The sequence below is a fragment of the Stomoxys calcitrans genome, chromosome 3 (genome assembly GCF_963082655.1).
Source record: "Stomoxys calcitrans chromosome 3, idStoCalc2.1, whole genome shotgun sequence".
NCBI classification, from domain to species: Eukaryota; Metazoa; Arthropoda; class Insecta; order Diptera; family Muscidae; genus Stomoxys; species Stomoxys calcitrans.
The window spans coordinates 186,723,833-186,868,011 of NC_081554.1; the positions used below are offsets into that span (position 1 = coordinate 186,723,833).

The following is a 144,179-nucleotide window of genomic DNA, read 5'->3' on the forward strand; positions in this document are numbered from 1 at the left end:
CCTGTCTTCCTCAGGCGAGTGTTACTGATCACAGAAGAGGAAGAGTTCACGAGGAACTACAATGGGTGACATGCTAAGACCTTAATCTAGGCGTCATCCTCTTCCAACTTAACCTTACCTATGTTTTGACTGAGTTTCTATTCAAATCAAAGGTTGACAAAATTTTCCTCAATTTTTAACTTTTTGCAAATATTTAACAAAATATCTCATTAAAGGTATGTTCTCTTAGGTTATGCCTTTGAATATCACTGACAAATTGGATTTGACTTTGATTTTGCTTATTAAACTTCTATTCTTGACCTTTAACTGACATTTCACAAAGCTGTCGGGGAATGTTAAAGAATCGTCGTGCGTAAAACGCATTTTCTTGGAAAAAAGATAGACATTCTAAGGAATTTACCCTCCTACCTCATACTTTTCAGTTTTAACAAAATCCATGCGACTAGGTGGCGTATGAGTATCTCTCTAGCTAGGTGGCGTATAAGTTATATTGATAACAGAGCAGGCCAAGAATTTGTCTCATAACATCTAGTCTTGCAAAAAATGTGTTAAAAAATGTAAGAGGATTTCTTAGACTAGACAATAGACGAATTTGGGACATGGATAAATGACGACAATACCAAAGAATTACAAAGATTTTTGTCTATGAATGAATTGCATGCCATTTAATCTAAATGCCTAGCACTTTAAGACTTTGGCCATAAATCCAACTTTTTGGGATTTATTTTAGCAACAAAAAAAAATGCTTAAATGCTTGGCCAGATACAACTGGCAGGTAGAAGATTACAGGTAATAGAAATGCCTAAGCTGGAAAAATAACTTTAAGTGCTTTGGGAGAAAGCAAAAAAAGGACACATAAGCGTATGATTAATAATTTGTGATACTAATACGCACCATAGAGGTTTGGCGCAAAGGTATTTCCACCTTCCCCATTTCTTAATTTTCCCAAGCAAACTTCTTTTCGTTGACTTACCTATAGTCCTCCTTGGCATAGCAATGTCCCAGAAAACGGCACTGCAATGTATTGCACTGATACGACTTCACCGGCTCCACCTCATAGGTGATGTTGAAACCATAGACATCCAGCAGGCGATCTAGGGCACGCAAATGTGTCCCATCCAGGGTAGTCATGTGGAAGCGTATCTCCAGGTACTGAGAATTGAATTGAATCCAAGCCACCTGCGTGACATCGTCCTCGGTGAGAGTGAAGACACGATGCGCCGGCACCTTATAATCATCCGAATAGTACATGTACTCGGTGAACTTGAGACCACCCAGCACATACAACTGGGTCAAGTAGACCACTATGGAGGTGTTGAGTCCATTGTGGTGTGGCATTAATTCGGAGGCATCAATTACCCAAACGCATTCAATGGGGGTGGCAAATTTGTGTGGGAAATTGGGTGTGTGAATGATGCCATGGCGAGCCTTCAGTACTCCACCACAATTGTGGGCCGCCAGGGTGGAGGCAGGCGATGACGAATGGGTTTGTGGCTTAAAGGCGAAGGCATTTAAGGGTTTGGTCTCCAGGCCGGATGAACCAGAACCTGATGAGGAAGTTGCCGACGAGGATGATGATGATGAACCGAAAGGTGAGAAGGCATTAAAATTGCCCGGAAAGGGTGGCGGTGGCGGCAATGGCACTGATGGTAGACTTAATTGATGATTGAAACTGGCCAAATCAAAAGAGCCTGCAACCGATGATGAGGATGATAAAGGAGCTACTGCTGCTGCCACAGCTGCTGATGCTGCTGCAGGTGATGATAAAAAAGGCCTACGCTTGTAACGTAAAGTCAAAACATCTCTGTAATAATGACTAGGATTTCTACCATCTGCGGTCTGAGGCGTTTCCTCTGCCACTTTGGCATTCTCTTCATTGAGCCAATTGCTCACCTTGTAGGGTTCTATTCGTTGTACAAATGCCAATAACATAAGCAGAGCGAAAATCAGCTCAGACGTCACAAATGTCGTCATCGACATTGACTGTTTGTTTCTGTGCTCCTGCTCGTAGAAGACATGCAACGCAGTTAATTGGAAGAATATCGTGTGTCTGTGATAAGCTTTGCAAGGGCAGTATACAACAGCAGGAACCCAGCGGGAAAGAAGAAGCCAATTACTTTCTATAGCCTCATGAGTGCAGCGCTGAATTTAAGGGATTGAAGCTGAAAGTAAAAAAAGAAAGCAAAGGTTATAAAAAATTTTTTCAAAAAAAAAAAAAAAAAATCGAAAGATCGGTTTCCTAGAGAAAACCTTATTCAGCCAGGCTGAATTGAAGGTTTCCTATAGAAAACCTTATTCAGCCAGGCTGAATTGAAGGTTTCCTATAGAAAACCTTATTCAGCCAGGCTGAATTTAAGGTTTCCTATAGAAAACCTTATTCAGCCAGGCTGAATTGAAGGTTTCCTATAGAAAACCTTATTCAGCCAGACTGAATTGAAGGTTTTCTATAGAAAACCTTATTCAGCCAGGCTGAATTGAAGGCTTCCTATAGAAAACCTTATTCAGCCAGACTGAATTGAAGGTTTCCTATAGAAAACCTTATTTAGCCAGGCTGAATTGAAGGTTTCCTATAGAAAACCTTATTCAGCCAGGCTGAATTGAAGGTTTCCTATAGAAAACCTTATTCAGCCAAGCTGAATTGAAGGTTTGCTATAGAAAACCTTATTCAGCCAAGCTGAATTGAAGGTTTGCTATAGAAAACCTTATTCAGCCAGGCTGAATTGAAGGTTTCCTAAAGAAACCCTTATTTAGCTAGGCTGAATTGAAGGTTTCCTATAGAAAACCTTATTCAGCCAGGCTGAATTGAAGGTTTCCTATAGAAAACCTTATTCAGCCAGGCTGAATTGAAGGTTTCCTATAGAAAACCTTATTCAGCCAGGCTGAATTGAAGGTTTCCTATAGAAAACCTTATTCAGCCAGGCTGAACTGAAGGTTTCCTATAGAAAACCTTATTCGGCTAGGCTGAATTGAAGGTTTCCTATAGAAAACCTTATTCACCCAAGCTGAATTGAAGGTTTGCTATAGAAAACCTTATTCAGCCAGGCTGAATTGAAGGTTTTCCAAAGAAAACCTTATTCAGCCAGGCTGAATTGAAGGTTTCCCAAAGAAAACCTTATTCAGCCAGGCTGAATTGAAGGTTTCCTATAGAAAACCTTATTCGGCTAGGCTGAATTGAAGGTTTCCTATAGAAAACCTTATTCAGCCAAGCTGAATTGAAGGTTTGCTATAGAAAACCTTATTCAGCCAGGCTGAATTGAAGGTTTCCTAAAGAAACCCTTATTTAGCTAGGCTGAATTAAATTGTTCTGTAGGAAACTTTATTCCTTAAAATCTTTTTTTCCCTTTTTTCAATGAAACAATTATTTAGTGTATTGTTTTTCCTTATTTTCTAGGTTATTTCCATTTCAAAAGAACTCTTCCGAATAAATCTCATTGTTTGCCTTTTCCACTTGCCATCAACAACTTCTGAGGAAATATGCCTTTTTTCCGACTATCAAAAACAAAACTAGGGTCTTATGAAAATCACCTGCTCGCCTCATGTGAAGGCTGGCAAAGAAAACAAAACTTTTATTTCCTCCCCCAGAGGTGCAAACCTAACACAAGAGTTCTCTCACAACACTTGTGTCCCACGTACGTTGAAGAGAATGTTCCGTATTGTCTTTTGGGGCAGAGTAACTAATTATAATTTTTCCAACATATGTTTCGAAAAGATAAACATTCACTTGTAGAAAAGTTTTGCCAAGAGTTAGTCTTGGAAAGCCAAGGCAGACGCAAGGAGATTGAAAAGGATATCTGACAATTACAACATGTGTTTGAATGTTGCCATATATTTTGTTATTGTATGTGCTGGTGTAATCATCAAAAACTTCTCGAGAATGTGTCACCCACCATTCTCCTATACTCTAAGGCAAGCCAAAGTTTTGCAAAATTATCCTTCTTCGTTTGTTTATTTGTGTGGGCGAGCATAACATTTTGATATCCTGTCTCCTTATATTCACTCAGCTAAGGACCAAGTTATCCTGTTGCAGACAGAAGTAGAGCTTAATGCAACACCTTTTCAGCTGTCAATGAAATTTCCCAAACATATTTAAGGGATACATGATACTTGAAGCTTTGCCAAGCACACCTCGGCGAAGAAACTTTGGGTTTTAGTGTAAGTAAATCTCCTATGAGCTATGAGAAAATGTGCAACAAATTTCATTAATAAGTTTCGTGTACATACGTTCATCAGCCACCCACGCGAATTATAAAAAATTTTAATAATTGCTTAGCATTAGCGTCATTATAGTTGTCAAAACAGTAATACCAGATAACTAAGCATTGTGGTAGACAAAAAAGAGGGGCCGAATAAGTTTTTCCTTACGAAAATTCAGCATGAATAAGGGTTTCTGAAGGAAACCTTCAATTCAGCCTGGCTGAATAAGGTTTTCTATAGGAAACCTTCAATTCAGCCTGGCTGAATAAGGTTTTCTATAGGAAACCTTCAATTCAGCCTTGAAACCTTGAATTTAGGAAACCTTCAATTCAGCCTGGCTGAATAAGGTTTTCTATAGGAAACTTTCAATTCAGCCTGGCTGAATAAGGTTTTCTATAGGAAACTTTCAATTCAGCCTGGCTGAATAAGATTTTCCATAGGAAACCTTCAATTCAGCCTGTCTAAAAGAGGTTTTCTATAGGAAACCTTCAATTCAGCCTGGCTGAATAAGGTTTTCTATAGGAAACCTTCCATTCAGCCTGGCTGAATAAGGTTTTCTATAGGAAACCTTCAATTCAGCCTGGCTGAATAAGGTTTCCTATAGGAAACCTTCAATTCAGCCTGGCTGAATAAGGTTTCCTATAGGAAACCTTCAATTCAGCCTGGCTGAATAAGGTTTCCTATAGGAAACCTTCAATTCAGCCTGGCTGAATAAGGTTTTCTATAGGAAACCTTCAATTCAGCCTGGCTGAATAAGGTTTTCTATAGGAAACCTTCAATTCAGCCTGGCTGAATAAGGTTTTCTATAGGAAACCTTCAATTCAGCCTGGCTGAATAAGGGTTTCTATAGGAAACCTTCAATTCAGCCTGGCTGAATAAGGTTTTCTATAGGAAACCTTCAATTCAGCCTGGCTGAATAAGGTTTTCTATAGGAAACCTTCAATTCAGCCTGGCTGAATAAGGTTTTCTATAGGAAACCTTCAATTTAGCCTGGCTGAATAAGGTTTTCTATAGGAAACCTTCAATTCAGCCTGGCCGAATAAGGTTTTCTATAGGAAACCTTCAATTCAGCCTGGCTGAATAAGGTTTTCTATAGGAAACCCTCAATTCAGCCTGGCTGATTAAGGTTTTCTATAGGAAACCTTCAATTCAGCCTGGCTGAATAAGGTTTTCTATAGGAAACCTTCAATTCAGCCTGGCTGAATAAGGTTTTCTATAGGAAACCTTCAATTCAGCCTGGCTGAATAAGGTTTTCTATAGGAAACCTTCAATTCAGCCTGGCTGAATAAGGTTTTCTATAGGAAACCTTCAATTCAGCCTGGCTGAATAAGGTTTTCTATAGGAAACCTTCAATTCAGCCTGGCTGAATAAGGTTTTCAATTCAGCCTGGCTGAATAAGGTTTTCTATAGGAAACCTTCAATTCAGCCTGCCTGAATAAGATTTTCTATAGGAAACCTTCAATTCAGCCTGGCTGAATAAGGTTTTCTATAGGAAACCTTCAATTCAGCCTGGCTGAATAAGGTTTTCTATAGGAAACCTTCAATTCAGCCTGGCTGAATAAGGTTTTCTATAGGAAACCTTCAATTCAGCCTAGCTGAATAAGGTTTTCTATAGGAAACCTTCAATTCAGCCTGGCTGAATAAGGTTTTCTATTGGAACTCTACAATTCAGCCTGGCTGAATAAGGTTTTCTTCATTTAAACAGTTTCTCCGCCATTTGTAAATTTCTATCTTTTTTAAATGTTTTCAATGGTTGTGAATTTTTTTTTCCTAAAAAATGGCTTAAAGCTGATTTCCATCGAGCTAGAAAAAATGATTGGTTTTCATAGCCACCATTACCAACATCTCGGTTGAGTGAGTCAATTAAAAATAACAACATTATAAACCAACCATGCTTCAGGCACACCCTCAATCCCGGCAGCAAAAAGCTTAAAAAGGAAAACTTACTTCCACACAAGATCCCCCATAAACTTATTTCAAACAAGATGCTCTCCCTCTGTGAAAGCCTACACCGCAAAATTCATCAGAACAGTTTTAAGAAAGAGAAATAAAAAATCAACACTTCCCCGCTCACTCACTCATAGCGAGCGATTGACTGCAACATGTGCTTGAGCAAAAGCAAAGAAACCCAAATGCAAAAAACAATCACAATAACAACAATGTGAAAAAAAGTGTAAAAAGTCTATAATACCGCACACAGTTTTTGAGATAAGGAAGCAGAAAAGACAACAACAGTCTTAAGTAAATTCTCAACTCAGTCAAACACACACACACCGACTTCAACAACACTCACCAATTACAACAGAAACAAAAAAAAACTCAAAGTGGCAGTCAACAAGAACCTCTGAAGCATGAGACGGCAGGCGAAATAAGTGGAAAATCACAACAACAACAACGTAAATAATCATTTATATATCACTATCTTTACCAATACCAAAGGCATGCGAAAACAACACCAAAGAAAAAAGGTGTAAGAATTGAAATTGAAAGATACAAAGGCACAGATACGGAGGTAAATACAGGGCCCCTTGGTTTTAGAGTACATAAACAATGCAAAGATGCATTACCTAAGGTGGGGTGGTATGATAATTTGGGGAATTTTTTAAGAAAATCTCAAAAAAAAAATTCAATGTTAGTCCGAGATGGAAAAAACTTTGAAAAATCATTAAATTTTTGATTTAAATAATGATAATAAAATAAAAACAAAAAAGTAAAAAGGCCTTAAGTTCGGCCGGACCTAACTTTGGATACCAACGACCTCAGAGATATATGTAAACCACATTTCGTTACAATACGGCGAAAAATACCCCATAGCAGCTATATCGAAATATAGTTTGATTTGGACCAAATTCAATTTATTGTTCAATTTTGAAGAACAAAATATTGGTCTTTTTGGTAGCCATATCCAAATATAGACCGATCTGAAGCATATACGACACGGATGTCGAAAAGCCTAACAAAAGTCGCTGTGTCAAATATCAGCAAAATCGGATTTTAAATGTGCATTTTATGGGGCCAAAACTTTAAATCGAGAGATCGGTCTATATGGCAGCTATATCCAAATCTGAACCGATCTGGGCCAAATTGAAGAGGAATATTGAAGGGCCTAACACAACTCACTCTCACTAATTTCGGCGAAATCGGACAATAAATGCGACTTTTATGGGACCAAAACCTTAAATCGAAAGATTGGTCTCTATGGTAGCTATATTCAAATCTGGACCGATCTAATCCAAATTGAAGAGGGTTTTCGAAGGGCCTAACACAACCCACTATCCCAAATTTCGGCGAAATCCGACAATAAATGCGACTTTTATGGGCCCAAAACCTTAAATCGAAATATCGGTCTCTATGGTAGCTATATCCAAATTTGGACCGATCTAAGTGAAGAGGGTTGTCGAAGGGCCTAACACAACTCACTATCCCAAATTTCGGCGAAATCCGACAATAAATGGGTCTTTTATTGGCCCAAAAACATTAATCGAGAGATCGGTCTAATTGGCAGCTATATACAAATCTGAACCGATCTGAGCCAAATTGACGAAGAATGTTGAATGGCCTAACACAACTTACTGTCCTAAATTTCGGCGAAATCGGACAACAAATGTGCCTTTTATGGGCCTAAGACCCTAAATCGGCGGATCGGTCTATATGGGGGCTATATCAAGATATAGTCCGATATAGCCCATCTTCGAACTTAACTTGCTTATAGACAAAAATAGAATCTGTGCAAAGTTTCAGCTCTATATCTCTATTTTTAAAGACTGTAGCGTGATATCAATAGACAGATGGACGGACGTGACTAGATCGTCTTAGAATTTTCCGCTGATCAAGAATATATATGCTTTATAGGGTCGGAATTGGATATTTCGATGTGTTGCAAACGGAATGACAAAATGAATATACCCCATCGCTCGGTGGTGGATATAAAAACTAATCAAAGCGAGCAGAATTCGGCCGTATGGAATCTTATATTGGTTGCCCAAAAAGTAATTGCGGATTTTTCATATAGTCGACGTTGACAAATTTTTTCACAGCTTGTGATTCTGTAATTGCATTCTTTCTTCTGTCAGTTATCAGTTGTTACTTTTAGCTTGCTTTAAAAAAAAGTATATTTGATTAAAGTTCATTCTAAGTTTTATTAAAAATGCATTTAATTTCTTTTAAAAAATCCGCAATTACTTTTTGGGCAACCCAATATATCCTCCACCATGGATCGCATTTGTCAAGTTCTATGCCTTGTATCTCGCTATAAGCAAAATAAGGATTAGAATTGCTATGCTATTGGAGCTTCATCCGGTTATGGACCAATTCAGACCATACTTGGTTTGGACATTGGAGACCATAGTAGAAGTTTTTGTTTTAAATTTCAGCCCAATCGTATGAGAATTGCGCCCTCTAGCGGCTCAAGAAATGAGATCAGAAGACGGGCTTATTTAGAAGGTACATCAGGGTATTTGAGTTATAAACCGATTTAAACGATACTTAGCACAGTTGTTGATGGACAGACCACAACACTTCGTGCAAAATTTCAGCCAAATCAGATAATAAATGCGCCCTCTAGCGGCTCAAGAAATCAAGAACCGGGATCTCTTTATATGGAAGTTATGTCAGGTTATGAATAGGACAGTTGTTGGAAGTCATAACGAAACACATCATAAAAAATTTTGGTCAAATCCGATAATAAATGCGCCCTCAGCTCATACTTAGCGCAGTTGTTGGGAGTGATTCCAATACAACACGCGCAAAATTTCAGTCCAATCGGACGAGAATTGCGCCCTCTAGAGCCTCAAGAAGTCAAGACCCAAGATCGGTTTATATGGCAGCTAAATCAAAACATGGACCGATTTGACCCATTTTCAATCCCAACCGACCTACACTAATAAAAATTATTTGTGCAAAATTTCAAGCGGCTGGCTTTACTCCTTCGAAAGTTAGCGTGCTTCCGACAGACGAAAGGACATGGCTAGATCGACTAAAAAGGCATGACGATCAAGAATACATATACGTTATGGGGTCTCAGACGCATATTTCGAGGTGTTACAAACAGAATGACGAAATTAGTATACCCCCATCCTATGGTGCAGTGTATAAAAATGTCAAGCTTTACGAAAAAGCTGTCAGTTGGCAGATTGCAACACAAGTTGCACGTTGTCTAATCCCGAAATATAAAAGGCAACCCTCGTATGGTCTGATCTGGACCATCGATCATCCGAACTAGGGCTTAATCACATGAACCCAAATTCGCTGAAATTTCGAACTTTTACTTGCATAGAGCTTCTCGGCTCCTGAACCATATATCATTAAAATCGGTCAGCATGGGTGAGTGATCGCAACATTTTTATACCCACCACCGAAGGATGGGCTATATCGGACTATATCATGACATACAGACCGATCCGCAGATTTAGGGTCGTAGGCCCATAAAAGCCACATTTATTATCCGATTTTGCTGAAATTTAAGACAGTGACTTATGTTGGGCCCTTCAACATCCTTCGTCAATTTGGCTCTGATCGGTCCAGACTTGGATATAGCTGCCATATAGACCGATCCTCTGAGTAAGGGTCTAAGGCCCCTAAAGCCCACATTTATTATCCGATTTTGCTGAATTCGGGACAGTGAGTTGTATTAGGCCCTTTGACATCTTTCTTCAATTTAGCTGGGATCGGATCAGATTTGGATATAGCTGCCATATAGACCGATCCTCCGATTTAGGGTCTAAGGCCCATAAAAGTCACATTTATTATCCGATATTGCTGAAATTTAGGACAGTGCGTTGTGGTACACTCTTTGACATTTTTTTGCAACTTGGCCCAAATCGGTTCAGATTTGGATGTAGCTGCCCTATTGACCGATCCTCCGATTTAGGGTCTTAGGTCCATAAAAACCACATTTATTATCGGATTTTGCTGAAATTTGGAACAGTGAGTTGTATGAGGCCCTTCGACATCCTTCGTCAATTTGGCCCAGATCGGTTCAGATTTGAATATTGCTGCCATATAGACCGATCCTCTGATAGAGGGTCTAAGGCCCATAAAAAGCCCTTTTATTATCCGATTTTCCTGAAATTTGGGAGAGCGAGTTGTGTTAGACCCTTCGACATCCTTCGTCAATTTGGCCATGGTCGGTTCAGATTTGGATCTAGCTGCCATATAGACCGATCCTCCGATTTAGGGTCTTAGGTCCATAAAAACCACATTTATTATCCGATTTTGCTGAAATTTGGGACAGTGAGTTGTGTTAGGTCCTTCGACATCCTTCGTCAATTTGGCCCGAATCGGTTCAGATTTGGTTATAGCTGCCGTATAGACCGATCTCTCGATTTAAGGTTTTGGGGCCATAAAAGGCGCATTTATTGTCCTTTTTCGCCGAAATTTGGGACAATGATTTGTGTTAGGCCCTTTGCCATCCTTCGTCAATTTGGCCCAGATCGGTCCAGTTTTCGATATAGCTGCCATATAGACCGATCCGCCGATTTAAGGTCTAAGGCCAATAAAAGCCGCATTTATTATCTGATATTGCTGAAAATTGGGACAGTGAGTTGTGTTAGGCCCTTCGACATCCTTCGTCAATTTGGCCCAGAACGGTTCAGATATGGATATAGCTGCCAGATAGACCGATCCTCCACATTTATTATCCGATTTTGCTGAAATTTGGGACAGTGCGTTGTGGTAGACTCTTTGACATTTCTTTGCAACTTGGCCCAAATCGGTCCAGATTTGGATATAGCTGCCATGTAGACCGATATCTCGATTTTAAGTCTTGGCCCCATAAAAGGCGCATTTATAATCCGATTTAAGTGAAATTTGACACAGTGACTTGGCTTAGGCTTTTCGACAACCGTGTCGTATATGGTTCAGATCGGTTAATTTTTGATAAAGCTACTGTACTTTTAAATATTTGGTCCAAATCGGAACTTATTTCGATATAACTGCTAAGGGACATAATATATGCAATTTTCACCGGATTTTGGTGAAAGGTGGTTATGTATACCAACCGAGGTGGTGGGTATTCAAAGTCCTTTTCACTTCTTTCATAATTCTCTTAACAAAACGTCTCCTTAAAACAACAGACTTTTAAGCAGCAAGCCAGACTTTTTAGCAGCAAGACTGTTGTTCTGAAATAGCAAAACTACTGCTGTTTTAGCAGAACTACTGCTGTTATAGCAGAATTACTGCTGTTATAGCAGAACTACTGCTGTAATAGCAGCAAAATGAACTATTAACAATCAGCAGATTTTTCGACAAAATCCAGTGAAAATACACTATTTATGAAACCATAACAGCAAAATCTGGGCCAAACGCAACACGGAGGTGAAGGATCTAACGCAATTCCAAAATTCAGCAAAATCAGTTATTAAATGCGGCTTCTATGGGTTTTATATCTTAAATCCCGAGATCGTTCTGTATGGGGACTATATCCAAATATTTCCCGATCCCATCTTCCAGCTTAACTAAGCGAAATTTCAGTGAATACCACAAAAAGACCGATGGTAGACCGAAATGAATATTTCGATATGTTACCGACGGAATGACAAAACGAGTACACCTCGATCCCCCCTTGGTGGGTATAAAATGATTCTTATCAATACCTACTAAATTTACAGAATTTTTCTATGACACCTCCACCAACAAAACAACAAAAATCAACCAACCTCTTCCTCCATTTTTGCTCTAAACCAGAAACCAAAAAAGTTACACTAAGAAGTTTTTCAATTTTTTACGCTCCTTAACAAGTTCTCCATTCTCGGAAAAAAGTTTATTCGAAAATTTCTGCACATTTAGATGAAAAGTTTCTTCTACGCTTTTGTATTTCTTTCGTGTTTTCTTAGAGTTTTTTTCTTCTTCCTCCTTTGGTTTTCTTTTTACCTTCTCTAGGCTATTCTAGGTTTTATGGTGGAGTTTCATCCTTCCTTTTTCTTTTGCGTATTTGATTATTTCTTTTATACATCATCTTAAGTCGTACAGAGCGCACTTTTATTGGAGTTGCTAGACTTCTTCAATTGTTGGGCGATTTGTTTTTGTTTGCTCACAGTATTTGCTGTGATTTCTAATTGACTTTTAATGTTTACACATAAAAACAATTAGAGAACGTTTCAAAAGGAACCCTGCATAGCTAGCGAAAACGAAATTAAATACAGATAAAAATAGGTGAGCAAATAAAATGAGGTGAGAATTGCTTAGGGTGAGAACAAGTTAGAGTGTGCTGGAAAATAAAGGCGGATAATTGAAATGAAATCATGTGCGAGAAATAAAAAACATTACCTCAATACGAATATGGTGATAAAGATTTTGAAAACAAAAATCTGCAGCGTTTGGCCGGGTATAACCTTAGGTTACCAATTAACTTAGAATGAGGCAATAGAATAAAATTTTCTATATACACAGCAAAAACATTGTCAAAATATTTTGTATATAAATAAAATGTTCACAACATTTTTTGTCAAAATAAAATTTTCCAAAAATTTTCGAGGAAAATAAAAATTTAATAAATTATAAATGTTAAATTTTGACTGAAAAGAAGAGCTAAGTTTGAATTCAGCTGGCTCAACCAACAGAAGGATGTATAAATTCGCAACTGTTCTAGCTGTCATTTAATTTTGGTTTCCAAGTCCTTATTATACCCTCCACCATAGGATGGGGGTATACTAATTTCGTCATTGTGTTTGTAACACCTCGAAAAATGCGTCTAAGACCCCATAAAGTATATATATTCTTGATCGTCATGTCATTTTAAGTCGATCTAGCCATGTCCGTTCGTCTGTCCGTCCGTCCATCCGCCCGTCCGCCTGTCCTTCCGTCCGTCTGTCTATTGAAAGCACACTAACTTTCGAAGGAATGAAGCTAGCCGCTTGAAATTTTGCACAAATACTTTTTATTAGTGTAGATCGGTTGGGAATGTAAATGGGCTAAATCGGTCCATGTTTCGATATAGCTGCCATATAAACCGATCTTGGGTCTTGACTTCTTGAGCCTGTAGAGGGCGCCATTCTTATCCGATTTCATTGAAATTTTGCACGTGGTGTTCTGGTAGCACTTCCAACAATTAAGCTAAGTATGGTTTAAATCGGTCCATGTTTTGATATAGCTGCCATATAAACCGATCTTGGGTCTTGACTTCTTGAGCCTCTAGAGGGCGCAATTCTTATCCGATTTTATTGAAATTTTGCACGTAGTGTTTTGGTAGCACTTCCAATTTTACACGTAGCGTTTCGGTAGCCTTTCCAACAACTACGCTAAGTATGGTTTAAATCGGTCTATGTTTTGATATAGCTGCCATATAAACCGATCTTGGGTCTTGACTTTTTGAGCCTATAGAGGGCGCAATTCTTGTCCGATTAAACTGAAAATTTGTTCGTAGTGTTTTGGTAGCAATTCCAACAACTACGCTAAGTATGGTTCAAATCGGCCCATGTTTAGATATAGCTGCCATACAAACCGATCTTGGGTCTTGACTTCTTGAGCCTCTAGAGGGCGCAATTCTCGTCCGATTAAACTGAAAATTTGTTCGTAGTGTTGTGGTAGCACTTCCAACAACTAAGCTAAGTATGGTTTTAATCAGTCCAAGGTTTGATACAGCTGCCATATAACCCGATCTTGTATCTTGACTTCTTGAGCCTCTAGAGGGCACAATTGTCATCCGATTTGACCGAAATTTTGTACAACGGCTTCTCTCATGACCTTCAATATACGTGTCTAAAATGGTCTGAATCGATCAATAGCTTGATACAGCTCCCATATAAACCTATCTCTCGATTTTGCTTCTTGAGCCCCTACAAAGCGTAATTTTGTCCGAATGAACTGAAATATTACACAATGACTTCTGCAATGTTCAGCATTCACATATGGTCCGAATCGGACTATAACTTCATATAGCTCCAATAGCATAACAGTTCTTATTCAATATTCTTTGTTTGTCTAAAAAGAGATACCGCTCTTAGAACTCGACAAATGCGATCCATGGTAGAGGGTATATAAGATTCGGCCCGGCCGAACTTAGCACGCTCTTACTTGTTTTTTTTTTTCTTTTATTTAATTTTGAATACCTATTGAGATTACTACCTTGCAAAATTTTCTTAAGAGACAATCTAAATTGTGGCTACTTCAGTCTTAAAATCGTATATAGGCTAAAGCGTATATATGGGAGCTGCTTTGCTTTAATTGATATGACACTACATTTGTTCAACTAGCCGAACTTGGAATAGCGCTCCAAGAGGCTCGATCTTCCGAGCTCAATCTATAATCTCTGGCACCAGGTTTCGAGGTGTCTCATACCATATGATCCTTAGATCGGGCTTTTGGTCGTCTCTGTTTACGTGTACCACCGTGTATGCCTTCAAAATACTTCTTTGCTGGCGCTTCTTCATCCATTCTTACTAGACCTAGGCCTAACCAACGCAAACGTTGTACTATTGGGTTGCCCAAAAAGTAATTGCGGATTTTTCATATAGTCGGCGTTGACAAATTTTTTCACAGCTTGTGACTCTGTAATTGCATTCTTTCTTCTGTCAGTTATCAGCTGTTACTTTTAGCTTGCTTTAGAAAAAAGGTGTAAAAAAAGTATATTTGATTAAAGTTCATTCTAAGTTTTATTAAAAATGCATTTACTTTCTTTTAAAAAATCCGCAATTACTTTTTGGGCAACTCAATATATATATTCTTGATGTTCGTCTGTCTGTCTGTTGAAATCACCCTACAGTCTTTAAATATTCAGATATTGACCTGGGACTTTGCACAAACTCTTTCTCTGTCCATAGGCAAGTGATTTTGAAGATGGGCTATATCGGATTATATCTTGATATAGCCACCATATAGAGCGATCCGCCGATTTAAAGTCTTAGGCCATAAAATCAACATTTATTATCCGATTATGCTGAAATTTGAGACTGTGAGTTGTGTAAGGCCACTCGATATCTTTCTTCAATTTCGCCACGATCGATCCAGATTTGGACATAGCTGCCATATAGACCGATCCGAAAGTTTAAGGTCCTAGGCCCACAAAAGGCGCATTTACTGTGCGATTTTGCCAAAATATGGGAGTGTTGGGCTCCTCGACATCCCTGTTCAATATGGCCCCGATCGGTCCAGATTTCAATAAAGCTGCAATATAGACCGATCTCTGGATTAATGTTTTGGGCCCCTAAAAGGACCATTTATTGTGCCATGTCGCTGAAAATTGGGACAGTGAGTTGTGTTAAGATCCACGACATATTTCTGCAATATGGTCCAGATCGGTTCAGATTTGGACATAGATGCCATACAGACCGATCAGCCGATTTAGGGTCTTAGGCCCATAGAAGGCGCATTTATTATCCGATTTTGCAGAAATTTGGGAAAGTGAGTTGTGTTAGGCCACTCGACATGCTTCTTCAATTTGGCTCAGATCGGTCCAGATATGGATATAGCTGCCATATAAACCGATCTCTCGATTTAAGGTTTTGGGCCCATAAAAGGCCCATTTATTGTCCTATGTCGCCGAAATTTGGGACAGTGAGTTGTCTTAAGGCCTTCGATATTCTTCTTCATTTTGGCTCAAATCGGTCCAGATTTGGATATAGCTGCCATATAGACCGATTTCTCAATTTAACATTTTTCTGCAATTTGGCCCAAATCGGTTCTGATTTGGATATAGCTGGCATATAGACCGATCCCTCGATTTAAGATTTTGGGCCCATAAACGGTACATTCATTGTCCGATTTCGCCGAAATTTAGGACAGTGAGTTGTGTTAGGCTCCTCGACATTTTTCTGCAATTTATCCCAGATCGGTTCAGATTTGGATATAGCTGCCATATAGACCTATCTCTCGATTTAAGATTTTGGGCCCATAAAAGGTACATTCATTGTCCGATGTCGCCGAATTTTGGGACAGGGAGTTATGTTAGAGCCTTCGATATATTTCTCCAATTTGGCCCAGATCGGTCAAGATTTGAATATTGCTGCCATACAGACTGATCTCTCGATTTAAGGTTTTGGGCCTATAAAGCACGCATTTATCGTCCGATTTCACCGAAATTTGGGACAGTGAGTTCTGTTAGGGCTTTCTACATCCCTCTTCAATTCGGCCCAAATCAGTTCAGATTTGCCAGAAGCCATATAGACCGATCTCTAGATTTACTCCCCTATGGGGCATAAGGTATGTATTTTTCACCGAATTTTGACGAAAAGTGGTTTACATTTGTACCCCAGCTGGTGGGTATCCAAATTTCGGCCCGTCCAAAGATAATGCCTTTTTATTTATTTATTTATTTTTTTTTTTGAAAAAGTTTCCTATAGCTCTTTAAAAATAACTATCCTTTCCATAAAATCCATTTCCCATAAATGCCCCTAGAGGTTACTTATCACTTATTTTTGCTGCGAATGTATTTTCTCTGGTATTCTGGCTTTCTTAAGAAACACTCAATTTATAATACTTGTTAATTGTTGTTTCAGTGGTAAAGATTCTCTTTTAAAAACCGCACAGCTTCAAATGACTTTCCATAGAAAATGTTTAAATTCGCATATTTGCTTTCCACATAATTTAATGAGGAGTACATTCATATTTAACTTCTTACGTCGTCATACAATCGTAAAATAATAACTCCTTTATGGACTACTTTTGGCCTCTTTTAGTTTGTGATTTTCTCTGCCGGCCTGCCTTGATGCTCATATTCTGGGCCATTGTCCCCTATGATTTTTATAGGCCCATAGTTCGTAAGTGTTGTAGAAAACCCCATGTGAGAGGAATGAGTATGACTCTCTTATTTCAATATTTATAATTTTTTTCTTGTTTTGTTTTTATTTCTTTTTAACCATTTTTTGTTTTGTTTCTCTAGTTAAACACATTTATTTTGTTTGCTATTGGCTTGCACACATTTCTGTCGTTTTGCTATCTCTTATCAATGGGTGAATGACAGGTTGCCTGCTTGCCAAGTCGTTTGGAGATGGAGTTGCCGAAACTTACCAACACAATATTGGGTTGCCCAAAAAGTAATTGCGGATTTTTTAAAAGAAAGTAAATGCATTAAAAAAAATGCAAGCTCAAAGTAACAGCTGATAACTGACAAAAGAAAGAATGCAATTACAGAGTCACAAGCTGTGAAAAAATTTGTCAACGCCGACTATATGAAAAATATGCAATTACTTTTTGGGCAACCCAATAGTATTTTATTATAACCACCACCATAGGATGGGGGTATACTAATCTAGTCATTCCGTTTGTAACACCCCGAAATATTCGTCAAAGACCTCATAATGTATATAAATTCTTTTTCTAGCCCTGTCTGTCCGTCCGTGACTGTCTGTCGAAATCACGAAAACGGTCGAGCGCATAAAGCTAGCCGCTTGAAATTTTGCACAGATACCTAACATCGATGTAAGTCATTGGGCAAATTGCAAATAGGCTATATCGGTTCAGATTTGGATAAAGCTCCCATATAAACCAATCTCCCGATTTGACTTCTTGAGCCCCTGAAAGCCGCAATTTTTTTCAGATTTGGCTAAAAGTTTTGCACAAAGTGTTCTGTTATGACTTCCAATAACGGTGCCAAGTACGGTCTAAATCGGTCTATAACCTCACATAGCTCCCATATAAACCGATCTCTCGATTTGACTTCTTGAGCCTCTGAAAGCCGCAATTTTTGTCCAATTTGGCTGAAATTTAGCATGCGGTGTTCCGTTATGACCTCTTCCGTGGTACAGGGTATTATAACTTAGTGCATTTGTTTGTAACACCCAAAAGGAAGAGTGATAGACCCATTGATAAGTACACCGATCGACTCAGAATCACTTTCTGATGCGATTTAGCTGTCTGCCTGTCTGTCCGTCTGTCTGTCCGTCCGTCCGTCTGTCTGTCCGTCTGTCCATGTTAATTTGTGTACAAAGTACAGGTCGTAGTTTTCATCCGATCGTCTTCAAATTTGGTACAGGCATGTTTTTCGGCCTAGAGACAAAGTGTATTGAAATTGGAAAAAATCGGTTCAGATTTCGATATAGCTCCCATATATATTTTCCTCTGATTTGCAGTAATAATGCAATAAAATGGTCATTTATTACCCGATTCTCTCGAAATTCGGCAAGATGGATTTTTTTTATGACTCTCGACATTACTGGTGAATTTTATGGAAATCGGTTCAGATTTAGATATAGCTCTCATATATATATATAGCCTGATTTTCACTCCGAGAGCCACTACAAGCGCATTTATTGGCCAATCTTCCCAAAATTTTGTATAACACATTCCTCGACGACTATCATAATATCTAAGAAGTTTGCTTGAAATCGGTTCAGATTTAGATATAGCTCCCATATATATTTTCGTCCGATTTGCAGTAATAATGCAATAAAATGGTCATTTGTTACCCGATTCTCTCGAAATTCGGCAAGATGGATTTTTTTATGAATCTCGACATTACTGGTGAATTTTATGGAAATCGGTTCAGATTTAGATATAGCTCTCTTATATATACATCGCCTGATTTTCACTCCGAGAGCCACTGCAAGCGCATTTATTGGCCAATCTTCCCAAAACTTTGTACAACGCTTTCCCCGACGACTGTGACGTGGATGTGAGAAGTTTGCTCGAAATCAGTTCAGATTTAGATATAGCTTCCATATAAACCGATCTCCCGATTTGACCTCTTGACCCCTTGGAAGCCGGAATTATTGTCCGATTTAGCTTAAATTTCGCATAAGACGTATCGTGAAAACTTCCAACAACTCTGCCAATTACGTTTCGAATCGATCTATAACCTGATATAGCTCCCATATAAACCTATCTTCCGATTTGACTTCTTGACCCCTTGGAAGCCGGAATTCGAATCGGTCTATAACCTGATATAGCTCCCATATAAACCGATCTCCCGATTTTACCTCTTGACCCCTTGGAAGCTGGAATTATTGTTAGATTTTGCTGAAATTTCGCATACGATGTTCTGTTATGACTTCCAACAACTGTGCAAAGTACGGGCTATATTGGTATATAACCTGATATAGCTCCCATATAAACCGATCTTACGATTTGACTTCTTGAGCCTCTGGAAGACGCAATTTTTGTTCGATTTGGCTGAAATTTTGCATGCAGTGTTCCGTTACCACTTCCAATAACTGTGCCAAATACGGTCTATAACCTTATATGGCTCCCATGTAAGCCAACCTCTCGATCATCCTTGTTCTGTTCCTAGAAGCTTCAATGTTTGCTGGTTTGACAGGAGTTTGGCATATACAATAAAAAAAAAAATTATGCCCTTTATGGGTTCCCAAGATTCAGCACGGCTGAATTTGTTTTATTTTATTTTTATTTTTTTTTTTTATTTTATTGAATTTTGTTTTATGTTTTTTTTTTGTTAATTTTAATTTTTATTTTTTAAAAAGTGGCAACTCTATTGGAAATTTCTCTATAAATACATTGAAATCAACCAACACCGCAACTAACCACAAAAGTTCCCTTTCCTAATAGACTATCAAAACAAACCCCATTTCGAAGCATTGAATGTCATTGCAACGAGTTTCCTTGTAAAAGGAGTCTATTTGCCATGTGACATTATAGCAGGTAAAGAGTTTATTCCTTGGGCTCCACTCCGTCAATGGATAGGTCTAGCTCGATTAACATTCACGGCTGAAATGAAAATTTTTGGGCCTGATATTGAAGATATTTCCTACATTTCAATTGATGTTGGTATTGCCATTGGTTGGTGTGAAAAGGGGTGTTGGTGAGGTCTCATACATTGGTATTGGTGTACTCGCTGCCTTTCGCATGGTTGTTCTAATTGTAGGCGACAAAAATACACACACTCAAGTCATTGTGTGTGTTTGCTTTCGCTGTTGTTCGTGTTGTTGTTCTTGTTGTTGTTGAAGGTGGTGAAGCAAGCTCGCTGCTTGCTCACTTGACTGGGCTCTGATATCAGAGCCTCTGCATTGCCCCTTATACAACCCCGCACACCCCCTTTCACCTTAAAATGCTGGCCCCAATCGTTATGTAGGAATAGCCCATGTGTTGTTGGTATTTACTGCTCATTGAATTGCCAATTTAAATTGAATGCGTTAAATTAGTTGAGTTATCAGCTTCCACGACGTCAGGTGGTTGTCTGGTTAGGTCGTTTTTATTCACAATTTTCTACCTCGTCTCCTTCTCTCGCATGTCGCTGTAACAGGCCTCCCAAGCCGAATGGTGTAAAGAAATGTTCGTTGCTAATTCATTTCCATAGACGGTAAAACGCAAGACGGTAGTAAAACAGGAAACCGTTTCATTTTCGTTACCCGTGCAGTGTGTTTTTGCTACCAATTTCTTGGCTTTGGCCGTTGGTTCATAAAAAATTGACGCATTTTTCCGGTTTCCTTTTTGGCGCGCGTGGATGTAATCGTTGTCGGTCTGGCATTTGGTTGGTTCACCTTATCTTTGGTCCTTATGCCAGGAAAAACGTAGTGGAAAAAGCAGCCATAGAAAAGGCCAAGAATCGCCGAGGCAAAAGAAAAATGTTTAATGGCTTACAAATTATTCAAATTGCTTCAGTGTGTTCCGGTTGTTACTGTTGCTGTTGCGGCGGTGTTGATGCTTTTAAGTGTTCATCAAATGTGACCGGAAACCGGAAATTTTTGTTGAAAAATTTTCGAATCTTGTAAATTTCGTCTTAAGTGTTTGCGTGATTGTTTGGCGCTAGAGACCTGTTTTTTTTTTTCCTCCACTCCCCTCTCTTTGCAATCAATAATGGCAGATTTTTCCAATCATTTTCATAATTTAGGGAAATTTGCCATTGTGGAATAACACAATCTAGGAATGATGATTGGAATAGGAAAAATCATAGCTAAGAATGTCTTACAATTAAGAAAAATATAATTGGAAAATTACAAAAAAATTACAATTGAGGTGTTGAAACAACAAACAGGAGGAAGTGCAAATTTAAAAAAAAAATATATAAACAATACAAAAGGAAAAAAATTTAAGACAGAAAGAATCAAGCATGGCAAAGGGATTTTAGAAGAATTTTAAATTTATATATTGGGTTGCCCAAAAAGTAATTGCGGATTTTTCATATGGTCGGCGTTGACAAATTTTTTCACAGCTTGTGACTCTGTAATTGCATTCTTTCTTCTGTCAGTTATCAGCTGTTACTTTTAGCTTGCTTTAGAAAAAAAGTGTAAAAAAAGTATATTTGATTAAAGCTCATTCTATGTTTTATTAAAAATGCATTTACTTTCTTTTAAAAAATCCGCAATTACTTATTGGGCATCCCAATAGAAGCGTTTTATGAGAACATATGCGGAAAGATTCTCCTCATACATCTATACATGAATAATTAAATTTAGTATACTTTATAAAGAAAGTTTTTTTTGTCTTTTAACCAGTCTTAAAGCAGTAAAAACACCATTTCCAAACTTAATTTGCAAGAACATTCCTACTGTCCCTACCTACTAATCTTAAGAATACCTCCCAACACCAATAAAATGTTGATAAAAAAGTAGTTAGATGATTTTAAACAACAATCTATTAATCGAAAGCAAAATTTCATCATTCTAAAGCATAGTCTACTTAACATTCCTACTGCTCCCACCTACTAATGAGCAAAATTTGTCCTTATAGCAATCAAATGCTGAACGGAGATGAATTGCTGTGGCTCTAAGTAGTTAAACAAGTACTTAGACAGAAAACGTTGCATTCTAGAGTCAAAAGGGTGCTAAGTTCAGCCGGGTCGAATCTTGGAAACCCACCACCATAGATCCTGCTGAAAATTTATACAAAACAATTTTAGTTGAATGGCACAATTTTATTGTACACACCAAACTTTTGTCAAATCAACAAAAACTAAAGCTGCAGAAACCGAATAAGGATGATCAAGAAACCGCCTTACATGGGGGCTATATCAGGTTTTTGACGGATTTATACCGTACTTGGCACAATTGTTGGAAGTCATAACAGAACACCGCATGCATAATTTCAGCCAAATCGGATGAATATTGAGGCTTGCAAGGGCTCAATAAGTCAAATCGGGAGATCGGTTTATATGAGAGCTATATCAGCTTCTTGACCGATTTGAGCCGTACTTAACACAGTTGTTGGAAGTCATAACAGAACACTGCATGCAAAATTTCAGCCAACTCGGACACAAATTACGGCTTCCATGGGCTCAGGAAGTCAAATCGGGAAATCGGTTTATACGGGAGCTATACCAGGTTATAAACCGATTTGCAAAGTACTTCGCCCAGTTCTTGCAAATTATATCAAAACACTACATGCAAAATTTCAGCCAAATCGGACAAAGACTGCGACTTCCAGGGGCTCAAAAAGTCAAATCGGAAGATCGGTTTATATGGGAGCTATATCAGGTTATAAACCGATTTGGACCGTACATGGCATAGTTGTTGGAAGTCACAATAGAACACCGCATGCATAATTTCAGTCAAATCGGATGAATATTGAGGCTTCCAAGGGCTCAATAAGTCAAATCAGGAAACCGGTTTATATGGGAGCTATATCAGGTTTTTGACCGATTTAAACCGTACTTGGTACAGTTGTTGGAAGTCATAACAGAACACTTTGTACAAAATTTTAGCCAGATCGGATGAAAATTGAGGCTTCCAGGGGCTCAATAAATCAAATCGGGAGATCGGTTTATATGAGAGCTATATCAGCTTCTTGACCGATTTGAACCGTACTTAGCACAGTTGTTGGAAGTCATAACAGAACACTGCATGCAAAATTTCAGCCAATTCGGACACAAATTACGGCTTCCATGGGCTCAGGAAGTCAAATCGGGAAATAGGTTTATACAGGAGCTATACCAGGTTATAAACCGATTTGCAAAGTACTTCGCCCAGTTCTTGCAAATTATATTAAAACACTACATGCAAAATTTCAGCCAAATCGGACAAAGGCTGCGACTTCCAGGGGCTCAAGAAGTCAAATCGAGAGATCGGTTTATATGGGAGCTATATCAGGTTATAGACCGATTTGGACCGTACATGGCATAGTTGTTGGAAGTCACAATAGAACACCGCATGCATAATTTCAGTCAAATCGGATGAATATTGAGGCTTCCAAGGGCTCAATAAGTCAAATCAGGAAACCGGTTTATATGGGAGCTATATCAGGTTTTTGACCGATTTAAACCGTACTTGGTACAGTTGTTGGAAGTCATAACAGAACACTTTGTACAAAATTTTAGCCAGATCGGATGAAAATTGAGGCTTCCAGGGGCTCAATAAATCAAATCGGGAGATCGGTTTATATGAGAGCTATATCAGCTTCTTGACCGATTTGAACCGTACTTAGCACAGTTGTTGGAAGTCATAACAGAACACTGCATGCAAAATTTCAGCCAATTCGGACACAAATTACGGCTTCCATGGGCTCAGGAAGTCAAATCGGGAAATAGGTTTATACAGGAGCTATACCAGGTTATAAACCGATTTGCAAAGTACTTCGCCCAGTTCTTGCAAATTATATTAAAACACTACATGCAAAATTTCAGCCAAATCGGACAAAGGCTGCGACTTCCAGGGGCTCAAGAAGTCAAATCGAGAGATCGGTTTATATGGGAGCTATATCAGGTTATAGACCGATTTCGACCATACTCCACACAGTTGTTGGAAGTTATATCAGAACACTACATGCAAAATTTCAGCCAAATCGGACAAAGGCTGCGACTTCCAGGGGCTCAAGAAGTCAAATCGAGAGATCGGTTTATATGGGAGCTATATCAGGTTATAGACCGATTTCGACCATACTCCACACAGTTGTTGGAAGTTATATCAGAACACTACATGCAAAATTTCAGCCAAATCGGACAAAGGCTGCGACTTCCAGGGGCTCAAGAAGTCAAATCGAGAGATCGGTTTATATGGGAGCTATATCAGGTTATAGACCGATTTCGACCATACTCCACACAGTTGTTGGAAGTTATATCAGAACACTACATGCAAAATTTCAGCCAAATCGGACAAAGGCTGCGACTTCCAGGGGCTCAAGAAGTCAAATCGGGAGATCGGTTTATATGGGAGCTATATCAGGTTATAGACTGATTTCGACCATACTCCACACAGTTGTTGGAAGTTATAACAGAACATAGCATGGGAAATTTCAGCCAAATCGGTCAAAAACTGCGGCATCCAGGGGCTCTAGAAGTCAAATCGGGAGATCGGTTTATACGGGAGCTATATCAGGTTATATACCGATTTGGGCCGTACTCCACACAGTTATTGGAAGTTATAACAGAACACAGCATGCACAATTTTAGTCAAATCGGACAAAAATTTTGGCTTCCAGGGGCTCACTTTATATGGCAGCTATATCAGATTATAGACCGATTTAGACCGTACTAGACACAGTTTTTGGAAGTCGTAACAGAACATTTCATGCTAAATTTCAGCCAAATCTGTAAAAAATTGCGGCTTCCAGGGGCTCAATAAATCAAATCGGGAGATCGGTTTATATGGCAGCTATACCAGGTTATAAACCGATTTGCAAAGTACTTCGCCCAGTTCTTGCAAATTATATCAAAACACTACATGCAAAATTTCAGCCAAATCGGACAAAGACTGCGACTTCCAGGGGCTCAAAAAGTCAAATCGGGAGATCGGTTTATATGGGAGCTATATCAGGTTATAGACCAATTTCGACCGTACTCCACACAGTTGTTGGAAGTTATAACAGAGCACAGCATGCTAAATTTCAGCCAAATCGGTCAAAAACTGCGGCTTCCGGAGTCTCCAGAAGTCAAATCGGGAAATCGGTTTATATGGCAGCTATATCCGGTTATAGACCAATTTGGACCGTACTTGGCATAGTTGTTGTAAGCCATAACAGAACACTTTGTGCTAAATTTCAGCCAAATCGGTCAAAAACTGCGGCTTCCAAGGGCTCAAGAAATCAAATCGGGAAATCGGTTTATATTGGAACTTATCTGAGGCCACCGTTGCGCAGAGGTTAGCATGTCCGCCTATGACGCTGAACGCCCGGGTTCAAATCCTGGCGAGACCATCAGAAAAAATTATCAGCGGTGGTTTTCCCCTTCGAATGCTGGCAACATTTGTGAGGTACTATGCCATGTAAAACTTCTCTCCAAAGAGGTGTTGTACTACGGCACGCCGTTCGGACTCGGTTATAAAAAGTATGCCCCTTATCATAGAACTTTAACTTGAATCGAACTGCACTCATTAATATGTGAGAAGTTTGCCCCTGTTCCTTAGTGGAAGGTTCATGGGCAAAATTGCAATATCGGAATCTGAACCGATGTGGCCAATTTGCAATGGCTAAATTTCAACCGGCTAACTGCACGCGTTCGACCTCTATCGTGATTTCGAGAGACGGACTGACGGACATGGCTAGAAAGACTCAGAGCATCGAGACGATCTAGAAAATATATACTCTATGGTCTGAACCATATTCGGGACAGATATGGGGAGTCTTAATACAATGTTACAAGCCTAAGACCTGTTACAAGTCTAAGATCCACAATCGGCAAATCGGTCTATACGACAGCTATATCCCAACATGGTCAGATCTGGACCTCTTTTTGGTTCGGACATTGGCGGGCCTAATAAAATTCAATGTGCCAAATTTTGGCGAAATCTTAAAATCAAATTGTGTTTGTTTGTAGGTTTGTTTATTTGTTTGTTGTTGGAGTCGTAATACAACTCACTGTTCCCAATTTCAGCGAAGTCGGGTAATAAATATGCCTGTTACAAGCCCAAGACCCAAAATCAGCAGATCGGTCTATACGACAGCTATATCCAAATATGTTCCAATCGGTACCATTTCTGGTTCGGACGTAGGCGGGTGTAATAAAATTCAATGTGCCAAATTTCGGCGAAATCTTAAAATCAAATTGTGTTTGTTTGTAGGTTTGTTTATTTGTTTGTTTGTTTGTTTGTAGGTTTGTGTGTTCCTTATAGCCTCAGAAACGGCTAAACCGATTTTCTTGAAATTTTCACAGATGGTGCATAATGATCCCGTGGTGAAAATAGGGTACTACATTTTTTGATATCTGAAGGGGGGGCGGACCCTCCCCTTACCCAAATTTTCAGAAACACGCCAGATCTCGGAGATGGGTGGTGCGATTTAAGCAAAATTTTGTGTGCTCTCATATAGTACCCTAAAAATAAAAAGTTGGTATCCAAATTTCGGATCGGGTACCTAGGGGGGCCGCCCCACCTTAAAACCTACCAAACATATATTTAGACCAATCACGACAATATGGGACTCAAATGAAAGGTATTTAGGATAAGAAAACGTATCTGATATCCATTTGCGAACCAAGTGCTAGGGGGACCACCTTAACCCCCAAAACACCCCTAAATCGGACATATTTACCGATCATGGCAATATGGGACTCAAATGAAAGGTATTTGCGACTAGAATACGAACCACGTTTCTGGGGAGTGGACCCGATTCTCAAAACACCCCCCAAACAGGACTTATTTACTGACCATGGGAATATGGGGCTTCAATAAAAGGTATTTGAATGTAGAATTAGAATCTGATATCCAAATATGGGACCAAGTGTATGGGGGGCGGCCTCTGCCCAAAAACATCCCCCAAAGGGGACAAATTTACGACCATAGCCATATGGGGCTCTAATGAAAGATCTTTGGGAGTAAAGCACGAATCTGATATCAATATTTGGGAAAAGTGTCTATGGGGCCACCCCAACCCCACAACACCACCCAAATAGTAAGTATTTGCTGATTTTTGGAATATGAGGCTCAAATAAGAGGATTTTTAGAGTGGAACACGAATCCGATATATATTTTCAAGGCCAACTCACTGAGTGGCCGCCCATCCCCCAAAACACCCCCCAAGCCGGTCACGTTTGCCGACTATTGAAATATGGGGCTAAAATTAAAGGTATTTGGGAGTAGACCACGTATCTGATATCAACAATAGGGACAAACTGTCTAGGGGACGTCCCACCAACATAACAACCCTCAAATAGGACGTATTTGCTCACCAAGACAATTTGGGGCGTAAAGAGAGTGGAACAAAATTTTAATAGTTTTTAAGGCCAATGCCCCGAACCGGACATATTTGCTGACTTTTGCAATAAGGAATTTATATGAGATTTGAAAACGAATTTGATGTCCAATTTTGAGGGCAATGGCAATATGGGGTTAAAATAAATGATATATAGATATATAAGAATAGAGCACGTTGCTGATATATTTTCCGGGCTTAGTGTTTGGGGGACCACCCTTATCCCCAAAACACCCCTAAATCGGCCATATCTACCGACCATATATGTGGAGATTAAATGAAAGGTATTGGGGGGTAGAGCAAGAATTGTTACCCACTTTCGGGACCAATTTTCTGGGGGTCAACCCCTTTCCCAAAATATGGGGTTCAAATAAATGATTTATAGATAAATGAGAATAGAGCACGTTGCTGACATAATTTCCGGGCTTAGTGTTTTGGGGGACCACCCCAATCCTTAAAACATCACTAAATCGGCCATATTTACCGACCATGTTAATGTGGAGATTAAATGAAAGGTATTGGGGGGTAGAGCAAGGATTTATACCCACTTTCGGGACCAATTTTCTGGGGGTCAACCCCTTTCCCAAAATACCCTACAAGCAGCATTTTTTTAGTGACCATCGTAAAATGGGGCTCAAATAAAGGTATTTGGGAGTAGATTACGAATTTTATATCCAAATTTAGGACCATGTATTTAGGAAATCACCCCTTCCCCAAAATACCCTGCAAAGGGTAAAAATATTTCGAACATGCCAATATGTGGTATTTAAGATTTGAAAACGAATTTGATAACCTATTTGGGGCCATTTGTTTTGGGGACGCCTCATCGTGAAAACTCTCCTAAACCAATGGCAACATGGGGTTTAAATAAATGGTTTTTGAATGAAGACCACGATGCTGATATTTTTTTAGGGCCAATATTCCAAGGAATCTTTTGTTCCATACAAAGTAAAAGAAGTCGCAGCGGAGCGGGCCCGGGTCAGCTAGTTTGGTATATTTGACAGGAAATCTGTCAAATAAACCCATCTCAAATCTGAATTGAGTTTTGTGAATACCTTTGATGGCCTGCGAAATAAAATTCAAGACATGATAAAATATTTTTCTCTGAGAATTTATCCCCATAATTATTTTTATAGAAAGAAGTAGGTTGAGGTTTAATTTATTCATATGACTAAGAAAATAAATATTGAAATAAAAATACTTTGAAAAGTAAAGAGCAAAATAATGGGTCTGCGGATTATGCAATTCTAAGAAAATTTAATTTTTTTTATAGACAAGGTGATGAAATAATATGTGATTCAATTGTAAAACAGAACCAAAACAGCAGTGGAGTTATTGACAAATGATGAGCAGTTAAATTTTCAAAGAAAAATTCCAATATCCCATGGCCTTAAGCAGACAAAGTTTGAGTCACTTTTTAGAAAATTTTCGAATTTTCATTTTTTTTTTTAATTTAAATAAATCAAACTTTTAACCAAATTGAAGCCTAATTTTCATTTTGCCTTCCGCTAATTTGTACATGTTTGACTGTTTTGCCTTATAAATCTAATCAAAATTCGAGTGAATTGTTCAAGTGCCACTGATAAGAGTGTCAACGTTTACGTTTCGGTCGCTAACGCACAGCACGTTCGTCAATTCACATTCAAACAGCTATGCGCCAAGATAAGGCCATGTGATGTTGAAGCAATTCAAGTTGAGGTTCCCATACGCCACTGCCATGTACAACGGCAACCATCGATCCTACCATCCTTCCCTTCCGCCCGCCCCATCCCAAAAATATGCCAAAAACGTCAACAACCTTGACAGAGTCCGCCAAACAAAAGGGAATAACAAACACTAATTAGTAGAACAGCAGAAAACAAAAATGCCTAACAAAAACAAAATCCTAAATGGCAGTAAATTCGATTAGCCCCAAAAACAGAAAAAAAAACTATAACGAACTTCTCCTTCCCTCAACTTAGAAAGGAAAAGCAGAAGCAGAAAATCAAAATCAATTTCCCCGGCCCTGTGTCAAGCTCTAATCGCAAATAAACTATGCGATTAGATGTTAGTAGACATTAGTGTGGATCCTATGCCAATGATACATTCCAATATTTTTTCACCCCCTCCCCCCCAATCTCCCCACACAAATTTTAGCCTTACAACAATAAAAAAACAAAGAAAACAAATTTATTGACGTAAAACAATACTAAATACCAGTAACAACATCAGCAGTAACCAAAAGCCAAAGAAAATAAAAATAGAAAAGAAAAAAATATAAAATAGGCATCTGCAGTGTGTTGTAGTGGCCAGCCGCGTCATGATAACTATGATTAGTGAAGAAATCACAAATAAAATTTATGGCCAAATCACTGAGATTATCATCGACACAAATCCCATAAATTAAGTTATTAAGCAGGCAGCCAGGAAAAGCAACCGACAGACAAGCCATCATAAAAGCCCGAAACTCCGCAAAAAGGATAACAGCAAGAGCAGAAACAGCAAAAAAATATAATGGCTTGTTTTAATCGTTTCTTTCCTTCGCGCCAGAAAAGCAGTTTCACTCCCGAAAAGGATGAAAACAAGGACACAGTGCTTAATACCAATGATAATACAGTGGTAAGTATGAAATAAGTGAGAAAAATTTTACTTTCTTCAAAAAATTCCTACTGTCCCTATCTACTATTGTGCCAAATGTTCTCCAATATAATTCAAAATATAGATGAAAAGAAGAGATATGTGAAGTGGAGTTGGTAGGCCAACTATGATGATGAACGCATGCATTAAAATCCTGTCGAGAATATCGGAAACAATTTTATACCCTCCTTATGCTGGTGAAATTTGTGGAGTACTATGCCGTTTGGAATCGGTTATAAAAAGGAACACACTTAACATTGAGCTTTAGCTTGTATTAGACAGCGCTCATTGATATGTGAAAAGTTTGCTCCTTATTCTTAATAGAATGTTCAGGTCCTTTATAAAAAGGAGGTCCCCTATCATTAAGCCTAAACTCAAATCAGACGGCACTTATTGCTATGTGAGTATTTTGCCCCATTGTTCGTTATTGGAACGTTCGTGGGCAAACTTGAAACTTATTGTGCAAAATTTCAGGTAAATCGGATAACAATTGCGCCCTCTAGAGGCTCAACAAGTCAAGATCCGAGATCTGTTTTAAATGGGAGCTATATTAGGTTATGCATCGATTTGGACCATATTTAGTCCCCATATTGATGCTCAGAGCAAAACACTTCCTGCGAAAATTTCACCCAAATCAGATAAAAACTGCTCGCTCTAGAGGCTAAAGAAGTCAAGATCCGAGATCGGTTTATATGGTAGCTATAATAGGTTATAAACCGACTTGAACAATACTTCGCACAGTTGTTGATGGTCATACCAACCAATTCATACAAAATTTCAGGCAAATTGGATAATAATTACGCTCTCTAGAGGCTGTAAAAAATTAAGATCAGAAATCTGTTTATATGGGAGCTATATCTGGTTATGAACCTTTTTGATGGTAAGACCAAAATACTTCCTGCGAAAATTTCACCCATATCAGATAATAATTGCGCCCTCTAGCGGCTCAAAAAGTCCATATTCGAAAACGGTTTACATGGGGGCTATGTCAGATAATGAACCGATTTGAACCATACATAGAACAGCTGTTGATTGTCACACTAAAACACTTCATGAAAGCTTTCAGGCAAATCGGATAATAATTGCTCCCTCTAGAGGCTGAATAAGTCAAGATCCGAGATCGGTTTATATGAAAGCTTTTTTAGGTTATGCATTGATTTGGACCATATTTGGCCCCCATGTTGATGGTCAAAGCAAAACTCTTCATAAAAAATTTCAGCCAAATCGGAATAATAATTGAGCCCTCTAGAGGCTCAAAAAGTCAAGATCCAGGATCGGTTTATATGGTAGCTATATTAGGTTATGAATCGATTTGGACCATATCTGACGCTAATGTTGATTATCAAACCAAAAAAAAAAAATATTCGATATATAGCCCCCGTCCTATGGTGGTGAGTATAAAATCGAAACTAATGCATAAAACAAGAAGAGACAACTTAAAACGTATGAAGTTTGGCCGGGCCGAAACATGGAAACCTATCACCGTAGAGTCTGCTAAAAATTTTTACATACCGAATTTCTACGAAATCAGGCGAAAGATTAAATTATAAACCGATTAAGATGAAGCACTTATTGAAGCTATATCCGATAATTGACCGTTTCAAACCATACTCAGCATGATTGTCAAAGTAAAATACCATTCAGCAAAATCGGATAACAATTTTGTGCTATAGGAACCCAAGAAGTCAAATCGGGAGATCGCGGCATATGGGAACTACATCAAGTTATAGACCTCTTCGCACCCTACTCGGCACGATTGTTAGGAGTCGTAAAAGAATGTCATGTGCAAAATTTTTGCCATATCGTATAAATATTGCGGTTTGTATTGGCTCAAGAAGTCAAATCGGGAGATCGATTTATATCAGTTTACAGACCGATTTGGACCATGGTCGGCAAGATTGTTAGGAGTCGTAATCGAACAATATGTGCATAGCTTCAGCTTAATCGGACAATAATTGAGGCTTCCAGGAGCAAAAGAAGTCAAATCGGGAGATCGGTTTACATTGGAGATATATCAGGTTATAAACTGGTTCGGACTATACTATGCATGTGGAAGTCGTAATTGAACACAATGTGCCAAACTTTAGCTAAAACGGACTAAAATTGTGGCTTCTAGAGGCTCAAGAAGTCAAATCGGGAGATCGGTTTACATGGAAGCTAAATCAGGTTATAGATCGATTCAGAATATACTACTCACGATTGTTAGGAGTAGCAATAGAACACTACGTGCGAAATTTCAACAAAATCAGGCAATAGTTGCGACTTCTAGGTGCTCAAGAAGTCAAACGTTAAGATCGGTTTATGTAGGAGCTATAACAGGTTATAGACCGATTCGGATTATACACGGCACGATTGTTAGGAGTCGAAGTCAAACACCATATGCAAAATTTCAGCATAAGCAGACAATAATTGCGGCTTTTAGGGGCTCATGAGGGCAAATCGGAAGATCGGTTTATATGGGAGCTATAACAGGTTATAGACCGATTCAAACCATACTCCGCAGGATTGTTAGGAGTCATAAAAAAACACCACGGCAAAACTTTAGCCAGATCGGATAACAATTACAGCATTCATAGCCTCAATCAGTCAAAACGGCAGATCGGTAAATATGGGAGCTATATCCATCCATATCTACACCGATATGGCCCACTTACAATCCTCAATGACCTACATCAATTTAAAGTATCTGTGCAAAATTTCAAGCGGCAAGCTTTACGCGTTCGACATGGCTAGAAAAACTTAAAATTTCAAGAAAATCTAGAATAACCATATGTACTTTATGCAGTAGCAGATCAATATTTCGAGGAGTTACAAACGGAGTGACTAGGCTAGATTACCCCCATCCGCAAACATTCAGTGGACAGTACTGGCCTTAGCCCCCAATTCCCAAAATCGATTTGAGACACGATTAGAGCGCAGTCAATCCCCTTTTGAATCTTCCGTCGACGTTTTTTTTCCAACGTAGCTTCTGGTCAAGATTCATGTCAAAGTACTTGGCGTCCGAAGAGAGCGGTAGCTACAAAATATCTATCAGAGGTCACTTAAAAGCACACAGCTTCCTACTACTGGTGAAAGCACCAGTTCAGTCTTTTTGGGATTTATGCCAAGGCCGTTGGCCTCGCCCATCCGTAGTCTCCTTTTGAACTTTTCTTCGAAGATTTTTTCCCAACATAGCTTCTGGTCAAGAATCATGTCTAAGTACTTGGACTCCGAAGAAAGCGGTAGCTCCAACCACTCTACTATTCTATTCTATTTTATTCTACTCTACTCTACTCTACTCTACTCTACTCTACTCTACTCTACTCTACTCTACTCTACTCTACTCTACTCTACTCTACTCTACTCTACTCTACTCTACTCTACTCTACTCTACTCTACTCTACTCTACTCTACTCTACTCTACTCTACTCTACTCTACTCTACTCTACTCTACTCTACTCTACTCTACTCTACTCTACTCTACTCTACTCTACTCTACTCTACTCTACTCTACTCTACTCTACTCTACTCTACTCTACTCTACTCTACTCTACTCTACTCTACTCTACTCTACTCTACTCTACTCTACTCTACTCTACTCTACTCTACTCTACTCTACTCTACTCTACTCTACTCTACTCTACTCTACTCTACTCTACTCTACTCTACTCTACTCTACTCTACTCTACTCTACTCTACTCTACTCTACTCTACTCTACTCTACTCTACTCTACTCTACTCTACTCTACTCTACTCTACTCTACTCTACTCTACTCTACTCTACTCTACTCTACTCTACTCTACTCTACTCTACTCTACTCTACTCTACTCTACTCTACTCTACTCTACTCTACTCTACTCTACTCTACTCTACTCTACTCTACTCTACTCTACTCTACTCTACTCTACTCTACTCTACTCTACTCTACTCTACTCTACTCTACTCTACTCTACTCTACTCTACTCTACTCTACTCTACTCTACTCTACTCTACTCTACTCTACTCTACTCTACTCTACTCTACTCTACTCTACTCTACTCTACTCTACTCTACTCTACTCTACTCTACTCTACTCTACTCTACTCTACTCTACTCTACTCTACTCTACTCTACTCTACTCTACTCTACTCTACTCTACTCTACTCTACTCTACTCTACTCTACTCTACTCTACTCTACTCTACTCTACTCTACTCTACTCTACTCTACTCTACTCTGCTCTACTCTACTCTACTCTACTCTACTCTACTCTACTCTACTCTACTCTACTCTACTCTACTCTACTCTACTCTACTCTACTCTACTCTACTCTACTGTGCTCTACACGATCTAACCATGTCCGTCCGTCTGTCTGTTGAAAGAACTTTAACCTTTAAAGGAGTAAGGCTAGGATCTTGAAATTTTGTATAAATACTTCCTGTTGGTGTAAGTCGGTTGGGATTATTAATGAACCTTTTCGGTCCATGTTTTGATACAGGTGCCATAGAAACCGATCTGGGATTTTGACATCTTGAGCCTCTAGACGGCGCAATTCTTATCCGATTTTGGTGAAATTTTGTATGAGCTGTTTTTATGACTTCCAACAACAGTGCTAAGTTCGGTCAAAATCGGTTCATAACTTGATATAGCTGCTATATAAACCGATCTCGCATCTTTACTCCTTGAGCTTCTAGAGGGCGCAATGCTTATCCGATTTGGCTGAAACTTTTTTTGAAGTGTTTTGTAATGACTTTCAACATCTGTTGTAAGTATGGTTAAAATCCGTTCATAACCTGATATAGCTGCGATAAAAACCTCTGATATTTTGACATCTTGAGCCTCTAGAGGGCGCTATTCTTATCCGATTTGATTTGTATGAGGTGTTTTGTTATGACTTTCAACAACTGAGCTTAGTATGGTCCAAATCGGTTTATAAGTTGATTTAGCTCCTATATAAACCCATATCCTGATTTTACTTCTTGAGCCCATATAGGACGCAATTCTTATGATTATCCTCCGTTTGCCTATGAAGAAATGGCGAATAAAGAACATGTTTTACCCATAATGAGATGCTGGGCAAAGAACTTGACAAATGCGATCCATTGTGGAGGGTATATAAGATTCTTCCCGGCCGAACTTAGCACTCCTTTACTTGTTTAACTTCGTATTCTTTTTAAGGCGTTTCCAAAGTTTTTCAATTACATATAATCCCCTCGAAAGGTTATTTTAAAGAGTACCCTGTATTTGACAGACTATGACTACTCTTACAATTGAATAGTTTTTATCGCAATTTTTTTTTTCCACCCACTTGGGCACTTGAATTAAACCTTTTCGTAGATAAAAGAGAAAAAAAAAACTTAAAATTTAAAAATTTTACAAAATAATGTCAACAAAAATAAGCTCTCACCAATTTAGCAACAACAACTGTTGAACATCCAAACAACCACCTTCTCAAACTACAAAGGTCGGCGGTGTATCAATGTCGTTGGCAGAGATTTTTTTATTCGTTTGCTAAAATGTTTTAAAATTTGTTTGCATAGTTGTTTTTTTTTTTTATCAACAATGCAAAAAACTTATGGGCAAAAACAACAAATACAGCAGAACAGTTATCAGTTGACACAACAACTACAACAACAACAGCAACAATAAAAGTTATTATATTTATTGATAAACAAAAAGCAAAGTTGTTCCTAAAAAAATAACCAAAACCCATGGAACAAAAACAATTCCCGTTGAGAACACGCGTACGAGTAGGCGGCACTTCTTCATTTGCGTCTCACTATTGATGAGTTTGGAAAGCTACATTGGCTATGCATTCAATAATCATAAATAATCCTCCCATTAATTTGTGTGTCTGAGTATGCCGCATGTGTGATTATTGTTATTATTAAATATTACTTATTAAATCATATCGTTTTATGAATAAATGTATAAATTAATTGCACATATTTGTTGAGCATTGTTTTTGTTAGTCAAGATAGCTTGTAGCAGATCTCTTGGCTGGATAGGTTTTTTTTTTTAATTTTTTACTTGAGCCCATGGATTTTATGTCTTTTTTGTTGATTTAATATTTAAATAATTTATTTATTGTAGGCTTTTTTATTGTTGCACTATATTGATACAATAGTCAACTTAATATAACCGCATTTTAATTATAAACACGTCCGCAATAAATTGTTGCCAACTAATTGACAAATGACAGTGGTAGGGTTAATGGGGTGGCTAAGAGATAACCTGTGGCTTAACAATGAGTTTAAATTGGACAAAGGAAGAGAACAAATATTTCAAATACAAAGATAACAACATTGATTTAATAGTGAAAATATTGAACGAACTCTAAAAAATTAACGTTTTTAAAAACTTGCCTATAAAAAAGGATATTTAAAAAAATTATAGAAATTCCCTTAATAAAGAAGTTTTAAAAAATTTCCTATTAAAAAAGAATTTTAAGAAAAACTCCCCATATAAAAGATATTTTGAAAAATTGGAATTTAACAAGTAAAAAGTTATCCAAAGTTCGGCCGGTCCGAACTCAGTTCAGTGTAATCGGATTAAAAATGCGCCTTTTATGGGGCCAAGCTTTTATATCGAGAGATCGGTTTATATGGCAGCTATATGCAAATCTTGATCGATCTAGACCAAATTGAAGAAATATGTGGAGGGGCTTAACTTAACTCTTTGTCCCAAATTTCGGCAACATCGGACAATAAATGCGTTTTTATGGCCCCAAAACATAAAACCGAGAGATCGGTCTATATGGCAGCTATATCAAAATCTGGACCGATCTGAGCCAAATTGACGGAGGATGTTGAAGGGCCTAATACAACTCAATGTCCCAAATTTCAGCAAAATCGGATAATAAATGTGGTTTTTATTGGCCTAAGACCCTAAATCGGCGGATCGGTCTATATGGGGGCTATATCCAAATCTGGACCGACCTGGGCCAAAATGTCGGAGGATGTCGAAGGGCCTAACACAACTCACTGTCCCAAATTTCAGCAAAATCGGATAAAAATGTGGCTTTTATGGGCCTAAGACCCTAAATCGGAGGATCGGTCTATATGGCAGCTATATCCAAAACTAAACCGATCTGAGCCATATTGACGGAGGATGTCGAAGGGCCTAACACAACTCACTGTCCTGAATTTCAGCAACATCCGATAAAAATGTGGCTTTTATGGGCCTAAGACCCTAAATCGGAGGATCGGTCTATATGGCAGCTATATCAAAATCTGAACCGATCTGAGCCATATTGACGGAAGATGTTGAAGGGTCTAAGACAATTCACTGTCTCAAATTTCAGCAAAATCGGATAATAAATGTGGTTTTTATTGGCCTAAGACCCTAAATCTGAGGATCGGTCTATATGGCAGCTATATCCAAATCTAAACCGATCTGAGCCATATTGACGGAGGATGTCGAAGGGCCTAACACAACTCACTGTCCCGAATTTCAGCAAAATCCGATAATAAATGTAGCTTTTATGGGTCTATGACCCTAAATCGGAGGATCGGTCTATATGGCAGCTATATCAAAATCTGAACCGATCTGAGCCATATTAACGGAAGATGTTGAAGGCCCTAAGACAACTCACTGTCCCAAATTTCAGCAAAATCGGATAATAAATGTGGCTTTTATGGGCCTAAGACCCTAAATCGGAGGATCGGTCTATATGGCAGCTATATCAAAATCTGAACCGATCTGAGCCATATTGACGCAAGATGTTGAAGGGCCTAAGACAACTCACTGTCCTGAATTTCAGCTAAATCGGATAATAAATGTGGCTTTTATGGGCCTAAGACCCTAAATTGGAGGATCGGTCTATATCGCAGCTATATCCAAATCTAGACCGATATGGGCCAAATTGAAGTCAGATGTCGAAGGGCCTAAGACAACTCACTGTCCCAAATTTCAGCAAAATCCGATAATAAACGTGGCTTTTATGGGCCTAAGACCATAAATCGAAGGATCGGTCTATATGGCAGCTATATCAAAATCTGAACCGATCTGAGCCATATTTACGGAAGATATTGAAGGGCTTAAGACAACTCACTGTCCCAAATTTCAGCAAAATCGGATAATAAATGTGGTTTTTATTGGCCTAAGACCCTAAATCGGCGGATCGGTCTATATGGGGGCTATATCAAGATATAGTCCGATATAGCCCATCTTCGAACTTAATCTGCTTATGGACAAAAAAAGAACCTGTGCAAAATTTCACCTCAATATCTCTATTTTTGAAGACTGTAGCGTGATTTCAACATACAGACGGACGGACATGTCTAGATCGTCTTAGATTTTTACGCTGATCAAGAATATATATACTTTATAGGGTCGAAAATGGATATTTCAATGTGTTGCAAACGGAATGATAAGATGAATATACCCCCATCCGTCGGTGGTGGGTATAAAAATATATCAAAAAAAAAAAAAAATCAAAATAAGTAAGAGCGTGCTAAGTTCGGCCGGGCCGAATATTATAAAAATTGCGCCCTCTATAGGACTAATAAGTCAAGATCCCAGATAGGTTTATATGGCAGCTATGTCAGGTTATAGACCGATTTAAATCGTACACAACACGGTTGTTGGAAGTCATAACGCAACACTTCATGCAAAATTTCAGAAAAATCGGATAAGAATTGGGCCCTCTAAAGGCCTAAGAAGTCAAGATCCCAGATCGGTTTATATGGCAGCTATGTTAGGTTATAGACCGATTTGAACCATACTTATCACAGTCGTTGGAAGTCATAACAAAATATTTCTAGAAATTTTTAGCCAAAGCGGATGATAATTGCGCGCTCTAGTGGCTGAAGAATTCAAGCCACTAGAGGTCGGTTTATATGGCAGCTTTATCATCTTATAGACCGATTTGAACCATGCTTAGCACAGATGTTGCAAGTCGTAACTAAATACCTCATTGAATATTTCGGCCAAATCTAATGGGAATTGCGCCCTCTATTGGCTGAAGAAGTCAAGATCCAAGATCGGTTTATATGGCAGCTATGTTGGGTTATAGACCGATTTGAACTATACTTATCACAGTCGTTGGAAGTCATTACAAAATATTTCTAGCAAAATTTCAGAGAAATCGGATGGGAATTGCGCCCTCTAGTGGCTGAAGAAGTCAATATCCAAGATCGGTTTATGTGGCAGCTATATCAGGTTATAGACCGATTCAAACCATACCTAGCCCTATTTTTGTCACAACAAAATATATAAAGCAAAATTTCAGCTAAATCAGATGAGAAATGCGCCCTCTAGGGGCTAAAGAAGTCAAGATCCCATATCGATTTACATGACAGCTATATCAACATATGGACCCATATGGCCCATTTACAATCCCAATGGACCTACCCTAATATTATTTGTGTAAAATTTCAAGCGCCTAGCTTTACCCCTTCGAAAGTTAGCGTGCTTTCGCCAGACGGACGGACGAACATGGCTAGTTCGACTCAGAATGTCGAGACGATCAAGAATATACATACTTTATGGGGTCCTAGATCAATATTTTGAGGTGGTACAAACGGAATGACTAGATTAGTATAACCCCATCCTATGGTGGTGATAAAAAATGTTTTCAAATTTTAAGAACTAAGGTTTCGCTCAGATCCTGATTCAATACTTGGGAGACTGCTTATGCAAAATTGCCCATGAATATTTCATTAAGGTATAGGGGCAAACTCTTCACTAAGGGACAGTAAACCCAGTCTTTCAACCACTGACTGGAAGATAGGTACATTGGATTATTCAGATGGCGACCAAAGACATGCAGTTTTCGTATTAAACTTAGGCTGTCTTGCATACTTCAATAAGTCTGAAGAAGTCGAAGGTTTATAGAAGCCTCGGGTTTGAGGAATCAGACTTAGCAGTGATTTTTTTTTTTTTGTAGAGTCTCAAATTAAGGCCGTTTTCTGTCTAGGGCGCACAGTTTAGGAGATACAGCCAATTTAAAGTTTTCATAGTGAAATTTAGATTTTTGATGGATTTTCGGACAATTTTTGAATTTGTTGGTTGATTCCCGGATTAAGGCCCATTTTTCCCTAGGACTCGTAAGAATTAGGAATGTCAATGTCTTTCAGGTTGAAGGTCGCGTGAAGTCGAGTCTCGTCGGACTTTTACGGCTGCTGTAAGATTCTGCTGGGTTCCGTGGTGAGCTGGCCAGGTTTGGGTCGCAAATGCATTCTAGGAGAGCGACACCGATGGAGACTGAAAATCCTCTTGAAACAAGAGGGGAAGGTGTCGAAGTGGGACCCGAAAAACGCTGTGTGGTTGGGTCAGCCCGTTGGATTGGGCTCAAGGGGAAGGACGGAATTCTAAGGTACTGCGACAGCACCAGCTAATGAAGCATCTAAGGAGCAATCGTCCACACCGCAAGTGCTCAGTGTCCTAAGGAAGAGGGGATCCAATGCTTTCTCAATTGCCCCTGTATTAGTGAATATTAGCCGAAGTATATGCGACTGGGAGGTGTTGGATGACCACAGCTTCTCTGATCCTCGTTAAATTAGCTTCCGTCTTGGAGAATATGCTGCAGAAATGGTCCTCGGCAAAATAGAAAAAAGACAGATTGGGCAAAATTTCGGCACACATTCTGCACTCTATAACGGAGGTGGGAACTGCTGAGGGCATAGACATAATGATCAAACGGATCACGAAGGCCCTGAATGGCTGGCTTATGTCAGAATGTCCCACACCAAAACAAAGGGTAAACAGCAACCGCCATATTGGACCCCAGAACTGGTTGGTCTAAGGAAGATTTGCACAAAACTCTTCATCAGGGCGAAAGCCACCACACGACTGGGATGTTTATAAGGCTGAGGTAAAAAAGTACAATGGCAAGCTGAAAGAGGCTCAGAAGAAATCCTGTGTAGAATTCTGCAGCTCCATGGAGAATACATCTAAGCCCTCTGGGCTATGTAAAATTTCCCTGAAGTCTCTTCAAGGAGCAACATGCCGCCTGAAGATATTGTCACTTTGGTCGATGAAGAGCTTCAACTTCTTTAAGTCGCCAGGCCCTTACGATGTATCACCGGTTGAATTATAAGCGGTGTCCCATAGAATCGAAATATCTAAATGGAGAAAATTTACGGGTTGGATAATTGACCTAATGGATGAGGATTACTCACATTATTCATCTAATGGAAAAAATCTCCACGTGGATAATATGGTGGATATATGTCATCCTTGTGGTGGAAAAATATTCTCCACGTGGTGGTTAAATATTATTCAAGTGGTGAAAATTGTTATCCACATAGTTGTAAAATATTATCCAAGAGGTGGATAAACATTATCCACGTGGCGGATAAATATTATCCACGTGGTGGATAAATATTATTCACGTGGTAGATAAATACTATCCATGTCGTGGATAAATATTATCCACGTGCTTTGTAAATATGATCCACGTGGTTTGTAAACATTACCCTTATGGTGGATAAATGTTATTCACGTGGTCAGTAAATTTTATCCACGTGATGGATAAATATTTCCACGTTGTTATTATGGTTGTAAATACATTTTTATTTGGAGGTGGTGATCCTTGTCAAGCTCCTGTAGGTGAGCAAGTTCGTTCCGGTCCAAAGGATCGATCGCCTCGGGAACAGGTGGCCATTGATTATTTAAATGCGTCAATAACTCGCCTTGTCATATCGAGCATCGTGGGCACTCAGTATTATCCACATAATGAATAACGAGCATCGTGGCACTCAGTATTATCCACGTGGTGAATAAAAATTATCCACTTTAATATTCATGTGTCGGATATATAATATCCATGTGGTGGATACATAATATTCACGTGGTGAATATATAATATCCATGTGGTGGATATATAGTATCCACGTGGTGGCTATATAATGTCCACGTGGTGGATATGTAATGTCCACGTGGTAGATATATAATGTCCACGTGGTGGATACATAATTTCCATGTGGTGGATATATAATATCCACGTGGTGGATATATAATGTCCACATTGTGTATATATATATACAATGTTCATGTGGTGGATATATAATGTCCACGTGGTGGATATGTAATATCTATTTGGTGGATATATAATTTGTGCGTGGTGAATTTATAACATCCATGTGGTGGATATATATACTGGTTGAATTACAATCTGTGTCCCATAGAAACGCAGTTTAGAGAAATACAACAAAATTTTTGCAAAATTGTCAACGGAAAGGAATTTTTGACAAAGTTACCTGCAATAGCTTTACAGTTCAACATTTTCCAGCACCACCTATCACTTGATATTTCTCAGTCATTTATAGGTCACCCCTTTAACCTTATTGAGTGCTGGGAAAACTAAATGTCTCTCTAATAACACCTGTTTTTTCTCTTTTCATGCACTCGACTATTTCACGAGTAGCTACTCTTCAAAACGAGGTCTTTTTGTTTGCTTATCAATCCTAGTATGTGTGTGACACTTGAAAACGTATCGTGTTCTTATCACAAATCAAAAGTAATTTTTTCTTAAAAAGAAAAAAAAAACGAAAATAAATGATTTATGTCTTCTCTGACACAAGAGTCAATTCAATTCATATCAAATGGCTGGGCCAGCAATGTAACTGAGCACCCTGCCAGCAACCCCTTGATTGCTGTCATCCATAACAGAATGGTGTTTGTTTTTTTAATGGGCCTCTTTGTGGCACTTCTAAACACACAAAACGTAGGTGACAAGACATTCACAGAATATTTGAGGCATAACGTTTGTCAAGCATTTCAAATGCGGCATTAAAATCAAACATCATTTGAGGTCGACTACCAAAGAAAATAAAACAAGAAAAAAACAAAACGCGATAAGAAAAATGGGGGATACAATGCTGCCAAGATAAAAATATTGCTGCCAAATTTATTTTTTTTTTAATTACTTTAAAAGTTTTTCTATAGGAAATTTTGTTTCCATAGAAAATCTCTTAAAAATATGGATTTTGACAAGTTTTTCTAAATATTAAAAAAAATATATTATTTTTTATATATTCTGCGCGATAGAAAAGCCTTTACTCCTCATTCTACTTTTTCGTATTTTATGAAAAAAAATTAAGATATGCATGCTATTTTATTTAATTCTCTTTAATTTCCAGCCCCTTCCTGTCACTCTCCCCAAATATGCAAATATTCACGCATATGTATGTATGGAAATTGCTTGGACCTGTTTTGTTTGCCTTTCGGGTCCAAAGAATGAAAAAAGCAAACATTTGAGGTGTTTCGGCAAAACAAGCGTTATAAACAACACATACGTAGATTTCCTTGGCGGAAGCTGAGAAAGGCAATCAACACAAGCCAAACAAAGGAAATAAACAAAAACCCTCAACCTTTAGCGCTATCAATAGCATTCATTACCCCTTAACTTTTCCCTTCGGTGAAAATTTGCTTAACGCTCGCCCACAATTCCTAGTTGGATTTCGCAGCGACAATCTCATACATCTCATGTTTAAAGAAATTCCCTGCTCATAACTCCCAGAAGGCCTAAAATGAGTGAATGAAGGCAAGAAAGCGTAGAAAAAGGCAGTATTAAATGTGGCAGCCTACACCTGAAACCCAAGCATCATGACCCGCAGTACAACATATTCAAAGTAAACATCATTTCCTTTTCCGCGTTTTCTCTGTTCAGCCTACACAGAAAAAACAAGACTCAAGCATTTATTTTAAGGCCTTTGCATGTCATTTATATTAACTTCAATGAAAATCGTTTTATTTCTTAAGAAAGATAAGGCAAATAAGGATGAAATGAGCAAAAACCAATCGAATTGTCGGAACACATAGAAACGAGGTGTGGATATCTAAATGTAGAAAACTCGCGGGTTGGATAATTTAACTAATGTATGAGGATTTATAACAATTTGCATACTATCCTCCACATAAAAAAATACTACCCACCATGTGGGTAAAAATGATTAACCATGCGAATACTATTTATACACCACGTGGATAACATTTATTCACCACGTGAATGATAATTATCCACCACGTGGATAATATTTATACACTGTGTGGATAATATTAATACAACATGTGGATAATATTTATCCACCACGTGGATAATATTATATATCCACCACGTGGTTAATAATATATATCCACCACGTGGATAATATTATGGATAATATTATATATCCACCACGTGGATAATGTTTATCCACCTCGTTGATAATATTTATCCACCACATGGAAAAAAAATTATCCACCAAGTGGATTATATTTATCCACCACGTGGATAACAGTTATCGCGTGGGTAATATTTATGAATCGCGTGGATAATATTTATTAACCACGATGACAGTATTTAAATACCACAGTGATAATATTTATCCACCATGTGAATAATGTTTATCCACGACGTGTATAATATTTATTTACCAAGTCGATAATATTTATCCAAAACATGGATGACACTTATCTAAATGAGTGATATTAATCTACCACGTGGATAATATTTATCCACCACATGAATAATATTTATCCACCACATGGATAATATTTATCTACCACGGGGATTATATATATCCACCACGTGGATATATTTATCCTCCTCATGTATAATAATTAACATCCACATGTATAGTGTTTATCCACCACGTGGATAAAATTATGTATCCACCAATTGGATATCAATTACCCACCAAGTGGATACTATTTACCCAACTCATAGATAATACATATCCACCAAGTGGATAAAATTTATCAACCATGTGGATATAACTTGTCCACCACGTGGATAACATTTTCCAACACGTGGATAACATTTACCCCCTATGTTGATAATATTAATCCAGCACGTCGATAATAGTTATCCACCATTAGGGTAATATTTATCTACCACGTGGATACAATTTTCCCAACACAAGGATAATATTTATCAACAACATGGATAATATTTATCCACCACGTGGATAATATTTATTATTATTCTTTTGATCGATAAATATTATGCTTGTGATCGATAAATATTATCCACGTGGTTGGAAAATATCCTTGAGGTGGATATACATTATCCTTAAGGGGAAAATTTGTAGCCTTAAGGAGAACAAAAAATTTCCACTACTTTAGGATATTTAATATCCACGTGGTGGATATGTAATATCCACGTGGTGGATATGTAATATCCACGTGGTGGATATGTAATATCCACGTGGTGGATATGTAATATCCACGTGGTGGATATGTAATATCCACGTGGTGGATGTGTAATATCCACGTGGTGGATATGTAATATCCACGTGGTGGATATGTAATATCCACGTGGTGGATATATAATATCCACGTGGTGGATATGTAATATCCACGTGGTGGATATGTAATATCCACGTATTGGATATGTAATATCCACGTTTTGGATAAGTAATATCCACGTAGTGGGTATATAATTCCCACGTTTTGGATATATAATATCCACGTGGTGGTTATAAAATATCCACGTCGTGGATATATAATATCCACGTCGTGGATATATAATATCCACGTCGTGGATATATAATATCCACGTGGTGGATATATAATATCCACGTGGTGGATATGTAATATCCACGTAGTGGATACTTGTTATCCACGTGGTGGATACTTGTTATCCACGTGGTGGATACTTGTTATCCACGTGGTGGATACTTGTTATCCACGTGGTGAATATAGATTATTCATTTAGTGGATATAGATTATCCACATAGTGTATATATATTATCCACGTAGGGGATATATATTATCCACGTAGGGGATATAGGTTATATACGTAGTGCATATAGATTATCCACGTAGTGGATATATATTATCCACATGGTGGGTGACTATTTTCCTTGTGGTGAATATATATTATACGTGTGGTAGATAAATGTTTTCTACGTTATAGATTTTTTTTTTTGGTGGTGGATAAGGATCATCCGTGTGTTGAATATTTTTTATCTGGAGGTGGATATATTTTATTCGCGAGGTGAATAAATTTTTTCCAAGGTGGTGTCTAAATATTATTCAGGTGGTAGAAAAATATTTTTCACGTGGTGAATATATATTATCCTTGTGGGGAATATATAACATTCTTGTTGTGGATAAATATTATCCAAGGGATGGATATTTAATTTCCACGTAGGTAATATATAATGTCCACGTGGTGGATGTATAATATCCACATGGTGGATATATTATCACCGTGGTGGATATATACTTCCTAGTGGTAGTTAAATATTATCAATGTGGTGGATAAATATTATCCACGTTCTGGATTAAAACTATCCATATGGTAGAAAGGTATAAGTATAATTTAGGTTCTGAGTAAATATTAACCACGTTTTTGCTAAATGTTAGATAAATGTTATCTATGTATGTGCTGCATTGACTTAATCCATGTTCGGATAAATTTAATCCATGTTTTCGATATTATCCATTTCATTTTATAAAATTATCCAATTTTATCCACAGTGTGTTATCCACGTTGTGAATCATGTTATCCACATTGTGGACAATCTTATCCACGTTGTGGATCATGTTATCCACATTGTGAATAATTTTATCCATGTTGTGGATAATGTTATCCACGTTATGGATCATGTTATCCACATTGTGGATAATGTCATACAATTCTTATTTTTCCATGCTTCAATTATAAATCTATCTTGTTGGTTTTTCTCTATGATTTTAATTCCTATCCTCGTTCAATGATGTATTCAATGACTACAAGCACCACTTTTGGTTAGGGTATGTCTGTATTTTTCTCGCTTTTGTTATTTTATCATTTGACATTGATTAAGTCACTTCATTGGAAAAATAACACCAAAATATCCAGGTGAAACGATTTGATGGTGAAATTTATATGACTTGGTTTTTGATTTTGTTCGGACCTGCCTTCTCTGCCATCTTCCCTGTACTTAGTTAAACTTGCCACTCAATATCATGGCAAGTTTCGTTAAAAGTGACATTTCCATGGGCAATTGGAGAACGTGCATATTTTTTTTTCGATATGCTCATTGGAAAGGTAAATTGAAGCCAACAATTTCTCCGAAGGGAACTACGTGAGAAGCTTAAAGCATTTAAAGGAAATTGTGAAATCAAAGTGGTGTGGCCCTTTAGGAAAGGCTCCATGGCAGATGTTACCCCAAAACCATTCAATGAGGTGTTTGCTGATTGGCTTTATTGCTATTACTTCTCTTCCCAATGGGGTATTTTTTCTGAAGAGATGAGTTGAGCCATAATGGCTGGGAAATCTGACTCTCAATTGTCATTTCGAATTTCTTCCGTTTTTTTGATTATTCGCTATTGGTAAAAAGAATAAAGTGTATTTGTCAGAATTGGCATGGATATTCCCTTAGGAGACATACCATGTAGATGTTATGTGCGGTGGAAGGCATCTATAATATTGTTGACTACAAATGTTAAGAAAATGACAAAACAATTGACACTTGTTCAATTGTTTTGAATTTTTAATAGGACATCATCTCAGAGCAAAAATTGTAAATATCTATGACGAGCAAGAAATACAAAATATGGATTGGGAAGTTTTGAAGAAGATAAGGATCATTGGCAAAAGAAGTACACCACACCACACAATTGGTAAGGTGGTGTTAATTTTAACTGCAATTTGTCCAAACAGCCATCAACTTTTTCCTTTTAGGCCTTTTATTTGAAGTGTTCATGGCGAATCGTTAAAAACATACATCGTTACAAAACTACTTTAATTTGCTCTTCAAAAGTCTAACTATTTAAGAGAAGGGATTTCAATGTATTGAAAAAGGGCCATACAAGTGTCATCAACTGTCCATTTATAACCGGTTCTTACCTGATAACAAACTAGAATAACAAACATACAAAAAAAGTAGTTCTGTCATATGCTAATTCTACGTATTAACATTTAAACCATTTTGTAGATAAATTAAGTCGCTGTGTGTTCTCCAAGTTGTTTATAACATTGTGCATTTTTTGACAAATTAATCCACCTTCCGGACAATTCTACTACACCACTTTATAAATATTTTATTCATCATGTGAAAAATCCACGTTGTCCACGTTGAGGATGTGGATAATGTTGTGGATACTGTTACCCAAGTCGTCAATATTGTTATCCACGTTGTGGATAGTGTTATCCATGGTGTGGATAATGTTATCCACATTGTGGATAATGTTATCCGAGTTGTGGATAGTGTTATCAACGTTATGGATAATGGTATCCACATTGTTGAAAATTTTACCCACGTTCTGCATAATATAGTTATCCACGTTGTGATAAATGTTATCCACATTGTGGATAGGCTATCCACCATTTGGAAAATATTACACACGACGTGGATTATATTATCAACGTTGTGGATAGTTTTATCCACAATGTGGATAATTTTATCCACATTGTAGATAATGTTATTTACGTTGTGGATCATGTTATCCACATTGTGGATATTTTTATTCACATTTGTGGATTATCCACGTTGAGGATAATGTTATCCACATTGTGGAAAATGTAATCCCCATTGTGGAAAATGTGGATAATGTTATCCACCCTATGGAAAATATTATACACGACGTGGATAATATTATCAAGGCTGTGGATAGTTTTATACACAATGTGGATAATTTTATCCACATTGTAGATGATGCTATTTACGTTGTGGATCGTTTTATCCATATTGTGGATAACTTTATTCACATTTTTGGATTGTTCACGTTGTGGATAATGTTATCCAATTTGTGGGTAAGGTTCTTCACGTTGTGGATGATATTCACATTGTGGATAGTGTTATGCGCATTGGGGACAATTATGCGCGTTATGGATAATAGTTAGATTACCCACAATATGGATATAGTTACTCCCATTGAGGACGAGGTTGTCCCCATTGCGGATAAGTTTAGATACATTGTGGATATGGTTATCTACATTGCGGTCAAGATTATCGTCGTTATAGGTAGGTCATACTACAGATGGATGAGGTTATCCACCTTGTGGATAAAGGTTTTTACTTTCGATAATGTTATTCACATTTTGGATAATGTTATCCACATTGTGGATTTTTGTATCCACGTTTTTGATAACTTTATCCACGTTGTAGATAATGTTATACGTAGTGCATCATGAAATTCACATTGAAGTTAATGTAACCCACCTTGTAGGTAAGGTTATGCACTTTGTAGGTAATGCTATCAACGTTGTGGATAACGTTATCCACATTGTGGAAAGTGTTATCAACATTAAGGATAATGGTACACAGGTTGTTGATAATGTCATATACGCTGTGGAAAATGTTATATACGTTGTGGATAATGTTATCCACGTTGCGGAGAGTGTTATTGAAGGTATGGATAATGGTATCGACGTTGTTGAAAAATATATTAACGTTGTCGATAATGTTTTCAGGTTATCCATGTTGAAGAAAGTGTTATCTTCGTTGTGGATAATGTTATCCACTTTGTGAATTATGTTATCCACTTTGTGGATGATGTTATCCACTTTGTGGAAAATGTTATCCAATTTGTGGATAATGTTATCCAATTTGTGGATAATGTTATCCACTTTGTGGATAATGTTATCCACTTTGTGGATAATGTTATCCACTTTGTTGATAATGTTATCCACTTTGTGGATAATATTATCCTTTAATCCACAAAGATTATACTATAATCTACAACGATTGTAGTATGATCCACAACTTGGATAATATCATCAACAACGTGGATAATATAATCCACATAGTGGATAATCTTATCCACAATGTGGATAATATCATCAAGACCGTGGACAATAAAATCCGCAACATTGATAATATAATCCACAAAGTGGATAATATAATCTACAACGATTGTAATATAATAAACAACGTGGATAATATAATCCACAACATGGATAATCTTATCCCCAACGCTGATAATATATTCCACAAAGTGAATAATATAATCTACAACGAGGGTAATATAATCCACAACGTGGATAATATTATCCACAACGTGGATAAAAGGTCCACAACGTGGATAAAAGGTCCACAACGTGGATAAAAGGTCCACAACGTGGATAAAAGGTCCACAACTAGGGTAATAAAATCCACAACTTGAACAATATAGTCCACAACTTGAACAATATAGTCTGCAAGGTGCATAATATAATCCACAATGTGAGTGATATAATCCACAACGTGGATAATATTATCCACAATGTGGATAATATAAACCACAATGTGGATAATATAATCCACTATGTGGATAATATAATCCACAATGTGGATAATATAATCCACAATGTGGATAATATATTCCACATTGTGGATAATATAATCCACATTGTGGATAATATTATCCATAATGTGGATAATATAATCCAATACGTTGGTATTATAATCCAGAACTTGGATATTATTATGCACAACTTGGATAATATAATCCACAACGTAGAAAATATAATTCACAAAGTGGATAATATAATCCACAGATTGGATAATGTAATCCACCGATTGAATAATATACTCCAAAACTTGGGTAATATCATCCACAACGTGAATAAAAAAAACACAACTTGGATAATATCATCCCCAAGTGGATAATATAATCCACAACTTGAATAATATCATCAACAATGTGGATAATATAATCCACATAGTGGATAATCTTATCCACATAGTAGATAATCTTATCCACAACGTTGATAATATAATCCACAAAGTGGATACTATAATCTACAACGATTGTAATATAATCCACAACGCGGATAATATAATCCATAACGTGGATAATATAATCCACAACGTGGATAGTAGGTCCACAACTTGGGTAATATAATTTACAACTTGAACAAATATAGTCCACAAGATGCATAATATAATCCACAATGAGAGTAACATAATCCACAACGTGGATAATATTATCCAGAGCGTAGATGGTTTAATGTTGGATAATATCATCCACGATGTGGATAATAATCCACAACGAGGTTAATATAATCCACAATGTGGATAATATAATCCACAATGTGGATAATATAATCCACAATGTGGATAATATTATCCACAATGTGGATAATATAATCCACAATGTGGATAATATAATCCACGATGTGGATAATATTATCCACATCTTGGATATTATAATCCAAATCGTTGGTAATATTATCCAGAACGTGGATATTATAATGCCCAACGTATATAATATAATCCATAACTTAGATAATATAATCCACAATGTGGACAATATATTACACAACGTGGGTAATGTAATCCACAAATGTTCATTAGCTAATGTGCATTTGCATTTGTAATGTTACAATCAGTGTAGGTTATGTTATCGCCGTTGTGTATGATGTTGTTATTGTTGTGGATATTGTTTAATGCAGATTGCGGATATTGCCTTCAAATTGTGGATAATGTTATATGCATTGCGAAAAATTGTATGCACTTTGTAATTATTATTATCGACGTAGAGAATAATTTTATACTTCTTGGGAGTAAAGTTATCCACATTATGAATAATTTTATGTCCCACACATATGCATTTTCATATTACCAATAATTGAATGGAAGGAAGGAACGCAAACGTCTGACAATCACCTACACACAACAATTGGTAAAATAAATAAAAATTGTCTGTAAACAATTGACAACATAAAAAATTACTTGAAGCCACAGACATATTTTTTTCCTATTAAGTAAATTGAGACGCGGGGATTTTAATTCGTAAACACTTCTCTCATTCTTCAGCCTAAGGAAAATAAGTAAAGATTTCATTATTCCAAGCAATCAAAATTCTGAGGAAAAACGTATTATATTGAGTTTTGCATTTCGTTTATTTTGATGAAACGTATTTACGTATGGATAGGAATATGCATACAATAGAAGATGTCTCCCTGAAAAATGTTGTTTCTCTTACTGACAGACATAGAGGGTATGAAAATGGGGGTGTGGTCCAAATAATTCAATTATCTATCCTAGGCCCTTTAAAGCCCATTATAGGTTTGGTTTACTGCTTTCCGTGGGCCAATTTACGGCCCCTTCAACTTAAGTAGCACTGTCTTTAGAGCAATAAAAGTTATATTGAATTTTTTTTCAAAGTTCTTCAAAGCTTACATATGTCTAAAAATTTCTGCTTTGAAGTTTATTGCCCTAAGCTAAGGTTATATGAAAACAACGACATATGTGTGACCTACTACAGCATATCGCCCTTTCTTTCAATCCACCATGCTTGGGGAAGTATTGAGACCACAGATGTTAGTGCGACTTTTACTACTGTTGTACTGTTGTTGATTATTGTTTGCTTTGTATGACTATGCGTTGGTGTTGGTGTTTTCTTTTTCATATTGTTGTTCTTGTTGTTGTTATTATTTTTTGGTTTACATTTATTGCGGTAGCTTTTTTTCTTGCCACATTGTTATTAATGATTTTGAGTTTTTTGTTGTTGTTTTTTTTTTCTTATATTAAATTAAACACATATGTTTCAATGATACAAATGCAACAACAACAACAATAAAGACAAATAAACAAATAATTTGTAATTATATTCTTATGTATTCGTCTTTATGAGAACATTTTATTATTGTTATTCCGACAACAATGTGAAACATTCAATTGAGCATTTATTGAACCTTGAAACAGCCTTCGACCTTCAACTACCTTGAAGACGGAAATCTTAGCAATGAAAGAAAGGTTTTATCTTTTCATTGGTAAGAAGATATGAATGGAATTTCATAAATCAACAAAAGTGAAAAGAATGAGGGAGAGACAGAGACAAATTTTTGATAATGGTTGGGGGGATTCCTACTTGAGGCTGCTTAGTCATACCTTCGGCAGTTATATAAACAAATCAGCTATAAAATGATTTGAAAGAAATTAAAGCAACGGTGTTACTTAATTAATATAAGATTCTGTTGGGTTCAAAATTTAAATGACTGGAAACTCGTTGACTTCTTCATTCCAAGACAACACCTTGAATATCTAGATGTTAGTCTGTTAAGGAAACGACATCTAGTATCAGTTGGAGTTGCAAATGTACCAAATCGACACAAGTTAAGATATAGCTTCCATATGTAGCAACAAGCATTTTTTTGAAGAAATTCTTCATAAAAAAGGGAGGTCATACAACATTTCAAAAAAATTTTCAAAACCAAAAATTTGGAATTCTTTTCCAGAATATAATAGGCAGTGACCTATATAGAATATAACAGGCTGTGACCAAGAATATAACAGGCAGTGACCTATATCACAGAAAGATTATTCTTCTTCTTTATTGAGGCCTAAATGACGTAGACCTTCTACACATTCGGATGGGCCCAAGTCAAATGGAAAAGGCAGAAAGGGCCCTTCATTGAATTACAATGACTTAGGAAATCTTATAGACATCTGGATTGTTGTATCGACTATCGGGCGAAGGTCTATAAGGTTCTATAGTTTCTGCGGACGATTTCGAGGACAGTCAGGGAGCGCTGAAATCTCTGGCTTGTTTGGAGATGCAAAGAGCATTTCCGTACCATAGGGAATTTCCTTTGTATAAATATATTTTTTTATACCCTCCACCATAGGAACATCTCGAAATATACGCCTGAGACCTCATAAAGTATATATATTCTTGATAGTAATGTCATTTTAAGTCGATCTAGCCATGTCCGTCACGTCCGAAGGAGTAAAGCTAGCCGTTTGAAATTTTGCACGAATACTTCTTAATAGTGTAGGTCAGTTGGTATTGTAAATGGGCCATATCGGTCCATGTTTTGATATAGCTGCCATATAAACCGATATTGGGTCTTGACTTCTTGAGCCTCTGGAGTGCGCAATTCTTATCCGATTCGAATGAAATTTTGCTCGACGTGTTTTGTTATGATATCCAACAACTGTGCAAAGTATGGTTCAAATCGGCTCATAACCTGATATAGCTGCCATATAAACCGATCTGGGATCTTGACTTCTTAAGCCTCTAGAGGGCGTAATTCTCAGCCGATTTGGAAGAAATTTTGAGACCTTCAACATACGTATCTAATATGGTCTGAATCGATCAATAGCTTGATACAGCTCCCAAATAAGCAGATCTCCCCATTTTGCTTCTCGAGCCCCTTTAAGGCGCAATTCTTATTCTTATTCAATATTCTTTGTTTGCCTAAAAAGATATACTGCGCATAGAACTCGACATATGTGATCCATGGTGGAGGGTATATAAGATTCGGCCCGGCCGAACTTAGCACGCTCTTACTTGTTTATCAATAAAAGATTTCCTTTATGTTCCATATAAATACAGGTCTTAAACTTAAATCCGACTGCACTCACTGATAAGTGAGAAGTTTGCCCCTGCTCCGAAGTGGAATATTCAATGCAATTTTTACCCTAAATCAGAAGATTGGTCCATATGGCATATATATCAAAAAATAAGCTAATATTCTCCATATTCAATTGGGATATCTTAGGGCTTATAACAATTCATTGTTCTAAACAGATTAGCATACCCTCCATCTCTTGCCTTTATACCCATCTTTCCCCTCCATGATGGGTATAGAAACAATAGGAAAGTCATAAAGATCGGCCTAGCCGAACTTTTGGATAACCACTGCCACAGGTATATAAATAAGCCATTTTTCAATTAAATCTGATAAAAATACACCATTTTGAAGCCTGTAGCAGCTAAATATAAATATGGTCCGATCTAGACCAAACATAGCATGGACATCGAATACCTAACGCTCACTGCTTCAAAAATCATCGAAATCTGGTAATGAGTAAGACATTTAGGTGTGAAAGATCATGAAATGAAAGATCAGTGTATGTAGCCGCTATATCCAAATATGATGCGATCAGACCATATTCGGGAAGAATGTGTAGGTGTCTCATCGTAGAAGAACAACACACCGTACTAAATTTCAGTAAAGTCGGGTTATAACGAACGCAATTGTTAGTGAAAAAACTCAAATCGGCACATCTGTATATACAGCAGGTTTGTCCAAAGGTTACGTTCAAAGATGATACCGGACTATATGTTGATATAGCCCTCATATAGACAGATCCGCCAATTTAAGGTCTTAGGCCCATAAAAGACATATTTATTATCCGATTTTGCTGAAATTTGGGACAGTTAGTTGTGTTAGGCCACTTGATATCCTTCTTCAATTTGGCCCCGATCGGTTCAGATGTTGATATATCTGCCATATAGACTGATCTGTCGATTTTAGGTCTTCGACCCATAAAAGCTGCATTTATTGTCCGATATTGCCAAAAATTGGGACAGTGAGTTGTGTTAGGCCGCTCGTCATATTTGGTCCAGATCGGTCCAGAATTGGATATAGCTGCCATATAGTCCGATCTCTCGATTAAAGTCTTTGGCCCCTAAAAGGCGCATTTTTTGTCCAATTTCGCCAAAATTTGGGACAGGGAGTAACGTTAGGCCATTTAATATCGTTATTCAGTTTGGACTAGATCAGTTGAGATTTAGATCTTGGGCCCATAAAAGGCACATTTATTGTCCCATTTCGCCGAAATTTGGGACAGTGAGTTGTGTGAGGCCCTTCGACATCCCTCTTCAATTTGGTCAAGATTGGTTCAGATTTGGATATAGCTGCCACATAGACCGATCTCTCGATTTCAAGTCTTGGCGCCATAAAAGGTGCATTTACCCACATTTATTATCCGATTTCGTTGAAATTTGACACAGTGACTTATTTTAGGCTTTTCGACATCTGCGTCGTAAATGGTCCAGATCGATTTATAATTGAATATAGCTGCCATACGGACCGTTCCCTCGATTTAAGGTTTTGGGCCCTTAATTAGCGTATTTATTATCCGATTTCGCCGAAATTTGGGACAGTGAGTTGTGTGAGTCCCTTCGACATCCCTCTTCCATTTGGCCCAGATCGGTTCAGATTTGGATAACGCGGCCACATAGACCGATCTCTCGATTTCAAGTCTTGGCGCCATAAAAGGTACATTTAGACACAATTATTATTATCCGATTATTATTATCCGATTTCGTTGAAATTTGACACAGTGACTTATTTTAGGCTTTTCGACATCTGCGTCGTAAATAGTCCAGATCGATTTATATTTGGATATAGCTACCAAAAAGGCCAATATTGTGTTATACACAATTGAACAATGAGTTGCACTTATTAGACCACTCCATGGCCGTGCCGAATTTGGTGAAAATCGGACCACATTTTGATATAGCTGCTATGGGGGCATAAATTAGGCATTTTTCACCGGATTATGACGAAAGGTGGGTTACATATATATCCTAGGTAGTGGGTATCCAAACTCCGGACCGGCCGAACTTAACGCCTTTTTACTTGTTTCAAATGGTAAAAGTTCCCCCAAATGTCGCCAGCATTAGGAGAGGATAACCAACGTGAAAAATTTCTTCTGACGTTTACTCCAGGATTCGAACCCAGGCGTTCAGCATCACAGGCGGACATGTTAACCACTGCGCTAGGGTGGCCTCCGTTTGTAATACATTTAAATATTGATCGGAGACAAAAAAAAAGTATATTAAATCTTGATAGTCTAGATATTCTGAGTTGATGTTGCCATGTCCGTCTGTCCGTCGGTCGGTATGTCAAAATCACGATAACGTTGAACGAACAAGGATACCCCCCTGACAATTCACAGATACTTCTTATCGATGTTGTTCATTGGGGGTTGTAAATGGGCCATATTGGTTCAGGTTTGGATATAGCCACCATATAATCTGATCCTCGGATTTGATTTCTTGAGTCCCTAAAAGCCTCAGTTTTCATCTGAACTTGGCTGAAACTTGACACAATGGCTTCTGTTCTCACTTTTAACATCATCGCTGAATATGCGCGGAATCGGTCAAGAAACTGATATACCCCCCTTTAAGACGACTTCTGGATTTGACTTCTTGAGCTCCTACAAAATGCAAAATTGCCCATGCACATTCCATTAAGGAACTGAGGCTAATTTCTAACAAATCAATGAGTGCTGTCCGGTTCAATTTTAAGCTCAATGATAAGGGACCTCCTTTTTATAGCCAAGTTTGAACGCCGTGCCGCAGAGCGATATCTCTCTGGGGAGACGTTTTTACATGGCAAAATACCTCACAAATGTCGCCAGCATTAGGAGGGGATAACCGCAGCTGAAAAATTTTCCCTATGTTTCTGCCAGGATTCGAGCCCACGCATTCAGCGTCATAGGCGGAAATACTAACCTCTTTGCTACGGTGGCCTCTTGAGCTCCTGGAAGCTTAAATTTGCATATAATTTGTACCAAATTTCAGACAAATTGGACTTCTTGAGCTTCTGGAGGGCGCAATTCCCAAACGATTTTTGTACAACGGATCCTCTCATGACCATCAACATACGTGCTTATTATGGTCTGAAGCGGTCTATAGCCTGATACAGCTTCCATATAAATCGATCTCTCTATTTTCCTTCTTGAGCCCCCAAAGGGCGCAATTCTTATTTGAATTGGCTGACATTTTACACAGGTCTCCAACACATAATTGAATTGTGGTCCGAACAGGCCCATATCTTGATATAGCTCTAATAATAGAGCAAATCTTTTCTTTTATCTTTTTTTTTGCCTAAAAAGCGATGCCGGGAAAAGAACTCGAGAAATGCGATCCATGGTGGGGGGTATATAAGATTTGGCCCGGCCGAACTTAGCACGCTCTTACTTGTTTCAGATAGGACCATATTTAGATATAGCTGTCATATATAGCATATAGCAGATCGGTCTCTGCTGATTTAAGGTCTCAGACCCATAAAAGCCGCAATTATTATCCGATTTCGCTGAAATTTGAAATAGCGAGTTCATTAAAGCCTACCTATATCCGACTTTATTGTGGTTCAAATCGGTCTATATTCAGATATAGCTGCCATATAGAGCGATCTGCCGAATAAGTGGTTTGAGTCAATAAAAGCTGCATTCATAGCCCGATTTCGCTGAAAATTTAAACAGTTGTAATAAGCCTTTCGTTATTATACCTAAATATGGTCCAGGTTAGACAGATATGCTGATTTGAGGTCTTAAGCCTTAAAAGTCGGAATTATTATCCGATTTCGTTGAAATTTGATACAGTGCGTTGATTAAAGCCTACCAATATCCGACCTAAATATGGTTCATATCGGTCCTTATTCAGATATAGCTGTCACTTAGACCGATCTGCCGACTAAGCCTGTTAAGCCCATTAAAACTGCATTCCTTATCCGATTTTGCTGGAATTTGACACAGTTACTTATATTCAGCCTCCCAACATCCGCCTCAAATATGGTCCAGTTCAGACACTATTTAGATATAGCTGTCATACAGAGCGATCTTCCAATTTAGGGTCTTAATCCCATAAGAAACGGATAATTGTCATATTTTGCTGAAACTGCTACTTGTATAAGAGTAAGGACCAGAATCAAATATGATACAGACCAGCCCCTACTTTACTGGTGTTGTGGTAGTGGAGTTGGTTGGTAATTTATCCACAGTGGCGTAAATCCGAAGTTCGGCACGATCGAACTAAACACGTTTTTACCTGTTTTATATCCCACATCATTTTTATACTCTTTTATGGCTAAGACTGATTTGTATTTCCCATTTTCTGTTTTTCTAGCAAATTGGTCGATATATAAGGCGAGATGAGTCCTCCTTCTTCACACCCAAATCCACAGAGGTAAGTTTTTGAAATTGTCTGTAGTATGTCAAATGAAAAATAGCTTATATTTCAAATTTCTTAATTTCTGTTTCTTTCTTTGACCTATACTTCCGTTTCCGTTTTCCTGTCCGTTCCTGTTTCCGTCAACTGTAACTAATACCTCCTATCAAAACTTATTGCACATTTCCTTTGCAACCAATGCACTTAAACCACCACTAACATATGTCCAAAATACAAAAAAAAAAAAAAACTTAAAACATGCAGAGTTTAAGAACCCCTGCTCAAAGGCAAAGTATTCTAAACCATCATACAACAGCCAATGTGGCAGGTAATCAAACTCAAACACAAGCTGCTATTGCTGCTGCTGCTGCTACTACCACCACTACCAACAAAGTCAATAGCCTTAATAAAAGCAATAAAAAATTCATCACATCCAATAAAGTAAGAAATGCGAATGCAACAACAACTCCCAATGGCGGCTATACGGTAGCAAATGGCAGCATACAGGCCAAACAGCATTTACATCAGCAACATCCACAGCTGCCAACGAAATTGAAACCGGTTAAGGAACGAAGGCCCACAGCTTTGCCCCTACAACAGCCAAAAATTGAAAATGGGCATGCTGATGATGACGATGAGGGAGAGGAAAATGATTTTCTTTCCAAAGACAATGGCATTGAGATGGAGGAGCAAAGCGCCAAATTTTTTATAGGCAATGCAAGTGGCGATGATGATGATGACGATGACGATGAGGATGAAGATAATGCAGATGTTGTGGTGGTGGCAAATGAAAAGCTGACTGTCTTTGTAACACCACCATCCTCTGCTAGAATCCAAGAGGTGCCTTTTTCATATCCCAAACAACAGTTTGCAAATGCTGTGGATGTCACTGGCGGAAAGCAAACATCGTTGACATCTCTTTCCAGCTTTTCGGCTGCAGCAGCCACAGCCACAGCCACATCCTCAGCCAAAATACGCACTAAACTTCCCAGTAATACAAGCAATAAACTAAGAAAATTTGGTCGTACTGACACCGCAAACTCATCGTTATCGCAACAGCAGGAGGAGGAGGAGAAAGTGCATATACCGCCACCACCGCCGCTGCCACCACAGCCCCTATGCACACCCTCGCTATCGGTGATTTCGAGAGGCAAACGTATTTCAAATATGCCTGAAACACCAACATCAGCGACATCAGCCACATCGTCATCAACATTCCCAGTGCTAACGGAAACGGAAGTGAAGGAAACACAAGCATCTTCACCAACACCCTCGCTGGATTCGACAACATCTACAACAACGACGACAGCTACTACAGCTACGCACCAAAGCGGAAATGTACCATTGAGAGTGAGTTAACTCTGATTTGAACTTTTTGACGAATTTTCGCACAAGAATTTTGCCATGCCATGTGATTCATTCATACATCAAATGCACCAAGCCTGACATACAAATCATGGAGTCATGTTGGACAAAATTTAAAATTTGGAAAAGCAAGATGTGTGACAAAATTTAGAAAATGGACAAAGAATTAATGAATGTAAGAAATGTTGAAAATTTTCTAAAATGTGGCGATCAATGCTCCATCAACATTTCAATACCATTGTTGTTCAATGGTTTTTTGCTCACAGCACCATTACTGTGGTACAGTAAGAAGGAGACGAGCTAATCGAATTAAACATACAAATTTGCTTAGAATCCCGCTTTGAATTGCTTGAACATTTTTCAATGTTAAGCAAAGATTTCTTTGCTCAGCTGCCTCTATTTTGAAGTCAGCAATTCAAAACCCTTCTTAGAATCTCTTGCTATCTGCTATCTGTCCCTCGATCTGTCTATCTGTCCGTCCACCTGTCTGTCTACCCATGCATAATTATTGTCAAGGTCGCAATTGTTATCCGATTGTCTTAAAATTTTGCATATGCCAGTGTTTTTGTCAAAGCACAGAGCCTATGTTATTTGGAAAAATCAGGGACGTAACCAGGAGAGGGGTACTACCGGGCTCGAGTCCACCTTAACTTTTTTTATTTTAAAAAAAAGTAAAACTTTAATAATTTTCAAAATTTTACAGCCTAAAAGTTGTTATACCCTCCACCATAGGAGGGGGGTATATTAATTTCGTCATTCATTTTGTAACACCTCGAAATATGAGTCTAAGACCCCATAAAGAATATATATTTTTGATCGTCATGACATTTTAATTACATATAGCCATGTACGTCCGTATGTCCGCCCGCCTGTCCATCCGTCCGCCCGTCTTTCGAAAGCACGCTAACTTGCAAAATAGTAAAGCTACGCACCTGAAATTATGCACAAATAAATCTTATGAGTGTAGGTCAGTTGGGATTGTAAATGGGCCACATCGGTCCATGTTTTGATATAGCTGTCATATAAACCGATCTTGGGTCTTGACTTCTTGAGCCACTAGAGGGCGCAATTCTTATGCGATTTGGCTAAAATTTTGCATGAGGTGTTTTGTTATGACTTCCAATGACTGAGCTTAGTGTGGAGCAAATCGGGTTATAACCTGATATAGCTGTCATATAAACCGATGTTGGATCTTGACTTCTTGAGCCTCTAGAGGGCGCAATTCTTATCCGATTTGGCTGAAATTTAGCATGAAGTTTTTTGTTATGACTTTCAACAACTGTGTTAAGTATGGTTTAAAACGGTCCATAACCTGATATAGTTGTCATATAAGCCGATGTTGGATCTTGACTTCTTGAGCCGCTAGAGGGCGCAATTTTTATCCAATTTGGTTGAAATTTAGCATGAAGTTTTTTGTTATGACTTCCAATAACTGCGAGAAATATGGATCAAATCGGTACATAACCTGATTTAGCCGCCATATAAACCGACCTTGGGTCTTGATTTCTTAAGCCTCTAGAAGGCTTAATTCTTATCCGATTTTGGTGAAATTTTGTACAACGGCTTCTCCAATGACCTTCAACGTACGTCTCTAATTTGGTCTTAGTCGATATATAGCCTCATACAGCTCCCACATAAATCGATCTTCTGATTATGCTTCTTAAAGCCTACAAGGCACAATTCTTAACCGAATGGAATGAAATATTATCCAATGACTTCTAATATGGTCTTTAACCTTCATTTCATTTATGGTACGAATCGGACTATAACTTGATATATCTCCAATAGCATAACAATTCTTATCCATTATTCTTTGTTTGCCTAAAAAGAGGCAAATAACTCGACAAATGCGATCCATGGTGGATTTGGGTATTTAAGATTCGGCCTGGCCGAACTTAAGATGCTCCTACTTGTTTTTGTTACATTATTTTGTTTCATTGTTTCTCAAATCCAGCTTATAGACCAAGCGAATGCAACACACAAAGGAGAGATTGTTAAATGAGTTTTGAAGAAAAGATATTGCCAGTTTCTCAGAAAAAGCTGGAGCCATATCACCCCACTGGTGGAGGCATTTCTATAATTGGGTTTCTTTATCTCATCGACACCATCGTGAACTATGTCCGTCCGTCTGACCGGCCTACAGTTTACAACATGTTGTTCGTTGTATTTATAGTTGAGATCATCAGCACAAAACCTATGTGAAATCTCAGCCACTACTATCAGACTGTCCGCTGTAGGCTTTTTTCACTGAGCAATATCTCGTCAAACAATCTCCAACTGGCTGTGAACTGTAGGCCGGTCAGACGGAAGGACATAGCCCTGCCGAACCCTTTCACCTTCAAGTTTTTTGCCTGTTAGGGCGAGGATCATTAAATTTCACAATTGTTGTTCGTTTCTCCCACCAGACGAGCTCAATGATCGGAGATTTTCTTTTTGCATTTGCAACATTTTTATTTAAAACTAGCTGAACTGGACCGGCACCGCTGCGCCTTCTTTTACTTTTTATCGAACAAAACTATCGTTTAAATATTTCATTTCAGTTTGGGTGTTAGATGTACTCCATTTTTAAAGGACTTGAGCCCGATATTTCAATGGGGATTTTAGGAGGGGGAAAGTCCCCAGGGTGGTGGCTGGTGAGTTTAGGGGTGTGGACTCCCGAAAGTGGGTATGCATTTCGTGCTCTACTTCCCAATACCTTTCATTTGAGCCCCATATCGTGCTCTCAAATACCATTTATTTAAACCTCATATTGCCATTGGCTTAGTGGAAATTTGTGGGATGAGGTGTTTCTCAAACACTTGGCCCCCTTATTGATTATCAAATTCAATTCTTATCTCAAATGCCGTTCATTGGCCTCGAAATTGGTTACCAAATTCGTTTTCAAATCCCAAATACCTTTTATTTAAGCCACTTATTGCCATGGTCGGGAAGGGGTAGAAAATTGGTCCCCAAAGTGGGTATCAATCTCGGGAGACATGTGCGGTAAATATGTCCGATTAAGGGGTATTTTGGGGAGTGGGATGGTCTCTCAACCACTTAGCCCTGAAAATTTATCAGCACCATGTTCAAATTTCAAATATCATTTATTTGAATCTCATTTTGCCATTGGCCTCAAAATTGGATATCGAATTCGTTTTATAATCTCCAATACCTTTCATTTAAACCCCTTATGGCAAAAGTCAGCAAATATGTCCGGCCACAAAAACAATCAATATCCAGCTCCAATCTCTTCAAGACGCATGGTAAGTCATGGTAAGCAAATATGTCCTATTTTGGGTGGTTGTTATGCTGGTGGGACGTCCCCTAGACAGTTGGTCCCGAATGTTACGATAACAGATTCGTGGTCTACTCACAACTACCTTTCATTGGAGCCCCATATTTTGATAGTCGCCCAACCTGTCCGGTTTGGGGGGTGTTTTGGGGATTGAGGCGGCCACTCAGTGAATTGGCCCTTTAAATACATCAGATTGGGGTTCTACACTGAAAGCCCTCTTATTTGAGCCTCATATTGAAATGGTTAGCAAAAACGTCCTATTTGGGTAGAGTTATGGGGTTGGGGTGGCCGCATAGGCGCCTTTTCCTGAATATTGATATCAGATTCGTGCTTTATTTCCAAAGACCTTTCATTTGAGCCCCATATTGGTATGGCCATAAATTTATCCTCCTTGGGGGGATGTTTTTGAAGAGGGGCGGCCTCCCAAACACTTTGCTCCACATTTGGATATTAGATTTGTTTTCTACACTCAAATATCTTTTATGTTAGCCCCATATTACCATGGTCAGGAAATAGGTCCTGTTTAGGGGGTGTTTTGGGAAAGGGGTGGACCAACAGATACTTGGTCCCACATTTGGATATCCGATTCGTAGTCTACACTCCAATAACTTTGCCTTGCTCGGTAAATATGTCCGCTTTAGGGGTGTTTTGGGGTCCCCCAAACACATGGTCGGACAATTGGATATCAGATACGTTTTCTACTCTTAAATACCTTTCATTTGAGTCCTATATGGTAGTGATTGGTATAGATATATTATTTTGTAGGTTTTGGTGGTGCTACGGCCTTTCAAGTTACCCCATCCGCAATTTGGATACAAAATATATGTTTCTAGGCTAATATAAGAGAACACACTAAATTGCGCTTAAATCGCATCACCCATCTCCCAGATCTGGCGTTACTGAAAACAAAGTTAAGGGCGAGCATGACCCAGATCAAAACATATTTAGAGCTAACTGTCATATAGACCGATCTTTCAATTTAGTGTCTTAATCCCATACAAAGCCTCTTAATTGCCCGATTTTGATGAAACTGGGGCTTTTTAGGAGTTTTCGGCATTTAAATCAAATACAATCTAGACCAGGCCATATTTGGATATAATTATGTAGGTGGTAGTGGATGAGGAATTTATTCAAAAGTTCGGTTCAGCCGAGTTGAACACATTTTTAAGTTACTTTCCTATAACCCTTTATTTACCCAGGCTATTCAATATCTTCTCCACACATCAACTTTTTTTTTGTCAGGTAAATCCCTAATTAATTCATTAATGCCTCTCTCATATGCAAATTAAGCAACTCAAACAGCCTGGTGAAAAAAACAAATGTATGCAAACCGATATGCTGCATCATTAAGTAAATTAACCAAAAAAAGAAAAAAATTTCAAAAAAAAAAACATTTTGCCATATATGCCATAATTGAATCACATTTCATCTACCTACAAGATAAGGAAACAATAAAATCCAAATAAGAAAGAAAACAAGTAACAAACATGGGAGATTAATTAATGTATCTGCAAAAGAAACAACTTCAGGAAAATTTTGAAAACCAAGAACTTCCTGGTGAAAACAAATAACCTACATTCTGGAAAATTCTATACACCCACAAGGAAAATAAACTTTCTTGGAGAGAAGCATAGAAATTAGGTAGGTTAGTCCATACACACATACACACACACAAACACAACTGCATTGGGGCATACATTGTGGTTAAATTTGGCTAACACATTGTCTACACTTCAAAAAGATAAAAAAACAAGTTAAAAAGTTCGGCCATGCCGAACTTTGGATACCCACCACCTTGGGTATATATGTAAACCCCCTTTCGTCACAATCCGATGCAAATTGGATAACTTATGCACCAAAATTGGGCACGGACATTGAGTGGTCTAATAAAAGTCACTGTTGAATTTTTCATTTCAAATTTCACCAAAAGACCCTCAGACCCTTAACTCGCATATCGGTCTATATGTCAGCTATATCTAAATACAGTCCTATTTTTAACATATTTGGGTCGGATGGCGGGTGGCCTAAAACTACTCACTGTTTCATATTTCAGTGAAATTGGATAAAAAAAAATAATGCTTCATTGGGCTTCAGACCCTTTATCGGTCTATGTGGCAGCTATTGTATATCTATATATAGTCACATTTGAACCATATTTGAATCAGAGGCCTAAAACTATTCAATGTTTCAAATTTCCGCGAAATCGGTTAAAAAATAAAGTTTTTATGGCCTTCAGACCCTTTATCGGGAGATCGGTCTATATGACAGCTATATCTAAATATAGTCCGATCTGAACCATATTTACGTCAGATGTCGGGAGGCTTAAAATAACCTATTGTTTTAAATTTCAAATCGGGTAATAAATAAAGCTTTTATGGGCTTCAGACCCCTTATCTGGTGATGGGTCTATATGGCAGCTATATCCAAATATAGTCCTATCTTAACCATATTTAGTTTCGAAGTTGAGAGGCCTGGAAGTACTCACTGTTTAAAATTTCAGCGAAATCGGTTACAAAATAAAGCTTTTATAGGCTTCAGACCCTTTATCGGGAGATCGGTCTATATGACAGCTATATCTAAATATAGTGTGTGACTCAGAAACGGCTGAATCGATTTTCTTGAAATTTTCATTGATGGTAATGATAATAATGATCCAGTGATGAAAATAGGATACTACCTCTTTTGATATCTGAAGGGGGAGCGGTCCCTCCCCCTTACACTTATTTTAATATATTTGAACCCCATATTGCCATTGGCCTCAATATTAGATATCAAAGTCGTTTTCTAATCTCAAATGCCATACACTTAAATCCCTTATTGAAAGAGCCAGCAAATATGTCCGGTTTGTGGTATGGGCCCTAAAAACTATGAATACCCAGCTCCAATGTCTTGAAGACCCAACTTGTCTTGGTGAGCAAATACGTCCTATTTGGGTGGGACGTCCTCTAGACAGTTGGTGCTGAATATTGATATCAGATTCATGGTCTACTTTCAAATACCCTTCATTTGATCTCAAATTTAATTTTTCTATTGTCGGCAAACATGACTGGTTTGGATGGTGTTATGTTTTTCGTGTTCTTCTCTAAAATACCTCTTATTTGAGCCTCATATTGCAATGGTCAGCAAATACTTCCTATTTGGGAAGCCCCATAGACGCTTTTCACGAACATTGATATCACATTCATGCTTTACTTCCAAAGACCTTTCATTTGAGTCCCATATTGCTATGGTCGTAAATTTTGTCTTCTTTGGGGTATGTTCTCGCGGATGGGCGGCCTCCCCAACACTTGATCCCACATCTGGATATCAGATTGGTATTATACACTCAAATACCTTTTATTTAAGCCCCATATTGCCATGGTCAGTAAATAAGTCCTGTTGGGGGGGTGTTTTGGGAAAGGGGGAACCCCAAGAAACTTTGTCCCAAAATTGGATATGAGATTCGTATCATACTCGCAAATACCTACCTACCCCATATTGTCATGGTCGGTAAATATGTCCGACTTATGGGTTTTTGGGGGTTGGGTTGGTCCCCCAAACACTTGGTCCGACAATTAGATATCAGATATGTTTTCTAATCTTAAATACCTTTCATTTGAGTCCCATATTGTTGTGATTGGTGTATATGCATATTTGGTATGTTTGGGGTGGGGCGTCCCCCCTAGGTGCCCCATCCGAAATTTTAATACCAAATTTTTGTATTTTTTTACTATAAGAGAGCGCACAAAATTTGGCTTAAATCGCACCAACCATCTCTCTCTGAGATCTGGCGAGTGTTAGGGGGAGGGTCCGCTCCCACATCTGGGAATGGAAGGATAAAAGGAAAGGGAAGGATAAAAGAAAAGAATAGCTATGCTATTGGAGCTATATCAAGTTATGGTCCAACTCGGACCATAATGGAATGAATGTTGGAGACCACAGTAGAAGTTATTGTGTAAAATTTTAGCCAAACCGAAAAAGAATTGCGCCCTCTAGTGGCTCAAAAAGTAAAATAGGGAGATCGTTTTATAGGGGAGCTGTATTAGGCTATAAACCGATTCAGACCATATTTGTGACGTATGTTGAAGGTAATGGGAGAAACCGGCGTACAAAATTTCACCCAAATCAGACAATAATTGCGCCCTATAGATGGTCAAGAAGTTAAAATCCCAGATCGGTTTATATCAAGTTATAGACTAAACTGAACCATACTTTTCACAGTTGTTGAAAGTTATAACGAAACATGTCATGCTAAATTTCAGCGAAATCGGATAGGATTTGCGTCCTCTAAAGACTCAAGAAGTCAAGACCCCAGATCGGTTTATATGACAGCTTTATCAGGTTATGGACCGATTTGAACCATACTTGGCACAGTTATTGGAAGTCATGACGAAACACATTGTGCAAAATTTCAGCCAAATCGGATAAAAATTGCGGCCCCTAGAGGCTCAAGAAGTCAATACCCCAGATCGGTTTATTTGGCAGCTTTATCAGGTTATGCTTCGATTTCTCCCGTACTTGTTACAGTTGTTGGAAATCATAACAACACACTTCAAGCAAAATTTCAGCCAAATCTGATATTAATTGCGTCACCTAGAGGTTCAAGAAGTTAAGACCCCAGATCGTTTAATATGGCAGCTATAACGGGTTATGAACCGATTTGAACTATACTTGGCACAGTTATTGGAAGTCATGACGAAACACATCATGCAAAATTTCAGCCAAATCGGATTAAAATTGCGCCCTCTAGAGGCTCAAGAAATCAAGACCCCAGATCGGTTTATATGGCAGCTATATCAGGTCATAGACCGATTTGAACCACACTTGGCATAGTTATTGGAAGTCGTGACGAAACACGTCGTGCAAAATTTCAGCCAAATCGGATAGAAATTGCGCCCTCTAGAGGCTCAAGATGACAAGACCCCAGATCGGTTTATATGCCAGCTATATCAGGTTTTTGCACCACCCCAACCCACAAAACACCCCTAAATCGGACATATTTACCGACCATGGCAATATGGGACTCAAATGAAAGGTATATGCAAGTAGAATACGAATCTGATATCCAAATGTGGAACCAAGTTTCTGGCGGTCCATCCCTTTACCAAAGCACCGCCATACAGGGCTTATTTATGTCCGTTGGCAATATGGGGCTCAAATAAAAGGTATTTGGGTGTAGAATACGAATCTGATATCCAAATGTGGGACAAAGTGTTTAGGGAGCCTCCCCTCCCAAAAAACCCCTCCAAAGAGGACAAATTTACGACCATAACAATATGGGTCTCAAATGAAAGGTTTTTGGTAGTAAAGCACGAATCGGATATCAATATTCGAGAAAAGGTGTTTATGGGGCCACCCCTTCCCTATAATACTACTCATATCGGACGTATTTGCTGACCATTACAATATGGGGCTCAAATAAGAGGTATTTTATAGTACAACACGACTCTGATATATATTTTCAAAACGAAGTCACTGCGTGGCTGCCCCATCCCCCAAAACGTCCCTCCAAAGTGAACATGTATTTTGGGGTCTGATATTAACATTCGGCACCAACTGTCTAGGGAACGTCCCACCCCCGTAACAACCGCCATACAGGACGTATTTGCTCACAATGACAATTTGGGTCTTAAAGAGAGTGGAGCCCGGGATTGATTGTTTTTTAGGACTCATACATATATATTTGCCGACTTTTCAATAAGAGGTTTAAATGAAAGTTATTTGAGATAAGGAAACGAATTTAAATATGCAATTTCAAGGCCATTGGGTTCAAATAAATGATATTTGAGGGTAGATGAGGGTAGATCACGATGCTGATATATTTTCACAGCTAAGTCCGATTAAGGGGTGTCCCTTAATCGGACATATTTACCTCCCATGTCAATGTGGGGCTCAAATGAAAGGTATTGGGGAGAGGATACCCATACCAGTTGCTACCTACTTTCGAAATAAATTCTCTGGGGGTCTACCCCTTCCCCAACACACCCCACAAATAGCAATTATTCACTGACCATCGAAATGTGGGGCTCAAACAGAGCGCACAACAAGCCGATTACTGCCTTAGGTGTATGTCCATAGTGGCATGGGGCGGATTAATATCCGCACCCTTTTTTCAACCTCACATAGTCTGAAGATAACCACTGTTGAAAATCCTTTTCATGGTCAGGTCGGGATTAAAACCATAACCACCGCTGAAAATATTTTCTGATATTCACTACGGGACTTGAACCCAGAGCGTTATAGGTGCACCTGCTTACCTCTGCGCCATGGCAGCCTCCCTAATCGTCAGATCAGTGAAATAATTCCCCATCAATCAACAACAATCAACTATTCTTTGAGAAACCTTTTTATCCCTGGATCTTGTTTTCATTAAAAATTTCTATTTACAACTTTTCGTAATATTAAATAAATTTAGTTTATTAAAAATTTTGGATACAGGTTCTCCGGTGCGTATAGTTACTAATAATTATAAGAGATTTCAACTAAAATCGTTATATCTTCCTTAATAATAATACTAGAACAATGAAATAAAATGCATTTGAAAGCTAACGAATCCAGCAATTTTCAGTTAGAAAGTTTTAAGGAATTTATTGAAACTTAATCAACCATTTTCCTAAAAAACTGTCTGTCAATCCTTTTTTTTTTAAATCCAAACTTAAAAAAATTTCTAAATAACTATGAAATTTTGTTATGTGTAGTTTATATAACATAGAAAAAGACAATAACTAGAAAGATTTAAATCACTTATATAGCATTTATAGCCCACAATTGCCAAAACTTTCTTTAAGGAATGAAATTAAACATTTTTTTTATTTGCTCATACATTTAGTGAACTTTTATTTTCCTGTGTATTAGTCAACATATTTTTTCTTGTGTATAGCAAGTATTCTTAGGAAAAACTTTGAATCTTAAGGACTTTTTTTCACTCAAAAATTTTATTTATAACTTTACTTAATAAAAAAAAACATGTAATTTTTTAAATATTTTCAAAATAGGTTCTCCGGTGCGTATGATTACTAATAATTATTAGGGCTTTCAACTAAAATCGCTATATCTCCCTTAAGAATGAGACTAAAACTACGGTATAAACTGCATACAAAGGCAGCTAAATGATTTAAGAAAGCTTAAACAATCATTTTGCTAAAAAACTGTCTGTCAGTTCTTGTTTTTTAAGAAAACCAAGCTCCAAAATTTTTATGTATTTATATAAATTTTCACCTATGTATTTTATGTAACGTAGAGAAAGACTTGCTCTACCTTACCAAAAAAATTCTTCTCTAATTACTATTTACTCTAGCCAAAAATGGAGGAAAACAGAATTTTCTTCCATTTACCTTTGAATTCTTTACTCATGTTTATCCCCAAAGCTCTTACAACTATTCAGCTGCCGTTAGTCTACCATATCCGTTTTCTGTTCGTCTACGTATGTGAGTGTGACTTTTTGTGTGTGTTACTTCTTAATTAATATCCTATTGTGTGTAGCCTAACTAACTGAACTTAGACTGATGCTATCCAACTAGTACTACTACAACTACTACTATTGTAACTCTCCTTTTGTCTGTATGAGTATGAGATTTAATTCTAAAGGATGATTTCATTTGTTGTTTTGTCGCCATGACACAATATTTAAATTTGCTTCTCTTGTTCTTGTTCTTTGACTTTGTATTTTGCAGTCAAACGACGTTGTTGAATGTGTGACTGTCACCATAACTCTGCAGGAAGCCTTGCAGATTGAATGTGATGATGAATTTAGTGTGGCTGCGTCACAAACCAGCACTAATTTGACATTGAGTGATACCGCCACCAGAGATTCTGGGGTGCAAATTGAGGTAAATAAAATGAAGTGATTAGGGCAAAGTGTGCCACGATGATGGTGGGATGAGAATGACAAGATATTTATGCCATTAAAACCGAATCATTTGTAAGTTGAACAATGGATGCAAATTTTGGAGCATAGCATATCGTCGTGGGTCATATGAGTAATACTTGGAATACTTAGAAGTCGGTTGTATAATATTGGGGTATAGCTTGTCTTTAAAGAAAAAACTCCATTAAGGACTTAACATAATATTCATGTATTTAGTAATGACTTGCACAACTCATCGATCGTATATAAATAAACCAAAATTTTGTATTGACTTTCTCGATATTTTCCCAGGAATCAACGCCATCGCCTAAAGAAAGTGATAGCAGTGGTGAGACACCTAAATCACATCGTGCCGAAGGAGGTCTGATATTTGCCCGCACAAATCTACCCTTCAAAAAGGATGTCCACATTGACTACATAGAGAAGGATGAAAAGTAAGTCGAAGTTTACCTCTGGAAGAAAACCATATTTTGAATTTTGTTTTTTCTTCACCACTTATTTTTAGAACTCGCAATCTCATACGCAAAGCAATTGAGAAAAATGATTTTCTCAATAACTACATGGATAAGGAACGCAAAGAGATGGTCATCGATGCCATGGAAATGTTGCATTTCAAACAAAATGATTTCATCATCAATGAAGATGATGAAGGCTCTGAGATTTATGTGTCCGAGGAGGGTAAATTTGATGTCATCAAACAGGATAAGGTCATTGGACAATTTGGTGGCGAAACAGTATTTGGTGAATTGGCAATTTTGTATAATGCCAAGCGATTTGCTTCCATACGTGCTGTAACAAATGCCAAAGTATGGAAAATCGATCGAGATAAATTCCGTAAGATAATGGTCATATCTGGCTCCAAGGAGAGGGAGGAGAATTTGCATTTCTTGAGATCCGCACCATTTTTGAATGACTTGTCCGAGGAGGTATTAAGCAAAGTGGTGGATTTATTGCAAAGGGTAAGTAGGAAGTTTGTGAAATTGTTTTATTTAATTTTATTTTTTTATGTATCTCTATTGTTATGTTATGTTATGTTATGTTATGTTATGTTATGTTATGTTATGTTATGTTATGTTATGTTATGTTATGTTATGTTATGTTATGTTATGTTATGTTATGTTATGTTATGTTATGTTATGTTATGTTATGTTATGTTATGTTATGTTATGTTATGTTATGTTATGTTATGTTATGTTATGTTATGTTATGTTATGTTATGTTATGTTATGTTATGTTATGTTATGTTATGTTATGTTATGTTATGTTATGTTATGTTATGTTATGTTATGTTATGTTATGTTATGTTATGTTATGTTATGTTATGTTATGTTATGTTATGTTATGTTATGTTATGTTATGTTATGTTATGTTATGTTATGTTATGTTATGTTATGTTATGTTATGTTATGTTATGTTATGTTATGTTATGTTATGTTATGTTATGTTATGTTATGTTATGTTATGTTATGTTATGTTATGTTATGTTATGTTATGTTATGTTATGTTATGTTATGTTATGTTATGTTATGTTATGTTATGTTATGTTATGTTATGTTATGTTATGTTATGTTATGTTATGTTATGTTATGTTATGTTATGTTATGTTATGTTATGTTATGTTATGTTATGTTATGTTATGTTATGTTATGTTATGTTATGTTATGTTATGTTATGTTATGTTATGTTATGTTATGTTATGTTATGTTATGTTATGTTATGTTATGTTATGTTATGTTATGTTATGTTATGTTATGTTATGTTATGTTATGTTATGTTATGTTATGTTATGTTATGTTATGTTATGTTATGTTATGTTATGTTATGTTATGTTATGTTATGTTATGTTATGTTATGTTATGTTATGTTATGTTATGTTATGTTATGTTATGTTATGTTATGTTATGTTATGTTATGTTATGTTATGTTATGTTATGTTATGTTATGTTATGTTATGTTATGTTATGTTATGTTATGTTATGTTATGTTATGTTATGTTATGTTATGTTATGTTATGTTATGTTATGTTATGTTATGCTATCTTGTTTTTAATATAATTTAATATTTTTAAAAAATTTCAGAAATTCTTTGCCACCAATACCTGCATTGTGCGTGAAGGTGATATCGGCAATGAGTTCTTCATCATAAGAGGCGGCACTGTCACCATTAAAAAGTTAACAGATGCTGGCGAAGAGCGAGTAGTGGATAATCGTAAACGTGGAGATTATTTCGGTGAGCAGGCTTTACTTAATGCTGATCGCAGACAGGCTAGCGTATATGCAGATGCGCCTGGAACAGAAGTATTGAAATTAGATAGAGAGTAAGTAATTAACAGCTGCTGAGTAGCATAAGCAATCAAATGTTTTTTTTTTCCTCAGAGCTTTCATCAGTTATTTGGGCACCATACCCCAACTCCGAGAATTACCTGTGGAGCGCTCAGATCCTGAGGGCCGTGACAGCAATCGAAAATCAGAGTTTGACAATGAATATGCCAAAATACAATTGACCGATCTAAAGAAAATTGCCACCTTGGGAGCTGGAGCCTTTGGCAAAGTCGATTTGGTGCAATATGATGCCAATACCATATTTGCGTTGAAAATTGTGAAAAAGATAGATATTGTGAAACAGGATCAGATAGAGCATATCTATAGTGAGAAACATGTGATGATGAAATGTCGAAGTTCACCATTTATAATAGAGTAAGAATTTAAAGAATTACTTCCTAAGAAAATGTATTTACACCTTTCTTTGTCAGGCTTTTCAAAACCTTTCGCAATGAGAAATTTGTCTATTTTCTTATGGAAGCCTGCATGGGTGGTGATGTTTGGACTGTGATGTCTCAACGCAGATTCTTCGATGAGAAAACTGCTCGTTTTATAGCAGGTTGTGTGGTGGAAGCTTTTGATTTCCTGCACTCACACAATATAATCTATAGAGATTTGAAACCGGAGAATTTAATGTTAACCACAGATGGTTATTGTAAATTGGTGAGTAAGAAGAAAGCTAAAATAAAAGGGCGGCTTGATTGAAATTTCAATACCGCCTCCTCTTGCAGAAAAATTTATTGCCATTGTTTCTTAAAAAAATTGTTAAAATTTCGACTGCAAATACAGTTTTATTGAAATTCTGACAATCATACTGGCCCATTTTGCATGTGAGAGATATTGAGAAAAACTGGGGAAGTCTTAGACTGGGAGGCGGCACACATGCAAAATTCTTTAATAATGTATTAGATTGAATCATTGTCGAAACTAGGTTTGTTTCATATTTTCCATATCAATTCGTTTGCCTTTAAAACACATATTTTCATTTTTATTGGGTAGATGGAGCGTATAAGTAATAATAATTTTTTGATTCATCTTACTAAATAATGATTATTCATTGTAAACGAATTGATATGACAAAATTTCAAACCATGTTATATTGAAAATAAAACAAGCTTTCATGGAATAGGCAACAGGTTCCTGTGTGCACAAATTTGTACGTATGAAGTTATCGTAAAAAAATTGATAATGTAATTGGATTTTTTCTTTAAGAAGATTTGAGTTTGAGTCTTTGGAAAAATTCTTCCAAATTATGACTTAAATGTTAATCTTATTAACCTTTTCTTATAGAAAAGTTGTTAATGGATTAAGAAAAAGAAATTAGTTAAAGCGCCTTAATTTCGACCGGGACAAATCTTAGGTGGCCTCCCTCGTAGATTGCATTGGACTAGAATGTCTTTTTCAAATAAAAAAATAGGTCTAAATAAAGTTATAGACCAATATAAACCATTACAAAATACCACGCCAAAATTTGAAACAAATCGGATGACAATAGCACCCTCTAGTTGCTCAAAAAGTTAAATAGTACAGTAATTTATATGAGAGTTATATCAGGCTGGAAGCACCGGTAACCGAGTTGATAACATACTCAACATAGGCCTGATTTTTAACATAGGCCTGGTTTATATAGGATCTTAAGCTAACCATGGACCAATTTGGCCTTTACTGATTCGAAAGTTAAAGTGCTTTCGACAGGCGTAGGGTTAGGTGAACAAATGGTCAGAGGAATAAATGTATAGACAGACAGTTAGACAGAAAGACAGCCAGACAGAAAGGCAGACGGATAGAAACATTGACTGATATTCAAGAAAAAAGCTAGATTGTCTTAAATATCTTCACAATGAAGACATTCAGGAAAAAACCTGGATTGACTTAAAAATGCCTTCACAATGAAGATAAGGTTAGAGAGAACCTAACTAGCCATTCACTCGGAGACCTTAGGTCCATTGTTTTTACCCGAAAAAAAGGAGTAGACAAGTAAAAGCCTTCTAAGTTCGGCCGGGCCGAATCTGATATACCCTCCACCATGGAGCGCATTTGTCGAATACTTTTTCCTGAATCTCTTTTTAGGCCAACAAAGGATAAAAGAAAACAATTGCTATGCTATTGGAGCTATATCAGGTTATAGTCCGGAGCATAATCGAATTGAATGTACGAGACCATAGTAAAAGTCCTTGTGTAAAATTTCAGGCAATTCTAATAAGAATAGCGTCCTTTAGGGGCTCAAGAAGTGAAAGAGGGAGGGAGATTGTTTTATATGGGAGTGGTATTAGGCTATAAGCCGATTCAGGCCATATTTAATAGTTATGTTGAAGGTCATGAGAGAAGTGGTTGTAGAAAATTTCAGCCAATTCGGATAAGAATTGCGCCCTTTAGCGGCTCAAAAAGTCAAGATCCCAGATCGGTTTATATGGCAGCTATATCAGGTTATAGACCGATTTGAACCATACTTAGATCAGTAGTAAGAAGTCAAAACAAAACACCTTATGCCGAATTTCAGCCAAATCGGATAAGAATATCACTTTTGGTGGCTCAAGAAGTCAAGATTCAAGTTTCGGTTTATATGGCAGCTATATAAGGTTATGAACCGATTTAAACCATACTTAACATAGAAGTTGAAAATCATAATAAAACATGTCATACAAAATTTCAGCCCTCTAGTGGCTCAAGAAGTCAAGACCCCAGATCGTTTTATATGACAGCTATATCAGGTTATAGACCGGTCTCAACTATACTAAGCACAGTTGTTGGAAATTATAACAAAACACCTCATGCAAAATTTCAACCAAATCGGATAAGAATTGCGCCCTCTAGAGGCTCAAGAAGTCAATATCCCACTTCGGATTATATGGCAGCTATATCAAATTATGAACCGATTTGTACCATACTTAGCACAGTTGTTGGATATCATAACAAAACACGTCGTGCAAATGTTTATTCCAATCGGTTAAGAATTGCGCCCTCTAGAGGCTCAAGAAGTCAAGATCCAAGATCGGTTTATATGGCAGCTATATCAAAACATGGACGGGCTAAATCCATACTTACCGCAGTTGTTGGAAGTGATACCAAAACACTACGTGCAAAATTTCAGTCAAATCGGACCGGAATTGCCCTTTCTAGAGACTCAAGAAGTCAAGACCCAAGATCGGTTGATATGGCAGCTATATATAGTTATAGACCGATTTGAAGTCAACTTAGCATAGTTGTTGGAAGTCAAAGAAAACCACCTCTTTCAAAATTTTAGCCAAATCGGATTAGAATTGCGCCCTCTAATGGCTCAAGAAGTCAAGATCCAAGATCGGTTTATATGGCAGCTATATCAAAACATGGACGGGCTAAATCCATACTTACCGCAGTTGTTGGAAGTGATACCAAAACACCACGTGCAAAATTTCAGTCAAATCGGACCGGAATTGCCCCTTCTAGAGACTCAAGAAGTCAAGACCCAAGATCGGTTTATATGGCAGCTATATCAAAACATGGACCGATATGGTCCATTTAAAATCAAAACCGGCCAACACTAGTAAAAAGTATTTGTGCAAAATTTCAAGCGCCTAGCTTTACCCCTTCGAAAGTTAGCGTGTTTTCGACAGACAGACGGACGGACATGGCTAGAACGACTTAAAATGTCATGACGATCAGGAATATATTTGCTTTATGGGGTCTAAGATGAATATTTCGAGGAGTTACAAACAATATGACGAAATTAGTATACCCCCATCCTTTGGTGGAGAGTATAAAACAAAGTGGAGCAGAGCAATCTGGGTCGGCTCCCTTATATACGTCTTTATACCCACCACCATAGGATGGGGGTAAACTAACCTAGTCATACCGTTTGTAACACCTCGAAATATTGATCTAGGAACCCAAAAAGTAAATATATTCTTGATCTTCTCGACATTGTGAGTCCATCTAGCCATGTCCGTCCGTCCGTCTGTCGAAATCACGATAGCCGCTTGACATTTTGCATATATACTTAATATTGATGTAGGTCATTGGGGATTGCAAATGGGTGTCGGTCAATAACCAGATATAGCTCCCATATTTTAGCAGAATCTATGGTGGTGGGTGCTTGTTTTTCACCTAGGAAACCACTTAAAGAGCCTGCTAAAGGCTTGTGTTTGAGCATAAACAGGTGAGACGAGACGTCTAATGATAGGACCTTTCATAATTTCAATTGATTTAAATATGACTTTAATAATTTTCTAAGAAACCAAAAATCTTAAATCTCCGCCATTAAATTGTGGAATTTTTATAAAACCCCATTAAAATAAAAAAAACAAGTAAAAGCGTGCTAAGTTCGGCCGGGCCGAATCTTATATACCCTCCACCATGGATCGCATTTGTCGAGTTCTTTTCCCGGCATCTCTTCTTAGGCAAAAAAGGATATAAGGAAAGAGTTGCTCTGGTATTAAAACGATATCAAGATATGGTCCGGTTCGGACCACAATTAAATTATATATTGGAGACCTGTGTTAAATTTCAGCCAAATCGTATAAAAATTGCGCCCATTGGGGCTCACGAAGTAAAATAGAGAGAACGATTTATATGGGATCTATATCGGGCTATAGACCGATTCAGACCATAATAAACACGTTTGTTGATGGTCATGAGAGGATCCATCGTACAAAATTTCAGGCATATCGGATAATAATTGCGACCTCTAGGGGTCAAGAAGTCAAGATCCCAGATCGGTTTATATGGCAGCTATATCAGGTTATGAACCAATTTGAACCTTATTTGACACAGTTGTTGAAAGTAAAAATAAAATACGTCATGCAAAATTTTAGCCAAATCGGATAGGAATTGCGCCCTCTAGAAGCTCAAGAAGCCAAATCCCCAGATCTGTTTATATGACAGCTATATCAGGTTATGGACCGATTTCAACCATACTTGGCACAGTTGTTGGATATCATAACGAAATACTTTGTGCAAAAATTCATTCAAATCGGATAAGAATCGGATCTAGAGGCTCAAGAATTCAAGACCCAAGATCGGTTTATATGGCAGCTATATCAGGTTGTGGACCGATTTAAACCATACTTGGCACAGTTGTTGGGTATAATAACAAAACACGTCGTGCGAAATTCGGATAAGAATTGCGTTCTCTAGAGGCTCAAGAAGTCAAGACCCAAGATCGGTTTATATGGCAGCTATATCAGGTTATGGACCGATTTAAACCATACCTGGCACAGTTGTTGGATATAATAACAAAACACGTCGTGGAAAATTTCATTTCAATCGGATAAGAATTGCGCACTCTAGAGGCTCAAGAAGTCAAGACCCCAGATCGGTTTATATGGCAGCTATATCAGGTTATGGACCGATTTGAACCATACTTGGCACAGTTGTTGGATATCATAAGAAAACACGCCGTGCAAAATTTCATTCCAATCGAATAAGAATTGCGCACTCTAGAGGCTCAAGAAGTCAAGACCCAAGATCGGTTTATATGGCAGCTATATCAAAACATGGACCGATATGGCCCATTTACAATACCAACCGACCTACACTAATAAGAAGTATTTGTGCAAAATTTCAAGCGGCTAGCTTTACTCCTTCGAAAGTTAGCGTGCTTTCGACAGACAGACGGACGGACGGACGGACGGACATGGCTAGATCGACATAAAATGTCACGACGATCAAGAATATATATACTTTATGGGGTCTCAGACGAATATTTCGAGTAGTTACAAACAGAATGACGAAATTAGTATACCCCCCATCTTATGGTGGAGGGTATAAAAATTGTTTTACAAAAAATTTTTGGTTATAAAATTTTTTTACGTACCTTTACAATGTTTTGGAGAAGTTTTGCGAAACCCTTTCATTTAAGAAACTATTTTTCTGGAAATTTTTGCACCTGGAAAGATAAACAAAAAAATTGTTTGAATATTGGAAAATTTTTTTTTTTTGTATATTTTTTTATAATATTACTGGCCAAACCGGGCCCGCTCCGCTGCGCCTTCTTTAACTCTCGCATATCTTCTTAGGGTGGGGACACTTCGGCCTGAATGCGGATATCGTTTTCGTGCCATTGTAGTCTATGACGCTGAACGCGTTCGAATTCTGGCGAGAACACTCATTGATGTGTGAGAATTTGCCCCTTCTCGATTCCTGGTGGTAATATTCTTCCTTAGGTTAATGTTCTCATTAGGGGAGGGATGGCACCTCAGCCATTTCGACACAAATATGGATATCAAATACGTGCTGCACTTCCAAATCCCTTTATTTTGAGCTCCATATTACTATGGCCGGTAAATAAAGGGTGATTTTTTTGAGGTTAGGATTTTCATGCATTAGTATTTGACAGATCACGTGGGATTTCAGACATGGTGTCAAAGAGAAAGATGCTCAGTATGCTTTGACATTTCATCATGAATAGACTTACTAACGAGCAACGCTTGCAAATCATTGAATTTTATTACCAAAATCAGTGTTCGGTTCGAAATGTGTTCAAATTTTGACAAATTTTGTTCAGCGATGAGGCTCATTTCTGGTTGAATGGCTACGTAAATAAGCAAAATTGCCGCATTTGGAGTGAAGAGCAACCAGAAGCCGTTCAAGAACTGCCCATGCATCCCGAATAATGCACTGTTTGGTGTGGTTTGTACGCTGGTGGAATCATTGGACCGTATTTTTTCAAAGATGCTGTTGGACGCAACGTTACGGTGAATGAACACATTTCGAACCGAACACTGATTTTGGTAATAAAATTCAATGATTTGCAAGCGTTGCTCGTTAGTAAGTCTATTCATGATGAAATGTCAAAGCATACTGAGCATCTTTCTCTTTGACACCATGTCTGAAATCCCACGTGATCTGTCAAATACTAATGCATGAAAATCCTAACCTCAAAAAAATCACCCTTTATGAACCGTTTGGAAGGTGTTTTGGGTCTGTGGCTGCCACCAGCACTTTGCTCTGAAAATAGATATTCGTCTTTTAATCGCAACGGAAATGAAGTTCAGTTCAGGGGGTGCTTTAGGGCGTACCCCAAATCACTTGGCTCCAAATTTTGATATCAAATTCGTTTTCTACTCTCAAATACTTCTCATTTGAGTCTCATATTGTCATAATGGGTCAAATAACCTCAAGACTTGAGCGCAAATTTTAATGCCATATTCGTAATCTACTCGCTGATACCTTTCATTTGAGTCGGTCGGTGGTCGGCTAATATGCCCATTTGGGAGTGAGCGCCCACCCATTACTTGGACCTAATGTTTTATGTCAGATTTGTAATCTACTGCCTACTACTTTTCATTTATGTCCCATATTGACATGAACTTCGAATATATCTGTTTAGAGAAGTTTTGGGGTTGTGGATGGCCTGGTTACTTGGACCCAAATTTTAATACCATATCCTTTTACTATTCTCCAATACCTTTCATTTGATACCCTAATTGTGCCCATCGGACCTCTTTCGGATATGCGAGGCGTTGTTGTGGTAAGGGGGAGGGTCCGTCCCCTCCCGATATCAACAAATTATGTAGCCTATGCGTAACCTTCCAGACCAACCTACACAATCTGTGAAAATTTCAAAGTAATCGGTTTAGTCGTTTTTGAGTCAATACGGAACAAACAAACAAACCGACAAACAAACAAACACAAATTGATTTTTATATATAAGATATAATTTTCTACTTTTTTCTCTATATATGTTTTCTAGGTGGATTTCGGTTTTGCCAAACACATTCCAACCAATCAAAAAACTCACACCTTTGCAGGCACTCCAGAATATGTGGCCCCAGAAATTATACTCGATCGCGGTCATGATCGTTCGGTGGACTATTGGGCCCTGGGCATATTGATATTCGAATTATTGGTGGGTAAGACACCATTTCGAGGGCAAAATCAAATAAAAATTTATCAACAAATTTTGGGAGGCATTGATGTGGTGCAAATGCCCTCGAAGATACCCAAGCCAGCACAAAATCTTATAAGGTCCTTGTGCAAACAATTGCCGGCGGAGAGACTGGGCTATCAGCGTAAGGGTATATTAGACATAAAGAAGCATAGGTAACCTAAAAGTTAAATTAAATAAAAAGATAATGAAACAAAACTTTTTTAATTTTTCAGTTGGTTTGATGGCCTGGATTGGCAGAAGCTAAGAAATAAACAACTTTCCTCTCCCATTAAACGACCCATACACAGCAAAACCGATTTGCAGCATTTTGGTCCCTCAGGTGTGGAAAATGAAGTGGATCCTCCACCCGAGACCAGTGGCTGGGATATTGACTTTTAAACAAAACCACCACCATTTCATAAAAGTGGTTAATTTTACCAACAATTGTTAATTATTATTAAATCATTTTTTTTATACATTTAACTTGCTAAGCTTATGTTAATAGCTTTAAGCCAAAGACAATAATCTTAGTTTAAATATTAAATTTTACATTTAATTATTTTTTTTTTCTATTTTATAAACCAAAAAAAAAAAAAAAACAAAAATAAATGCTTTAAGAAAGTCTAGCTCAGAGTTTCAAGGATTTCTATGGGTTTTTTATGCCAGAAATCAAACCTTGGCTCATTTCCTTTGCTGGAAAAGCTGTGTTGTTACTCAAGGAGAACATTTTGTTTTCAGGGTCTTCCATCAGCTGTGCCTGCATTCACCATGTAGGCTTCTGGGGTTTAACCTAAACAGAGGGTGTGCGTGTGAACTGAGAGCGTGCGTGTGAGCGTAGCATACAAATACCATTTCGTAGTGTGAAATCATTTGCAGCGGAAAATCAACAACATCCGGTTTCCCTTGCTGATGGATGATGACGAAATGCGTTAACATGGCACGAAAAACAACAAGTAACAACTATATCATAAAAACGCAACAACAACAACAAATAATAATAAAGGCAACAAGGGAAGAACATTCATCCGAGACAACAAAAACATTCACTCATATGAGTAAGTGTTGGTAGGCAAACAACCACACAACCATTGATATATCACTTAAAGAAATCAAATCAAGCTAGAGCAAAACAGTATATGGGTCATTCCATATTAAATATCCAAAAAAAAAAAAAATACAAGTAAAAGAGCTATATCTGGTTATAGACCGATTTGGGCCGTACTTGGCATAGTTGTTGAGAGTCATAACAGAACCATTTCAACCAAATCGGACACAAATTGCGGCTTGTAAGGGCTCAAGAAGTCAAATCGGGAGATCGGTTTATATGGAAGCTATATCAGGTTATAGACCGATTTAGACCATACTTGGCACAGTGGTTGGAAGTCAAAATAGAATACCACATCCAACATTTCAACAAAATCGAACACAAATTGCGGCTTGTAAGGGCTCAAGAAGTCAAATCGGGAGATCGGTTTATATGGGAGCTATATCAGGTTATAGACCGATTTGGACCGTACTTGGCACAGTTGTTGGAAGTCACAATAGAATACCACATCCAAAATTTCAACATAATCGAACACAAATTGCGGCTTGTAAGGGCTCAAGAAGTCAAAACGGGAGATCTGTTTATATGGGAGCTATATCAGGTTTTACACCGATTTGGACCGTACTTAGCACATTTGTTGGAAATCATAACAGAACACTACGTGCAAAATTTCAGCCAGATCGGACAAAAGTTGCGGCATATAAAGGCTCAGGAAGCCAAATCGGCGGATCGGTCTATATGGAATCTAAAATAGGTTATTGGATGATTTGGACCATACTTGGCTCAGTTATTGGAAATCATAACGGAACACTTCATGCAAAATTTCGGCCAAATCGGACAAAAATTTAAGCTTCCAGGGGCTCAAAAAATCAAATAGCGAGATTGGTTTATAAGGGAGCTATATCAGGTTATAGACCGATTTGGACCGTACTAAGCAAAGTTGTTTGTAGTCATAACAACACACTATGTGCAAAATTTCTGCCAAATCGGACAAAAATCGGACCCATTTACAGTCCCCAACGATCTACATCGAAATGAAGTATTCGTGCAAAATTCGGATATCGGTTCGGTTCGGATATCGAGTGCCCAACTGAAACTTACTGTACCAAATTTTAGCAAAATCGGATAATAAATGATCCTTATGTGGGCTTAAAACCCTAAGTCAGAAGATAAATCCATATGACAGCTATTTCCAAATTTTAGCAAAATCGGATAATAAATGATCCTTATGTGGACTTAAGACCCTAAGTCAGAAGATAAATCCATATGACAGCTATATCCAAAAGTGGTCTGATGTGGACCATCCTCCTTTCGGATATCAAGCAACATTGTCCAGCTCACTGCTCCAAATTTACTGGAAATCGAGTGATAAATGTGGTTTTTATAGGCTTAAGTGACTGAATACCCAGATCGGTCCATAAGGCAGCTATATCCAAATATAGTCCGATCTGAACCATACTCCGTTCAAATATCGGGTGTCCTACTGTAATTCTCATTATTCTGAATTTCAGTGATCTCGGGCAATTAATGCGGTCTAAAAACCCAGAATTCGCAGATTGGTCTATATGGCAGCTTTATGAAAATATATCCCGTTTTGGACCATATTCGATTTGGATATGGTGGGTCCTAGTACAAGTCATAGTTCTTAATTTCAGCGAAATTGAATAATAAATGCGTTTTTTGTGAGCTTAAGAACCTATACCAGAACATCGGTACATATGGCAGTTATATCCAAATATGATGATTAATGAGATATGGTTGTGTTCAAAATTTCAGCTCAATATCTCTATTTTAAAGGTTGCAGAGTCATAACAACAGACGGAAAGACTCTGGACTGGAAGAATTTCACAACGATCCGAAATATAGAAACTTTGTTGGGTCGGATATCGTTGTTGTAGCCACATTTTCATTTGAAGGTAACGATCCTCGTCAAGCTCCATTGGTTATTCAAAGGTTATTTATGCAAGAGCCGGTGCCGCCCGGCCTCTCACTGATACTCTCCACTCGATACTGCTTATTGCCTGCTCTGCCGTTACAGCTACTCCATATGGAGCATTCCACTATCCGCTACTTGTAGGAGTGCTCGGTAGCTCGCAGCTAAACTTCTCGCGATGAACACCACACAGATTGGACCTCCAAGTTCCAGCATGTGTGGTGTTCAAAGCTATCCTGTGACAGGGTCGGATATTGATATTTGATATTTCGATGTGTTGCAGCACATGAAATGACGGCCCCTTATCCTACGGTGGGTATTAAAATTTGTTGAAAATTCCTTCAATATGAAAATTTTTGAAAATCTTATTTAAAAAAAAATTTCATAATTTCATTTGTATAAATATTTTTCTACAGCAAATTTTCAAACATTTTTTCTGCAGAAAATTGTTGTCAAAATTTCATTTCTGTGTGAAATTTTGTAAAAATCTCTTTTTATGGGAAACTATTTGGGGGTTGTTATGTGATTGGGACGCCCCTAGATAGTTGGTCCCGAATGTTGATATCAGATTCGAGGTCTACTCCCAAATACCTATCATTTGAGCCCCACATTTCTATAGTCGGCAAACATGTTCGGTTTGGGCTGTGTTTGGGGGTTAGGGCGGCCACTCAGTGACTTGGCCTTGAATATATACGTAAATCAGATTTGTGTTCTTAAAAAGAAACCTTTTTTTTTAGGAACCATATTGCAATGGTCAGCAAAGAGATCCTACTTGGGGGTTGTTATGTAGTTGGGTTGGCCCCATAGACATTTTTTCTCGTATGTTGATATTATTGGGTTGCCCAAAAAGTAATTGCGGATTTTTTAAAAGAAAGTAAATGCATTTTTAATAAAACTTAGAATGAACTTTAATCAAATATACTTTTTTACATTTTTTTCTAAAGCAAGCTAAAAGTAACAGCTGATAACTGACAGAAGAAAGAATGCAATTACAGAGTCACAAGCTGTGAAAAAATTTGTCAACGCTGACTATATGAAAAATCCGCAATTACTTGTTGGGCAACCCAATAGATTCGTGCTCTTCTCCTAAAGATCTTTCATTTAAGCCGCATATTGCTATGGTCGACAAATTTGACCCCTTTTGTGGGTGTTTTGGTTTAGAGGCGCCCCTCCAAAAACTTGGACTCATTTTGATATCAGATTCGTATTCTACACTCACATGCCTTTTATTTGAGTCCCATATTGCCATGGTCGATTAATTCGTCCTCTTTGGGGGGTGTTTTAGAGGCTGAGGTAGCCCCATAGACACTTTTTCCCGTATGTTGATATCAGATTTGTGCTTTGCTTCTAAAGACCTTTCATTTAAGCCCCATATTGCTATGGTCGATAAATTCGTCGTTTTTGGGGGGTGTTTTGGTGGAGGGGTGGCCCCCCCGATTTAGGATATACATATACACATTTTCCCGAATATTGATATCAGATTCGTGCTCTACTCCCAAAGACCTTTCATTTAAGCTACATATTGCTATGGTCGATAAATTTGTCCTCTTTGGGGGGTGTTTGGGTGGAGGGGTGGCCCCCCCGATTATGGAGTGTTTTGAAAGCTGAGGAGGCCCCATATACACATTTTCCCGAATGTTGATATCAGATTAGTGCTCTACTTCTAAAGACCTTTCATTTAAGCTATATATTGCTATGGTCGATAAATTCGTCCTCTTAGGGGTGTGTTTTGGTGGAGGGGTGGCCCCCCCGATTTAGGAGTGTTTTGGAGGCTGAGGTGGCCCCATAGACACATTTTCTCGAATGTTGATATCAGATTCGTGCTCTACTCCTAAAGACGTTGATTTCTGCAGCATATTGCTATGGTCGATAAATTTGACCTCTTTGGGGGCTGTTTTGGTAGAAGGGCGGCCCCCTTATTCCGTGGCCCCACATTTTGATATCAGATTCATATTCTACTCTCAAATACCTTTCATTTGGGTCCCATATTGTCGTGATTGGTCTGCATATACATTGGGTGGGTTTTGGGGGTGGGGCAGTCCTCCTAGGCACCCCATCCGAAATTTGATATACCAAATTTGGATACCAAATTTTTGTTTTTAGGCAACTGTAAGAAAGCACACGAAATGTCGCTTATATAGCACCACCCATCTCCGTGATCTGGCGTTTTTGAAAATAAGGGAAAGGGGGGAGGGTCCGCCCCACCTTCAGATGTCTAAAAATGTAGTACCCTATTTTCACCACTTGATCATTATGCACCATCTGTGAAAATTTCAAGAAAATAAGCTTAGCCGTATTTGAGTCTATACGGAACAGACAAACAAACACAAACGGAGTTTTATATCCTACATCACTACAGTGGTACAGGTTATTCTAACTGTAACACCCAGAAGGAAGAGAGATAGACCCATTGATGTATATACCGATCGAATAACTTTCTGATTCGATTTAGCTGTCTGTCTGTCCGTCTGTCTATGTTAATTTGTGTACAGAGAACAAGTCGCAATTTTCATGCGATCGTCATCAAATTTGGTACAAGCGTTTTCTTGGGCCTAGAGACAAATCCCATTGAAATTGGAAGAAATCGGTTCAGATTTGGATGTAGCTTCCATATATATGTTCATCCAATTTGGACTAAAATTGCAGTTAGAATGTCATTTGTAAACCGATTCTCACGAAATGTTGCACTAGTGATTCTCTTATAGGTCTCGATAGTACTGGTGAATGGCATAGAAATCGGTTCAGATTTTGATTTAGCTCTCATATATATGTTCGTCCGATTTGGAATAAAATTGCAATTATATGGTCATTTGTTAAGTGATTCTCACGAAATTTTGCACCTGGGGTTCCCTTATAAGTCTCGACGTTGTTGGAGAATTTCATAGAAATCGGTTCAAATTAAGATATAGCTCCCATATATATGTTCGTCCGATTTGGACTAAAATTATAATTATATCATCATTTGTGAGCCGATTCTCATAAAATTTTGTACGAAGGGTTTTCTTATTAGCCTCGACATTATTGGAGAATTTTATAGATATCAGATCAGATTAAGATATAGCTCATATATATATATATATAAATATATATATATGTTCGTCCGATTTGGACTAATATTGCAATAATTTGGTCATTTGTTAACCGATTCCCACGAAAATTGACACAAAGGATTCCCTTATGACGCCCGGTATTGCTATTGAATTTAATAGATATCGGTTCAGAATAAGATATAGCACCCATATAACTTTTCATCCGATTTTGAATAATACTCAATAATTCAATAATTTGTTAACCGATCTTCACAAAATTGAACGAGGTTTTCTCTTATAACTCTTCTGATGACTGATGAATTTCATAGAAATTTGTTCAGTTGTAGATATAGTTTCCATATAGGCATCTCTTGATTTTCAATCTTAAGGCCTTTGCTAACCCATTTATCAATGGATCTTCTCAAAAATTTACACAACGATTTACTCTATGGCTCCTACAATATGTACGGATTTGGACCGAAATTCTGCATATCGAATTGAAGCAAATTTTATACTTTTCTTGGATGTTCCTTTTGTCCTTTGAATGACATCACCCTTATATCATATATATTTTCTCTTCTCTAAATTTCTTTTAGGATAAACTCAATGGCGGTCGTAAGTCATTGCTCTACGCAAAATTCTTTAATGATGGCTGTTGATGATTATAATAATGATGTTTTGTTGTTGTCGATGTTTGTTGTTGTTGCATGAAAAAAAAATTTATCCTATTAGTAATGATGTTGACGTTGTTGGTGAAGTAAAATGAAGGACGATGATGTTGCTGCTGTTGAAGGTTTTGTATGTTGTTGATGATTTGCAACAAAATCATGTTGAGTTGTATGAATGGCAGATGTTGACATTTTATGAAGATGCGTGCCTACATGTTTTTAAAGCGCAGCAATATATTATGATTTGATGTGAAAAGAGGGGGTGCGGAAGGTTAAGGAGTGAGATATTTTAAGAGAGCTTGATTTTAATTGCATTTAAGCACAGAATCATAAGTGGTAAAATAATGGTGATACTTGAGATGGGGCATTAAGTTTTAAGGGGATGTGGATGAGGGAGTTACAAAACTGCTCGGCAGCTAAGTTGCTAAGGAGTTTGGATTATCATTGCGAGACTCGTGGATCCAATTCCCATCGCCGCCTTCAGTATGGCGCTAATGTGGTATCACAATGGAAAAAAATGTTCTAAGTAGATCTGATATCAGACTGCTTCTTAACGTAAACTAAACTAGCGATAGGTGCTAAAACTGTTTAAATACAATAATAAAAGATCTAATATTTTTGCCATGCCTTTATTCTAATCCAGAAACATAATTATTTCACAATAGTCTAACAATATAATACTCTGGGTAAAATGTTATTCTGCAGGTTAGTAATATGTTTTATAGTGTTCCATATACAAGATACTCAGTTTTTATAGCCACCACCAAAGGATGGTGTCATTCCGTTTGCAACACATCGAAATATCCATTTCCGACCTAATAAAGTATATTCCTGATCAGCTTAAAAATCTAAGACAATCTAGACATGTCTGTCCGTCTGTCTGTTGAAATCACGCAACAGTCTTTAAAAATAGAGATATTGAGCTAAAACTTTGCACAGATTCTTTTTTTTGTCCATAAGCAGGTTAAGTTCGAAGATGGGCTTTATTGGACTATATCTTGATATAGCCCCCATATAGACCGATCGGCCGATTTAGGGTCTTAGGCCAATAAAAGCCACATTTATTATTCGATTTTGCTGAAATTTGGGACAATGAGTTGTGTTAGGCCCTTCGACATCCTTTGTTAATTTGGCCCAGATCGGTCCAGATTTGGATTTAGCTGCCATAAAGACCGATCCTACGATTTAGGGTCTTAGGCCCATAAAAGCCACATTTATTATCCGATTTTGCTAAAATTTGGGACAGTGAGCTGTGTTAGGCCCTTCGACATCTTTCTCGAATCTGGCCCCGATCGGTGCAGATTTGGATATAGCTGCCATATGGACCGATCTCGCGATTTAAGGCCCATAAAAGGCGCATTTATTGTCCGATTTCGCCTAAATTTGGGACAGTGAGTTGTGTTAGACCACTCGACATATTTTTGTAATTTGTTCTATATCGGTCCAGATTTGGATATAGCTGCCATATGGACCGATCTCGCGTTTTAAGGTTTTCGCCGAAATTTGGGACAGTGAGTTAAGTTAGGCCCTTCGAGATTCTTCTTCATGTTGGCTCAGATTGGTACAGATTTGGATATAGCTGCTATATAGACCGATCACTTGATTAAGTGTATATATGATCTCTCGATTTAAGGCTTTTGGACCATAAAAGGCGCATTTATTGTTCGATTTCGCCGAAATTTGGGACAGTGAGTTGTATAAGAGCCTTCGCACCCTTCTTCAATTTGGCCCAGATCGGTCTAGATTTGAATATAGCTGCCATATACAACGATCACTTGATTTAGTGCATATATTTTCCAATGCAAAATGTGCTAAAACTGTTATAATTCAATAATAAATGACATAATATTTTTGGAATTCCTTTACCCTAATCCAGAAATCGTATTATTTTATTATAGCCTTACAATACAACACTCCTATTTAAATGTAATACAACATGTTAGTTGTATATTTTATAATATTCCATGTATACTCAATTTTTATGTAATGAGTTTTATGTATATTTGCAAGGCTTGTATTATCATCGTTCAAATTGTTATACTGTTATACTACAATATAAAAATATATGTTTCCCTTATTTTTGATATTAGTTTTACATACTCTGTCATTTTTCATTTGAAAAGAGTACAATTTTTTATGATGTATATGTATAACACTTAAAATAAAATGTTATACAGTAGCGCCACAAACAAAAAAACGTTCAGATATAAGCTCGTTTTCTATTTAGTTTAGGGTATACTATTGTTATAGCCAAAAACTTTATATTTCTATTGTAGTAAGACAGTATAACAGTTTGAGAAAAGTGTTATACTGATGTAAAACTCAAAATTTGCCCACAAACATAACATTAAGAAATAGCGTAATAGCAAAAAAATATTTGTTCCAATGACAAAAAGTGTTAAAACTGTTATAATTAAATAATACAAAGCTGTAATATTCTGGAATTCCTTTATTCTAATCCAGAAATATTTTTATTTTATCATAGCCTAACAATATAAAACTTTTACTTAAATGTTATACTTCATGAAAGTACTATGTTTTATAGTATTCTATGTTTATACGGTTTTAATGCAATGGATTTTATGTATGTTAATGTGGCTTTTAATAACTTCGTTCAAATTCTTATACTGTTATACTACAATATAAAAATATATATATTTTTTTATTTTTGAATTAGTTTCATATACTCTGTCATTTTTGATTTTTCATAGCTTGTGACTCTGTAATTGCATTCTTTCTTCTGTCAGTTATCAGCTGTTACTTTTAGCTTACTTTAGAAAAAAGGTGTTAAAAAAAGTATATTTTATTAAAGTTCATTCTAAGTATTATTAAAAATGCATTTACTTTCTTTTAAAAAATCCGCAATTACTTCTTGGGCAACCCAATATTTTTACTTTAGTAAGACAGTATAACAGTTTGAGGAAAGTGTTATACTATAATAAAACTCAAAATTTGCTCTCAAACGAAGCATTAAGGAAAACCATACTACAAAAACAAAATCCAATAGCAAATGGTGGCAAAACTGTTATAATTAAAGGATAAAAGCTGTAATATTCTGGAAATCCTTTATCTAATCCAGAAATCTTATTATTTTGTTATAGCCTTACAATGTAACACTCTTATTTAAAAGTTATTCGACATGAAAGTACTATGTTTTACAGTATTCTATGTTTATACAGTTTTTATGCAATGAATTTTATGTATGTTTGCATGGAATTTTCATCATCGTTCAAATTGTTATACTGTTATACTAAAATAAATATATATATATTTCGCTTATGTTTATATTCGTTTCATATAAACTGTAATTTTTAAGCTGAAACCTATAAACATTTGATTTGATATATAAGTATAACACTTGAAGTAAAGTGTTATACAGTTATACCACATCAAAAACACTCAGATCTTCGATCGTTTTCTATTTAGTTTATTTCTATTGTAGTAAGACAGTATAACAGTTTGAGAAAAGTGTTATACTGTTGTAAAACTTAAAATTTGCCCAAGAACATAACATTAAAGAACAGCGGGAATAATTTTTTAGTACCAATGACTGCTTATGGATTAAATTTTAAGTTAAACGAGGTTAGAACTCCTGTTTGGTCAAGTCCCGTCATTTGTGATACTGCTGTAATACCAACAAATATATGCTCTATACAAAATTTTTATTTTATTACCTAAGTGACACCATGAAAAGTTAACTTATTAAAGTCAACAATCTTTGCCATTTTACAATCTTTATCCTCCTTTTATGGCAGGTGTTCAACAATTTAAGAAAAATTTCCATATATTAAATTAATTTTTATTTTTATTTGACAACTTTCCTAATGTTTTCTAAATTCCTTGGGAAAATCGCTTCTACATAAAAATTGTCTAGTAATGTTTATTTAGTTAATAAAATTTATTGAAAGCAACACTTGTTTCTGCCTATATCTCAAAAACGTTCACCTTTCCACATACACATGCTCATAATATAAAAACATATTATAAAAATTTGTTTACCATTACTTTATGGATTTGTGTGTACAAAAACATCTTGGTAGAACTGAAAGACGCTCACACAAACGACCACACACACGCGTCCACATGTGCCAGAATAATAATTTGCTTTCCCATATATCCTTCCCCAAGGTCATAGTCTATTATTATTAATCTGCATATTTTAAATTGTCATCATGCATATTGCCTGAAACAAAAACAAAAAATTATTCTCATGTTTCTTCCAACAACATCTGTGGGCAATTAAAATTGTATTTATTCAAAATGTGTATTGTGTACGAATATGAATTTGATGGAGTATATAAGAGTGAGTAGGAGGAAGAGTAAAATAGGAAATTAAAAAGGATGGAAATTTTAACAAAATTTTCCTTAGAAGAAACTGCATTTTGAGAAAAATTTCCCATAGAAATGAAATTTTGACAAAATTTCCTATAGAAATGAAATTTTGACAAAATTTCCTATAGAAATGGAATTTTGACAAAATTTCCCATAGAAATGAAATTTTGACAAAATTTCCTAAAAAATTAAATTTTGACAAAATTTCCTATAAAATGAAATTTTGAAAAAATTTCCTATAGAAATGAAATTTTGAAAAAATTTCCTATAGAAATGAAATTTTGAAAAAATTTCCTATAGAAATGAAATTTTGACAAAAATTCCTATGGATGCCATTTCCACCGAGTGATGGGGTATATTCATTGAGTCATTCCGTTTGCAATACATCAAAATATCCATTTCCGACCCTATAAAGTATCGTCGTAAAAATCTAAGACAATCTAGCAATGTCCGTCCGTCTGCCTGTTGAAAGCACGCTACAGTCTTTAATAATAGACATATTAGGCTGAAACTTTGCACAGATTCTCTTTTGTCCGTAAGCGGGTTAAGTTCGAAGATGGGCTATATCGGACTATATCTTGATATAGCCCACATATAGGCCGATCCGCCTAATTATGGTCTTAGGTCCATAAAAGCCACATTTATTATCCGATTTTGCTGAAATTTAGGACAGTGCGTTGTGATAGGCTAGTCGACAATCTTATTCAACTTGGCTCCGATCGGTCTAAATTTGGATATATCTGCCATATTGGCCGATTTCTCGATTTAGACCAACCACGACAATATGGGACTCAATTTAAAGGTATTTAGGATAAGAGAACGTATCTGATATCCAATGGTAGGACCGAGTGTTAGGGGGACTATCCGAACCCCAAAAACCCCTTAATCGGACACATTTACCGGCCATGGCAATATGGGACACAAATGAAAGCTATTTGAGAGTAGAATACAAATCTGATATCCAAATGTGGGACCAAGTTTCCGGGGGTCCACCTCTTGCCCATCATATTTGCCGAATATGGTTATATGAGGCTCAAATGAAAGGTATTTGGGAGTAGATCACGAATCTGATATCAACATTCTGCACCAACTGTCTAGCTTCCCGTAACAACCATAGCTTAGGTAAGGCTAGATTGAATGGGTCGCCCACCAAAGGTAAGTTCACTCGGAGGCCAGTTTAGCCCATTGTGGTACCCTAGGGAGAGAAAGGGAAGAAAAAAGAAAATGTGAGACCTCGTATTATAGATTATACACAAAGAAAAGGAAAATACAAGGAGGAGTGAAGAAACCCGAGCGGGAAGTGCAGAACCGCCCTTCCCTACGCAAGCACGGATGTACCTACGCCGGAGCCTGTGGCATCTATTTATTTATTTTTTTAAATTTTCTATAGAAGGAAAAATTGCACAAAATTTTCGATATCATTTAAAGTTTCTTGTTGATCATCGTGTCTCCATCACCACTGTGGTTTCCAACTTCTCTCTATTGTTTCCAATTTGTAAACTTCCAATATACTTGTCTTATCATACTTTAGTCGGTCTGCCTATCTGTGAGCAAGACATTTTCCCATATTGACCATTTGGCTTTTATGGTTGACATCATTGGATTTTATTGTTATGTCAAAACATTTGTTTATTATACTCAAGTTATTTCTATTAGTTTGAATTAAATGTTATTTTGAACTGTTAACAGGAATATGCAAAATGGAAAATTTAATTAAAAATCTCTAGCTGAATGAAAAAGGAATTTCAGTTCATAGAAATGCAATAAAAAGCAAACAGAAGAAGTTTTTTTTACTTTCAGAGATATTGAAGCAAAAGAAATCCTATTTATATGAAGAACTTAAGGTAAAAGCTAAGAAAATATTGAAAAAGCAAGGGAAAACAAAATGACGAAGAACAAACTCTTGAATAAAAGTCAAAATTCAGCAAAATTTTCTAAAAGAAAAATCAATTTGATCAAAAGTTTACACGCAATCAATGTTTATTGTTTAACAAAAAGTGTTGCCTATTTTAAGGATGATATGTTGAAATAAAAACCAGTAGGGAAAGGCAAAAGTCGGGCGGTGGCGACTATGTAATTCCCTACACCTCATAGTGTACGTAGTTGTTTTTATATTTAGAACTTATTTCGAAATCTAGTCAGACTTTAATTTGGATACCTATTGAAATATCACATAGAACCTTGTAAGATTTTCCTACGATAGGACAACAAATTTGGATTTCCACATCCTTAAAAGGATAAAAGATTATATGGGAGTTTATCGAAACCTGTGCCAATTTTGATAACATATACTGGGATGTCAAATAGAACATCTCACGCCCTATGTTGTTGAGATGTGACCAAAATTGTGGCTTTCACTGCCTTAAAAGTCCATATCGGATAAAATATATACATGGGAGATATATCCAAATCTGGACCAATTTTAATGAAATTTTGCGTACTTATTGGAACGTCAACGTATTTCGGATGAAAGAACTATAGGGGACCTATATTTAAATCTAAACCGAATTTTAAGAAATTTTGCACACGTATTAAGCCGTCAAAAAAAACACCTCGTACTACATCTTGTGTGGCTTCTACAGTCCTAAAAAACCATATCGGACAAAAGATATATATGGGAGCTATGTCTTAATCTAGACCGATTTATATGAAATTTTGAACTCCCATTGGGACTTTAAATAAAACAACTCACGCTCAATTTTGTAGAAATCGGGCCAACATTGTGCCTACTACAGCCTTTAAGGTACAAATCGGATGAAAGATATACATGGGAGATATATTTAAATCTGAACCGATTTTTATGAAATTTTATACACATATGAAGACGTCAAATAAAGCATCCAATGCCAAATTTGCTAAAGATCGGACCAAAATTGTGGATGCTATAGCCATAAAATTCCATATCGGATGAAAGATATATATGGGAGCTATATCTAAATCTGAAAGGATTTTTATGAAATTTTGCCCACATATAAGGTTGTTGAATAGAGCACCCTATGCCAAATTTTGTAAAGATCGGGCCAAAATTGCGGCTTCTACAGCCTTAAAAGGCCATATCGGATTAAGATATATTTGGGAGCTATATCTAAATCTGAACGGATTTTTATGAAATTTTGCGCACATATGAAAACGTCAAGTACCTCTTGCCAAATTTGGTAAAGATCGGAACAAAATTGTGACTTCTACAGCCTTAAAAGCCCATATCAGATAAAAGTCATATATGGGAACTATAACTAAATCTGAACCAATTTCGTTCAAAATCAATAGCATTCGTCTTTAGGTCAAAAAAGAGACTTGTGCTAAATTTCATGGCAATCGGACAATGAATGCGACCTGATCACATGAATACATTGACAGACAGACGGACACCAAATCGAATCAGGAAACGCGACTAAGCCGATCGGTATATTTATCAATGGGTCTAGCTCTACTCCTTCTAAGCGTTGCAAACAAATGCACAAAGTGATAATACCCTCTTCCACAGTGGTGGTGTAGGGTATAAAAATTAAAATTCAGCAAAATTTTCTAAAAGAAAAATCAAGTTGAAGTTGAAGTTTATATTTATTGAGTCTTTTTTTTAAACATTGAAGTAGAATTAGAAACATAATAAAGAAAACTTATGACTATAATGTATTATCGCAATAACATATTAGGTAGTTTCAGCACCTGGCTTTAGCATAAAAGGCAAAATGTAATATGGATACATGAAATTAGAATTATTGACGTCCTTGCTCCCGAGACTACTACATTAAATAGAAAAATCTTAATCTAGGGTTTGAACTTAAAGCTACAAATAATAAAATAAGCAAAAAATAATAACAATTATAACTAAAAAAAAAAAAAAAAAACAAGGAAAAGTAGGTTAAGATGTAGCTACCCACGGTGAGTGCCGGCTAGTGCCTTTTCGTAAAAAGCGATAGTACCCGATTCAGGTTCATTTATATATCCCAAGGGAGATAAATACTGAGCATTATACCAACCAATGTTCGCTTGACTATTCATAGCGTCAATCATATGAGAATTCTCATGAAGCCCTAATCTTAAATTGAATTTCTCCAAAAGATCACACACATAGGAAGAAAGCCGCTTCAACTTGGAATTCAAATAAATGAAATTATTTGAATATCTTCTGTTAATGCGCTTAAAATTCTTCCCAATGCAAAGTCTCAAAATTTTCCGCTCAAAAATCTCAAGTTCTTTCATAGCAATGGGGGATATACTGAACCAAACTGGAAAACCATATAAGATAACAGGCCTAATACAAGTCTTGTACAATAAAAGTTTCGTATTTACAGGCAAAGATTTGTATCCAAGAATTTTTTGAAACGATGCGAATATTCCCTGGGCCTTATTACGGACCTTCCGCGCGTGTACGTTGAATTTAAAAAGTTTGTTAAACTCTACACCCAAATATTTAACTTTCTCTTTAAATGGAATTTCAATGCCATTTAAAAATAGCTTCAAGGATTTACTCTCAGGTACAACAAAGCGCTTGCATTTTCCCGATGCATTTCTTATGCAAATGGCTTCGCATTTTGAAGTATTTATCTTTATACCCCATTTATCATAAAAATTTTTAACCTCATGGAGGTATTGCGAGACTTGGACCAAAGCACATGCTGGCGATTCATTGTGAGAGTATAAAAGGGAATCATCCGCATACAAAATACCCGAGGAATGTTCGGAGTTGTGGGGAAAATCACTCATAAAAATGTTATATAAATGTGGAGCTAAAACCGATCCTTGCGGGACACCACAATTAACATTTGAAAATTCCGACAACTGATTTTTGAAGAGTACGCCAAATTGTCTATTCGTAAAAAAACTTTTGAAAAGCTTTATAATCGGAGGACTAAACCCTATCCTTATCATTTTAGTTAATATACCATAGTGGGAAGCATGATCAAAAGCCTTTTCAACGTCAAGAAAAACTGCAACAGTACATTTCTTTGCTCTTAAATTCAATACAATATCATTTGTGAACTTTGTCATAGCATCAACTGTGGAATGCCCTTTTTGGAAACCAAATTGTGAGTTTGGAATATATGGTAAAGTGATTCCTTTATCCATTTTAGTACGGGCAATCATTTCAAAAAGTTTACCCAGATTTGACAATAAAGATATAGGTCGCAAGTTAGAAATCTCATTACTATTGGATTTTTTTTTAATTGGAATTATCTTTGAGGTTTTCCATGAATCTGGAAAATATCCGTTGGAGATACAGTTATTAAATATGATAACTAAATATTCAAATGCTTTAGTTGAAAGTTTTCGAATAATAAAGTTAGAAATAGTATCAATGCCAGACGATTTCTTATTCTTTAAATATGAGGAAATATCAAGAATTTCACCCAAAGTTGTAAGATTTTCCAACCTGTCTTGATTTTTTGCATCTGAACCAATTGAAAATGAATAGCAGTGTTGAGGAACATTTGCAATGAAGTCATTCACAAAATCTTCCCTTACAGACGAAAGATGAACAGAGCTATTATAAATATTAGAAAAATACGATTTCAAATGGGAAAGGCATTCCGACTCATTTGTTATTATCGCACCATCAATTGATAATTTATCCAAAGGTAGAGATTTTCGATGCCCAATAATCTTGAAAACGTCCCGATGTGCTCTTGGCCCCGGCTTAATTCCTCTAAGTTTATCTCTAAAAATAGAAATCTGCTCTAGTTCAACCTGCCTCTTAATAATAACACTCAATAATTGGATTTGCTTGGATAAAATGCGATACTCTGGACTGAATCTGTTACTGGACAAGCGATATAGCCTCTTAAGTTCTTTAAGAAAAATCAATTTGATCGAAAGTTAACATAAAATCAAAGTTCTTTGTCTAACAAAAAATGTAGCCTATTTTAAGGATGATATGTTGAAATAATAATTTAAAATCCTTGTAGACTTACCTTACATGACTATTTTTGAAATATCAATATATTTATTAACTTTTTTTAATGTCTATGGATTGGAAGACTTTGTGTGAAAATTTTCCTAATTTCTTAACATCATTTGAGTGATTAAAACCCTTTTGTTTTTCCTTAAGGCGAAAACAATGTTCAATAATACTTAAACTTACGTTTCATTGTTGTTTTTGTTAAATCGTCCTCAAAGTTGTCTTTAAAAAAGTTTAAACATATAAAAATTATCATTTGAAATAGACATGGACAAAGGAAAGGTGTAGATTTTGGAACTCAAATAACTTAAAAGTTATCCGTTCCATGTCGCCCGGTTTCCTTGCACTCTCTGATAAAAACTACTCTCACATATAAACACTCTCCCATATAAACTTGCACCCTCACATATAAACTGGCACTCTCACATACAAACTACTGACATTTCTCCCATCTGTTAGTTTTTTTTTTTTTTTTTAAACATATTGTTATGAGTCTATAAATTTCCCATGTCTATTTAGTAGGTTTAATAATTGGCACTTAAAAGTGTTGCCTATTTAAAGGCGCAATATTTACAAAACCCATTTCAAAACCCATTCAGCTTATGTTTAAGACATAATTTTTCTTTTTAAAAGAATATTTTGCAAACACCTTTTTAACAACAAACAATCTAATCTTGCATTTCCTTGAAATCTTCCCAAACCTTCATTCAATTTAATTCCCATGGTTTCCTTTGAATTTTTTTTTTCCATTAGACACATCAGCCATTTTTATGGTTAAAATATATATACATAGGACAAGCTTTGGTAAATAGCATGCCTTACATCCTTTAATCAATCGCCTTAACGACAGCACGTTTCAACAATTCTTATTTTTATTTATTTACTACGAAAAGGAATTATTTCACTTTAATAACCCCCAAAGCAACAATGATCAACGGTGTGCTTTGTGTTTGGCCCGAAACGAAGAAGGGAACCAAGTATGAGGAAGTAAGGAAATTATGAGACAACAAGCCCTGAATATGCATAGAAAATTAAAATAAGATTTATAACTGAGAGCACCACAACAACCTTCATCCTGTCTCCCACCACAAACAAGCTGTCTCTAATTTGTTGGCATTGCCATAGAATTCACCTCAACGCACGGCTACACTTCAAGACCCTCATCACGTTTTTTGGCCAGACAGCAAATTCTACACAATCAACAGTTCTTTTATTATTTTCGGTGTCTTTTTGTGTTATCTGTTTTGGTAGCACAGAGAAAATATTTAGAGTTCTGGGAAAAAAATATTAAAAGAAGTGGTCTTCTACGAGTAGTGTTGGTGGAATTTTTTAAATTTTCCTTTGGCGGAGCCAGTGTTGCTACATAACTTTATAACAATTAAATTTTTGAAGATAAATTGCTTAAGCAAGTAATCAAAAAAACAAAAATTTCATGCAGATACAAAATATTGAATTGAATGACTTTTAAAAATCAAGTTTTGACAAAGATTTGATAAAGTTGAATGAAAATTCAAGATTTGGTGAAATTTTTTTAAATAACAAATTCTGATAAAATAATAAAAAAAAAAATCAAAAGGGTATAAGTTGACTTATTTTATCCAGATCGTACCATATTTCGAAATGGTTAATGTATGTGTGTGTCGAGCGTGGTTATTGTGGAAATTGTTTCATAGATGCGTTTTAGCTATTACAATGATTCAAATACAACATGCAAACGCACGGCCCTTAAAGCCATCACACCTTATATGTTTGAAAAGTCTTCTAACCAAAGACGAAACGCGTCCCATAGTGGTTGGTGTGTATTGCTATCTATGACTTTTCTTTTCCATTTGCATCTCCGATCATTGAGCTTGTCTCGAAAGTGAAACAAAAAAAAAAAAAAAATTTTAAGAATTGTCAAAAAATTATGATAAAAAAAATTTTCCCACAATTTTTTTAAGAAACTTGAACTTTGAAGAAAAATGTAGTTAGAAAAATTCTAATTTAATTTTGAAGAAAATTTTGGTAAACTTTTTTTTTATAATCAAAAATTTAGATTTTTTTAGAGATCTTTAGATACCCACCTCCTCGGGGATATATGTAAACTACCTTTCTCCATAATCCAGTGAAAAATTCATAATTTATGCACCCATCGCAGCTTTGTCGAAATATGGGCCGATTTGGACCAAATTCAAGACACGGATATTGAGTGGTCTAATAAGTACAAGTCAATGTTTAATTTTGCAGAACAAAATATTGGTCTGTTTAGTAGCCATATCCGATCTGAATAGACCGATCTGAACCATATGCGACAAAGATGTCGAAAAGCCTAACATAAGTCACTGTGTAAAATTTTAGTGAAATCGGATTATAAATGTGCCTTTTATATGGTCAAGACTTTAAATCGAGAGAAATCAGTCTATATGGCAGATATATCCAAATCTGAACCGATCTGGGTCAAATTGAAGAAGGATGTCGAAGGTACTAAAACAACTAACTGTCCCAAATTTCGGCGTAATGGACCCCAAATCTTAAATCGAGAGATGGGTCTATATGGCAGCTATATCCAAATCTGGACCGATCTGGGCCAAAATGCAGAAAGTTGTCAAAGAGTCTAACACAAGCCACTGTCCTAAATTTTGGCGATATCGGACATTAAATGCGTCTTTCTTGGGCCTAAAATCTTAAATCGAGAGAGACCGATCTCTCGATTTAAGGTTTTGGGCTTTCTAATCAAAGAAAGTATAGCAAGAAACATTTAAAAGTCAGCAAAAGTGTGTTTTGTTGCCAGAAGCATTTGATTGGTTACCCGTATCGCGATTTCAATTTCGACCAAGAAATATCATCAGCGGGCTATGTCATATGGCTGATGATATTTCTTGGTCGAAATTGAAATCGCGATACGGGTAACCAGTCAAATGCTTCTGGCAACAAAACACACTTTTGCTGACATTTAAATGTTTCTTGCTATTCTATTCTTTGAATAGAAATCATAAAAAAATGGTCTAAAGCCGGACAGTATCCTGCAATGGAATCCCAATGAGATTTTAAGACCGAAAAAAGAAAGCGCAAGCAGACAAATTTTGTCCAAATATTTTTGATAAATTTATTCAAATTTTATTTCTAAGAGAAACTTTTGCTAAGCCTTTTTGTGCTGTATGGCAACACTGGTAACAACAGTAAATGAATTGTTTTACGAAAAAACAACCAAGAGAAATGACTAAACAAGCAAAATGCAAAACAAAAATTAAAGCAGATTACACAATAACAATCCGGGGCTAAATTACAGGCAGTACAAAGGATATGGAATGACAAAATTGTATAACAGAACAGCTGTGTGAACGAAAAAAATACTATAGGCAAAAAATGCAAAAAGTAATCTCAATATGGCAAAAAAAATAAAGGGATCATATAGAAAATAATCAATGCATGAAACTCATCATAGACTCACATTACACTCAGTGTATACTGAAATAAAAATAGTGGGACAGAAAACAAGCAGCACAACTAGAGGAATGGCATATGAAAAAACCATCAGTCTTGCTTGACAGTGCGATAAAAATGATAGCTACAAATAACACATCAAGCGTAAAATTCAATCACAATTAAATGGTCAAACTATGACAAAGAAAATTACGACCTTTTTTTGCCTACTCTACTCTGGTGGCATTCATTTGCTTTCATTGAGGAGCATATTGATTGGCGGCTATGTTTTTTTTTTTCTGTTATCCATTCTATTCAGTTCAATTGTTGGCAAATGTCGGTAAAATAGGACACAATTACTTGCATGTCTACCCACAGTAATGTTGGACACAAAAAAAAAAATCTAACAATTGAAATGGTCACAACAAAACGAGAAAAAATCGACATGGTCTTTGGAATGTTAATTGAAAATAAAAGGCGTTTGTAGCTAGGAAGCAAGGGAGCCATAGAGCCACCATGGCTGGAAAAGCTATCATTTAGTCTTAAATCAAATGCAGTAATCAATTTAACGATAATTCTAACATGTTATTTATTGGCTTTGTTGGTATGCTCGATTAACTAGTACGGGGCTCTTGAATTTGTTTCTCGGTTTTTAAAAATTAAACAGCTATAGTGGCAACAAAAGTTACTGAAATAGTTGTACTTAATTTAAATTACATGCAAATTACGGTCATTACAAATAAACACACATTAACATATGGCTGTTGAAAATGATGGCCGTGAAACGTTGAAAAGTGTTGCATACTTTAAGGGTTTTGATAATATTTTAAATATATATTTATTGAGCCTTTTTATAACAAGGAAAGAAAGTTAAAAACATAACCAGTTTTCTTTTATGGAACTTTGCACACATTTGACGACATTGAATAAACCGCTCTATGCCCAAGTTTGTAAGGATGGGACCAAAATTGTGGCTACTACAGCTTGTAAAGGGCATATCGGATGATAGATATACATGGGAGCTATATATAAATGTGATCCGATTATGATGAAATTTTGCACACATATTGGGACGTCACAAAAAGCAATTCGTGCCAAATTTTGTAAAGATTGGACCAAAATTGTGCATTCTACAGCCTTAATAGGTCAAATCGGATGAAAAATATATATGAGAGCTATATCTAAATCTGAACATATTGGAACATCACACGAAACATTTTATGCCTAATTTGGTAGAGATCGCCCCAAAATTGTGGCTCCTACAGCTTTAAAAGGGCATATCGGATGAAAGATATATACGGAAGCTATATCTTAATCTGAACCTATTTTAATAAAATTTTTTAAGCATCTTGGGTCGTTAAAAAAAACACTTCGTGCCAAATTTTTGTGAGGATCGGACAAAAATTGTGGCCTCTACAGCTTTAAAAGGGCACATCGGATGAAAGATATATATGGGAGCTATATCTAAATCTAAGCCGATTTTTTTCAAAATCAATTGCGTTCGTCTTTGGACTAAAAGAGACACCTATGCAATATTTTGTAAAAATCGGATAACAAATGCGACCTATACCTTGATTACAAAAATGGACAGACGGACATAGCTTAATCGAATCAGGAAGTGATTCTAAGCCGATCCGTATACTTATCGATGGGTCTAGCTCTTCTCCTTCGTAGCCTTGCAAACAAATGCACAAATCTATAATACCCTGTACCACAGTGGTGGTGTAGGGTAAACAAAGGAATTTTTGCCCATAAACATTCCACTAAGGAAGAGGGGCAAACTTCTCACATATCAATTCATGTTTAAGGTCAATGATAAGGGCGTGGTGTAGGGTATAAAAATGCAATTTTTGTCCATGAACATTTCACTAAGGATCAGGGGCAAACTTCTCACACATCAAAGGGTGCAGTCCGATTCAAGTTTAAGGCTCAATGATAAGGGGCCTCCTTTTTTATAGTCGAGTCCGAATGACGTGCCGCCGTGCGACACCTCTTTTGAGAGAAGTTTTACATGGCATAGTACCTCACAAATTTTGCCAGGATTCGAATCCAGGCTTATACTGGAGCTGAGCTCCCCATATAAACTTAACTTAAATTGAATCTTATCTAAATCCTTAAAGTATGCAACACTTTTCAATTTTTACTGCTATTATTTTCAACAGCCTTTGTAGTTTATTTAAAATGTCCGTTATTTATGTGCAATCTGTTGGAAAAATATCCTACATTTTATTTTTGGCAAATCCCAGCTCTCGCAAAAATCATGACGTCCTTCTGTAACACTATGCCTTCATTATTTTTGATAATTAATTTTTCACTGTCAAAGTTTTTCCGCAGCTCAGATATCATGCACGAATGATTGATAGTTGCATACCATTATTTAATTTTGTTTTTCGTACTTACTAAAATTTTGCCAATATACACTTAGTAAGTAATATGAATATTGTTGTTGGTTTTTGGTGCTGTCATTACATGGTAAGTCAATATTAATCTGAGTTGTATGATGATATGATTGACGCTACAGAAAATAATGCGCCGTAAACATAAAATGTGTTTTAATGAAATAAAAATAAATGCAAATTGATGAAAAATTGCTATAAAAAACAATGAATTATGCAAAAGATGAAATTGAATTAAAATATAAAATAAATAAAACGATGATAAGTGAGGCTGGGCGGAAATGTAGATAGTCTTCAGAAGAGATGCTGTTAAAGCTTTATGTAAAGTTGAAAATATAATGCGGATATTTTGCATGAACAAAACTAGCAATTTTAACCCAGCAATTTCGTCCATAGTGACACAACCATCAATGATCGACCGTTTCTATCTCCTCCTCAAAGGCCTGATGTTACAATGACCAGTCAGGTCTATCGGCAGTTTGCAATCATGCTTTCTCAGCTCCAGTATAAGCGACATCTCGTTTCGGGAAATACTCGGCCACTGGACATTTGTCAACCTGCAACCCACAACACCAGGCCACATCATCCATGCGGTCATCCTAAAAATTGTCCACCTGGCCAAGATGCTCGTATAGGGTAGGCTTCAGCTATTCCGTACCAAGATCCATGTTAAACCCATGGCAGCCAGTTCTGTATACCGAATTGACCCGAAGGAACCCTCGGCCAGGGACTGCCGCCTCAGTATAAAACACACTGCTACAACAGCAATAACAAAGATAGCGGACGGGAAGAATATCTTACGGATGAGAGTATGGTCCAAAGGAATTCCGGCACGACCCATTATTCTTTATATTCACCTTTCAATTGCAGGGCAGTGACACATCCACAGTGACACAACCGTCAGTGATCAACCGTCTCTAACTCATCCTCCAAGACCTGATGCTACAATGATCAATCAGGCCTATAGGCAGTTTGAAGTCATGCTTCATCAGCCCTAGGATAAGCGATTCGATCCGATTCCTCACTGTCCAGGGACATCTGTCTCATTTTCGGATATTGGAGCTTACGCAAGTATTTTTTTCCTATCAAAATATTATTATTGTTCAATATTTCACAAAATTTTGAAACTGATAGAAAATTTGGTAAATATTACTTTTAAACTAATATTATATCCTTATAACATTTTAAATTTCATATAACAATCTTCTCACGCCATCCTTTTCCTCTCCCAGCAAATACATTTGTAAACCACAAAGAATATAAAGCGATTTTTTCGATTCCATCAAACGTTTTATCTTTACTGTTGTCTAAGAAATTACATTCCAATACATTTATATTTTCTGTTTTTTTTTTTTTCAGACAATTTTCCATTGATTTCTGTGGTACCTTGGTGTGCAGGGTGTTGTGTGTTTTCAGTTTATTTACAAAATGTTCAATTTCCAAACGATTTGTGTTCACCCACAAACATACAGACAATCACAATCACACAAAAATACTTCCTTTTACCGATATTTTGGGTACAGGTGAGAGCTCACCATAATTTCCGTTGTCATTTTGCCCATTGTATTTACGCTTGGCTTCGCATTGTGGCTGTTACATTTTTCTCGTTATTTGAAGGTAAAACCATAGGCAACAAAAACAACAAAAAGTATATCGAATTCAGGAGTGAACGGAAATATAACAAAAATTGTTTTTAAATTTGGCATATACAAAAACATTGTTTCTGGAAAACGGAAGCTTTAATAAAGAATACATTTTGTTGACAAATGGTGAATTGGTGTGTTTTTAGAGGGAAAATTATGTTTCTAGTAAGTATACAAACACTCACACAAGGGGCTATAAGGACACATAAGTTGCATGATATGCTGCCTAAAGGTATGCTACTTATTCCGAAAGTTAAAATCGTAGAGGTTAGCATTAAGAAATTGGTATGCTTTCCGACATAAGACTAATACTAATACCAATGCAATTGTAAATTTGCCCATGAATTCCATTAAGGAACAGGGGCAAACTTCTCACAAATCAATGAGTGCTGTCCAATTTAATTTTAAGCTGAATGATAAGGGACCTCTTTGGGGAGAAGCTTTTATATGGCAAAGTACCTCACGAATGTCGTCAGTATTTAGCAGGGGATAACCACCGCTGAAAGAATGTGTGGTATTCCTGCCTTGATTCGAAGCCAGGCGTTCAGAGTCATAGACGGACATGCCAACCTGTTCGCGACATGCTAAACGTAGCCTCCCACTACTAATACTAATACTAATACTAATACTAATACTAATACTAATACTAATACTAATACTAATACTAATACTAATACTAATACTAATACTAATACTAATACTAATACTAATACTAATACTAATACTAATACTAATACTAATACTAATACTAATACTAATACTAATACTAATACTAATACTAATACTAATACTAATACTAATACTAATACTAATACTAATACTAATACTAATACTAATACTAATACTAATACTAATACTAATAATAATACTAATACTAATACTAATACTAATACTAATACTAATACTAATACTAATACTAATACTAATACTAATACTAATACTAATACTAATACTAATACTAATACTAATACTAATACTAATACTAATACTAATACTAATACTAATACTAATACTAATACTAATACTAATACTAATACTAATACTAATACTAATACTAATACTAATACTAATACTAATACTAATACTAATACTAATACTAATACTAATACTAAAACTAATACTAATACTAATACTAATACTAATACTAATACTAATACTAATACTAATACTAATACTAATACTAATACTAATACTAATACTAATACTAATACTAATACTAATACTAATACTAATACTAATACTAATACTAATACTAATACTAATACTAATACTAATACTAATACTAATACTAATACTAATACTAATACTAATACTAATACTAATACTAATACTAATACTAATACTAATACTAATACTAATACTAATACTAATACTAATACTAATACTAATACTAATACTAATACTAATACTAATGCAGCCCGCAGCCTCCAGAGCAGAAAAGCCCCCGGCCCCGACGGAATACCGTCCGAGGTAATCAGGCTGATAGCCGAGAATAGACCCGAATTTCTTCTTGAAATGTTTAATCGGTGTCTAATGGCAGGTGTTTTTCCGGAAGTATGGAAGCGACAAAAGCTGGTGCTCATAAGCAAAGGCAAAGGTGATCCAATATCCCCATCCACATACAGACCACTATGTATGCTGGATACGGCCGGCAAGCTTTTGGAGAGACTACTGAAGCCACGGCTCCAGGACGCCATCATCGAGGGAGGTGGACTCTCAATGAGACAACATGGCTTCCGGGCAGGAATGTCCACGATCGGAGCCCTCAGAGATGTGGTGGAGATAGTAGAGGTGGCTAGGCAAAGGAACCACTACTCCAGGCCAATTGTCCTCTTGGCCACACTGGATGTGAAGAACGCTTTCAACAGCCTTAGATGGTCTGACGTCCTCAAATCGCTCAGAGAGGACTTTAATATCCCGGCGTACCTGATGAGAATAATGAGAAGTTACTTGAGTGACAGGGTACTTATCTATAATTCTCAAGATGGAACGAGTGAATATGAGGTCACATCAGGAGCGGCGCAGGGCTCCATACTCGGACCGGACCTCTGGAATGCCAGTTATGATGGAATACTGCGAATGGAAATGCCAGACGGAACCTTTCTAGTAGGATATGCTGATGACATTGCTGCAGTCATCACGGCAAGAGACACGGAAGGCGCTGAGCGCAAATTACGGCAGGTGATGCTAAGGGCAAGGGACTGGCTAGATTCCCATGGCCTACAACTTGCGATGCAGAAAACGGAACTACTTCTCCTAACGAGAAAAAATATCCCAGTGGAAGTGGATATGCGTATAGACGATATACTGGTGAAGACCAAGAGATCGATCAAATATCTAGGAATCCGACTAGATACAAAGCTGACCTACGCAGAGCAAATACGGCACGCGACAACAAAAGCCTCAAAGATAACGGCGCAACTTAGTCGACTGATGGCAAACATAGGTGGGCCTCTCCCAAGCAGGCGCATACTCTTAATGGAGACATGCAATAGCATCCTCCTCTATGGAAGCGAAATATGGGGCCAGACACTGCAGACGGCATACCGAGCGAAATCCCTGCTCTCGGTACAGAGGACGGCGGCACTTAGAGTCATATCATCCTACCGGACAGTGTCGGAGCCCGCAGCCCTTGTAATAGCCGGAATGGTTCCGATAGACCTGCAGGCCATGCAGCGCGCCAGGCTCTACACCGAGAGGTCCAACACTCAAAGAATACAGGACGGGGCCCAAATGGATCATACACAGGCCATACGAGAGGAGACTACCGAGAGATGGCAACAAAGGTGGACTAGCGAAAATCGGGCCAGATGGACGCGACGATTAATACCCGATGTACGGATATGGAAAGAAAGGAAGCACGGCGACGTCAACTATTACGTCACACAGATGTTAACAGGACATGGTTACTTCCGGAAATACCTGCATAAAATGGGCAAATGCTCCTCAAGCAAGTGTATTTATGAGGAGGTTGAAGTTGAAGACGATGTGGAGCACACTTTTTTCCACTGCGAGCGCTGGGTTGAAAGACGCAGCGAGTTGGAAGCAGCGATTGGCGACGTTACGCCTGAGACAATAGTCCAAAAAATGCTGGAGGACGAGAGAAAGTGGGAGGCGGTGAAGAGATATGCCGAACAAGTACTGCGCAGGAAGAAAGCTGAACTGGACTCAGCGGCGTAGAGTATAAATGCGGAGGTCTGGACGCAGACACAATGAAGACGAAATGGATAATCACCAGATATGGGGTCCACCTCGAAGTAATGCGAAAGCGGTTCCGAGGTGGAATTAACTCCCAGGGGTGTCACAGGGTGGGTTTTTAGCCGGTACCGTTGACTACGGAGCACGGCATAAGGCGAGAGACGTACTCGTCACATGCGTAAAGCATTTTCCCATCCTGACCCGCAAAAAAAAAAAAAAAAAAAAAAAAAAAAAAAAAAAAAAAAAATACTAATACTAATACCAATGCTGACATTCTGAACCGACATAGCCATGGCTCAAATCGTCCGTATAAACCGATCTCGGATTTTTACGTCTTGAGCCTCTAGAGGGCGCAATTCTTACCAAACTTGTCTAAAATGTGGCATGAGGTGTATTGTTTTGACTTCAAATAACTATGCGAGGAAAGGTTCAAATGGGTGGATAACCTGATATAATTGCCATATATACAAATCTGGGATCTTGAATTCTTGAGCCTCAAGAGGGTACAATTCTTCCCCGATTTCACTAAAATTGTGCATTCTGCTCTGATTTCCAGTAACTGTACCAAGAGTAATCCAATATCCATAACGGGATATAGCTGCCATATAAAGCGATCTTGTATCTCGACTTTATAAGCCTCTAGTGGGCTTATTTTTTAATATTAGACTAAAATTTCGCACGAGGTGTTTCGTTTTGTGATCCAATAACTGTGCAAATAATGGTTCAAATAGGTAAATAACCTGATAAAGCTGTCATATACCTTAAAGTTTGAATCTGTAGAGGGCGCTCTTCTTACCTAATTTGTCTAAAATTTGGCATGAAGTGTTTGGCTATGAATTCCAATAACTGTACTAAAAATGGTCCGAATCGGTTCATAACCTGATACAGCTGCCATATATACCTATCTCCGGTCTTGAATTCTTGAGCCACTAGAGGGCGCAATTCTTTTCCGAATTAGCAATAATTTTGCAACAGGCTTTTTGTTTAGATTTTCAATAACTGTGCTAAGAAAGGTCAAAATCTCTTAATAACCAGATACATACATACCTATCACGGATCTTGATTTCTTGAGCCTCTATAGGGCGCAATTCTTACCAAACTTGGCTGAAATGTGGCATGAGGTGTTTAGTTTTGACTTTCAATGACTGTGGAAAGAACGGTTCAAATCGGTTCATAACATGATGCAGCTGCCATATAAACCGATCTCGGATCTTGACTTCTGGAACCTGTAGAGGGCGCAATTCTCTTCCGATTTGGCTGAAATTTCGCGTGGGGTTTTTTGTTTAGACTTTCAACAACTGTACTAAGAATGGTTCAACTAGGTTTACAATTTGATAAAGCTGCCATATATACCTATCTCGGATCTTGACTTCTTAAACCTGTAGAGGGCGCAATTCTCCTCCGATTTGGCTGAAATTCAGCAAACAACTGTGCCTAATATGGCGTAAATCAGTTCAAAGTTCTGACATACCAATGAGTACTGTTCGATTCAAGTTTAAGCTCAATGATAAGCGACCTCTTTTTTATAGCCGAGTCCGACCGGTGTGCCGCAATGTGACACCTCTTCGAGGAGAAGACTTTACATGGTCGCCTTACGAAATGGTACAGTACCTCACAAATGTCACCGGCGTAAGGAGGGCAAAACCATCGCTGATAATTTTTTTTTATGTTCTCGCCAGTATCGAACACAGGCTTTCAGCGTTATAGGCGGGCATGGTAACCTCTGCACTCCGATGGCCTAAACAATTGCGGCTTCTAGGTGCTCAAAAAGTCAAATCGGGAGATCGGTTTATATGGGACCTATATCAGATTATAGACGGATTCGGACCATACGTATCAACGAAACACTCATGCAAGTTTTCAGCCCAAACGGACGACAATGGCGGCTTCTAGGGGCTCAAAAAGTCAAATCATGAGATTGGTTTACATGGAAACTATATCAGATTATATACCGATTCGGACTATATTTTGTACGATTGGTGGAAATCGTAACAGAACGCCACATACAATATTTCATCTTAATCGGACAACAACTGCGGCTTCTATGGGCTAAAATAGTAATATTGGGAGATCGGTTTATGTAAGAGCTATATCGAGTTGTAGACCTATTCGGACATACTTATCAAGTTTATTGGAGGTCGTAAGGAAACACTCATGTAAAATTTCGGCCCAATCGAGAAACAATACCGGCTTCTAGGAGCTCAAGAAAACAGATCCGGAGATCAGTTTATATGGGACCTACATAAAATTATATTGCTTCTGGGGTCTCATGAAGTTAAATCAGGGGATAGGTTTATATGGAGCTATATCCAAATCTGAACCGATATGGCCCATATGCAATTTCCATTGACCTACATCAATAAGAAGTATCTGAGCACAAATTCAAGAGACTAGCTTTTCGCGTTTGACCGCTATCGTGATTTCCACAGACGAACGAACGGACGGACATGGCTGTATAGACTCAGAATGAAAGTACGATTCAGCATGAATGTACTTCAAAGGGTCGCAGGTTAATATTTGGAGGTGTTACCAACGAAATGACTACATTAGTTTACCCCCTATCCTATTGTGGTGGATATAAAAAGTCATTCAAAGAAAGTGTCAAATGCGATCCATAGTGGAGGGTATATAAGATTCGGCCCGTGCTAACTTAATGTGCTTCTTTTAAACATAATTATAAAACAAATAAAAATAAAATATTCTAGTTTAAGCCCACGATTTCTCTAGAAAACTACTTCCTCTTATAAGACGACTCAAAAAAAAATTAAAATATCACGAACACTTGTTGTTAAAATTTAGAATAATTTTTTGTTCATTATTAAAAATAAAATAACTTTAAACCTTACCAAAGTTAACTTCGGTTTTCTATTAGAAAAATTATATCCTTTCCCTTGTTTCCTTTCTAAATTTAACTTTCATGGCGCTTTTATTTTGTAAGTTAATGTTTAGTTTTCTTATAGCACAATTTTCTTAGCATACTTTAAGGCTGCCTTTCTAACAAAAACTAAATTGAAAAGTTTATATTTAAAACTTTTTCATTTTTATGCAAATGTCTTTTAGAAAATTGTCCTCTTACAGGCCAAAACACAATCCTAACTTCGTGAAGAATTTAATCCCCATTCATGGCTAGTCATAATTTGAGGTTTGCTTTCAAAATTGAAGGCAACAAAACATAAGCCATGAATATCAACAGCTAAGTTGACATTTTGAAAGCCTTTTTCCTTCCCCGACTTCTTCTTTCTGGTTTGTTCTTATCATACCTTCGTATCATTTAGACAATTGTCATATTCAAATCTAATGAAAAGACTTAAAAGAATCAGTAGCAGCAGCAGCCAGAGCAGAAGAGGCAGAACGAAACAATCAGCATAAAATGGTCAAAGGATTGCCAAAACCAATAGCATTATGCTAGAAAAATGGTTAAGACTTAAACATCGGCCATAAGCCAAACAGCAGTTGGGAAAACTTTTCATTTTTGTATGCTGTTTCTTTTCATTATTTTTTTTTCCTTGTCGTTTGGTTTCGTTTGCCTTACGTATTTACTTTGATGATGTCAAGGGATATGGGGGCCATGAGAAAAGTAAACACTAGCATAAAAAACCCATGCCTTCAAAATTTTTTGCCTTTAGCTATGAGTAACATTTCCACATTGATTGAGGTCCATTGTATGGTTGTGTATGGCGGTGTATGGCTGTGAACCGAAAACCCATGCTTAATATCCTTGCTTGCAAACCACAAAATTTGTTAACCTAATTCTTTAAGCCAAAGGGATTGGGGAGCGAAAGGAGGGAAAAACAAAGTTTGCATTCCATTTAGAAAAAAAACGTGGCAGACCATATTCTGACAATTCGTTAAGACAGACTTTGGGTTCAATGCAAATCTGTTTCTTTTTAAGATTTTTGTTTAATTTTCCGCATTTGTTTGAAAATGAGAAGGCTTAGAAGCAAAGACTTGGGTCGAGGGTAGTAGAGGAGAAAACCAGCCCATTATAGTTAAAGTAAGGAAAGGAAACGAAAGAAAAATAATAACACAATTGGCTTTATGAAAATTATTCATGGTTGAAAAACAGTGATGCCAATTTAAAAAGTAAAATAAAAGGAAGCAAACAAAAATAAAATCAGATGAATAAAAAATTTTAATGAAATAAAATAAAATAAAAAAAAAATAATATATAAAAAAATAAAATAAAATAATATAAAATAAAGTAAAATAAAATAAAAAAAAATAAAATAAAAAAAAAATTGGAAATGGAAATGGATAAGAAATTTCATAACAATTACTTAATAAAAATCAAAGCATACTTATTGGGGCTGGGGTAGACACCAGTTATCAATACCAGTTGCCTACTTCAAGGAGTTAGCTGTTAAGTCAACCTGAACAGAATTATAAAAGAAATTTAATATACTGCTTTTCTTTAGTGTGTGTGTTTGTAAGCGCATATCGTTCTTTCTGACAATAAAGAAGAAGGATAATATTATTTAGGGATAGAAAAATAACAATAACAATCAAAGTAAAAATTAGGGAATAAAAAAAAAGGAAATGGAAAAAATCAGATGAATAAATAAAATAAAATAAAATAAAATAAAATAAAATAAAATAAAATAAAATAAAATAAAATAAAATAAAATAAAATAAAATAAAATAAAATAAAATAAAATAAAATAAAATAAAATAAAATAAAATAAAATAAAATAAAATAAAATAAAATAAAATAAAATAAAATAAAATAAAATAAAATAAAATAAAATAAAATAAAATAAAATAAAATAAAATAAAATAAAATAAAATAAAATAAAATAAAATAAAATAAAATAAAATAAAATAAAATAAAATAAAATAAAATAAAATAAAATGAAATAAAACAAAATAAAATAAAATAAAAAAAAATAAAAATAAAATAAAATAAAATAAAATAAATTAAAACTAAAATAAAATAAAATAAAATAAAATAAAATAAAATAAAATAAAATAAAATAAAATAAAATAAAATAAAATAAAATAAAATAAAATAAAATAAAATAAATTAAAGTAAAATAAAATAAAATAAAAAGAAAAGAAAATAAAATAAAAATTTAATTTCTTGAAAATATATTTAACAAAATTAATTTCTTATTTTTTTTTAAATTTTTGTTCTCTTGAAATTTGGCATCACTGGCTGTCAGGGAAATCATAGCAACAATGGCTAGATTTATGCATATTAATGCGGGATTTATTAGGGAGCATAACCTGCAGTTTATTCTATTCTAGATAAGCAAAAAGGATGCCGAAGTAATATCGTCAACATTCCATTCATAGTGATGGCAACAAATTTCTTTGCTTGTATGCTCGGCAAAACCATCACCACAAAACCGTCCTTCTTTTTGTCCGTCCGTCATTCCTTTCGTCCAACTGTCATCTCATCTCAACTCATTCATCCATCCCATTCATCCCATCCCTTTCTACTCATTCCTTTTCTTTTTTTCTCTTCTGTTAATTTGTTATGCAAAATAAATTGTTATCAAATTTATGTGGCTATGCTTTTGAATGAAATTTGCATTTAAAGCGGCTTAGCTGGGAGAATTTTTGGCCTTAAGTAAATTTACCACAATAGGTTTCTATATCACCGCCATCATTGGGATGAAAGAAAGAAAGGAAGAAGACGGACTACACCATGCCCATACCGGTAAAACCCTCATTGTCTGTGGCAACAAAACAACAGACAAAAATATTAAAAGTTAATCACAAACAAAAAAAAAATTGGAAAAGGGTTGAAAGTTGATGGCATGCCTTTTGCTGTTTTGTTATGTGGAATGATGTTCATCAAATTTCATAACAATTACTTAATAAAAATCAAAGCATACTTATTGGGGCTTGGGTAGGCACCAGTTATCAATACCAGTTGCCTACTTCAAGGAGTTAGCTGTTAAGTCAACTTGAACAGAATTATAAAAGAAATTTAATATAATGCTTTTCTTTTGTGTGTGTGTGTGTGTGTGTGTGTTTGTAAGCGCATATCGTTCTTTCTGACAATAAAGAAGAAGGATAATATTCTTTAGAGATAGAAAAAATAATAATCCATCTAACCTAATATAATGGAGGCCACCGTAGAGCAGAGGTTAGCATGTCCGCCTATGACGCTGAACGCCTGGGTTCGAATCCTAGCGAGATCATCAGAAAAATCTTGTTAGCGGTGGTTTTCCCCTCCTCATGCTGGCAACATTTGTGAGATACTATGCCTCGTAAACTTCTCTCAAAAGAGGTGTCGGACTATGGGAGCTATATCTACATCTGAACTGATTATGAGCAAAGTTCTAAGTTATTGTGGTAGTCGTCGAGGAAAACGTAGTACAAAGTTTTGGCAAGATTGGTCGATAAGTGCGCTGGCAGCGGCTCTAGAAGTCAAAGTCGGGCAATATACACATATGCCAGCTATGTCTAAATCTGAACCGATTACTATCAAATTCAACAGTAATATTAAAAATAATACGGATATCCTTCCTGCTAAATTACCAGAGAATCGGTTAACAAATGAGCACTTTATTGCAATATTTCTCAAAATCACATGAACACATATATAAGAGCTATATCTAAATCAGAACCGATTTCGACCAAACTTCTCAGATATTGTAGTAGTTGTCGAAGAAAGCGTTGTGCAATATTTTGGCAAGATTGGGTTCATATAAAGATTTCCCTGAAATTCACCAGATATGACAAATCCCAAAGAAAGTCCTTCCTGCTTAATTTCGAGAGAATCGGTTAACAAATGCCCAATATATTCCATTATTACTGCAAATCGGACGACCGTTTATATGGGAGCTATATCCAAATCTGAACCTATTATTTTCAATTTCAATAGGCTTCGTCTCTAGACCGAAAAACATGCTTGTACCAAATTTGAAGACAATCGGATGAAAATTGCGACACAAATTAGCTTGGACAGTTGGACGGACAGACCACAGTTGTGATGCAGGGTCTAATAAATAAGTCTTAGAGTAGATATAAAATGTAGATGTTGCCTAAAAATATGCTATGAATTTTTCATTACTTGTTTTGGTCTCAAGAAGTCATGTCGGGTTATCGGTACTAAGGGGTCTATATCACCATATTTGCCGATTCCGATAAAAGGCACTGATGTTGTTAGTCATAAGATAGGGGTTTGGGTAAAATATCAGCCAAATCAGGTGAAAATTTAGGCTTCTGGGGGCTGAAGAAACAAAATCCGGAGATCGGTTTATGTGGTAGCTATATGTATTTATAGACCGATACGGATCCTATTTGGCATGGATGTTGGAAGTCATCACTCAACTCTATGTTCCAAATTTCAGCCCAATCGGATAAAAATTGAGGCTTCTAAAGGCTCAAGAATTTAAATTGGGAGATGGGTTTATATCGGAGCAATATTTGTTTAAAGACCGATTCGAACTATACTTGGCATGAATATTGACAGTCATAGCACAAGTCCTTTTTCCAAATTTCAGCCCAATCGAATGAAAATTGAGTCTTCTAAGGGCTCAAGAATTCATATCCGGGAATCGGTTTATATGGGGGCTATATCTCTTTATAGAACGTTTCCGATCATACTATGCATGAATGTTGAACGTCATAACACATCTCTTTGTTGTCACAACAGAACACTACATGCAAAATTTCAGCCAAATCAGACATAGAATATGACTTCCAAGGGCTCAAGAAGTTAAATGGGGAGATGGGTTTATATGGGAGCTTTATCGAAATCTGAACCGAAATGGCCCGTTTGCAATCCCCAATGACCAATATCAATATAAAGTATCTGTGAAAATTTCAAGCGGCTAGCTCTATACATTCAACCGTTATCGTGATTTCGTCAGACGGACTAGTTCGAATCGGAAAATCGAGACAATCAAGAATATATATACTTTATGGGGTCTTAGACAAATATTTCGAGGAGTTACAAACATAATGACTAGATTAGTATACCCCCATCCTATGGTAGTGGCTATACAAATTAGATAAAAAATTATGTTTTTTTTTGTCTACGTTAAGATTTTTGCTTTGATTTTTGTATAATTTTAAGGATATTTAAAATTTTATTTTGCTACAGCTGAATTATCACTACCCAATTATGTTGCATATTTTCAGGCACCTTGTTGATTGTTGATTTAAACTGAATAGTTTAGAAAGATTGAAATGCAAATAGAGTAAAACAAAATCACATTAGGCAAATTGGACCAATCTTATATAAAGACCTATTCTATATTTCATATAAGTTGCTTTTTTGTGAGTTTTTCAAATCATGCCATTATGCACTGAAGCCATCAAACCTACGACCAAATTTCCGAAAACAAACAACACATGGGAAAATCTTTTGTATGGTATTGTTGTTGGCCTTTTTTCATGTGGAAATGAAAGAAAATTTCCATATTTAGGATATTGTCTGGGTAACAATAACGACAAAGGCAACAAAAACAACAACAGCAGCTTCGGTAAACAACGTCCCAAAAGATATACTTTTGCATGTCAAATAGTTTCAACTAAATATTCTGAATCTTCTTTTCTAGGGTTTTACACAGAGTTACACAAACACACAGTTACTGAAGTCCTCCCACTCATTTCCCATTCCCAATGAAAGTTATCTAATCATGGCTTATAAAACATATCTATGCTAAACACAGAACATTTCACAATATTGACAATTTTCGAAAATGAGACCAAATGTACACCAACTAACAACCAACTACAAAACTGATGAAATTACTCCATGGGTCTTCTATTCATTTCATTGTACCAGAGCTTTAGACTTTTGGCAAATATGGCCAATATGGTTATGGAGTTGTTAAACAGAAAATTGTCCATATTATTGACTGTTGTCATTGTGAGCATAATAGTCCTAAGTAGAGTCCTATGCAAATATGTTTCAACTGTCTATGGCTGTGTGTCTGTCGAAATTGTCGCATTCTAGCAAAGTGCACAGGTTTGCCAAGTGGCCATAAAAATGTAAACAATTGTCAATTTTTGGTACCGAACATTTCAGTCTCCATTGAAGTAAAGCAATTTACTTTGGATTTGTAGGGATTTTGTAGTTGTGATGTGTGATTTCCTTAAAGTTCTGGTTGGGCGAAATGTTCATGTCCACTAAATCGAATTTTCGGAGAATGAACAAAATTTAATTTTGTTAGAATTGAGAATACCAAATAGAATCATGTTTGCAGAAATCCTGCATAGAGGGTGAATAATGTGAGTAACGCCTAAAGGTATGCTTTGGAAATTGGGTATTTGGTCTAAGGACAAAGTTTTCAGATTTTCTTCAAAAACAAAATTTCTAAGAAATTTTCATTAGGACAAGACTTCAATGATTTGAAAAACAACAAAATTATCTACACAACTTCAGGTCTCCAGCAAAGCCTTAAAGTATGCTACACAACTTCAGGTCTCCAGCTTAGCCTTAAAGTATACTGTTTTTATTTAGTAATGACACAAACACATATGTTAGCCCTTTCCAAATGTTGACTTGTTTAAACAAGCCTTTAAATATGTTGCTTTCCAATTATGGCTTCTATCTCGCTTAGTTGTTTTGTTTTATTCTTTGCCAACATCCATGTGTCAAGTGAGAGAAAAGTTTAACAATTCTATGCGTTTTGGGGATGATCTAATTTTCCTGTAACCTCTTTTGCCAACAATTGCTACCACTTGGCCTGAGTTTTGTGCCACACACGGACATACATATTTTTAGTTTTCATTTTGCCATTTTCAAACAAACCATTTGGGTATTCAAAGAATAAGCGAATTTCTGCGCTAAAGCCCAAAAGGAGCAAAAGAGAAGAAAATATGACATTGACTTAACGCATATGCGTTTTACGCAATCAACATCCTTGCTTTGGGGTGAGCGAGAAAAGGGAAGGGCCGAAACACGTTTGCCATGTATCCTTTTGTATGCTTTAAACTTTAAACCAGTGGAAGACCACTAGAGGAAATGGGCCTAACGACTCCTCTCCATCCAATGTAGACAGAGGGGTCTTTGACTATCGTTATTTAACCTTTTTCAAAAATACCCCAGAGAGCCATTTCACTTGTGCGTGTTTCCCATGTATGTATGTGAAAGTACTTGGCAACTATTACACATAGCTGCATAAATATTTTTCTATTTATTTCATTACAGGGCAATTCTCTCATTCCTACTTTCTTTGTTTTTCCTTTTTTGTTCTTCTAAACAAGTGAAAGAATGAATTAAAGGGATCCTTGTTAGACTGGGATATAGCCGCTAGATGAACAGAAGTCACAGCTAAGTGTTGCCATTGGAAACAGAATATTTTCCTCAAAAAAAAAACTCCAGAAAAAAATCTCCGTCTGGTGTTCGAAGCCGTCAATACAACTTCAAACAGATGCACAAAAATTACAGTTATTACACAAAACTACATGCATTGGGAAAAGTACAGCTAATAGACAGGGTTGTCGAGCGTGGTTAATGTGGTATCACAGATGCTTTTTCGCTATTAATACGATTCAACTACAACATACCAACGCACGGCCCTTGTAGCCATCACACCTAATATGGTTGAAAAGTCTTCAAACCAAAGACGAAACGCGTCCCATAGTGGTTGGTTTATGTTGCTATCTTTGGCTTTCCTTTTCCATTTGCCTCTCCGATCATTGAGCTTGTCTCCAAAGGGAAACAGATGATCTACTCATGTCCGTCCTTTTGTCTTTAAAAATTAAGATAATGGGGTGGACCTTTGCGAAGGTTCTTATTTTATACCCACTACCATAGCATAGGGGTATATTCAATTAGTCATGCCGTTTGCAACACATCGACATATGAATCGAATCATTGCATTTTGTTATTGGATCTGCTCTTCCAGCTTAGGCCACGTGAGTTTTCGTTCGTGATTCAAAATATTTTTAAATAAAAAAAAAAAACAAAACAACAAAAAACCTTAAAAGAGTCTCGGAAATGCAGTGTGCTTAAGTATATAGGGCTGGTCATAACGATCGCGATTTCGGTCCTTGCCAGAGGCCTCATCAGATTGTAATCGTCCTAAAATGCTAGAATAATTAAACGATGTCCGACATTTTGCAAAGATCCCAATTTCGATAATACGCAGGCTAATATCTTGAACAAGTCAAATCGGATTATAATTGGATATAGCTGTCAAATAGACCGATGTTCTGATTCAGGGTCTTGAGCTCATACAAGGCACATTTATTATCCGATTTCGTTGGAATCTAGAGCAGTGAGTTCTACTAGAGCTTCCGATATCCCAACCGAATATGATCCATATTGCGCTATATTTACGTATAGCTACCATGAAGACCGATCTTCGGATTCAAGGTCTCAAGTCCATAAAAGCCGCATTTATTGCCAGATTGCGCTGAAATTTGGAAAAGTGAATGTCAGTAGGACACCCGTCATTTGAACGAAGCATAGATCAGATTGGGCCATATTTGGATATAACTGTCATATAGGCCGATCCATGGTTTCAGGGACTTGAGCATATAAATGCCGCATTTATCACTTGATTTCTATGAAATAAGAACCGTGAGTTGAACAAGGCCAATCGATTTCCTAATCCACATAAGACCACATTTGGATATGGACCGATAAGCTGACTTAAGATCTTAAGGGCGTAAAAGGCGCATTTATTATCTGATTTCATTGAAATTCGAAACAGTGAGTTAAAGTGGGCCACCTAATCTATATGGGGTCCACATCAGTCCACATTGAGTGTCACAGAGACCAATCTGCCGATTTAGGATTCTAAGCCCATAAATAGTGCATTTGTTATCCGATTTTACTGGAAATCGGAACTGTGACTTGCAGTTTGACACCCGATATATGAATGGTGTATGGATCAGATTGGAATTTATTTGGGACTTGAGCCCATAAAAGTTGCATTTATCACTCGACTCTCTGAAATTTAAAACAGTGAGTTATACAAAACCACTCAATATCCTAACCAAGTATGGTCCACATCAGACCAAATTTGGATATAGCTGCCATATGACCCATGGTCTTAAGAGCGTAAAAGGCGCATTTTTTATCCAATTTCGCTGAAACTTGAATCCAAAACCAAAATATGGTCCACATCAGACCACATTTAGATTTAGCTGTCATAAAGACCGATCAGTCGATTAAGGATTTTAAGCCCATAAATAGTGCATTTGTTATCCGATTTGACTACAATTCAGAGCTGTGATTTGCAATAGGGCACATGATATCCGAAAGGAGTGTGGTCGAGATCGGACAATATTTGGATATAGCTGCCATATGGACCTATCTGAGATTCAGGGTCTAAGGCCTATGAAACCCGTATTTATTGCCAGATTTCACTGAATTATAGAACAGTGAATTGCATTGTGAATGACCACCATAGCGCAGATGTTAGATGTTGATGTTGATATCCATACGTTTACGTACTAAAAAGTACAAAATGGTACATATTCCCTCAGAGCGAATAAAAAGAGCTAGAATTATGTTCTCAATTGAGGGCTCAAATTAAAGAGCATCTCCAAAAAATAAGGTATGGTGGAAAAAATTTTGGAAAATCGTACTGGAAGTGGGAGAAATAGTACGTTTAGTACCGCAATTGGTACTATTTGGTACTTTCTTTGTAAATTGAGCTAGAGCTCTGAATTTTGGAACTTAGGTACACTTTGGCATCTATAATTGGGTGACTATAAGACTTTTTGGAAATGTTTACTTTTAGGTACTAAAAAAAGTACCAAAAAGGTACGAAATGGGCGAAATTTGACTTAAAAGGCGTCTGGTGCATAAAGATGAGGGTAAAAAGAAAAAAGGGAAAAATAGAACTGGTGATGGGAGAAAACGTACATTTAGTACTTAGTCTTTACAGATGGATGGAACTAAGAAAAATATGATGGGTGACTATGAATTTTTTACAAATCGTACTTTTTGGTGCTAATATCGGTACCATTTGGTACTTTCTGTGCAGATGGGGCTAGAGGGCTAACATTTAGGATGTAGGTAAAAGAGATTTTTTCACATTTGCAACATTTTGGTACCAAAATTGGTACTATTTGGTACATTCTTTGTTGATTGAGCTAGAGGGCCGAAATTTGGTATGAAGGTACTAAGAAATAAATGATGGGTGACTAAATGATATATTCAAAATTAGTACATATTGGTACCAAAATTGGTACTATTTTGTGCAATCTGTTCAGATGGATCGTGGGGTCTGAAATTTGCGATGTAGGTACAACTAAGCAATATATGATAGGTGAGTAAATGTTCTATTAAAAATTCCTAAATTTTGGTTCCATTTGGTACTTTCTGTTTAGATGGAGCTAGAGGTCTGAAATTTGCGATGTAGGTACAACTAAGAAATAAATGACGGATGACTAAATGTTTTTTTAAAAATTCGTACATTTTAGTACCAAAATTGGTACTATTTTGTACTTTCTGTTCATATGGATTGGTACCATTTGGTACTTTCTTCATAGATGAAGCTAGACAGTTGAAATTTGGCATGTTGCTACGATACAACTAAGAAATATATTATCACCCGATTTGGCTTAAAATTTCCACAATGTGTTTTATCTTGACATCCAAGAGTTTTGTTATGAATGGTCCAAATAGATATATAAACTGAAATATCTCCCATATGAGCCGAACGACCAATTTGACTTCTCAAGCCTCCAGGGGGCTTATTTTTAAATGTGGTACTTTTTATGATTTCTTATAGAAATGACAGTTACGATCCCTCTGTAGATGTAAGTTTTATAATTATACCCTACACCACCACTATGGTACCGGGTATTATAACTTAGTGCATTTGTTTGTAGCATACATAAAGGATAGAGAGATAGATCCATTGAAAAGTAAACCGATCGAAACAGAACAATTTCTGATTGGATTTAGCTATGTTCTTCCTTCTGCCCGTATGTTCATGTTAATTTCATATTATTCGGTCTAGAAACGAAGTTTATTGAAATTAGAAAAAAATCGGTTCAGATTTGAATATAGGTTCCATATATATGTTCGTCCGATTTGGACTAATATTGCAATAATGTAGTCATTTGTTAACCGATTCTATCGAAAATTGCCAGGAAGTAGTTTCTCTTGACTCTCAAGATTACCTCAGTTCGAATTTAGGTATAGCTGCCATATACGTATATCGCTCGATTTTCACTTCAAAAGCCACTGGTCTTAAATGGGATTGGCATTGCATAAAAGTATTGGCAACTCTTTTACTGTCTTTGCCTGTTTAATGTTTATTTAAGAATGTAAAATGGAAAACTTTGAGTCAGGGCATTAGAATTTCTCACACAATCGTACTAACAAGCATTTCTATAGCCCATGAAACTAAGCCGCATGTATGCAAGTGTGGGTTTTGGACAATTGTTAGGATTAGAAAAAAATAAGAACAATTGTCTGCCTGAAAATAGGCTACATTTTAGACAATTCTATAGCTATGGCATATGTTAAAGTAGAGTATAGAAATCCTGCATGGTTTTAAGAGGGAGAAAGTTTTTCATCTCTGTAGTGAGTTTCATAGCAAATGTGGGTCAAACATAAAGGCTTTACCCCGAAAAAAAAGATATGTGAAAATAATAAAAGTACATTTCCTGGCAAGTCCATTAAAAGGCAAATGTTTTTCTAAAATATTCACAAAAATAACCAAAAATTCTTTTGTTCAAATTAATTAAATTTATTCTCACCCCCACTACATATGGCCAAACAATTCTCATTGTATGCATGCATATTTTGCTTTCTTTGTTTGCTTAGGCGTTGTTAATATAAATGACCACTCAGAGTGTATAACCAATAATTGTAGGCCATTGTTGGCATTACACCATTGGTGGGTATACATAAATGTGCTCGAAAAAGCCAACAGATTCATTAAATATGTTAATTACTTCAATTGTATTGAAAATTTTAACTACTTTGTTGTAATAACTTTAGCCAAATAATATTGGTAAAGCACTCTCACGCACATTTATTTATGGTCAATATAAAAAAAAAATTTCCAATTCATTTGAATTACTATTACAATGTTGATTTTGTTTTTGTTTTTTTTTTTTTTATTAAAATTAATTCTCAGAACGCTTCACTAATTTTCACAAACAACTCAATGAAATTTTAATTTGTTTGGATTATTTGTGGCCATTCTCTATTGCTTGAAAGAAGGCTGGCGACAATAGAGCAGTTCATAAAATAAATGTCACCAACTGTAGTATACTTTTAGGCAGCACTGCTTGTGACGAGGTATTGGAATGTGGGCTGTAGATTAAATATTTGCATTATTACTTTTATTGGGTTAGACTTAATGGAAATTGTGTGCTGTTGATATCATCAAAACAAGAGAATGCATAATTTTAAATTATGTCAACAAAATATTGCCAAAATATTTAAAAGGCAATATTACAGATTTCCCGAAAAAAATGAGAAAGCTTTTATATAAGTAAAAAAAATGCGATAACTTCGTCAAGGGCCATACCATGTGGACTGTATTCAATGTTGAAAGGTACCATCAACTTGTCATAGTTTTTACCTTAATATTTGGAAAAGCTGTTTTACTTAAATGTGAGTGAACAACTGACAGCGAATAACATCAGCAGGTCATAACACGCATAACTCAAGAATAAGGCGGTCGAAGCAACCCTCTACAAATTAGTTGTAATTTCCTCCTATCGAATTTGCAAGGCGAACTTCATGGTTATTGAAGAGGAATCAAGCAAACAGGAGCTGAGTGATTTTATCATACCCTCCTCCATGGGATGGGTGGCACATTAATTTCGTCATTTTGTTTGCAACACATGGAAATATTGATCCGAGGCCCAACAAAAAATATTTACATACTCTTGAACGTCTTGACATTCTAACTCAAAGTAACTAAAAGTACGTAACTAAACACAAAGAACGCATGTGGGCGCACCTGATTGCTTCAGCACGCATGTAATGTAACTCCAGCTTAAGTCGATTTAGCCCTGTCCGTCCGTCTGTCGAAAGCACTCTAAATTTCGAAGGAAGAAAGCTATTCGCTTGAAATTTTACAGGAATACTTCCTATAAGTAAAGGTCGGTTAGGATTGTAAATGGGCTATATTAGTTGAAGGCCACCGTAGCGCATAGGTTAGCATGTCCGCCTATGACGCTAAACGCCTGGGTTCGAATCCATCGAGACCATCAGAAAATATTTTCAGCAGTGATTTTCCCCTCATAATGCTGGCTATATTTGTGAGGTACCATGCCATGTAAAACTTTTCTCAAAAGAGGTGTCGCACTGCGGCGCGCCGTTCGGATTCGGCTATAAAAAGGAGGCCCCTTATTATTGAGCTTAAACTTGAAACGGACTGCACTCATTGATATGTGAGAAGTTTGCCCCTGTTCCTTTGTACATGGGCAAAATTTGTTGTATTTGTATATCAGTCCATGTCTTTATATAGCTGCCATATAAACCGATCCCGGATTTTGAGTTCTTGAGCTTCCTGAGGGTCTAAGTCGTTTCTCTCTCTCTCTCTAAGCTCTCATCTAAACTGATCTCGAATCTTGACTTTTTTAGCCGCTAGAGGGCGCAATTATTATCCGATTTGACTGAAGCTTTGCATGAAGGGTTTTGTGCCCAGCATATTCCAAATCGATTTATAATCTCTTATAGCTCCCATTTAAACCAATCTCGGGTTTTGAATTTTTGAGCTGTTAGAGGGCGCAATTATTATCCAAATTTGCCAAAAGTGTCTTGCTTTGACTCCTAAGAACTGTGCCAAGTATGGTCCAAATCGGATTATGTCCGATATAGCTCCTATTTAAACCGATTTCCCGTTTGAGCCGCTAGAAGGAGCAATTATTATCAGATTTGGCATGAGTGCCTTGCTTTGACTTCCATCAACTGTGCCAAGTATGGTCTAAATTAGTTCATGAACTGATATAGCTCCCTTATAAATCGAACTAGCATCTTGACTTCTTGAAGCGCTTGAGTGTGATATTTTGATCCGGTTTGGTTGAAATGTTGCTAAAGTGTTTTGTTTCAGCTTCCAACAGATGTACCAAGTATGGTCCAAATTAGTTCATAACCTGATACAGCTATCATTTGTAGATAATTTGAGTACCCTTTCCAAAAGAAAAGGGTAGTTTTGGTAACTTTCTACAAGGAAAGGGTAGTTTTGCACCCTTTTCCAAAGGAAAGGGTTGTTTTAGTACCCTTTCCCAAAAGGTAAAGGAAGTTTTATTAACCCTTTCCCAAAGGAAATGGTAGTTTTAATATCCTTTCCAAAAACAAAGTGTAGTTTTAGTACTCTTTCCAAAAAAAGTTTTTTTTTGTACAGTTTCTCAAAGGAAAAGAAAGTTTTGTACTCTTTATCAAAGAAGGGCTAGAATTAGTACCCTTTCCCAATCGGGTAGTTTTAGTAGCATTTTCCAAAGGAGAGGGTAGTCTTAGTGCCCTTAGCCAAAGATAAGGGTAATTTTAGTACACTTTCTTAAAGGAAAGACTAGTTTTAGCACCGTTTTCCAAAGGAGAGGCTAGTTTTAGTAACCTTTACCAAAGCCAAGGGTAGTTATAGTGTACTTTCCCAAAGGAAAGGTTAATTTTAGTACCCTTTCCCAAAAGAAAGGGTAGATTCAGTAAACGTGCGCAAAGGAAAGGGTAGCTTAAGTTACCTTTCCCAAAGAAACGGGTCGTTAAAGCTAATTTTCCAAAGGAATGGGTTGTTTTACTACTCCTTCCCAAAGGAAAGGTTAGTTTTATGAGGTGTTTTGATATGACTTCCAAAAACTGTGATGAGTATGGCGCATAGCGGTACAAATCCTGATATAGCTGCGATATAAACCGATCTTGGGTCTTGACTTCTTGAGCCTCCAGAGGGCGCAATTCTCGTCTGATTTGACAGTAATTGTGTACGTGGTGTTTTGGTATTACTTCCAATATTTGTGCGAAGCATGGTTCAAATCGGTTCATAACCTGGTATAGGTGCCATAAAAACTGATTTTGAATCTTGACTTCTTAAGCCGCTAGAGGGCGCAATTCTCTTAGCCGATTTGGCTGAAATTTTGCACGTCGTGCTTTGGTATTACTTCCAATATTTGTGCGAAGTATGGTTCAAATCGGTTCATAACCTGGTATAGGTGACATATAAAGCGATATGGGATCTTGACTTCTTAAGCCGCTAGAGGGCGCAATTCTTATCCGATTTGGCTGTAATTGTCTACGTGGTGTTTTGGTATCACTTCCAACATTTGTGCGAAGTATGATCAAAATCGGTTCATAACCTAATATAGCGGCCGTATAAACCAATCTTGGGTCTTGATTTCTTGAGCCTCTTGAGGGCGCAATTCTCGTCTAATTTGACTAAAATTTTGCACGTGGTGTTTTGATAGCACTTCCAATATTTGTGCGAAGTATGGTTCAAATTGGTTCATAACCTGGTATAGGTGCCATATAAGCCGATCTTGGATCTTGACTTCTTAAGCCGCTAGAGGGCGATATTCTCTTAGCCGATTTGTCTAAAATTTTGCATTAGGTGTTTTGGTATTACTTCCAATATTTGTGCGAAGTATGGTTCAAATCGGTTCATAACCTGGTATAGGTGACATATAGAGCGATTATTATCCGATTTAGCTAAAATTTTGCATGAAGTAATTTGATATGACTTCCACCAACTATGATGAGTATAAAGTAAATCGGTACATAACCTGATATAGCTGCCATATAAACCGATCTTGGGTCTTGACTTCTTGATCCTCTAGAGGTCCCAATTCTTATCCAACTTAGCTAAAATTTAGCATGAGGTGTTTTGGTATAAATTCCAACAACTGTGATGAGTATGGAGTAAATCGATACAAAATCTGACATAGCTGCCATATAAACCGATATGGGATCTTGATTTCTTGAGAGAGCAATTTTCATCCGATTTAGCACAAATTTTGTGCAACGGCTTCTCCCTTGGCCTTCAACATACGTGAGCAATATGGTCTAAAAATATCTATAGCTTAATACAGCTTCCGATTTAACAGTTTTGCTTCTTGAGCCCCAACAATTCGCAATTCTTATCCGAATGGACTGAAATATTACACAATGATTTCTACAATGTTCAGCATTCAATTCATTTATTGTCCAAATCGGACTAGAATTTGCTAACTCTCCAATAGCATAACAGTCCTTGTTCATTATTCTTTGTTTGTCTAGAAAGAGATACTGCGCAAAGAACTCGTTTTTGTTAATATGATTCATCTGTCTTATTGTCAATCCCTCCTCTTTGCAACAGCTATATGACAGAATATTCCTTTTGGGAGCTTTATTTGGTCTGTTATACTGTTGATAATACCTTCTTAAAAGTGCTACAAATCTCTTGACTCAACAACAAAAACAACACTTCAACACAAAGCAATCTCAGAATATAAGAAAAAACAAAACACAAATTCTGACTTCAGCTTTGTCAATTGCTAGTCAGGGTAAAATGCCAAAGACGCTGAATGTGATGCCAAGCGAGTCGAAATAAAGCAGGAAAACAAGGTGAACAATTCATTACAAAGAAAAGAAAAGTTGTGGCAAAATTTTCAACGATTTTCATTATTTTTGCTGTTCTCCAGCTTTGTTTTCACTTTACAAAATAAGGAAGTAAAGCTTGGTAGCAATTTTTTTTTTTTTTTTGACTTAGCCTTTCAAAATGTCAACATATATGAATGTGTGTAGAGGCTGAGATTATCCCCCCCGTGGTGTGTTTATTTTTAATATGTATAAGTGAACAGCATCTTTTCCTCATTGTGAATAGATTCACTTGTCAAGCTATTGACTGTGAGAGTGAGTGTGAGTGTGTGTGTGTCTGCTTGCGAGTACGTGTATAAATCCGCATCCTCCAATATCCGTTTTCTTGGAAAGCAAAAGAAACAACAACAACACCAATAAAAGGCACAGACATCGTTTTAGCAAAAAAAAAAACGAAAACAACAATATTCTGCCACGAGCCACCAGGAATTTTAAATCTGCTGAAAATCTGCACAATTGCCAAGCATTTAAAAATTGAAGAGGTTTACTTTACTGCTACTAGGGGGGTTTTTGCGATGCAATCAAGCACCCTTGTGAGTATACTTAAGGGTTGCTAGAGAGATGGTAACCATGAGAGGTGAGGGGATTTTTTTAATGAAGAACTGAGATGAGGATGTGCTTTTAAGTAATACGACTTCCTTGCAGAAAATATAATGAAGCAAATATACACGTTCGCCCGTGTAAGACAAGTAGCGAAATGTTAAAGTTAACTTATAATGATCTAAACCATGGTGGTATGCCAGAAATAGTTGGGTACAGAAGCAATGGCAGAAGATTTGAATTGTTAAGCTGGCATACAAGAACAGAAGTGAAGTTGATAATGGCAGAGGGGAATCAAATTTCTTTAAGATTTTCGAAAGTAAAACAAAAATCAAAATGGATTAATAAACACAAGAGGAGTCTGGTTTATTCCTATCTTACGAAAAACATAGAATTTTATGCTAAATTTTTTCCATTCCCTTTCCTTATCCACCCTCATACCCATTTGTTTGCCCCACCTTCCTTGATTTGTATGTGTTTTGCTTAACAATTCTATTTTCGCATATAAGTATTCGATTTTTAACAAGATTTTTGTAGACGATTCATTTTAGACGAGAATGTTAACGAGATAGCTCAGTGGAAAAAAAAATCACTCAGAAAGCATATATATTTATGATTTGTTAAAAACATGGTGCTGGAAGGTGAATAAGAGGAATGGGAAATCTATACAAAACGTTATGACGACAACGACAACCTGGTTGTAATGGAAAAGCAGGAACAAAAATCACAAGATAATATGAAATGCCTCATAAGCAAATATCTGTCATAGATTTGTTTGCAAATTTCATTCATTTGTGAATTTTAATGCGGAATAAATCGAAGATATGTTTTGCAAAGTAAATAACTTTTAGCAGGAAGTGAGGATATAACAAAAAGTATAGCATACTTATAGGAGCAGGAAAGGAAAAATATAATACCTAAAGAATAACAGAAATACAATTTTAATTATGATTCCTGGAACTTTGTTTAAGCATATAACCATGGGAAACACTGTCAGCTGTCATGAAGGTAAACAAATAAAAAAAAAAAAAAAAATCCGTGGTATATAGAAAAATAAAAAAAAAATATTTATATTTCTTCAGGCTCATCTTAAACCTGCAGCACTGTCTATATTTATCATAAAAATGTCTGCTTTTATGCAAATGCAAATTTTTCCATGAACATTCCATTAAGGAACCGATTCAAGTTTACTCTCAATGCTAAGGGACCTCCTTTTTGTAGCCGAGTCCGAAAGGCTTGCCGCTGTACGACACCTCTTTGGAGGGAAGAGTTGGCATTTATAAATATGATATCTCAGTTTTATGTTTGAATTTTAGGCCCTTTGAAAAGAAAACCCTCAAATGTTTACTAGTCACAAAAAGGTCATTGTAGGAAATTAAGCCATACCAAAGGGGTTTGTGTTTGTTTAGTTACATATACTGAGCTACACAAATAAAGGATAAAAAGCCCTCCTATATATTGTATTTAAAAAATGGCTTTATTTCCTTAAGCATATCACAATCTCCTTAATGCTTTAGACAATGAGCTTATTCTCAGGTTTTAAATGATTTCTTTATGGGTTTTTATCTTAACGACTGATTTTGTTACAATTTTCAAAGTCATTATTTTATCCATTTAGCTGTTATGCAGTTCCTTAGTAGAGCAATTAACAAATGTTACAAAATGGGCTTGAAAGAAATATATCACAAATAATTTAAGGGATTTTGCAAAAGTTAAGTGTAAGGTTATGGGAATGTGGAGAATTAAAAATGAAATTTGGTAAGGTAAACAAATAAGGAGCCTAAGGGAATGCTACAAAAACTGTATTATAAAATATAATTAAAACTGTGATAATTTTCGAACTTTAAATTATCACAATTCATTGTTTGGAATGCTTAAATAAAATTAACAGCGATTGTTTTTTTTTATTTATCTATTATTTGTTTTGTTCTATACAATAAGATAAATATCTTAAAATTATTGAAAACATATCCAACTTGATCTAGCAGGCTTTAACAAATTAAATTGAAAATTAGATAATGCTCAATTGAAAATTAGAAATAGGTGGAAACCCACCCACCTCCCCGGGTATATATGTAAACCCCCTGTCGTCACAATCCGGTAAAAAATGAATAATTTATGCACCCAAATTCGGCACGGACATTGAGTGGTCTAATAAGAACAAGTCATTGCTCAATTTTGTTGAACAAAATATTGGGCTTTTTGGTAGCCATATCTAAATATAGACCGATCTGAACCATACACGACACGGATGTGGAAAAGCCTAACATAAGTCACTGTGTCAAATTTCAGCGAAATAGGATTATAAATGGGCCTTTTATGGTGCCAAGACTTTAAATCGAGACATAAGTCTATATGGCAGCTATATCCAAATCTGAACCGATCAGGGTCAAATTGAAGAAGGATGTCGAAGGGCCTAAGACAACTCACTGTCTCAAATTTCGGCGGCATCGGACAATAAATGCGCCTTTTATGGTCCCAAAACCTTAAATCGAGAGATCGAACTATATATCAGCCATATCCAAATGTGGACCGATCTGGGCCATATTGCAAAAGTATGTCGATGGGCTTAATCTAACTCACTGTCCCAAATGTCGGCGGCATCGGACAATAAATGCGCCTTTTATGGGTCCAAAACCTTAAATCGAGAGATCCGTCTGTAGCTGCCATACAGCCAAACCTGCACCCATATGCGCCAAACTGACGGAGGATGTCGAAGGGCCTAAGGCAACTCACGGTCTCAAATTTCAGCACAATTGGATAATAAATGTGACTTTTATGGGCCTAAGACCCTAAATCGTAGGATCTGTCTATATGGCAGCTATATCTAAATCTGGACCGATCTGGACCAAATTGACGAAGGATGTCGAAGGGCCTAACACAACTCACTGTCCCAAATTTCAGCATAATCGGATAATAAATGCGGCTTTTATGGGTCTAAGAACCAAAATCGGCCGATCGGTCTATATGGGGGTTATATAGATATAGTCCGATATAGTCCTTTTCGAACTTAACGTGCTTATAGACAAAAAAAGAATGTGTGCAAAGTTTCAGCTCAATATCTCTATTTTTAAAAACTGTAGCGTGATTTCAACTGACAGACGGACGGACATGGCTAGATCGTCTTAGATTTTTCCGCTGATCAAGAATATATGTACTTTATAGGATCGGAAATGGACATTTCGATGTGTTGCAAACGGGATGACAAAATGAATATACCCCCATCCTTCGGTGGTGGGTGTAAAAGGCATTTCAATGGCCTTATCCATACAAACCATGTGTCTTAAGCAGGATATCGACACATTCAATAGAGTCATTAGGACAGTCGCCATCATCACTTCTTATATGAAGCGCAAGGAGTTTAAGTGTCCCTTTGTCATCACTTCCTTCGAAGATGTTTCTTTTGAATCTCATATTCTTCCAAGGGACCTATATGTCCACCTAAAGGTTTTTTTTTGGCAGTGGGGTGGGCCCCAAAAACTTCGGGAACTTGAATATCAGATTCTTACAATACACCCAAACTCTTTTCTTCTAAATCCCATATTGTGCCGAATGACCCATAAGCTTGGCTAAGGGTGAGCGTCCGCCCCCTCTTCAGATAGCAAAAACATAAATACCCCATTTTTATCGAGTGCCCAAGCTCATTATCGGTGCAGCCATTTTTGAGTATATAGGAGAAAAACAAACAAATCGCAACGCTTTCAGTTTTGTTTAGAAAGACGAAGACATGCTTTTATGAAAATAATCGAAAATTTTCTCCCAACAACCCCATATCACCACTTCTGCATATGAATGCAGCTTTTGAGAAGGCTTAACTGATATGCTATCAAGATATATCTTGATGACATTTTCCCTTAATCAGGGAGATTATTTGCTTACTTAAAAATTCGCATAATCTTTTATAGTTTTAAATTTTTTTTTTTTGTTTTTTTGGTAGCGAAGAATCGCCTTAAAAGTCCGTTGGCCTAGTGTAAACACAAATCAAATTAATCTGTGTGCTTACCGCGCTTGCTGGACATGGTTGTGGTTCTTAAATTTCCATCTATCTCTCTCCTTTTCTCTCATGGGTCTATGATGGGGTAGCCTTCTTTACTCTCACAATCTCTTGCAGACATTTATAACATAAATCAACAATTTAATTCAATTGCAAATACCCAATGTAGCACACTCTCATATATATACACACACACACACACACTCGCATGTGCACCAGAGAATATAAACGAACGATGGAGATGATCTCCATTGGCCAACCGAAATAACTTGTCCAACATTTGCTACAAACAGAATGGTCTCAGAATGGAAACGGACTTTAAAAATGCTGGCACACACACACAAGCACACACACATTCGTATGCAGAGAGCTAATAGAGCTTTCACAAAAAATATGGAATCTCTTTTTTGTTGTTGTTGTTGTAGTTTTTGGTACATTTTAACTGCAGTCACTTGCATAACAAATGACCCAAAAACAATCAGAGCGTGTCCAGACTACATGTTAATGGTCCTCCAGTAGGAGTTTAAACGCAAAAGGGGTCATTGGAAAGAAGGCGGGTGGGTCGAGGGAAATGGAGCACTGCCGCCACGTCATTACAAAAAAAAGCACGAAAGCAGGATATAATATCGAAGATAGTTTTGTGTGTGTATAATAAAACAAATCACCATAAATTTACCATGATTTTCACAGTCGCTCACACCGGGGGAAATGAAACACAGGGAGAAAACGAATAAAGAAATAGGCCATCCTTAATTGTCCATGTGCGAGTGTGTCTGTGTGTGTGTGTGCATGCAATTCAGTGCATAAGGTGAAATCAACCAAGTGAAATGACGACAACATACGGAGAACTGCTGGGTGAATGCTAAGTAAGCCACACGCACAAAGGCACAGGAGGGGGAAATCGAAATACCCAGTAGAGAGCATTAAGCAAAACAAAAATGTTAAAGCAACAATATGAAAAGATTTGGGCAAAAAAATAAGAAAATAAAATAAAATAAAAGAATTTAAAAATATGAAAAATAAAATAAATAAATAAATAAATAAAATAAAATAAAATAAAATAAAATAAAATAAAATAAAATAAAATAAAATAAAATAAAATAAAATAAAATAAAATAAAATAAAATAAAATAAAATAAAATAAAATAAAATAAAATAAAATAAAATAAAATAAAATAAAATAAAATAAAATAAAATAAAATAAAATAAAATAAAATAAAATAAAATAAAATAAAATAAAATAAAATAAAATAAAATAAAATAAAATAAAATAAAATAAAATAAAATAAAATAAAATAAAATGAAATAAAATAAAATGAAATAAAATAAAATAAAATAAAATAAAAAAAAATAAAATAAAATAAATAAGATAAATAAAAATAAAATAAAATGGAATGGAATTAAACAAAAAAAACAAGTAAAAAGGCGTTAAGTTCGGCCGGGCCGAACTTTGGATACCCACCACCTCGGGAATATATGTAAACCACCTTTCATCCAAATTCGGTGGAAATTTCATACCTTATGTCCCATATCAGTTATATCAAAATATGTTCCGATTTGGACCAAATACTAAAAGTACACTAGCTATATCTAAAAATAAACCGATCTGAACCATATACGACACGGATGTCGAAAATCCTAACATAAGTCACTGTGTCATATTTCAGTGAAATCGGATTATAAATGCGCCTTTTATGGGGCCAAGACCTTAAATCGCGATATCGGTCTATATGGCAGCTATATGGCAGCTAATTGAAGAAGGACTTCGAAGAGCCTAACCAAACTCACTGTCTCAAATTTCAGCGACATCGGACAATAAATGCGTCTTTTATGGCCCCAAAACCTAAAACGTAGATATCGGCCAATATGGCAGCTATATCCAAATCTGAACCGATCTGTGCGATATTGCAGAAGTATGTCAAGGGGTTTAACTTAACTCACTGTCCCAAATTTTGGCGACATCGGATAATAAATAAGCATTTTATGGGCCCAAAACCATAAGTCAAGAAATCGGTCTATATGGCAGCTATATCCAAATCTGAACCGATCTGGGCCAAATTGAAGAAAGATGTCGAAAGGCATAACATAACTTACTGTCTCAAATTTCAGCAAGATCGGATAATAAATGTGGCTTTTATGGGACTTAGACCCTAAATCAGATGATCGGTCTATATGGCAGCTATATCCAAATCTGAACCGATCTGAGCCAAATTGACGGAGGATGTCGAAGGGCCTAACGCAAATCACTGTCCCAAATTTCAGTAAAATCGGATAATAAATGTGGCTTTTATGGGACTTAGAACCTAAATCGGATGATCGGTCTATATGGCAGCTATATCTAAATCTGGACCGATCTGAGCCAAATTCACGGAGGATGTCGAAGGGCCTAACACAACTCACTGTCCCGAATTTCAGCAAAATCGGATAATAAATGTGGCTTTTATGGTCCTAAGACCCTAAATCGGCCGATCGGTCTATATGGGGGCTATATCAAGATATAGTCCGATAAAGCCCATCTTCGAACTTGACCTGCTTATGGACAAAAAAAGAATCTGTGTAAAGTTTCAGCTCAATATCTCTATTTTTAAAGGCTGTAGCGTGATTTCAACAGACAGACGGACAGACGGACAGACGGACGGACATGTCTAGATCGTCTTAGATTTTTACGCTGATTAAGAATATATATACTTTATAGGGTCGGAAATGGATATTTCGATGTGTTGCAAACGGAATGACAAAATGAATATACCCCCATCCTTCGGTGGTGGGTATAAAAATATAAAATAAAAAAAATTAGTAAAAGCGTGCTAAGTTCGGCCGGGCCTAGTCTTGGGAACCCACCCTCATAAATTCTTCTAAAAATGTGTGCAATATAAATTTAGTTAAAGGCTAAGATTTTATTCTACATACCAAACTTCTGTCAGCAACAGCAAAAACTAAAACTTCTAGGAACCGAACAAGGATGATCGAGAAACCGGTTTACATAGGAGCTATATCAGGTTATAATCTGATTTTGGCCGTACTTGGCACAATTGTTGGAAGTCATAACAAATCACTACATGCACTACTTTTCAGCCAAATCAGACAAAAATTGTGGCTTCCAAGGGCTCAAGAAGTCAAATCGGGAGATCGGTTTTTATGGGCTATATCAGGTTACAGACCAATGCAAACCATATTTGGCGCAGTTATTGAAACTCATAACAGAAGAAGTCAAACTGGGAGATCGGTTTATGTGGGAACTATATCTAAATCTGAACCGATATTCCCTTTTTACATTCCCTTTACAATTCTCAACGACCAATATTAAGTATCTGCGCAAAATTGCAAACGGCTAGCTTTGCGCTTTCGACCGCTATCGTGATTTCGACAGACGGACGGACATAGCTTGATCGATTCAAAGCGTCGAGTCGATCAAGAATATATTTACTTTTGGGGTCTTAGACAAATATTTCGAGATGTTGACTAGATTAGTATACCCCCATCATTGGTGCTTACTTTACTTTAATTGGCTATGACAGAATATTTGTTCCACTATCCGAACGTAAAATAGCGTTCCAAGCGCCTCATCTGCGCTTATTCTAAAATCTCTCACACCAAGTCCCGAGGTGTCTCCCACCACTTGATACTTCCATCGGGCTCCCGGTCCATATATCCCACGAAGAATCTTCTCTCAAGTACTCCAAGCACTGTCTCACCTGCCCCCACAAGTTCCCATGCCTCAGAATCATATAACAACACGGGTACTATCAGTGTCCTTCATAGCGTAACTCCCGTCCGTCGAAGGATGACCTTGTCTCCTCATCCCAAAACTGGTGTCATCCATCCCGGTTACGGCGGTGCCGAGGTAGATAAAGTCGCTGACTATATCACTTTCTCCATTTCCGTTATCTGCTCGGTTGTACAAGGCGTCCTTGGAGTTGAAACCATCCATTTCGTCTTACGGCCCTCATAGGCATCCCACCACTAAAACCCGCCAAACGGATTTATAGACCAATCACTAGAATATGGGTATCAAATTAAAGGTGTTTGAGAAAAGAAAACTAATTTGATGTGGTACTTAATGTTTCGTGGGTTAGGTTAGGTAGAATGGGTCGCCCACCAAAGGTGAGTTCACACAGAGAGAGAAAGGGCAAAAAAATGTGAGACCTCGTACAAGAGGTTATACACGATTAAGGAAAAAACAGGAGGAATGGAGAAACCCAAGCGGGGGGTGAAGAACCGCCCGTTCCTACGTAAGCACGCATCTACCTATGCTGGATCCCCCCCCCCCCCACTCGGAACCATCCAGTTTCCTCAACAAACCTCAGGATAGATACTAGAGGTACGTTCACAAGTTCACCCAGATCACAGAAGAAACGGTTCCCCAGAAAGGAGAGCCTACGTCTCTGCAGACCCGGACAGGAACACAGCAAGTGCTCAATAGTCTCCTCCACATCCTCATCGCGGCAATTCCTGCAGAAGTCATTGTGCGGTATGGCCATGCGCGCCGCCATGCGGCCTATGGCACAGTGTCCGGTTATGATCCCTATCAAAGTACTCGTCGACCTCTTATCGAACTCCCTCGTCCTTCTCCCGTCGATGATCGGCCATAACGCCTTCGCAGTTCGTCCACCATCTACGGAGTCCCACCTCGCCATCGACGCCGCCCTGGCCATCCCATCTAATGTATTGAGTAGCTCGACAAATGGCACGTAGACAAAACCGATGACTGGTCCGCCCGGCACAGACGAACCCTTCCTGACGCACTTGTCCGCCCTCTAATTTCCTTTAATCCCCTCATGCGCAGGAACCCATGTCAGTGTCACATCGTGGGCCCGAAGCCTATCCGGGGATTCTAAAACAGTCCGCCACGCATCTCGACCCCACCATTCTCGACCCCAAAGCCTTGAGCACCGCCTTACTGTCCACATAAATTCTGAGTTTCGAGGGCGGTAAGCCCCTTTACCAGAATTTCTCTTGCGACCACTGCAATGGCACAGACCTCTGCCTGAAAAATCGTACACTTGTCCGGCAGTTTCAGAGACATACTGATATTGAGTGCATCAGATTAGACCCCCAATCCAATCCTCGATTCCAGCTTGGAGCCATCTATGTAGATTGAGGTCTCATCCTCCTTAAGTACACCATCCGCCCTCCATTCGTCCCTCTCAGGAAAACGAATGGCCAATGCCCTCACTCCAGGTAGTCGGATATCCTCCACAGTCTACCCTCCGTATCCATAATACCCAGAATCGGACTGTGGCCGCAACCGTCCTCCTTCAGCGTGATGAGCTCCCTCACCCTAAGCCTAACTCAACCCCCAAATAAACCCCTTAAATCGGACATATTTACCGACCATTGCAATATGGATGTTAAATGAAAGGTTTTTCGGAGCAGAGCTCGTAATGGACTTTCATTTTAGGGACAAAGTCTCTGGGGGTCCACCACACCCCCAAACAGAACTTTTACTGACCTTTGCAATGTGGGATTTAGATTTAGACATTTTCAACTGAAATTAGGCTGAAATTTTTCAAATTTAGGGCACTCCTCTCAACATGGCATTTTCGGGCACAGCGAAATATTTTAATTATTTTTTTTTTATGAAAAATTTTTTCCGTAACCATTCTTATTTCCTATTGGGTACGCTCATTGTCTATTTGTGTGAGTGTAGCTGCCTTACCAAAGTGTTCAATTGTGTAAGTTTTCATATGACTACCATCCCATGCACTGTGTTAACTGAATTATTTTACGCAAATGTGGTCATCGCTTCAACCATTCATACATATCAGCGGAGCTTTTCTGTATTCGAGAACACTGAAAAAGGTGCATCAAACATAGCCAACGAAATGGTCAGGTAGCTTGCAGCAACAAACTTGATGGTGCAATACGTTTATGATGCACAGTGGCAGAAAATGAAAACAAAAGAAAGAAGGACAAGGGTATTGGATGTAAATTTAAAATTGTTCACTAATCAGATGATAAAAGTGGCAAAGAAGTCAAATCGGGAGATCGCTTTTTATGCATCTGAAATTTTCAGACTGCCTATAGAGAATGCGATTCAAAAATGCAAAGGCCTCACAAAATCACCTAAGGTGACTCGTCTGTTCTCCTTGGAGGCTTGAGTCAGGTGGGGTTATAGTCAACCGGGAGTATACTCCAAGCATGGTGATCAAATTGAGCAAAAAGGGAGCGGAGAGAAACATTAAGTGGTGCCGGTTAAGGCCGTTTATTTTTTAAAAAGATTTTTTGGCTGCTTCAAAAGGCAAATGTGGTTAGAAGCAAATTTTAAAATTTTTCCCACTGTTCATCACACCTCAAACCACATTTTCCACTTTAATGACTACACTGTGCAGCAGCATGCCTTACCACCACCAAAATGAAATTGCATTTGGTTTTTGGAAACAAAGAACATGAGTGTTTCGAAGAATCACTTGGACGAATGTTTGTGTCAGCAATTATATTGAATAAATGCAATAAATTAATTATGTTAATGCAATTTAATTTGTTAAAATGTTTAAGACAAACACACGCACACACACACACACACACACATACACACTCACTCACAAAACTGGGTGTATAACATGAGAATAATGTAACTGCTGAGGATATGGCAGGACATAATAGCCACGAAAGGAAAGCCATACACAAAACGGAGACAAAGTTGAAAGGTGACAAGATAGCATGAAAGGACAATAAACGTTGTACTTGATTGGGAGAGGAAATAAACAATTAATTGTTCTTTTCATCGCAAGGATATGGACAATACAGGTTACGCAGACAATTGTAATTGGAAGAACATACCAGACTTACCAAAGAGAAGATAAGGCAATGAATGACATGACTGTGAATCACAAAGGGAGATACAGGCAAAGAAGAAATAGGAGTTCAACAGGAACTTAATTTTTGGCAAAAATATTTATGGAAGTAATTTTTTTTGATAAAATTTTCTAAAAAGAAAATATTTGGCAAAATTTTCTCTAAAAAAAAAAAACAAAAAATATGCAAAATGCTAATTTGCCCACGAACATTCCATTAAGGAACTGGGGCAAGTTTCTCACAAATCAATGAAAGCTGTCCGATTCAATTTTAAGCTCAATGATAAGGGACTTCTTTTCGAGTCCGAACGGCGTGTCTTTGGAAAGAAGATTTTACATGGCAAAGTACCTCACAAATGTCGCCAGCATTAGGAGGGGATAACCACCGGTGAAAATTTTTCTGATCGTCCTGCCAGGATTCGAAACTAGGCGTTCAGCGTCACAGGCGAAAATGCTAACCTCTGCGCTATGGTGGCCTCCGAAACCAATAGAGTCACAGCAAAGCACTATGCGCAAAATTTCAGCTAAATCGGACAAAAGTTGTAGCTTCCAAGGGCTCAAGAAGTCAAATCGGGAGATCGGTTCATATGGGAGCTATATAAGCTTAAAGACTGATTTTGACCGTACTTGGCACAGTTGTTGAAAGTTTTAACTGAACACCGCATGGGAAATTTTAGCCAAATCGGACAAATTGCGGCTAGCAGGGGCTCAAGAAGTCAAATCGGTAGATCGGAGTATATGGGACCTATATCAGGTTATAGACCAATTTGAACCGTACTTGACACAGTTATTGAAAGTCTTGGCAGAACACTATGTGCAAAATTTCAGCCAAATTTTAAAAAAATTTTGCCTTCCAGGGGCTCAATAAATCAAATCGGTTTACATGAGAGCAACGTCATTTAAACCGTAATTGGCATATTTGTTGGAAGTCATAGCAGAACACTATGTGCAAAAGTGTTTTGTTATGACTTTTAACAACTGTACTAAGTAAAGTCCATATCGGTCTGTAAACTGGTATAGCTCCCATCTAAACCTATCGACCGATTTGACTTCTTGAGCATTTAGATTATATGGTAAGGTTTAAGTGGTAGTCTGCCATCAGACTCACTTAGACGTTTTCGTCCATTGTGATACCACAGGAACAGAAGAAGGAAGAAGCCTTCTAGGTCCTATCGTGGAACCATCCAGATCGCTTTAATAAGTCCAATAACTTGCGAATATTCACATCCGCTAAATCAGACAGGTTCTCAAAGAAATGAAAGCCTTAAGTGAATCTCCTTCTGACTGCTAGTGCGGGACACACACACAGAAGGTGTTCTATAGTCTCTTCTTCCTCGATGTCCCTACAGCTTCTGCAAAAGTCGTTGCTGGCAACCTTCAGTCTGTCAGTCTGACCTGTCATTACGGACACAATGATTGAGACGTCTGTGCTAGCCAATGACAGCAAAGCAGTAGACCTCTCAAGTCTAGATTAGGCCACATAGTTTTGGAATGCTCACAGCCCCCTCTTTGTGACCATCTATCATTCGTTGTCCTTCGGGCCTGGTCCTGAAAACTTACCTTACATGTAGCTAGAGGCATACCCACAGATTCTTGTATCCCTTGAATGTCTGGGGTAGTTCCTAGCCTCGCAAGTTCGTCCGCTTTCCAATTCCCGGGGATATCTTTGTGGTCCTATACCCAGAACAGGTAAATTTTAAACTGTTCAGCCATCTCATTAGGCGATCTGCAGCAGTCGAACGAGGTTTTTGTGTTTAGAAATACGATTTCCAGGGACTCAGCAGCTGCCTGGCCAATTGTATGCCAATCGTCGTTATGACATTATATCTAAGCCATTCCATCACTTCCTTAATTGCAAGGATCTCCGCTCCCACTGCTGTGATCGGGTAACGTTTTCGATATGACCAGTTCTAGACATTTAGAGTATACCCCAAAGCCCACCTGGTCGTTTAGTTTGGAACCATCCGTATAGAAGTCTATGTAACTTCTGTTACCAGGGATATCGTGGAACTACGGAACTACTCGGTTCCATTAGGAATAGTGGTACGGTATTTTTTGTCAAATAGCGGCTCAGGCAGGGTGTAATCCACACTGCCTGACACATCGCATATTGTATAAAGGATAATACAGTGTCCGTAGCCGCCACATGACCAATGGGAAAGCTCCCTTAACCTCGCGGCATTGGTCGCTGCAATTTGTCTAGCCACAATGCCCAGAGGCATAAGATGTAGCATTAATTTCAGTGCATTAGTAGGAGTCGTCCTCAATGCGGCTGTGATGCACAAACAAACCATCCTTTGGAACCGGTTAAGTGTTGAGCAGTAGGTGGACTTTTGCGCCGTCCACCAGACCACAACACCATATAGCATAATAGGTCTGACCACTGCTGTATATAGCCAATGCATGACAAGCGGTCTAAGTCCCCAACCGTTGCCAATGGCTCTCTTGCAGGTGTATAGGGCAAGAATTGCCTTTCTTGCCCTTTCCAAAATGATGGATTTGAAGTTCAATTTCCTGTCTAGCAAAACACCCAGACATTTTGCGCTTTCTGTAAATGGAACATTCTCTCCAACCAAGGAGACAGGTTCCACTCTAGGAAACCTATATCTCCTGTTGAAAAGAGTTACTCCTGTCTTGCACGGATTTACACCTAGACCATTTTCGGTAGCTCACTTCGCTGTTGCACGTAGAGCTTCCTGAAGTATATATCTTAGAGTGCTGCGAAACTTTCCCCTAACCGCAAGTGCCACGTTATCAGCATACGCGACCACACCTTTCTCTTCCAGAGACATTAATAATGGCTGTATTCTAAATAAGAGGAGACAGTACCCAGCCTTACGGTTTTCCTCTGCTGACCCATCTCTTTAGATCCACAGTTCCCAAGCCTTCCGTAATGCTTCTTTTAGTTATTAATAGACTTTCTTACGGTAGAGTTGATGCCTAGTAACTCCATCGTCGGTTTTGCAGTATTGAAAGCACCTTCAATGTCAAGAAATGCTACCATTGTATATTCCTTGACAGCGAGTGAACCCTGTATATAGCCGACTAGGACGCGAAGAGCTGTTTCAGTGTTGCCTTGTCGCGGCAGCAGCATGCATATCTGCTGCCACGATAGGCGATCTCCAGGGATATTTTGCCCTAACATATTGGGTTGCCCAAAAAGTAATTGTCGGTAATATAGTAGTTATATAGTCGGCGTTGACAAATTTTTTTCAACGGCTTGTGACTTTGTAATTGCATTCTTTCTTCTGTCAGTTATCAGCTGTTACTTTTAGCTTGCTTTAGAAAAAAAGTGCGCGAAATTTTGTTTACATTTGTTTGTTTGGCGTCAATTTTAATATGGGAACCACATGTATTGAAAGAAATTCATTTAACAAACCGAAGAATCAACGCTTGTGATATGCACCTTAAACGCAATGAATTCGATCCGTTTTTAAAACGAATCATAACTGGAGATGAAAAATGGATTGTTTACAACAACGTAAGTCGAAAACGATCATGGTACAAGCATGGTGAACCAGCTCAAACCATTTCAAAGGCTGATATCCACCAAAAGAAGGTTATGCTGTCTGTTTGGTGGGATTGGAAGGGTGTGGTATATTTTGAGCTGCTTCCAAGGAACCAAACGATTAATTCGGATGTTTACTGTCAACAATTGGACAAATTGAATACAGTCATCAAGGAGAAGCGACTAGAATTGGTCAATCGTAAAGGTGTCATATTCCACCAGGACAACGCTAGACCGCACATCTTTGGTCACTCGCCAAAAACTGAGTGAGCTTGGCTGGGAACTTTTGATGCATCCACCATTTAGCCCTGACCTTGCACCATCAGACTACTATTTATTTCGATCTTTGCGGAACTCCTTAAATGGTAAAACTTTCGGCAATGATGAGGCTATAAAATCGCACTTGGTTCAGTTTTTTGCAGATATATTTCAGAAGTTCTATGAGCGTGGAATACTAAATTTGCCAGGAAGATGGCAAAAGGTTATCGAACAAAATGGCAATTATATATTTGATTAAAGTTCATTCTAAGTTTTGTTAAAAATGCATTTACTTTCTTTTATAAAATCCGCAGTTACTTTTTGGGCAACCCAATATGTTTCTATCAACCTCTCAAGAGTCTTCAGTATAAAGAATGACAGACTAATTGGACAAAAATGGGTTTTCCTGCAGTCGGATTTCGATAGGGGTTTTCCTGCTTTCGGAATGAAAATGACCTTCGTGTCCCTCCATCCCATAGGTATGTGGCATTCTGATATTTCACTAAGCCAGGGAACCAGTCTATCAGACACAGCTTGTAATTCAACCGGTGATACATCATTAGGGCCACCGAGAGTGCATACCACCCACCAATGCATACCAGTGACATTGAGCCCTTCTAACCCTCAATTGTTGTCCCATTTGGCTGAAATGTTGCATGCAGTGACGCTGAACGCATGCAGTGCAAATGCAAATTTTGCCCATGAACATGAACACTAAGGAACAGGGGCAAACTTCTCACATATCAATGAGTGAAGTCCGATTCAAGTTTTTTTTAAGCTCAATGATAAGAGGCCGCCTTTTTATAGCCGAGTCCGAACGGCGTGCCTCAGTGCGATACCTCTTTCGAGAGAAGTTTTACATGGCAAAGTACCTCACAAATGTTGCCAGCATTAGGAGGGGAAAACCACCGTTGAAAATTTTTTCTGGTGGTCTCGCCAGGATTCGAACCCAGGGGTTCAGCGTCATAGGCGGACATGCTAACCTCTGCGCTACGGTGGCCTCTGCATGCAGTGACGCTGATAAATTTTGTGAGGTACTATGCCATATAAAACTCCTCTCCAAAGAGGTGTCGAACTGCGGCACACCGTTCGGACTCGTCTATAAAAAGGAGGCCTCTTTTCATTGAGCTTAAAACTTAAATCGGTCTGCACTCATTGATATATGAGTAATTTGCCCCATTTACTTAGTG

General features: G+C 37.1%; 2 protein-coding genes across 12 annotated transcripts in view; one reads left to right on the forward strand and one right to left on the reverse strand.

Annotated features, from left to right (window-relative positions):
* LOC106092019 (uncharacterized) overlaps window positions 1-1,980 on the reverse strand; it is a 471,923-nt gene extending 469,943 nt beyond the window's left edge. The window contains exon 1 of the mRNA XM_059365737.1: window positions 974-1,980. Coding sequence (XP_059221720.1) covers window positions 974-1,980 — 1,007 coding nt within the window. The remainder of the gene's footprint in view (window positions 1-973) is intronic.
* Window positions 1,981-20,228: 18,248 nt separating this feature from the next.
* On the forward strand, window positions 20,229-81,421 carry LOC106085521 (cGMP-dependent protein kinase 1). Of its 11 annotated transcripts, none has more exons than XM_013249800.2 (11): window positions 20,229-20,788; window positions 29,275-29,736; window positions 58,201-58,260; window positions 58,507-59,592; window positions 71,019-71,161; window positions 71,233-71,686; window positions 72,806-73,044; window positions 73,103-73,423; window positions 73,480-73,711; window positions 80,718-81,067; window positions 81,128-81,421. In XM_013249800.2, exons 2-11 carry the CDS (start codon window positions 29,632-29,634, stop codon window positions 81,291-81,293), a joined length of 3,156 nt encoding a protein of 1,051 aa, XP_013105254.2. In that variant the 5' UTR covers window positions 20,229-20,788; window positions 29,275-29,631; the 3' UTR covers window positions 81,294-81,421. The 11 variants fall into 11 exon arrangements, with proteins under 11 accessions (XP_013105254.2, XP_013105256.2, XP_013105261.2 ...); XM_013249802.2 differs by having other exon boundaries at window positions 29,338-29,736; XM_013249807.2 differs by having other exon boundaries at window positions 29,404-29,736.
* Window positions 81,422-144,179: the final 62,758 nt, after the last annotated feature.

Bases quoted from the DNA above. Each gene is read 5' to 3' on its own strand.
- LOC106085521 (XM_013249800.2), top strand. From the start codon at position 29,632: ATGGCTTGTTTTAATCGTTTCTTTCCTTCGCGCCAGAAAAGCAGTTTC. The intron at 58,261-58,506 runs GTAAGTTTTTGA...TAAAACATGCAG, and splicing joins TCACACCCAAATCCACAGAG to AGTTTAAGAACCCCTGCTCA. The intron at 73,712-80,717 runs GTGAGTAAGAAG...TATGTTTTCTAG, and splicing joins CAGATGGTTATTGTAAATTG to GTGGATTTCGGTTTTGCCAA.